Here is a 108,232-nt window from a genome sequence, read left to right on the forward strand (position 1 = left end):
ATGTTAAAATAATCAATCAACTGTCTATTGTGGATGTTTTGTACAATGATGAGTGTGTATGGGACTTAGAAAAAGAACCTGGAGAACACTCAGGGTGTCATTGTCATCCAATTTCCTCGTGAGACCATTTTTATGGACGAGCGTACGCCATTTTTTGTATGCGTATGTCGCAAAAAATTAGCAATGAAGACTCGTAGAAACGGTCTATGTGCATTGCCATTTTGCAATACGCGCGTGTTACGCACATGATGATCATTTTGCCATACATGCGTATAGGGTGGTATCTATACGCAGCGTCCACAGAGGGCGATCGAGCTCAGCGTTCTTCGGGATATATTTCTATAGTATGGGATAATAAAAGAATCTTGGTAATCTGTTCCTCTGGCATTCATCTTGAAAATATGGAAACATTCCAGTGACTTTATACACATAACTGTAATAGATGGTTTGCAATATGCGTCATCGGCTGCCATATTTGATGGTGGACAATGACGCGTATTGCAACCCATCTACGTAGACATTGGGGAGAAATGAGGTTTTTTCTATGTTTTACTTGTACATAGCCTTTATGCATCTCACCAACATTACTACAGAGCTCCATGCATAACACATTGAGCTTACATTTGTAACAATAAGTTGTTTGTTTCCAGTGCCATTCTTAAGCCTTTTGTCTGGTGATTCTTGGGACAACTTTGTGTAAAACACTTAAAGTAAAACTTTATTAAGAAACAAATTTAGCATTTGGGGACTTTTCCCTTCCGTGTTTAGTATGTGTAACATGCTTTTGAAATTTGTAAAATGTACTGTAGTTTAAGGGGAAAAAATAATAAATTTTCATTGAAAATTTTAAAGTTTCGGAATTATGAAGCATTTGTACAACATCCATTATCTCTGTGTACATGTAGGTTTCTACATGAAGGAAACCCCATTGTAAGTTTTAACTGCTCTAAAAAAAAAAAGGAATTGCGGGGTATTGTCTTGCCGCTTATGTGCGTTGACGTTGTCTGTGATTTAGTGTTTGTATCGCAATGTAGTATGTGGGAGAGTAAGGCAGGATCTACAGGTACAAAGAATGGATATACAACATGTAATGTTCCATCTAATTGTGCTCATGTTAGAACAACCTGGGTTCGATTTTACAAAGACATACAATCCATCGTAAGACAAATTGTCAGTATCACCATGATAGTGATTTGTATTGTGACATCAAACTTTACTAATCTTAGCTCTTTGTGAAATCATTCCCTGGAGTAGCTTCATAATTATGCAAGGTTGCTTGATGTCATTATATAAATGGTGTCTGTCTTGTTTGACATGGTGGATTTATTTTATGAAACTTTGAATCCCAAAGTAACCGGGTTAAATAATTGAAGTTGTAAATTTCATATCAAGAAACTTAAGTTGTAAATTTATTTGAAGGAACTTTAGAAATGAACCCTTCTTACAATTTCATATTGAAAAGTTGAACTTTCTGCTTTTCAGCAATATTTGTAAGTTTATTCATGACACAAATGTTGTCCTTCGGGGAAGTTAAGAATTTGTACATGCTTTAAAATTGCACTCATTTCACCCCCCCCCCCAAAAAAAAAATGTCCTTCTTTGAAAGGTTTTCAACTTAATTGGTCAGGTTTTAATTGTTTGGATATTGAACAAACATTGCTGTAGAATGCTGGTAAGATTGTGTGTTATGGTAGATCGTGTGTGATTAGGCAACTTGTAAACCTTGTATATTTAAAATTTAAGTTGAATATTTAAATAAGTCAAACATGTCTTGAAAGTTAGCTTCAAATTGATTATTTTGTAAATATATCTATAGTATATTTAATGTGGCTAATCAGAGAAATAAGATGTATTTATCTGCTCACATTATGTGGCAAAACTATTTAAGACGGTTATTATTTGCATATTACTGAGTATAATAATTTAAGTAAATGGAAAATCACTTAGTGCTGTTGTATGACAGAAGTTCAGTTTGTGTGTTAACAAGTCAAGTTTTATTTTCCAAGTGTTGATGAAATTTGATGGGATAGTTTTTTGAAAGATAAGGTGCAACAGCTTTATTTTTGGGGTATTTGAAATAAGTTAAAAAGTGTTATGTTTGATGGAAGTATGATTGTACTTAAATTATTCCATCTGGCAGAAAGAATTATTTAAGACATGAGCTAAAGTTGTCGGTATCTACACAATACACAAGGAGACTAAAGCCTGGTTCATACTTCCTGCAAATGTTGGAGTTGCAATAAACGGTACGCGCTTCCTTTCTAATTATGATGCAAGGAAATTTTGCTTTGCACAAAGCATTTGCGAGAAGTATGAACCAGGCTTAACGCTCTTCGTTTCAACAAACAAACAGTTCAAGTCTTGTGTGTGTGTGCTAAATTTTATTTCAGAATATGGACTTGAATGGAATGGCAATGTAAAATCATAGGGTACCCATCAAGAGAACTTGATCAGAAGAAGTTGTCAGTCTTTGTTTTGTGACATTTCTTTTAGAACAACCCTCTCTTGGTAAACCACTGAGTTGAGGTCGTTCCTTGTGTAGAGACTTGTTCCACATTAACTGAACTTCATCTTTACATTAACTGAACTCTTCTTGGTGTTTTAAAGTATGTTTTTATTAATGACCTGATGTTACTTTTGCGATCAATTACATCAATGGAATTATCACTCTAGGGTTTTTGATGAAGGTCTGTCTTTGATATTTTTTACACTATCAAACACATTCTCCTTTTCACACTATCTCTTTTCCCCGAGGAATACAGCCCTGGGGAGACCCAGATATTTGAACCCCACAGTTACCCTGGCACACTTTCGCACTGTCCCTGCCCACGCCCCTTTTCCACAGGGTTCTGGTTACAGGTTTCAAGAAGACCCCGGGGTTTTATCGCTTATCCCTTACTCCAGAGCAGGGTTTGCTGTCAGTGTGGAAGGTCTTGGTCTTGGTCTCGGAAATTCAGGTCTCACTCTTAGACTTTGAGGTCTTCAGTCCAACACTGTTTGCTGGAGTTTCCTGGGATTTGTCGGTTTACCAGGGTAGAACAAGGGTTAAGCAATTCAAGTGTGAAAGGGCTGGCCTTTCTTGTGGCATAGATTAGTGTGAAACAGGCTCATGGTATCTATGGTATGCAGTGTTTGCAAATGTTTATCTCGGCCAGCCATTGCTCACCTCAATTCATCAGTGTACAACAAGTGAAACAACGTTGTGAACTAGTTATACTTTTTACACAAAAGGTCATTAATAATCACCCTTTATTAGGTAACAGCATTGCATGTCAGAAACTACAAAACTATTTATTTTGTTTCAGTTAATTGATTGATTCACATAAACAACTTATAGAGGCTCTTAAAATTTAAGTATTTATGATGGTTATTGTTTTGAGATTTTACTTTTGTGTGCCTTGAATTTGAACTCAATATGTGTACTGGGAACCTTTTGTACATGCTCTCTGTAGAAGCGTATTTGTTAATTCAAGTTGTTGAAACTGTGTTTGATGTATTCAATGATGTAACAACAAGGCATACACTAGTATACACATATTGACTGGCAATGAGGTAACTAGTGTACGTCTATTCCGCCAAGGGACTTTTTGAGTCACCATAAGAGGGAAATTATAGGCCCCTCTCTGGTCACTCACAGGCCCGAGGGGAATAGACATACACTAGGTACCGAATTAATCCAGTCAATATGTGTTTTATACCACACCTCGGTCTTAAAATGTGAAATAAGACAGAAATTGGGAAAAGAAAGGAAGTTTTGTAGTTGCTGTACATGGTTAAAGTCAAGAGAGGGCGCTGTAACCAGGCACTATTTTCAAAGACTAGTGCCCGGTGGGCACTTCCCCCAAAACATGCGTGCGCTATCACTAGACTATATTAGTTCACCCCACATGGTCGTGTTTCAGCCAACCAGAATACAGATTGAGAACAAGGTGTGTTATAGTTCTTTATGGTGCTGTTTATTTTGTTTCAGTTTTCTGTTGACTAAAATATAGTTTAAAATATTTAATTTATATTGAATTATGGAAGCAGTATTTTTCTCAAAATTATTAGAAAGCAGTAAAAGTTTCTTTATTTGATTTATTCACAATAATTTACAATTAAACTTCACACCCTTAAAAAAAATTGACCATAGCTTGTAAGTTGCCCAAAATAATCACACTTTTAGGAGGTTTTTACTCCTTGGCTCAATTAGCCTTTAGTCAATGTGCATGGTATGTTTGTTTTCATGCGTGATATCTGGGGTACCACAGCCGCACTCGCCTTGAATAAAGGCTACAGCTCCCAATCAAAATCAGTCCAACAACTTGCCATTTCGGTTCAATATAGAGACAGACCTATCATTGTACTGCAATAAAATATAAACAAGTCTTAGAACTAAGTATTTGCTAATGTCACATGTTTTTGTTAGCAGTAAGTAGTTTTGATAATAATGTGAACCCCAAGTTGATCAAGTTCAAATTTACTTCAACTTTAATGCTAAAAAGTTAAATAACGAAGAAAACCCAACAACAACAAATTCCATTGTAATAGAATCCTAATTTGAATTATTGCCTTATATGATATTTTCAGATTACATAATTGTTCTTTGAAGAAGGGAAGCTTTCTATTGTAACTCGAGGGTGTGTTGTAGGCCTACATGTATTTGAAATAAACTCTGAATCAGTAATGGTCAATGTAATATTACATCGTCAAATTGTACTCTTTCTTTGTATTCTGTTTGTTCATCAGGGAATCTTATGCTTCAAGCATTTTTTTTTGGAGTTGTTTTTTGCATAGACATTTGTGTTGAAATTAGACATGCCCTTGTACAGGTCCATATTGGGGTGAGTGTTTTTTTACCATTACTGGGTGAGCCAAATTTGTTTTTGTGATTTTTGTGTTATTTTTCTTGAAAACAAAATCTTAAAATTCTTCTATAAACTTTTGTTTTCAACCAAGAGAGCGCTGTATTCAATTTAACTTATTTTTTTTCCAATCAATTATTTTGTCCCCTAGAGGGCTGGCTAGGGCGCTTTATTCAAATAATTATTTTTTCAACAAAGAGGGCGCTGTTTTTATTTGTGAGTTTTTTTGTACAGTGTTCCCTGCATGTCCTCGTGCTCTCGACAATCATAAAACGACAATTTCGTCATAAAACATCGGTAAGTAAGAATTTATTTGCTTGGTTTGTTGATAAGTAAGTCTAAACATAGGTTGTAGGTCACTTAGGGTTGATGTAGATGTCGTGGACTCGTGGGGAAGTTTTAACTTTCAGTATTTTATAATATCGTAGCGTCATACGTTATCGACCCTCATGACATATGTTTTCGGTCCCCAACTTTGATTCCCGTTTACCGCGAAATTGTGCAAGCTGCACCGGTGACAGAAGCTATTCAGTTTACTCACGGTCTGGTTTTTCATCAGGCTTAATCATGCTGAGAATAAAGTTTCCTGTTGTTGGTTATGCTCTTAAAACATTTATAAAATGATTGATTTTCGGTACAAATCACTATTATCTATACTGTCACTAGTGCATTATTATGCCAAAATTCAAATGAGTCAAAGAAACATCATCCAACCTGGAAAATAACTATCTGCTAGATTGAGTTTCATTCTGCTTTTGTCACTAGATGGATCACGTGAGGTGGTTACTATTTGGGATTCTATGGGATGGTGTGCAAATGTAGGGAAAATATTAAAATATTTTAAGTGAAAATGGCAACAATTTTTTTTATTTATTTTCTGCATAACTGTTATAAATTCCAATAAGCGTAATAAATATTAAGTCTACATTAAAGAGAAAATATCATAGATTGGTTTCTTGTCTCCTGAAACCAAACATTACTCATTAGACATTACTGGTCTGAAATGGGGGAAAACGGATTTATATGAAGTGTGAGTGCATCAAGGGGGGTGGTGGGGTGTTTTACTTTCATGCCTTATGATATCTCTGGATTCTCATATAGTAGCCATAATGCCTTAGGACAAAAATGTAATTAAATTGGTTAAGTACTAATTGAATAATATTTTTGATTTATTTTGCACGCCATACTAGCTTCTGAATATTCAATAAAATATCAACCAATGAAAGGTGTGAAAACATATATATGACGTTGCTCCAATGTCATGCACGCATAAGCACTGTTAATAGAGACTGTCTCTCGCAACGTAAAACCAAAACTTTAAAAATTTGAACACACCATGAAGTGAAAGTGTTATTGTTAAAAAATTGGATAGATGATTTGAAAAATTTTCCTGTTATCCTACTGAAAACACATGACACCAGGATATTGTAAAATGTATCGTATCGGTTTTTTTTGTATGAATGTGAAGGGTCATTTTTATGTTATCGACCCTTGCATGTTTTCGACCCCCAACTTTGAATTTGATTCCCGTTTACCGCGAGACTGTGCAAGCTCCACCGGTGACAGAGGCTCTGCTGTTTACTCACGGTCTGCATTTTCATCACGCTCAATCATGCTTACAAGTTACTGTCGTACTCGTAGGTTATGCTCAAACATTCATGTGCGTATTATAATTATTTATTGTTGTGGGTCATGACTCGTATGTTGTTAAAGACCCTCATATGTTTTCAAACCCAAACTTTGATTTCCATTTTCCGCGGAGATTGTGCAAGCTGCACCGGTGACAGAAGCTCTGTAGTTTACTCACGGAGCTCTGTAGTTTACTCAGGGTCTGCATTTTCATCAGGTTATCATGCTGAGAACAAAGTTTCTTGTCGTAGATTATGCTCACTAAACATTTATAAAATGATAAATTTTTGGTATAAATCACTAGTGCATTGCCAACAATCAAATGAGTCTAAGAAACATCATCCAACCTCAAATTTTCAAAACAAAATTATCATCTGCTAGATTGAGTTTCGTTATTCTTTAGTCACTAGATCCATCATGTGATGTGGTTGCTTGGGATTCTATGGTGTGCCAATATGGGGAAAAAAAATTAAATGAAAAGTGAAAATGAATTTGTTTTTGACTTACTGCAGACTGCAATAAATTCTGATGTAACGTATTTTTAGACACACCACCCCCTTGAAGCACAAACACTTTGATAACAATCTGTTTTCCCCCATTTCAGACCAGCAATGTTTGGTTTCAGGAGATAAGAAACCAATCTGTTATATTTTCTCTTTTATTAAGACATATTATTTACTTGAGCATAACCTACGGCAAGAAACTTTATTCTCAGCATGATTAAGCCTGACTAATACAGACCGTGAGTAAACAGCAGAGCTTCTGTCACTGTCAGGGAATCAAAGTTGGGGTTCACAAGCAAGTCTTATAATTATTATTATTTCATTTTATCACAGCATGCAAAAGAAAGATCTCATTTTCCTCTGTGCCGGTAACTCCTCGAGCCGGGCTACGTCCCGTAGCCTTAGATCTCAAGGGTCTTTCTCAGGATCCTCGCTGTTCCCAAAAGCGCTGCCTTCTGTAATAGATCTACCCTCACATTTGTCCCTATTTCATCTAGAATTATTATTATTATTATTAACAATTATATTATTATTATTATTATTATTATTATTATTATTATTATTATATTATTATTATTACATGTATTATTATTATTATTATTATTATTATTAAAGGGAAGGCACACGTTTGGTAATTACTCAAAACAAATATTAGCTTAAAAACTGACTTGGTAACAAGCATTGGAGAGCTGTTGATAGTATAAAACAATGTGGGAAATGACTCCATCAGAAGTAACGTAGTTTTTGAGAAAGAGGTAATTTCTCACTTAAATAATAAAAGTATTCTAGCTAGAAGTCTTTTATTCCTATACATGTAGCCTTACACTCAGCCTATGTTGACTCAGTCAATGTTGACTTAGTTAGTGCGTTGTTCCGTCTTACATGTATGAAGTCACTTGTATGCCAGTGTATAAAGAGATGTGCATTGACTCTGAAGACGCAAACAAACAATAACAGTAAAAAAAAAGGGCAAAGTTGGAACTGTCTACAACATGCTTTCTTACAGTGCAATTTTCTTATCAAAATTGGCAGCTACAGCTACGGCTACGAGTGTTGCTATGTGTGTTGAGATCATCAACGCACGATGATGCACCTATCCAGCTATATCGTAGCCACTAATTCAAACGTTGTCTCAATTCAAAAGAAGTAGTTTTTTCATAGCCAGATGTTTACAGAAAAAGGTTCTAATTTAAAGGTAAGATCAGAAGCACGACCACCAATTTCACACCTTTTGAAGAAAAAAAAGACTTCCTTCCTAATTGTTTGCCTTTTTTTGTTTTGCCTCCTTAGGAATCTCGCATCACTGATGCCTCATCACCAACGCCTCATCACCGACGCCTCATCACCGATGCCTCATCATCGATGTCTCATCACGGATGCCTCATCACCGATGCCCCTATCAACGATGCCCCTATCAACGATGCCTCATCACCGATGCCTCAACCTTTTTGTAGTTTGTATATTAGTTGTAGATTAATAGGTATAGAGTTAAGGTTATTAATTGTGTTGTAAATCAGTCACACTTTCCCTTATGTGTAGATTTGCTTGCACTTTCCCTTGTGTTGTGAATTTCTCGCACTTCCTTTGTGTAGTGGTTTTCTAGCACTTCCAACTTGTGCTGTGAATGCCCATTGTCTTGTGAATTATCAAGTTTACAAACTGAAACGTTGTCAAAGGCTTAGTTGAAAGAATGTTTCTCTTCTAGCACATTCATTTAGGTCATTCAATTTAGATGTGCTGATGTATGGAGTTGACAAACTTGGTTGCCATATAGTGGAGCCGGATGGGAATTTTTCCCCAGAGGGTATTAGATAGGCGGGGTTTTGCCCATCTCAAACATCAGCAACAGGCATGCAATATCTGATTTGTGTGGTTTTGGTTTTCTCAGCCATAGAAAAGTTTAAAAAAACACAGCACAAAATCTTGCTGTGCCTGGATTTCTGGAAATGTCAAATCACTATCAAAATATAGAGTTGCATGACTGAAATAGGAGACACTTTAGTGTCTAAATTCTTAGGAGTCAATTAAAATTTGACTTAGTGTTTCGCGTTTATTTATCAGTTATTTTTTTATATATTTTTTTTTATAGATTAGTCAACGTTTCAGGATGTGCCGGAGTGTGTCACACTTCCTTTGTGTGTTGAGTTCAGACACTTTCCCTTGTGTTACTCAGAGTTGCTCACACTTCCTTTGTGTTGTGAGTAACTGACACCTTCCCTTTTGTTACTTTGAGTTACTCACACTTTCCCCTGTGTTACTCTTGAGTTTTCTTCACACGTCCTTTGTGTAGCGAGTAACTGATACTCTATTTTGTGTTGCTCTGAGTTGCTTACACTTCCTTTGTGTAGCGAGTATTTTGTGTTTCTCTGAGTTACTCACACCCCTATGTGTAATGAGTATCTGACACTCCCTTATGTTACTCTGAGTCATGCTCACACTTCCTATGTGTAATGAGTAACTGACACTCCCTTATGTTACTCTGAGTCATGCTCACACTTCCTTTGTGTGTTGAGTAAGTTACAGACACCTCCCCTTGTTTACTCTGAGTTGCTCACACTTCCTTTGTGTAGCGAGTATCTGACACTTTCCCTTGTGTTACTCTGAGTTGCTCACACTTCCTATGTGTAATGAGTAACTGACACTCCCTTATGTTACTCTGAGTCATGCTCACACTTCCTTTGTGTGTTGAGTAAGTTACAGACACCTCCCCTTGTTTACTCTGAGTTGCTCACACTTCCTTTGTGTAGCGCGTATCTGACACTTTCCCATGTGTTACTCTGAGTTACTCACACTTTCTATGTGTAATGAGTATCTGACACTCCCTTATGTTACTCTGAGTCATGCTCACACTTCCTTTGTGTGTTGAGTAAGTTACAGACACATCCCCTTGTTTACTCTGAGTTGCTCACACTTCCTTTGTGTAGCGCTAACTGACACTTTCCCTTGTCTTACTCCGAGTGATCTTCACACTTCCTTTGTGTAATGAGTAACTGACACCTTCCCTTGTGTTACTCTGAGTTGCTCACACTTCCTCCGGTAGTAAGTAACTGACACTCCCTTGTGTTGTCAGACACGTTCACCCTCTTAGATTTTTGCTTAGGTTTACACACACTTCCCCCTGTGTGCTAAATTAATGAATTTTCCACTTTATAAAGATCCATCCTTTTCACACTCGCACAGATATATGATTCAGAAACTTACATGCCAAATTCATCAAAGAAAACCTTCCCTTGCAGATAATCAGGGCACTCTGATTGTCTTCTTGGGAACAATTTTACTAGTCAAAACTGTTTAAAGGCATTTTAAACAATTTTGTTAACAGAACTTTTGGATGAATATAATTAATACCTTCCCTTGCGAATAAACGGGGCACTCTGATTGTCTGCGGATAATCAGGGCACTCTGATTGTCTTGTTGTTAAACAATTTCACCAGTCAGAGAGCACTCTGATTGAAACTGTTCGAAGACATTTCAAATAAAACTTTGCAGTACTTTTAATTCTTGATTTGAAATACACAAACAATTTTTACTTTATTTTGACTAAAAATCAAATCTGAATCATAGGTCTTTGTATTATTTAAGTTAAATGTACGAGTTGCTCCCACCAACAAAATGAGACCATTTAATAGAGTGAAACTAACAAAAAAGTAATGACTTTTCTTGCAAGTGAAGCCATTAACTTTAATTCATTGACCAAACATAAAAAACAAAACTATGGTAAAATTTGTAAAAATGTTTAATAAGTAATGACTTTTCTTGCAAGCAAAGCCATTAACTTTGTTTCATTGACCAAACATGAACAAAACTGTGGAAATCTCAGTATCTTGCATAGGTATGGACAACTCTATAAAACAAAATGCATTTTGTCAGGTCTTAAGGGAAAACAACATTTTGTTTTTTTGCATTTCTTCATATATATATATATATTTTTTTGGGGGGGGATCAGGTTTTTTTCAATGAAATTTTCAAGATTTTAAACATGGACTCATTGTGTTGGAGCAACTCATTATATCATGTATGTTAGGGCCTCATCCAAACCCTCTGAAAAACTCGCAGAGTTGTGCAAACACCTGTGCCTGTTGGTGGACCCCCTCGGCCGCCTGGAACAAGTGTTGGTCCTGCTGGCCCGGGTGCAATGGAAGGTATGTTCTCTGTTCACTGAAATTCAATTTGATGTACAACTAGTGTTCTCCTTCACTGGTGTAATGCCTTACAAAATTTGACAAGCTAGAGCGAGCATTTTTGGAAGCATGCATTCATACTAGGGCCTGAGCTGGAAGGTAGTGGTTGGTCCCTAAAAAGTTCTGGTCGGCAAGATCTCTCAAGACGTCGGGATGAGGGCCCCTTATAATTTAGCCTTTTGTTGGTCACGTCATTCTTTTGTTTTTGAGTAAACAGGCTTGTACTGGGGATCCTTCGAGGTCATCAAAGGTGCTTTGAGATGTCTTTGCTTGAGCCAATAGAATCTGGACTTGGTGGATGACGAGGACTTCTATCCAGTTGATGATATGAGGGCTGGAGAAACATCTTCTGCTTGGTCATGCCACTTCACACAAAAAATATCTAGTAAGAACACCCAATTGATTGCCTTTTGATACCAAAGATGACATTGGATTCCTATAATTTGTAGTCGCTTTGAATTGGTTGGTTTGAGAAGAGGTCAAGAATCAGTTCTATGTCAAGGTTCTTAGGGTCTGGTCGTGTTGTGCTACACTTTAACATGTGTTTTGAATTACCCATACTTCCCCTGGTGTGGTTTATTCTCTACACTTTCACATGTGTTTTGAATTACCCATTCTTCCCCTGGTGTTGCGTATTCTCTACACTTTCACATGTGTTTTGAATTACCCATACTTCCCATGGTGTGATTAATTCTCTACACTTTCACATGTGTTTTGAATTACCCACAATTCCCCTGGTGTGGTGTATTCTCTGCACTTTCACATGTGTTTTGAATTACCCATACTTCCCCTGGTGTGGTCTAATTCTCTACACTTTCACATGTGTTTTGAATTACCCATACTTCCCCTGGTGTGGTTTATTCTCTGCATTTGCACATGTGTTTTGAATTACCCATACTTCCTCTGGTGTGGCGTATTCTCTTCAATTTAACATGTGTGACGAATTACCCACAATTTCCCTGGAGTGGTTTATTCTCTGCACTTTCACATGTGTTTTGAATTACCCAAACTTCCCTGGTGTTGCAAATTCTCTTCACTTTCACATGTGTTTTTAATTACCCATAATTCCCCTTGAGTGGTGTATTCTGTACACTTCCAAATGTGTGACGAATTACCCATACTTCCCCTGGTGTTGTGTATTCTCTGCACTTTCACATGGGTTTTGAATTACCCATACTTCCTCTGGTTTGGTTTATTCTCTACACTTTCACATGTGTGACGAATTACCCACAATTCCCCTGGTGTGGTTTATTCTCTGCACTTTCACATGTGTTTTGAATTACCCATACTTCCTCTGGTGTGGCGTATTCTCTACACTTGAACATGTGTTTTGAATTACCCATACTTCCCCTGGTGTGGTTTATGCTCTGCACTTTCACATGTGTTTTGAATTACCCATACTTCCTCTGGTGTGTCGTATTCTCTACACTTGAATATGTGTGAGGAATTACCCATAATTCCCCTGATGTGTGGCATATTCTGTACACTTTCACAATTGTTTTGAATTACCCATACTTCCCCTGGTGTGGTTTATTCTCTGCACTTTCACATGTGTTTTGAATTACCCATACTTCCTCTGGTGTGGCGTATTCTCTACACTTGAATATGTGTGACGGATTACCCATAATTCCCATTGATGTAGTTCATTGTCTACACTTTCACATGTGTTTTGAATTACCCACAATTCCCCTGGTGTGGTTTATTCTCTGCACTTTCACATGTGTTTTGAATTACCCATACTTCCCATGGTCTTCATGTTCTCTCTACACTTTCACATGTGTTTTGAATTACCCATAGGAACCCTGGTGTAGTTTATTCTCTACACTTTCACATGTGTGCAGAATTACCCATTATTCCCCTTGACTGGTGTATTCTCTACATTTCTCAATGTGTGACGAATGTTGTTTATTCTCTGCACTTTCACATGTGTTTTGAATTACCCATACTTCCCCTGGTTTGGTTTGGTTTATTCTCTACACGTTTTCATGTGTTTTGAATTACCCATACATGTACTTCCCCTGGTGTGGTTTATTCTCTACACGTTTTCATGTGTTTTGAATTACCCATACATGTACTTCCCCTGGTGTGGTTTATTCTCTACACTTTAACAAGTGTTTTGAATTACCCAGAATTCCCCTGGTTTTTAATGTATTCTCTACACTTTCATAAGTGTTTTGAATTACCCATACTTCCCCTGGTGTGGTTTATTCTCTGCACTTTCACATGTGTTTTGAATTACCCATAATTCCCCTGGTGTGGTTTATTCGTTACACTCTTACATGTGTTTTGAATTACCCATAATTCCCCTGGTTTGATGTATTCTCTACACTTTTATAAGTGTTTTGAATTACCCATAATTCCCCTGGTGTGGTTTATTCTCTACACTTTCACATGTGTGACGAATTACCCACAATTCCCCTGGTGTGGTTTATTCTCTGCACTTTCTCATGGGTTTTGAATTACCCATATTTCCCCTTGTTTGGTTTATTCTCTACACTTTCACATGTGTGACGAATTACCCACAATTCCCCTGGTGTGGTCTATCTCTGCATTTTCACATGTGTTTTGAATTACCCGTACTTCCTCTGGTGTGACGTATTCTCTACACTTTAACATGTGTGACGAATTACCCACAATTCCCCTGGTATGGTTTATTCTCTGCACTTTCACATGTGTTTTGAATAACCCATACTTCCCCTGGTGTGGCTTATTCTCTGCACTTTCACATGTGGGACGAATTACCCACAATTCCCCTGGTGTGGTGTATTCTCTGCACTTTCACATGTGTGATGAATTACCCATACTTCCTCTGGTGTGCCGTATTCTCTACACTTTAACATGTGTGACGAATTACCCACACCCACAATTCCCCTGGTGTGGTGTATTCTCTGCACTTTCACATGTGTTTTGAATTACCCATAATTCCCCTGGTGTGGTTTATTCTCTGCACTTTCACATGTGTTTTGAATTACCCATAAATCCCCTGGTGTGGTTTGTTCTCTACACTTTCACATGTGTGATGAATTACCCACAATTCCCCTGGTGTGGTTTATTCACGTGTTTTGAATTACCCGTAATTCGTTTTGAATTACCCATAATTCCCCTGGTGTGGCTTATTCTCTACACTTTCACATGTGTGACGAATTACCCACAATTCCCCTGGTGTGGTTTATTCTATGCACTTTCACATGTGTTTTGAATTACCCATACTTCCACTGGTGTAGTTTTCTCTACACTTTCACATGTTTTGAATTACCCATAATTCCCCTGGTCTTGCGTATTCTCTCTACACTTTCACAGGCAACACTGCTTGAATACAATCAAGTGAAAGTAATCAAAATAAAACTGTATTTTAAGACATACAGCCCCTTATTTTATTAGATAATAGTTCGAGGGGAAAAAACATGTGCAAGTTTTTCTTGCAAGGCCAAACAAAGTCTGTCTTTTTTAGGAAGGTACATGTTATAGAAATCCAAAGTCATCTTTGTTATCATTTATTTGCAATCATGTAGGGAGAAAATTACCCTATTCAGCTTACTAAAACGTTAAATAAAATTGCGATGTTTGCGTCAATACGTCAAGCATTTTCCTTGAAGCTTTTGGTACATGCCATGTGTTTTACACACTTGCCAACTTTGTATTCAATCAAAGTTGGCCCAAAACAAGTTCATTTGTAGTAATTTCGTTAGTTTATTACATCCGAACGTCAAATTGCAGCCCCATGAAACGCAAGGGGAAAATTAGTGGCCATTGAAGAACTTGTTTCTCCGATCAGCACATCATCATCTGGATAGAAGTCGTCATCATCTGTCGAGTTAGGATCCCATTGGAACAAGTGTCGACATTTCTTGGCACCACCAGTGCGGCTTGGTTGCAAGACAACAATCGGTGAAATCTTTGGCCCTTGAGGGCACCAGTTCATTTAAGCAAGCAACAACTACCTTCTGCTCAACGCTGGCGTTTAAAACACAGCGCAAAATTGCGTCTAGCTTGCGTATATTTTGTGAGACATTACAACATTGAAGTAGACACCAGGAGTACATCTAATTGAACTTCACTGAATAGAGAACATATCAACCATTGCACTTGGGCCTTAGGTCATCACGAGTTCCAGGTGGCCGAGGGGGTCCACCGACAGGCACAGGTGTTTGCACACTCTGCTTTTTTTTTGGCCAAATTTTTCAATAAAAAATTGAACAGAACTGTTGGGGGTGGGTTCGATCGGGTTCAGATGGACCCTCAGGCCACCATGTTTAACTGCAGTGCAATAGGGTGTGTATAAAGTCGCTTTTAGCTTTAGTGTTTTTGCGCATATGAAATAAGGTGTAAAAATAATACACACCCATTGCTGCACTGTGTTCAAATATGGCGGCCAAGTAGACGACTCAAGTAATAATGAGATATTAGTCTTTGACTTTAGGGCAACCAAAACTTAAATTGATTCACCCCTAAAAATTAGCCTTTATTTTCGTACATACAAAACGGAAGTTAGTAAAACCTTGATAAAACCATAAGGCTATAGCCTTGTACGCATTTTCAGGCAAAATTTGATAAAACCACAAGGCTATAGCCTTGTACACATTTTCAGGCAAAATTTGATAAAACCACAAGGCTATAGCCTTGTACGCATTTTCAGGCAACATTTGATAAAAGCCTTGTACACATTTTCAAGCAAAATTTGATAAAACCACAAGCCTTGTCACATTTTCAGGCAAAATTTGATAAAACCACAAGGCTATAGCCTTGTTTGCATTTTCAAGCAAACTTTGATATAGCCACATTTTCAGGCAAAATTTGATAAAACCACAAGGCTATAGCCTTGTACGCATTTTCAGGCAAAATTTGATAAAACCACAAGGCTATAATAGCCTTGTATGCATTTTCAAGCAAACTTTGATATAGCCACATTTTCAGGCAAAATTTGATAAAACCACAAGGCTATAGCCTTGTACGCATTTTCAGGCAAAATTTGATAAAACCACAAGGCTGTAATAGCCTTGTACGCATTTTCAAGCAAACTTTGAAAAAGCCACATTTTCAGGCAAAATTTGATAAAACCACAAGGCTATAGCCTTGTACGCATTTTCAGGCAAAATTTGATAAAACCACAAGGCTATAATAGCCTTGTACGCATTTTCAAGCAAACTTTGAAAAAGCCACATTTTCAGGCAAAATTTGATAAAACCACAAGCCTTGTCACATTTTCAGGCAAAATTTGATAAAACCACAAGGTTATAGCCTTGTACGCATTTTAAAGCAAACTTTGATATAACCACATTTTCAGGCAAAATTTGATAAAACCACAAACACATTTTCAAGCAAACTTTGAAAAAGCCACATTTTCAGGCAAAATTTGATAAAACCACAAGGCTATAGCCTTGTACGCATTTTCAGGCAAAATTTGATAAAACCACAAGGCTATAGCCTTGTATGCATTTTCAAGCAAACTTTGATATAGCCACATTTTCAGGCAAAATTTGATAAAACCACAAGGCTATAGCCTTGTACACATTTTCAAGCAAAATTTGATAAAACCACAAGGCTATAGCCTTGTATGCATTTTCAAGCAAACTTTGATATAGCCACATTTTCAGGCAAAATTTGATAAAACCACAAGGCTATAGCCTTGTACGCATTTTCAGGCAACATTTGATAAAAGCCTTGTACACATTTTCAAGCAAAATTTGATAAAACCACAAGCCTTGTCACATTTTCAGGCAAAATTTGATAAAACCACAAGGCTATAGCCTTGTACACATTTTCAAGCAAAATTTGATAAAACCACATTTTCAGGGAAATTTTGACAAAACCACAAGGCTATATATAGCCTTGTACGCATTTTCAAGCAAACTTTGATATAGCCACATTTTCAGGCAAAATTTGATAAAACCACAGGGCTATAACCTTGTTCACATTTTCAAGCAAAATTTGATAAAACCACAAGGCTATAGCCTTGTACGCATTTTCAAGCAAACTTTGATATAGCCACATTTTCAGGCAAAATTTGATAAAACCACAAGGCCTTGTACGCATTTTCAGGCAAAATTTGATAAAAGCCTTGTACACATTTTCAAGCAAAATTTGATAAAACCACAAGCCTTGTCACATTTTCAGGCAAAATTTGATAAAACCACAAGGCTATAGCCTTGTACACATTTTAAAGCAAAATTTGATAAAACCACATTTTCAGGGAAATTTTGACAAAACCACAAGGCTATATATAGCCTTGTACGCATTTTCAAGCAAACTTTGATATAGCCACATTTTCAGGAAAAATTTGATAAAACCACAAACACATTTCCAAGCAAACTTTGAAAAGCCACATTTTCAAGCAAAATTTGATATAGCCACATTTTCAGGCAAAATTTGATAAAACCACAAGGCTATAGCCTTGTATGCATTTTCAAGCAAACTTTGATATAGCCACATTTTCAGGCAAAATTTGATAAAACCACAAGGCTATAGCCTTGTACACATTTTCAAGCAAAATTTGATAAAACCACAAGGCTATAGCCTTGTATGCATTTTCAAGCAAACTTTGATATAGCCACATTTTCAGGCAAAATTTGATAAAACCACAAGGCTATAGCCTTGTACGCATTTTCAGGCAACATTTGATAAAAGCCTTGTACACATTTTCAAGCAAAATTTGATAAAACCACAAGCCTTGTCACATTTTCAGGCAAAATTTGATAAAACCACAAGGCTATAGCCTTGTACACATTTTCAAGCAAAATTTGATAAAACCACATTTTCAGGGAAATTTTGACAAAACCACAAGGCTATATATAGCCTTGTACGCATTTTCAAGCAAACTTTGATATAGCCACATTTTCAGGCAAAATTTGATAAAACCACAAGGCTATAACCTTGTTCACATTTTCAAGCAAAATTTGATAAAACCACAAGGCTATAACCTTGTACGCATTTTCAGGCAAAATTTGATAAAACCACATTTTCAGGGAAATTTTGACAAAACCACAAGGCTATATATAGCCTTGTACGCATTTTCAAGCAAACTTTGATATAACCACATTTTCAGGCAAAATTTGATAAAACCACAAGGCTATAACCTTGTTCACATTTTCAAGCAAAATTTGATAAAACCACAAGGCTATAGCCTTGTACGCATTTTCAAGCAAACTTTGATATAGCCACATTTTCAGGCAAAATTTGATAAAACCACAAGGCTATAGCCTTGTACACATTTTCAAGCAAAATTTGATAAAACCACAAGGCTATAGCCTTGTATGCATTTTCAAGCAAACTTTGATATAGCCACATTTTCAGGCAAAATTTGATAAAACCACAAGGCTATAATAGCCTTGTACGCATTTTCAAGCAATCTTTGAAAAAGCCACATTTTCAGGCAAAATTTGATTAAACCACAAGGCTATAGGCTATAGGCTATTTTTCAAGCAAAATTTGATAAAACCACAAGGCTATATATAGCCTTGTACACATTTTAAAGCAAAATTTGATAAAACCACATTTTCAGGGAAATTTTGACAAAACCACAAGGCTATATATAGCCTTGTACGCATTTTCAAGCAAACTTTGATATAGCCACATTTTCAGGAAAAATTTGATAAAACCACAAACACATTTTCAAGCAAACTTTGAAAAGCCACATTTTCAAGCAAAATTTGATATAGCCACATTTTCAGGCAAAATTTGATAAAACCACAAGGCTATAGCCTTGTACGCATTTTCAAGCAAACTTTGATATAGCCACATTTTCAGGCAAAATTTGATAAAACCACAAGGCTATAGCCTTGTACACATTTTCAAGCAAAATTTGATAAAACCACAAGGCTATAGCCTTGTATGCATTTTCAAGCAAACTTTGATATAGCCACATTTTCAGGCAAAATTTGATAAAACCACAAGGCTATAGCCTTGTACGCATTTTCAGGCAAAATTTGATAAAACCACATGGCTATAGCCTTGAACACATTTTCAGGCAAAATTTGATAAAACCACAAGGCTATATATAGCCTTGTACACATTTTCAAGCAAAATTTGATAAAACCACATTTTCAGGGAAATTTTGACAAAACCACAAGGCTATATATAGCCTTGTACGCATTTTCAAGCAAACTTAGATATAGCCACATTTTCAGGAAAAATTTGAGAAAACCACAAACACATTTTCAAGCAAACTTTGAAAAAGCCACATTTTCAGGCAAAATTTGACACATTTTCAAGCAAAATTTGATAAAACCACAAGGGTATAGCCTTGTACGCATTTTCAAGCAAACTTTGATATAGCCACATTTTCAGGCAAAATTTGATAAAACCACAAGGCTATAGCCTTGTACGCATTTTCAGGCAACATTTGATAAAAGCCTTGTCACATTTTCAAGCAAAATTTGATAAAACCACATTTTCAGGGAAATTTTGACAAAACCACAAGGCTATATATAGCCTTGTACGCATTTTCAAGCAAACTTTGATATAGCCACATTTTCAGGCAAAATTTGATAAAACCACAAGGCTATAACCTTGTTCACATTTTCAAGCAAAATTTGATAAAACCACAAGGCTATAGCCTTGTACGCATTTTCAAGCAAACTTTGATATAGCCACATTTTCAGGCAAAATTTGATAAAACCACAAGGCTATAGCCTTGTACACATTTTCAAGCAAAATTTGATAAAACCACAAGGCTATAGCCTTGTATGCATTTTCAAGCAAACTTTGATATAGCCACATTTTCAGGCAAAATTTGATAAAACCACAAGGCTATAATAGCCTTGTACGCATTTTCAAGCAAACTTTGAAAAAGCCACATTTTCAGGCAAAATTTGATTAAACCACAAGGCTATAGGCTATAGGCTATTTTTCAAGCAAAATTTGATAAAACCACAAGGCTATATATAGCCTTGTACACATTTTCAAGCAAACTTTGATATAGCCCTATTTTCAAGCAAAATTTGATAAAACCACAAGGCCTTGTACGCATTTTCAAGCCAAATTTGATATAGCCACATTAGCCAAGTGTTGATGCGATCTGCTTGTTTGCATCACATGCTGATAGTTCCAAGGCTGCAACAGCTGTTTACTTGTCTCCCTGTCGACTAGAGAAGTGCACAGCAGAAGACCACGTCACCACGGTTTCTCAACTGATTCTGCCAAGAACGAACGTTTTAAGTGTTGATGTGATCTGCTTGTTTGCATCACATGTTGATAGTTCCAAGCCTGCAACAGGTGTATTACCTGTCTCCCTGTCGACAGAGAACTGCACAGCAGAAGACCACGTCACCACGGTTTCTCAACTGATTCTGCCAAGAACGAACAAACGTTTTAAGTGTTGACGTCATCTGCTTGTTTGCATCACATGCTGATAGTTCCAAGGCTGCAACAGCTGTTTACTTGTCTCCCTGTCGACAGAGAACTGCACAGCAGAAGACCACGTCACCACGGTTTCTCAACTGATTCTGCCAAGAACGAACAAACGTTTTAAGTGTTGACGTCATCTGCTTGTTTGCATCACATGCTGATAGTTCCAAGGCTGCAACAGCTGTTTACTTGTCTCCCTGTCGACAGAGAACTGCACAGTAGACAGCACAGTGCATCAGGGATCAGGGTTTGTCCAACATATGTGTGGTCCAATTTATATCAGACTTTGGTTAGAATCTGTATGGATAATGAACAACAAGAAATTGATTAGTTAATTGAGAAAGACTCACAAGGGGCAAGTCCAGCAGTTTTGTCAAATTTGGGCCTAAATTAGGGGGGGGGGAGACATTGTTATTGTCAGTTGGAAGTGGACATGAATGGTTTTATATAACGTTAGAAATGGGTGGCCCAAGCATTTTGGCCGGATTGTAGACATAGAGTTTTTGTTTATTACAAAAACATGGTGTTTGGTTAAACGTTACGTGATGACGTAGTTCAAAAGATTAAAGATTCATTTTTGTACAATGTGTCATTATTTTATAATTAAACTTGCATCACACTTTTTAACTACTCCTGTCTCTTCACAAATGCAATATGTTTCCGTGACATTGGCATCGGGTTTTATTCGCAAAGGATTAAAAAAGAGAAAAAGTTATTTATAGTAATCATTATTGGTCTATTAAATTAGCAAACATGGCTTGAATAGTGGCTCTGTGGAAATTTAGGGGAAATGCGTGAGAACTTTAGAAGAATCATCAATATTAATCATTCATATTGAATCATTTTATGCAATTGACACTGACCACTGACATGACAATCAGAACCCAAGCCAAACCTTTAAAATCATGTACACTTATCAAACTTTGCCTTAAAATGTGTACAAGGCTACAGCCATGTGTTCTTGTCAAATTTTGACTGAAAATGTATACAATTTTGCCTAAAAATGTATGGCATGTGTACTTCCTAAATTTTGCATGAAAGTGTAAACACAGCTCTATGGGCCTTGTGCCGTGTGTACATGTACCTGAAAATGTGTACACAGCTACAGCCTTGTGTATACAAGCCTTGTGGTTTTATCATATTTGTTTTTCTGAAAATGTGTACAAGGCTTGTGGTTTTATCAAATTTTTCCTGAAAATGTGTATTAGGCTTTAGCTGTGGTTTTATCAAATTTTCTTGAAAATGTGTTCTAGGCTTAAGCCTTGTGGTTTTATCAATTTTTTCCTGAAAATGTGTACAAGGCTTGTGGTTTTATCAAATTTTTCCTGAAAATGTGCACTAGGATTTAGCCTTGTGGTTTTATCAAATTTTTCCTGAAAATGTGTACAAGGCTTGTGGTTTTATCAAATTTTTCCTGAAAATGTGTTCTAGGCTTTAGCCTTGAGGTTTTATCAATTTTTTGCTGAAAATGTGTACAAGGCTTGTGGTTTTATCATTTTTTTGCTGAAAATGTGTACAAGGCTTGTGGTTTTATCAAATCTTTCCTGAAAATGTGTAGGCTTTAGCCTTGTGGTTTTGTCAAATCTTTCCTGAAAATGTGTACAAGGCTTGAGGCCTTGTGGTTTTATCAAATTTTTCCTGAAAATGTGTAGAAGGCTTTATTTAGCCTTGTGGTTTTATCAAATTTTTCCTGAAAATGTGTACTAGGCTTTAGCCTTGTGGTTTTATCCAAAATAAATCCTAACAATGTGTAAAATGTGGTTTTTTAAATTTTTTCCTGAAAATGTGTATAAGGCTTTAGCCTTGAGGTTTTACCTTGAGTTTTTTCTGTACTTGAGTCAATTTTGCCTGAAAATGTGCCTTGAGTGTGTACTTGGAGGAGGGGGGGTTCCTTCCTCCATGATGTGACCGATGGTTAAGATGGAGTAAATGTGGAAACAATTTCTATGATCTCATGCCTCCAGGCTTTATTGATTGCAAATCTGTCAGAGAAATAACATGTAGTTGTAAGATGTGTGTTTCATCATAGAGTTGAATCAATCAAGATCATGAGATCATAATAATAATCCAAACTAATGTCATAAAATAAGAAAAAGTCTGATTAAATTAAGTTCTGATAAGGGCGGAACTCTCGATGCCGAATCTCAATCAGGAATATTGCCAAAAGAACGTTAAAAATGGGCTATAAATCTAAGCACACATATAAAAAAAAATTATTCAGTAACTATTTATGATTTAAAAAAAGGGAAATGTGAGATAAAATTGAAAAAGATCATTACCTGTTCGGAGAAATAACATGGAGTTGTTAGATGTGTGTTTCTCCTGACATCATAGAGTTGAATGACCCAAATTGATGAATTTGAAAATAAAGCCACCGCTGGGGGCACTTGATCTGGGGTCAGATGCGTGAATAAATGAATATATTTAGTTACAACTTGGACGACCAATTGAGTTCAAATTTTCACAGGTTTGGTTTTTTGTGTATATGTTGAGATACAACAAGTGAGAAGACTGGTCTTTGACAATTACCGAAGGTGTCCAGGGGTGGATTTCACAAAGAGTTAGGACTAGTCTTATCTCGAGTTAGGACCAGTTACTCGTCCTAACTTAGGACACTCCATGCAATTTGTATATCTCCTAACTCTTTGTGAAATCGACCCCAGTATCTTTAAAATCAAAGTCCGATTACATTTTCCTTCAAGTATAAAGTACAGTACTTGACTTTGATTAGAGGTCGTTTTCAGTCGAGTATTGAGAATGGAAACCAAAACAGTGCTCGATTAGTACTTGCGTCTGAATGCAAAGCATGAGTTTACAACACTTGAAAACGGTCAACAAAACTACCAGAACAAAGAGAACCTAGATGCAGGTTTCATTATCCTAACTTTAGTTTATTTCTTTGAACAAATACCTCTAAATATACAGATGTCAAAACTAAAGACGTATACAATAGCTTCCAAAAATATAAGGGTACATGTATAAAAATAACAATAAAACATTGTTATATAGCGCATTTCACAATAACCGTATCATTGCGCTTTTTATATTAGTGCCCTGGTCATTGGGCCAATAAACATCCCTTTAATATTTCTCAGCTCCCTGCTGGGGAATATACAGCCCTGAGCTGCCGTGGCGCTCCGAAAGGCTTTTTTATACACAATATCAACCTCTACCCCTCGCAGGTACCCATTAAAACCCATGGGTATGCTATAAACTGTATTGAAAAAGTAATAATATTCCTTATTCTTTATCGGCCATTATCATAAAAAACACACAAATAACTATAAAAGGGGCCCTAGGCAACGAAGGCAATCGCCTCCATGCTCTTGGCCATTGCCTTGGTGCCCTTGAAATGCTCTGCAATAGAAATTTTAAATTTCCTTATAGGGTGCCCTTTACCAAGAATAAAATGCCTTGGTGCCCTTGCCCTTTCAGTAACCAGCATACAGGCCTGGGGGCTGTTTCATCAAGATCAAAATGCCTTTGGCGGTACATGGAATTGTAAGCTCTCACCGATTTAATGCACCATCATGCCATTCCTCTGAATCCGATCTATGGGGATCACTCTTGCGCATGCAGTAACTGGATCTATGGTGAGCACTCTCGCGCATGCAGTAACTGGATCTATGGTGAGCACTCTTGCGGATGCAGTAACTGGATCTATGGTGAGCACTCTCGCGCATGCAGTAACTGGATCTATGGTGAGCACTCTCGCGCATGCAGTAACTGGATCTATGGTGAGCACTCTCGCGCATGCAGTAACTGGATCTATGGTGAGCACTCTCGCGCATGCAGTAACTGGATCTATGGTGAGCACTCTCGCGCATGCAGTAACTGGATCTATGGTGAGCACTCTCGCGCATGCAGTAACTGGATCTATGGTGAGCACTCTCGCGCATGCAGTAACTGGATCTATGGTGAGCACTCTCGCGCATGCAGTAACTGGATCTATGGTGAGCACTCTCGCGCATGCAGTAACTGGATCTATGGTGAGCACTCTCGCGCATGCAGTAACTGGATCTATGGTGAGCACTCTCGCGCATGCAGTAACTGGATCTATGGTGAGCACTCTCGCGCATGCAGTAACTGGATCTATGGTGAGCACTCTCGCGCATGCAGTAACTGGATCTATGGTGAGCACTCTCGCGCATGCAGTAACTGGATCTATGGTGAGCACTCTCGCGCATGCAGTAACTGGATCTATGGTGAGCACTCTCGCGCATGCAGTAACTGGATCTATGGTGAGCACTCTCGCGCATGCAGTAACTGGATCTATGGTGAGCACTCTCGCGCATGCAGTAACTGGATCTATGGTGAGCACTCTCGCGCATGCAGTAACTGGATCTATGGTGAGCACTCTCGCGCATGCAGTAACTGGATCTATGGTGAGCACTCTCGCGCATGCAGTAACTGGATCTATGGTGAGCACTCTCGCGCATGCAGTAACTGGATCTATGGTGAGCACTCTCGCGCATGCAGTAACTGGATCTATGGTGAGCACTCTCGCGCATGCAGTAACTGGATCTATGGTGAGCACTCTCGCGCATGCAGTAACTGGATCTATGGTGAGCACTCTCGCGCATGCAGTAACTGGATCTATGGTGAGCACTCTCGCGCATGCAGTAACTGGATCTATGGCGAGCACTCTCGCGCATGCAGTAACTGGATCTATGGTGAGCACTCTCGCGCATGCAGTAACTGGATCTATGGTGAGCACTCTCGCGCATGCAGTAACTGGATCTATGGTGAGCACTCTCGCGCATGCCGTAACTGGATCTATGGTGAGCACTCTCGCGCATGCAGTAACTGGATCTATGGTGAGCACTCTCGTGCATGCAGTAACTGGATCTATGGTGAGCACTCTCGCGCATGCAGTAACTGGATCTATGGTGAGCACTCTCGCGCATGCAGTAGGCCTAACTGGATGAGAGTTCATGTACAGCCACTGGCCTGCTTTGATCATGAGCCCCTGTGAGGGAAAAAAAGTATTTGAGGTATTGCATGATTGGTGAGGTATCAATATATACTTTGGTCTTGTATCGACTAGCTTGCTTAAAGGCACTGGACACTGTTGGTAATTACTCAAAATAATTGTTAGCATAAAAACTGACTTGGAATTGAGCAATGGAGAGCTGTCAATAGTATAAAAACATTGTGAGAAACGGCTCCTCTGAAGTAACATAGTTTTTGATAAATTTCTCAGTAAAATATTTGAATTAATTTTGAAACCTCAGGCTTGTGTGACAATGGTGTTTTTTCTTCCATTATTATCTCGCAACTTCGATGACTAATTGAGTTTAAATTTTCACAGGTTTATTATTTTCTGCAATGTTGGGATACACCAAGTGAGAAGACTAGTCTTTGACAATTACCAATAGTGTCCAGTGTCTTTAAGTCATTTCTGATGATGACCAGAGCAAGCTAGTTGAAATGTGACATTACCCCCCCCCCCCCACATTAATTTAAAAATGACTCTGTGGTAGTGAAGTTAATAACGATCTCCTCTGTAAGTAGTAGTCCCAGCCGATTTTCTACCTTCCGCCCAAGTAGTAGTTAAATAAAAAGTAGGACAGTTCTTTACTGGACTGAAAATATAGAGCAAGACAGTTCTCTCACAAACAAAAATCTACCTGGAAAGTAGACACACACATGGTGTTACCGCAAACCGAATATATATTAAACAATCATAGCTCAAGTAAAATTACGAACCAACTTCCCAGAAGTTACGGATTAACAATTATACACTGGAGTTCAACATTCCAGTGATCCAGTCAAAATTTCACATTATATTATAAATATATTCTATATATTTTGTGATAGTATACATTTCCACTACTATTCCAATAAAAATTTCCAATTCGTTGCCCAGTCATCTCATCATTAATAATTATATTAAAAATAAAACACAGATTTTTTAAAGCGCTTTTTACAACAGAAGGGCATCGCAAAGCACTATATATTTTTTGTCTGCAGTTGAGCTATGTTTGGAAAAAAACGATTTCATACAAAATAAATTTCACAGTGCTGTGGTACAAACTTACTGCAGCCAAACACATCATAAAGCACCAGCAAACCACTGGTTTTGGTTGTCATATATTCTTCTCAAATCCGTCATTTTCCTGAAATAATGCAGCTCCCAACGTTAAAAAATTCCCGTTTATGATCGTAATCTAACAGTCTGCCGTGCGTATGCAAGACGCACGATGCGCATTATTGCGTTTGCAAGTTAACGCTGTGCAGTCAAGATACGCTGACCAACACCTGCGTGGATGCTACAACATTGGGAGCTGCATTATTTCACGAAAATGACGGATTTGTGAGGAATATATGACGACCAAAACCCACCGCAGAAAAATGTGTGCTGCCATGGAATGTGAATCTGTTGAGATTAGTGGCTTCTTGCAGGTAAGATTTGAGTTATGAAGCTTTGAAAATTTCCCGCCCCAGAAAACGGACCTTAATAGCTAGGACTCTGTATCCATGTGCAGCCCAGAGTAAGAGTCCTATATAGGGCTCGAGTCTAGTGCACTTGACCACTGGACCACTGAGAGTCAAAAAGAGGGCGCTATCACATGATTAAGCGTATGCGCAGATTGAATGTTGGTGGTGGCATATTTGGCTTGTGCAAGCTTGAAACTTGTATGCAATAGTTTGAAACTTAAACATGGCTGTTTGAAATTTGCGCAAGAAGCTACTTAGCGGTCAACATGGATAGAAATTCAACGCAGCGTCAACCGAGCTAAAGCTAAACTGCAAGACATGCTCTACAACAAACAAAGGTTTTTGTATGTTTTGGATAGAAAGGTATTCATGATGGGTATAAAAGAGTTATGCTAAAGGACCTCTTCCTTTATTTCACAGCAACAACCCTGTCAGTTTTATATCTCATCTTCTACTCTTTTATTCCTAAATAAAAAAATACTTCTTTACTCGTAAATGTAAGTTTGTACTTTCTTATTGGTTATCATTACTTATTTTTATACACATTTCTGACTCTATATGGATAAACTAAATAAACCATACCATAAAAATCCCCGAGTAGTGATGGAACAGGTCCCAATTTCATGGCTCTGCGTAGTAAAGAATTGGCGCTTAAGGAAGCAGGGAATTCTGTGCTTACAGCAAGCGTATTTCACGGGTTAGCGGCGAATTTTGGCTTCTGCTTGTGCGTACTCCACGTTACTAGGCATTCTATGCTTACAAGGCTAGCGCAGAAATTTGGCGCTTGCTTGTAAGCGGGGAACTGTGATCTTAAGCACAGAATTTGGCGGTAAGCAGAGCTATGAAAATGTGCCCTGTAAGGTCAATTCCCAACTTGGTACTTGGTACTTTAAGTAAAAGTGTACCTGTGCACAGTCAGCCATGTCTACCCTCAAACAATGCTTGGCAGGATACAATCCTTGGCGGGATACAATTCTTGGCGGGATAAAGTTCTTTGGGGTACTGTTTCTGCATCCACTCTACAGGGATGTCTCCTTCTCAGTTATAGGTGCGTATCTGTGACTACACCTGAGATTCTCACTGGAGGAGTTGAGGCTTGAAGGTGGGGTCTTAGTATTGGCTCCATTAGGCAGTGTTATATTGTGGCTCAATGGCTAGGAAGATAAATAAGAAACATTGGATTGTATTTTATTCCAAATGTTGAACAATCAGCCCACATTCTAAGCAACACATCAACAAAGCACTAACATTGTTATGCAAACTCACATCCATCCAAAGGGCGAAGCAATGGTTAAGTGTCTTGCTTAAGAACACAAGTGTCACGGCTGGGGATTCGAACCCACACTCTGCTGATCAGAAACACCAGAGTTTGAATTTGGTGCTCTTAACCGCAATAAATTATTGTTTTAGGAATAACACGGCGAAGCATCTAGCGAAATTCCACACTGGGCATGAGCCTCTCCGATTTAAATTTTGGAGTGTGCGATAGTAATCACTATAGGATGACATGTGACACATAATCCACCAATCAATGGTTTGTATGTGTGTTGTTATAAACTTTTAAAAATTCTGCAACATAGTTTCAAATGAGTAAATCATGAGTAAATCAAACCGTCCAACATTTCTTACCTTTTTGAATCGTTTGACACAAGCAGCACCAGCAACAACTCCAATAGCCTCTGCTGTGAAGCCAAAAAGGAGTGCTAGCATGCCCATTGGAGCACCATGCATACTGTAAAACAATTAAGAATTAAGGGGTTAAAACATTAATTTTTGCAAAAACAAACAAAATTACTCCTTGCAAAAATGTTGTATCTAGGCGCGTACTTCCAGTGTATTTTAAGGGGGCGTCTCAAAATGTAATCACCTTCAGGGTGCAAAAGAATGATCCAGTGCACATGGGCAGGTGCCGGCAATTCACTTTACACAAATATGTCTCTGCTGTGAAGCAAAAAAAGAAGTCCTATATAGCATGCCCATTGGAGCACCATGCATACTGTAAAGGAATATAAAATGGGTGTAAAGTACCACATCATGTGAACCAGTAATGTAACATATTGTCACGTCAGCGCAAAAATGTTGTATCTCAATTTTGCAAAAACTTATCTCAAAAAATGCCATGCAAAAGCATATCTCGGTGCACACTTATTTTGTGTGTACACTCAGATTTCCAGTGCACGCTTTTTATTTGAACCTAAAAATGCCCAGCTTTTTGAGGTTGTCAAAATTCTGGACAACAAATAAACAAATAAGCCTGTCCAACACAACAAAGATGCATTTACAGCCTCGGCACTAACAGAGTTGAAAGTATTATACAAGAGTGGTAAGGATACACAACATCCTTTTTTAATTTCAGTCTGAAAGCTTACTGATTACAAAGTTCATCCTTTTTTTGAAAATGAAGTTACCAGAAAACTGTATCCGAAAACCTTTAAAAAAAACAGTCAGCTGATTTGGGTTGTTACAACCAAAATTAAGGACAATGTGTTTACATGCTGAACATTGTGTGTGGTATTTCACTATTCCATTCTGAGTCGCACAACGAGTTAAGCCCAGAATGTTGCAGGTTTGTTGTTTCAGGTGTATGGATGATCACACAAACCATGAACACTGTCTGGGGTTATTTGTCATCTCAACCAATCCTTTACGATACCTTCAAGTAATTCTAGAGATGACTTTGTAATGTACTTACCCCATCAGTGGAAGCAGGAAAAGGAAAGCAACGACAAAGGCAAGACGTAGAATGGCACTTGGGCAGATGGCTGCTGTCTGCTTCATGTACATCAACCAGGAGATCATATGAGCTCGAATTGAAACTAAGGTAAACAATAATAAAGACAAGTAGGATTTGAAACTTTGCATGGTGGAAATACGATAAAGCAAAGGTTTGCAGTAACACCATGTAATGATTATCTTTAAGTGAGTTGGGGTAGTTCTGAAAAGAACAGTTGGTTTCAACTCGACGCTTTGTGTATCACCAAGCTAATCCGTATCATCAGTACTTAAGCAGCATGCAGCATCATAGTCCAGCTTTCTCCAGAAGACAATCAGAGCATACTGATCGAAGCGTCGAGTTGAAACTAACGGTTCTTATCAGAACCACCCCAACTCATGTAGAGATTATCATTATATGGTGTTACCGCAAACCTTTACTATGTAATAAAAAAGACATTTGTAAAGCGCCTGCAAAAGCCTGTACGCGCATAAAGAGAACAATAAAATATACAATGACCGTTTTAAGGTTTTGATTTTTTTTTTTTCACTAATTACATGATATTTGTCGTGATTTGTTTTTACAACCATCTAAACAATTTTTATATAATTCTACATCACTAAAATACATAAATGGTAAGCCGGTATGTTCCTTTAAAATATGAAAAGCTCTCTAGTTTGTTTTAGGACCTTACACCTTACCCATGATAGGAAGTCCTGTGGCGATTTTAAGTGGAAGAACACACATCTCAGCAATCTCTGCGCTCACGCCCAGCAGAACCATCAGCAGAGTTGTAATGACTCCAGGAATCCAAAACACTATTAAACACAACTGGGGAAAAGGTTGACACAATGTAAAACATATTAATAAGAAGCTCTGCAAGTGGATTTTTCCTTTAAAGATTAAAACTATCAACATGTTTGTACTATTAACTACCTACATATATGAACCTTTATAATACACAAGTTAAATGATATTTCTGGTTCAAAATTTTCAAGTCCGCTAAATCTGGAACATTCTCTCATTTTGTGCTTGAAAAGATGAGTGTCTGTTCGTGTAAACTAAAATTTATCTAGGTCACACAAGTTGTCCCTTCCTGAAAACTAAAAACCCACAGAGTATACGGTTTTGGCCCTGTGCCAGTGCTATGTAATACAATGTAAAAATTGGCAAATCTAAGTATGGGTGTCGAGAGAACGCAAAAGTGAGTTTGGTAAAAATGGTCCTTGCGCTAATGAGTATTATTTAAAAAAATATATAACGATTTAGCACTTTAAACTTGGGAAAATGTTGAAGTCACTAGTAACATTCTAAGTGTGCAAAAACACTGATTTGCCAAAATGTGAGATTTAAGAAAGAAGATTTTCTCTTTGTAAAAACAGTGCCGAATGTGTAAAGGGTAACACTTACACTGAATGACACCAGGAAGTAGCCAATGTTGAATCGTGTCAGGTGTTTGATTATGTCTTTCTTGTTCAGATCTTCATTTGGTCGTCTGCTTGGCTACAGATTAAACAACATCAAACTTCAATTTGTTTTTCCCAATGATATCAAGTGTCCAATGATGAGAGAATAGCAGATAACTAATTGATAATGAAGCTTAGAAAAAGTATGGAAAAGCGCCTTCTCAATTGCCACAACCACTCTCTGGAACAACGTCCCCGCCCACATTCACTGGACTCATTTAAGACTGAAATTAAAACCCACTTATTTAGATCAATCCAAGCTTGTTACAGTTTCAGCTATTTCATCTCACTTAAAATTATGTCATTTATTGTATCGTACACTTACCCTGTTATTATCATTATTTAAAGACACTGGACACTAATGGTAATTACTCAAAATAATTGTCAGCATAAAAACTTACTTGGTAACAAGCAGTGGAGCTGTTGATAGTATAAAACATTGTGAGAAACGGCTCCCTCTGAAGTAACACAGTTTTTGAGAAAGAAGTAATTTTCCAATAAAATATTTCAATTTGATTTCGTAACCAGGGTTAGATTTTGAGGTCCTGAAATCAAGCATCTGAAAGCACACAACTTTATGTCACAAAGGTGTTTTTTCTTCCATTATTATCTTGCAACCTCGACACAAACAATTTAATAAAAATTTTCACAGGTTTGTTATTTTATGCATTTGTTGAAATACACCAAGTGAGAAGACTGGTCTTTGTCAATTACCAACCAATGGTGTCCAGTGTCTTTAAATACCTTTATGTCATTCAGCCCTTTTCAGCATTTACTTACACTTAAGAAGAGGGGAAACAGGACTCTAGACTCGTTCAACCAGAGGTAGGTTATCATGGTGGTAGGGTAGCAGACTGTCAGTGTTGCAATTGCCTGCAGACAGACACAGAGAGGCAGATATTACAAACTACTATACCTCATGCATATTCATGATTGAGAGCTGATTTCCCACTGGTCATTTACCATCACGTGTCACTTGCTATTTTTGCTGCTTACAAAGTGCACCCAGTTCCTGCACAATTGCTTCATAAAGTGCATGCATAGTTGATTGTCGCACTGGTTACCCCTGGAACAAGTCTAATGCACGCGCCTTAACAAAGCATTTCTGGAACTGTCACAGAGGTGTAGTATGCTTGCCTGAAGAAGGTCCTAGACACACATGTACATATACAAATATGCACGGTACATTTAAATGACAATCCGCATTTTCCCCCGAGCTCAAACTTGTGAATATTATGAATGATGCAATTGAATATGTAGGAAGGTAACGTTTAAAAAAATATAACAGTTTATTTCATTAACTATTTCAATGGCCTGACATTTGGACACTAGCAGAGTTTTTCTTGAAGGCTGAATGACATAAAAATACACTATACCTGTGCATTGTGTTGTGATTTCATTTAGCCTATTTATAACATATGTCAGGTTACAACAGTTAACTCTTGTTCACACATGAAAGCCCTCTTTTTCAGTGAGCAGGACGTCCCTTTCTGCGTTACAAGGATGCTTTCAGAAGGACACTCAAGAGGACGTCCTCCCTTACCACCTGGTGTAACCTGGCATCAGACAGAACAACCTGGAGAGCATACACCAGGAAAGCCTACACCAATTATGACGCCGAACGGAGACTGAAGGACCTTGAAAGAAGAGCTCAGAGCTACCTCAAGATTTGACGATGAATGCCAGTGTCGGGCTATGGCCCTACTACTACTACATGTATACACATGTCAGGTGATAACAGTGTTACACCGTGTTTACACCTAGAGCAGAATTGAGTGTGATGCACAAAGGGTTTTGAATTTCACTGGATAACAACAGTGTAACACCATGTTACAGTGGACACTATTGGTAATAACTCAAAATAATTATTATCATAAAACCTTTCTTGATTTTGAGTAATGGGGAGAGGTTGATGGTATGAATTATTGTGAGAAACAGCTCCCGCTGAAGTGACGTAGTTTTCGAGAAAGAAGTAATTTTCCACAAATTTGATTTCGAGACCTCAGATTTAGAATTTGAGGTCTCAAAATCAAGCATCTGAAAGCACACAACCTCAGGTGACCATGGTGCGACAAGGGTGTTTTTTCTTTCATTAATATTTCGCAACTTCGACGACCATTGAGCTCAAATTTTCACAGGTTTGTTATTTTATGCATATGTTGAGATACACCAACTGTGAAGACTAGTCTTTGGCAATTACCAATAGTGTCCAGTGTCTTTAACAAGCATTGAGACAGCTATTGTAAAATGTGCCATATAAGAATTTATCTTCAAGTACGCGCTAATCCTCCAATCAGATTAGCAGAATGGAGTGGTGATGCAATTCTATATTGCACGTCTAATGTCACTTCCTGCGTCTTGTGTGTTCTATGGTCACACGCCAACTTTGCTTGAAGATAAATACGTTATTACACGCGCGCTCGTGGAAATACAGAAAATATAGTGCGTCTGCGTCCCATATCCAACTCCGCCTTCGGCCTCGTTGGATATGGGACACAGACGCACTATATTTTTCCGTATTCCACTAGCGCATGGTGATAACTTATATTGTTGTCCTTATTATTATTAACACCCAGATCAACATTGATAAAGAGGATACCGCATTACAAAATGTAAGAATCCACTCACCTTGGCTGCCTCTTCCTGGTTATCAGAGAGATCTCTGGAAACAAATAAACTGGCTAGTGGCCGGCTAATACGTTGGCCAGTAGTCACCACAGCTAATGGCCACCAAAATGAAAACACTTGTCCAACTTTCAAACGCTGTAAGGAAAGATTTCAAAACTTGAGCAAGCAATTATATATAAAAAACTGACATTCCACACTTAATTTCCAGCAAAAGATTGTGCAAGTCTCTTTTTATTTTTGTTTATGTCATTTTTTGTCCATTCATTCTTTTTACAGTTGGTTTTGTTTAACCGTCAAGGCAATTTTGAAATGGATTTAACTGTTGTTTTACGGTCAAGTGGTTTGCCGTTTAACCAGTTAAACGTCCCAACACTTAGTACTACTTCAATTTAAAGGCACTGGATATAATTGGTAATTACTCAAAATAATTGTTAGCATAAAAACTCACTTGGTAACGAGCAATTGAGAGCTGTTGATAGTATAAAACATTGTGAGAAATGGCTCCCTCTGAAGTAAGTTGTTTTAAAAGGAAGAGGTCATTTCGCATTCAAATAATAAAAGACTTCAGCTGAAGCCTTTTATTAGGCATCTGACAGCACACAAATTTGTGCAACAAGAGTGGTTTTCTTTCATTATTCTCTTGCAACTTCAATGATCAATCGAGCCCAAATTTGGACAGGTTTGTTATTTTATGCATATGTTGGGATACACCAAGTGAGAACACTGAAACGTTATATTAATCTATTCATATTTATATTTCTTTCATTTCTCGCGAGTAAAAAGTACAATATTGCATATTAACTAGGTTAAAAACATTGAACGCCTAGTATTTCCATGCACGTTAAGAAATGATTTTATTTATTTGTTAAATACCTGTGATACTGGTGTGTCTTTCTTCAGTTGGCCATGGATATATCTGAAATATCCTAGAAAGAGAAAAGAGCACCTTCCGATTCCGCCCATATACATTGACAGTATGGGTACCATGAGGGGAATGGTTTGTGGTATGTTGGTGTGAAGCAGAACCACCACTGATACAATCTGTACAGATCCAAGAAAAAGAAGGGAAAAAAACATTAAAGCCGTATCTGCAATGGCCTCGAAATGTAAAGTAGCTGTTCAGCTGTCAATTTCACCAAACACTTCCTACCTTAGGATTAATCTTAGGACTTAGGACTTATTCCAAATACGTAGGACGCATTGAACCCATCCTAAGTAAGGACGGGTTACTCGTCCTAACTCGAGTTTGGATTATTCCTAGCGTAAGAAGGCGATAGGTATATTGATAAGAAGGCGATGATCAACAATGAGCAGAGGAAAAAGGATTTGAAATGTCATGTATGGGAACCCTCTTATTAATTAAAATAAAATTCAAGATTACAAATTTCTTACCCTCAAGAAAACATCTATAACTTGTGCAGCTCCGACCACAATGCTGCGCTCAACGGACAGATGTAAACCAATCATCACAAAGGTCTAGACAGTGGAAGTGGAAGGGAAGAATCAGACCAGTCAAATTAAGACAGAATATCGGCTTAGCTATTATTGGTTTTGTTATTATTAATATATTGCTGGTAATGAAACAAATGATGCCTCATAAGTGAACTTAATCACTGTAGCATGCAAGCCTGAGGAAACCTGTAAATGAGGTAGCTTTCTATGTGAACCAGAAACATGGTTGTAGCAGAAGATGTCAAATGAAAAGATAGAGCCAGGCACAAAAAGAAGGATGAAATAAGACAGCATCAAAGGTGAGTAGAGTCACCTCCAGACCATCCAACCCCAAGAAGAAAATTACTGATAACTTTTGTCTTTGCCTTGTCCCTGTGCCCACAAATATTCCAATTTAGTCTGCCTCATTGACTAACTAATTTCTCGTTCTCCCTCTTTCCATCTTTGATCTTGTCCTAAGTGTTTCCAAACTCTTGTAGTTGAACCCAGCCCCTCCCTTCCTCTCACGCAAGTTTGTTCTTATTTTTACATGATTTAAACACAAATATACGGATATTAAAGTTACAGTAATCTAATATTTGTGAGATGCTTACAATTCCTTCCACTGCAGGCCACGCTGACAGGAATAACATACACTGCATAAAACCAGCCCCAACATCATCGGATAAGCTGTAGACAGTGTTTGATAGGAAGGTGCCAAAACTAGTCAAAGCTGAAACGACAGAGAAGACAAATTTATTACATACATACACTTAAAGGGAAGGTACACTTAAAGGGAAGGTACACTTTGGTAATTACTCAAAACAAATATTAACTTAAAAACTGACTTGGTAATGAGCATTGGAGAGCTGTTGATAGTATAACACATTGAGAGAAACGGCTCCCTCTGAAGTAGCATAGATTTTGAGAAAGAGGTAATTTCTCACTAAAATAATAAAAGACTTTCTAGCCAGAAGTCTTTTATTCCTATCTGATAGCACACAAATTCGTCCAACAATAGTGTTTTTTTCTTTCATCATTTTCTCGCAACCTTGATGACCAATTGAGCTCAAATTTTCACAGGCTTGTCTTTTTATGCTTATGTTGGGATACACCAAGTGAGAAGACCGCTCTTTGACAATTACCAAACGTGTTCAGTGCCTTTATTGTCAAAGACCAGTATTCTCACTTGGTGTATCCTAAAAAAGGTATAAAATAAATGAAAAATGTGAAAATTTTGACTCAATTGGTCTATCAAAGTTGTAAGAAAATAATGAAAGAAACAAAGAAAAAAACACCCTTGTTGCACAAATTTGTGTGCTTTCAGATGCCTAAAAACTATTTAAAGACTTTTAATATTTAAGAAATAACCTTTTGCTCAAAAATGACGTTACTCAGAGGGAGCCAATGTTTTTAGTGTATTATCAACAGCTCTATTTAGTAAGTTTTTATGCTAATAATTATTTTGAGCAATTACCAATGGTGTCCAGTGCCTTCATACCCTGGACTCCGTCGCATTGTAGAATGGAGGAGTCCAACCTGGACAAATTGGGTTTGTATAGATGGATTGCAATACGCGTCATCAACCGCCATCTTTGATGTTTTTTACACGTGAAAGGTGCACAAGAGTCACGCGCAGTGCATACACACATGTTTTTTTCACGAGTAAAATACATCACAGATGTCGGTCGATGACACGTATTGCAATCCATCTATGACTTTAAAGTGCTTTTAGATAAACACTACTTACCGATAACCAATGATAACACAAATAGAATTCCACTGACTCCAAACAAGCAGTAAAACACTATCAGTAGGTCCCGTCTGCTCCGTACAAGAACCAGGCTAACATTCCTGAACTCAATAACTGGTCCAACCATGAACTGGCAGAGAAAGAACGCAATCCCAAAACTGGCCAGGGCCTTGGCTGCACTCTCAGCAGATGTCAGTCCTCGGTTCAATGCCTTAAGATTTACAGAAGAAAAAACAAAAATTAGCTGTTGCAAACTGTTTATCAACCAAAATGACCTATGGTAAAGCAAAAAAAGTTAATGGTCTGACGTTCAGCCCTAGCAGAAAGACTCTGCAAAAAAAATGAATGACAAATTACCATACAAATTTATCTGAATAGTTAATACAATTGACTCTCTTTATAACAAACGGGCTAGGCCTGGCTTAATTAGGCTACCTCTTTTAAAGCCATTGGACACTTTAGGTAAACAGTATTGTCCAAAGGCCCACACTTCCTGTATCACAACTTATATATAAAATAACAAACCTGTGAAAATTTAGGCTCAATCGGCCATCGGAGTCGGGAGAAAATAACGGGAAAACCCACCCTTGTTTCCGCACGTTTCGCCGTGTCATGACATGTGTTTACTATAAATCCGTAATTCTCTATGTCGAGAATTGATAATTGTTTTAATGTTTTCTCAAAAAGTAAAGCATTTCATGGAATAATATTTCAAGAGAAGTCTTTTACCATTACCTTCTGTAAACCCTGAAAGTTATTTTATAAATCTGTGAACTTTCATTATTTTTTCTGTTCCGAAAGTGTATAATGGCTTTAATAACAGGAACGTTGATTATATGGCAACAGCAAAACAAAGAACCACAAAGCATAAATACAAGTGAGATTTTATTTCTAGTGAACTTGATAAGAGCACTGAACGAGATACTCTGTTTTTGGAACCATTCGATTAACTATTTATAAGTAGATGTATACAATTCAACTAACCTAGTACAAAAATTTAATTTCAAAAGGTGGTTGTGTTTTTGAGATATTGCCGAAAAATCCAGTGTGAATTTGTCCGCACAGGAAGAATAATATGCAATCTGAGAACACAATGCCAGAAACGCTTCTAAGATTTAAATTTACTGATACAAAAAACTGATAGGCCCTATATTTCTACAATGTATTTCTGCGTGTAGAGCATTCACTTCATTAGTACTATTATTATTTATTCAGCCATTTCAACAATACAAGATAATACAAAAGAACTTCCAGATGGGCTAGGAGAAACAAAAGCAAAGTAATTACTGTGGTCTATAGACCTGCCTCCCAACATCTGGTTGCAAGTATTGAATAATAGAGTACACATATTATAACAATTTAATACCGGTACAAAAAAAGATGAAATATTTATAGAAACATATTCATATCAAAGGTTAACAACTTAAATAAAAGCATGAAATTATGCGAGAGAGTAAAACCACTTTTTAAGAGTTTAAAACGGAGGAAGAATAAGTAAATAAGTTAATGATAAATTGTGGAATTGCACACATATGAGCTGTAGCGTAACTATCTTCATACTTCAGAGCTTTTAAAAAGGATGGCAGAGAAGTAAAATGGCACTATCGCGAAATTCGACTGAGAATATATGAATAGTACTCAGATGCAAGAATTGAGTTCTGGAATCTTGTTTGTATGTTAAAGCGCTATCATTATCTATGGTTAACGATGATGTTCTTACGAACAGATTCACATTTAACTGTATCAAAAAGACACGTACCAACAAAGGAGATCATCAAACAATTGCGGCGACGTGATCAAGAGGACCATTTTTAAGTGCAAAGTCTGTCGATATACAACATTTCGCCAAATCGTTGACCTAATATAAATCTAGTTGCACGCCTCTAAATACGCTCAAGAGACTCCTCCTTAATCTGAGTTTTAGTACATTTTGAATTACTCTCCAAGTTTTTTTATAAGCCACAAGCATAGGAAACCTTGACCCCACAGGCAACAGTTATTATGTTAACTTTGTTTTTTCTTTCTGGCATGTGTTGGTGGCTCTATTGTATGTTCCCGTGTCATTATTTTATTATTGTGACTGACGAATAAATTGAATAAAAATATTGTTTAACAAGAGGTGTTCCGGGCGGATTGCCAGAACACCTTAAGGAGTACTTTGCACTTACCTGATCACCGATGCTGATAATCAAATTCGTCAAAGTCAGCGGCAACAGAAATATAATGATTTGTTTATAAGTTATTGATGTCGTCATGATGATCGTTTACAAAGGCAAGTCTGCAAAAACGGAAAATGGAAATAAATGATTTTAAAAATTCACAGGTTTTGTTTGTGTTGTGAGAGTCAGAGTAATGGCTTACTGTACCTCCTAGAACTATGAGGTGCGTTCTGATTAACTAATAGTTCTAGGAGCAGCTAGTAAGCCACCGTCAGAAGACTTTCATTAAAAAAAAAATAAACTCTCTGAAATCACTGAAATGAAACTTTAATGTAAGTAAACAATCATAATGAACTTGATGGTGTAATCTGGTTCCAACTGGAACTCAATTGGTACAGGGAAATAGACATAATGACAACACAACACACATGAGCATACAATAGTATTTTACATGTATACCAAAATGTCAAATATGAGATGTTACTTTTGGTAAGTGAAAAAGTGGTGGCAGGACAATGAAAACCCCTATACATAGATTGACCTTTCTATTGCAGGGTCACAGCCCAAGTATTTGCCAATCGGGGTTGGATTTAACTATTTATGGAAAGCTTTATACATGCGAAAACAAAAACAGTTGGTCACAGTTTGAAATAAACATCACAAAGCTATTTTCAAAAATTGTGTCGAATTTGATGGAAACAAAGCAAACAATTATGCCCACGGGGAGATAATTTACTAAAATAGCACCCTGCACTAGTGACGTCACTTTTGCTTAAAAAAAAAATTTGCTCTGAAATCACTGAAATGAAAGTAAACATGATGAACTTTTTTTTTTTTTAAATGGTCAGCCAACACCTTTTTACATTAAAGATGACCAGCTGTTTTTTTTTTTTCTAAATTTATATTGTTCAGCTGAGATCGTTAATTTTTAAAGGAGGCAGCCACCAAAAATAAAGCAGGCTGGCACTCTAAACACATTTTATTTTTATTTTTTTGGGGGGGAAGGGTCATCTGATCTAGCAGTTTCTGCATTCTATATTTGAGCACAGAGCTTCAATTCCTGATCCCAATTGATCATATAAATGAATAATCTATATATAATGGATTACATTCATACATATGCAGCTGTTTTGTATGATGTCCATGGTCAATCTATGGTCAATCTGGCACCAGCAGATTCACGACAATCAATATACCAAGATTCCCTTCCAACACAACACCCCTCCAGCTATGAAATGGAAAAGCCCTCCGCCGCCCTCGGGTAAACAACTCCTTATAAGGGAATGCTGTGCGCGTCGCGCGTATCGCGTGATGTGGCACAACTGTTTCAGCTGTTCGTTGCTCTCGACCAATAGGAATGAAGAAACTGTCTTATAAGAACAGGTGCAAGGTCGCGTGTCACGCCCATGATCTAACATTGGAAAAGTTTCCGTATGGCGCCACCACTTTTTCATTCGATAGGCCTATAAAATAATATCCTCCCCTTACCAGTTTTCACGCTATTATGCCTTTTTCTTAGAATTGGGAAAAAAATAATGATGCCTTATATCAACCGATGCCCTAATTACCTTCTTTTGTTAATATGAAGTATGCAAACATTTATTAAAACTTGATGGACGTTGAAATGTTCACACTACACACCGATCTTCGATGACTTCAACTGGCCCCATTTGTTTTGAGTTTTTCCTGTTTTCAAGAAAGCATAGTTTCCCGGTGAAGCCATACATGGAAGAAACATCTACAGTGACTACAAGTGTTCTTTGAGACTCTGTGTATTACTCTATAGCCAGCAGTTGTCTTTGTTTTAGTCAAAATATTTTTTAATGAAATTTTCAAATTACCATGGTAATTTGCAAAAAATAACAAAAATAAATAATTTAAAAAAAAAGTGTGAATAATCATTGGCTTTCAAATCTGATTTTTTTTCCCCCTTTTTGTTCTCTTAAAATGTATAATAAAGCGTATAAATAAACAGTGATAATTGAATCAACAAGCTGATCGTTTAAATTTTAATATTAATAATAATATTGATCGGAGGGTTAAAAAAAAAATCTCCAAAAATATTAGAAAATGATATATAAGGCACATGGCTTCTTTAAGCCTCTGTACTTTTTTTTCCAGAATGCTCAGCAAAGAATTCTGTCACATGGTTTGATCATCATGATTTGTGAATTGAAATAGTGTTTGATGGAACTTTTTCGGTGGGCAAATATTTTTATATGGCCTCAACATTATGACATATTTTTGTACCTTGTAGAAATGCCTAAAATACCAAACTTTTTGCATTTACAAGTGCAAATATCCAGTGGAGCCTTACGTGTTTCTAAGTTTTGGTCAAGGGAGAGGAGACTCTTTGCTTGGCAAATAGAACCACACAATTTTTATCTAGGGACTGTTTACATCGCGCACAGAGAGGTAAAAGATTTGCCACGATTTTAGGGACACCTCGAAAACAGGACCTCCTACGATAGTATCTAATTTACCTCAATCAATGGGATATCCCTTTTTCTAAAAATGAGTGAAAAAGTGGTAGCGCCATACGGAAAGTTATCCCTAACACTTTTTACCGGTCATAAACAAAGGTTTATACATACACACCCACGTGACGCGCACTCCACCAACCAATAGGATTAGCGAAACTGTCTGAGGAGGTATTTATGAATTAGTGTTTAGAATAGGATAGATTGTGTCTGTTTTTTTCAGTCCCTCTGACTTTTTCTACAGGCTCTCTGACAGACTAACTGACTATACTAGGCACTGCTGAAAAACAGACCCAATCCAAGTACAGAGGAAAAAATCCATGCAAGGATCCGGTAGAGGTATCGAACCTGGGTCCACTGCACACACAGAGGACAGCCTGATGCCGGAGGGGACAAAAACCACTGCTGACTGACCAGATGATGACCAGGTGAGCTGGTGAGGGATTAATTATCAACTTACATTCCCAATGACTTCACTTCGATTCAACCAGATTAACCCGTCATGATACTCTCTCCATGCATGGAGGTAGAATTAGTACCTCCGTGCTCCATGGAGGTAGCTCTCATAGCTCTATCTCATATAAATCAGCTGTTTAGTTTACTCAACAACAAGGCTCACACTTCACATGCACAGGACATGCATGCAGAGGCCGTGTCCCCCATCACGCACGAGATCTCACCCCCGAAATTGGCCCGAGCTAGATAAATATGGGAGATGACACTGGAGGGCGCTGTATACATGCTGCAAGTCCGATCAATAGTGAACGTCGAACATTCTGAAGGCTAAAGTTCTCTCCATTTTTTATGCATTTTCAGGGTAAGTCATTGTCACTGAGTGAACTGAAGAATATAAATTAACTGTTTTATGCTTTTTAAGAAAGTTTTATAATTACTTGATACGGGTTCTTATCCACGCATGTCATGTGGTTATCGATGTAAACAATAAAATTTGTCAACAATGAAAAAAAGTACAAGTTTAGCATTTACTTAGGCATTTAGTCATGTTGTTATTTGAAGTTGGTTGCCATGGCAAAACCTAACGTTGGTGCGATAATTAGAGCTGTTGTTTGGTCATATCATGGAGGAAGAAATATATTTCCCACGACCATGAGGACTGACTTGTGTTGCACAATTTTACAATAAAATATTCACTCAATGTGCATGTTTCTTGTTTGAGCATACTGTCAGTTTTATTATTTAATATTAATTTATTATCCATCAACAATGATCTGCTGATTCTGACAAATTCTCTTGCTTTTTTGTTCAAAAACTAATTCCTAAAAAAATTAACAATATTAATTATATTATAATAAATAGTGGCTTCTTACATAGCACTCCAGTCCGTCACGCAGTGATGCTGAGTGACGGCGCTTCAACATTATTACCCCTGGGGCCAATTTCACAAAGATCTAGGATTGATCATAACTGCAAATCAAGATAGTTGCTAAGTAAAGTGTGATGTCATTGTAACCAATACAAATCTCATATGGTGATACTGAAAATTTGTCTTACGATGAATTTTATTGCTTTGTGAAATCGGCCCCTGGTCACCTTAAATCATTCCTAAAAGAAACATGAAAAAATAATTGAATCTATTATAAAATCAATGATATTTATTATTGACAAGCACTTTCACGATTGTTTTATATCAGCCATTTTTTTCAAGGGCAAGATTTGTTTATTTTAGAAGAAGTAAAAAAACCCACAATCACTTTAAAAACTATAAAATTTAAAGACATTATAGTGAAATTAGTTTGAAAACATAATCGTAAAATTTAATTATTTAATTAATATTACATTATTTATTTATTTATAGGGACCTGCTCATCATGCAGAAGTTTTCACTCAAACGCTAAACTGTTTGTATTAAAATCATCTTACACTCAGTCTTACTTGGACCTATAGACACAGTAACTGGGGGGCTGTACTCCTTTTTTCAAAGTTTTGTCATTATCGGTTAAATCTAGTTTGACCGATAATGACAAAATTTCAAGAAAAAGGAGTACTGGGGGCTCATTCCAAAACTGCTAGACTACAACAAAATCACAAATTTGTCGTCTTTGTAGAAGAAAAGTTTCCATGAAATCGGAGCTGTTTTGAATGCATGTTTTTTGTTTTTTAGACTGGATGATTTAAAATAATAACTACTTGTACCAATTAATTTTAGTTAACAGGGCTGTGCTGTGCTGAACACACTTAGAATGGACTTCCCTGCTGTAAATATAGCAGCTCTCGCTGATTTACTCAAGGCTTCAGAAGAAGGAAGTGATGATGAAGACAAGGTAAACACCAAAACTTCAGTTTTTGGTTTTTTTATTATTAAAGTTTCATACCGAAAAAGAAAAAAAAAATGATATTGACAAGATTTTGTCCACTCTCTGGAAACCCACATGGGGCACTGGCTCACATAGGAAAAGATGTTTCTCCCTCATAGGCCCTTTTCAAAATAATAATAATAACAGATTCTTATATAGCGCATTTCACAACAACCGTCTCAATGCGCTTTACTTCGGCTTTGGATCTGGCTTCAGGCTCCATTCTCTCGTCTGAGCACATTCGCAAAGCACGCGCAATTGTCAAAACAACCGCGGTGCCAAGCTAAATGTATCCAGAGCTGAATCTGTAGCTGAAACCAAGGTTTCAAAAAGGGCCATAGACTTGCTGAAACAGGACACCCGGCTTGGCCAGTGCTGAGGAGCTACGGTAAAGACTTGCATGCTAGGCCCCAATTTTGATACGCCTGAGCTTTAAGAAAAAACAGGTGTGTGCGTTTCATGTACAATATTAATCTTAGAGCCATTATTCTCATTGTGCTTCATTTAAATGGTCTTCCTCTCTTACGTCCTCTTCCTCAATTGATAGACTGTAAGCACAGCAGCAAGACTAGGCCCAGGAGCAATCGGACCGGCTGCTGGCGTCCAGGCTAAACAGAAAGGTAAGTCACCTTTGCTTCTTCACAAAGACTTCACCAAATGTTGCTACAGGCCTTGAGTTTTGTTCTTGAAAGCGCACAGCAATTTTCCTCTGGTAAGGGGCACTTCTATGACAGAGGAAAATTTAAATGCGTATTGGAACTTTGCACTGAGCAAAACAGCAAAAGCACAGTGCACCACAGCAAGTGATGTGGGTTCCGTTGGTTATTCCCAGGCCTAATCAACACCATACAAAGTTCTGACACATTTCTGCATTTTTAACCCTATACAACATTGCATGTCTGTGTGACAGAAATTTGCATTTTTTTCTGCTAGATTACAGAAAAACTCCAACAAAGATTTTTGTAGTTTCGCCACAAACTCCCTTTTCACCAGTGGTGTTATTCTTGCCCTTTCTTTAATAGAGCTCTCCCGTAGTAACATTTATTTGGAAAACATTTTTGGTAAAAATTTAACTGAGATAAATTTTGCTTGTACATTTCTCCTTGGCAGAAGCAGAGACAAAGAAGACACAGTCTAAGGATATTTGGGATGCAGATGAAGTTCCTGAGGGTTCTCAGTATGATGATGTGGACGACCCTAGACCACAGCCCGAGTAAGATGACATTGACTTTATTCTTAAAGGGTGGCTGCAGTGTTTTTTTATTCATTTGAACGATTAAACATGACTTTCTTGAACCTGAAATATATTTTTATAATATTTATTAAATGCGCAAGTATTTTTAAAATGGTTTTCAAGAGATTAGGGGAACCTACCCCGCCCCTTAAAGGGAGCCTTCATTTGCATAAGCGTGACGTCATGTCGGTAACCCAAGCCGTCGGGCCCCCTGGCTGTGTGCATATAGAGACGTGTGCACTGTGTGGCCTGGTACCTAGGCGGGTGTAGTTAGGGACCAGACTCTTTTTGCCGACGATAGGTTTGAATTCCCGACGTGACGTCGATGGTAGGGGGGCCGTAACAATCCACAAAAGGGGGGGCATGACTTATTCGCTAATTACGCAAGTCAGATATGTCGGGGAAAAAACAAAACACATTTTATTGATGTTCAATACATATATCAGAAATAAATGACAGCAAAATTAACTGTTTTATTTGAATTCACTGCAGCATCCCTTTAAGTGTTGTTTGAAGCTTTGCATAGTGTGGATAAATAGGAAGAAACTATAAATAAATAGTAAACTTGCGGGTACAACCATCTGTAAATCTCTTTTGTTGAAGCTCCTCTTGGCTCTGAAAAGAGCTGGTGTTGTCTCAAGTATTCGGGCGGGAAGGCTTTGTGAGTTGGCTTCTAGCCTGATGTGAGTTTATTCTTATCGGCCCCTTGCATGATGCGCAGCGCACTTACATGCACCTGTCCTGTACCCCATGTGTGGTCTCAACGTCTCAATGCTTTTAAAGGAACATGTTGCCTTGGATCGGGCGAGTTGGTCTTTGAAAAGCGTTTGTAACAGTTTGTTGTAAAATGCATATGGTTAGAAAGGTGTTGTAAAAGTAGAATACAATGATCTTCACAAATTTGCCTCGAAATTGCATGGGTTTCGTTTTACTTTGCAAACTAACATGGTCGGCCATTTATGGTAGTCAAAAATTTGACTCCCATAAATGGCCAACCGTCGATGGTAAGAGGAAAACCACGCAATTTCAAGGCATATTTGTGTGAATCATTGTATTCTACTTTTAAAACCTCTTTCTAACCATGCATTTTATAACAAACGGTTACAAACGCTTTTTAAAGACCAACTCGTCCGATCCAAAGCAACATGTTCCTTTAACAGAATACTCTGCTTGGAGCACTGCAGCAAGAGCTGGGCCCAATTTCATAGAGCTGCTTAGCACAAAAATTTGCTTAGCATGATATTTCTTCCTTGATAAAAACAGGTTTACCAACCAAATTTCCATGCGATTTTCAGGAAAAGCAGACAAAAGCTGAATACCAGTAACAAGCACTATGCAACAAATGGAAATTTGGCTGGTAATCCTGTTTTTATCTGGGAAGAAATTTCATGCTTAGCAAATTTTTGTGCTTAGCAGCGCTATGAAATTGGGCCCAGAGGAGCAGAGAATACTGTTCTAAACATTGAGACCACGAATTCCGAGTCCACACAGGCTCTTTTCAGAGCCAACACTCCTACCAAAAAAGTTGTACTCGTGGTTGTACCCACAAGATCAGAGTTTCTTGTGAAAGATAATTTCTGATTTTTCCAGATATATTAGTGATTATTTATGGGCTTTATAAAGTGTTGTCTTCTTTGATTTAGATATGATATCATCATGAAGCAAGCGGTCACGACGGAGGATATGTATTTACAGCTAGGCAACAAGACACCCAGCACTGTATGCTGTGAGGATATGGTGGTGAGTTTGGGATGACAATCAAAACTTCCATAACACACGATCCATTAAGCACCCTCAATGTGGGAGCAGTGTAGCACAAATCTACCAAAAATTAATTCCAGCATTTGGGGTATTGGCGGGCATCATTGGGTTGATCTATTACAATAGTTAGTAATAATACTTGGTTCTTATTAATAATAATAATAATAATAATATTCATATTTTATATAGCGCTTTCTACACCATGTCTCAAAGCGCTTCCAACATTATTACCCTGATCACTGGGCCATTTCATTCCTTTAACTATCTCAGCTCCCAAATGTGTAGCGCACTACGCTAAACCAACCACAAGAACCATCTCTGCCCTCACAGGTACCCATTTACCCCTGGGTGGAGAGAAGCAATTATAGTTAAGTGTCTTGCTCAGGGACACAAGTGTCACGACTGGGTTTCGAACCCCCACTCAGCTGAAAAGAAACACCAGAGCTTGAGTTTGGTGCTCTTATCTGCTCAGCCACGACACCCCATTAAGTACACATGTATCCTAGTCTAGATCAAAGCACTTAACAACATTATTATCCCTGTTCACCCGGCACACTTTATGACCATTCCTCAAACTTTCTCAATGTTATAAATGTCTTGAAATAAAATGAAATAAAATTAACTCCATGGGTAGCATACAACCCCCCAAGCTTGGTAAATTAGCGCTAAGGGTCAAATCCAACACAATACTGTCTTAGACCTCTCTCAAATGTGGGCATCCCACTCAACAGTCCTTTTCAGTTGTTCTCGGCAAGAAAAACTATAGAAATGTGGACACCGGTCCTTTTCCATTGTTTTCTGCTACGAGAACAAAATAAAAGGACCGGTGAGTGAGTTGTCTCAAAGGTCTCCTATTACAGAACAATAAATCTGAATAAATATTAATTTATTCATTTATTACTCCTGTCCTCCAATTACTAAGCATAATCGGTGACTATTTCTGCTTTTGATTACAACAGATAAAGATCAACTTACCAGATACCAAGTTGGCCGACGTCGATTTGGATGTTACAGACAAGTTCTTGGACTGTAGGACACCTAAATAGTAAGTACACAAGAAAACATCCTTAGTCAGATTATCAACCCCTGGTAATGTGATCCACACAGCAACCCTGACCTACTTGTTGTGCGGAGGTATAGTGGTCAGCGCCACTTGGCATGTGGACAGTCAAAGTTAATGTGGTGATGTTAAACCTAGACATTTTGTTTTCCTTCTCTTGAATGAAGAAAAAAAGAGGAATCAAATCAAATCAAATCAGTCACATTTGTTTCCATACAAACACAACATACAATACAAACAATAGGATTTTACAAGACTGAAAACTGAATGCTTATGGAAGCAGTGGAAAATCTTTGAATTCCATTACAAGGAAAGAAGGGATAAAATAAAGTAATATAGGAATAAAGTATGAATGGCTTAAGTTTCTACTGAGATACAATTAATTCTATTCCTCAAAGACTTTTGCGATGGAGCACTGTCTTTAGTACAAGGCAAATAATGACAATAATTATTTGCAATGGATTTTCACAAAAGAGGTTTTGTTATTGATAGAGTCAAACCTTTCCGTAAACAGGAAGAGGTGACCGGGGTTTATTAGGTCAGGGGTATGGTCCAATTGGTGTAGATATACAGCAGCCCATCCTAGCTACTCTGGTTGAGGCACTAGGATCACAAGCTGGGAACAAAGTTCTCCAGCTTGTGCTACTGACACCAATAGAGGGCTCCTTTCATAAATCTCATGCAGAGCTGTGTATTGAGAGAGTTGCGACATGGAGGGACCAGTTTTCTTTGGTCACGTGGTTGCTGGACGCCATTTTGTCTCCAAATGCAGCACAACCCAACGATCAGACAAGTCTGGCACCCCATGTTCGCCCATGCGTTTCTTGGGGAACAAAATGGCTTCTAATCGCAAATTGTCATAACTCTCACAATATACGGCTCTGACCTCATGCTACTCTGTCTTTGCCCATCACAGTAAACTTGGCCTTCACCTCCCGCACCCTGTCGATGGGAAGAATGGTAAAGCCCAGTGGATCTCGGACAAAGAGATGCTAGTTGTGACTTGCAAGATGGTGAGAGAGTATGACTTCCTTCACTCGTGACCAACCCAGAGATCTTATTGACTATCCTCGGCCAGTTTACGACAAGAATGGTACCTCTCTCATTGGATCAAATGACAAATAAGACAATGCCCGAGACATCACTGCAGTAGGGTGCCATCATGTAGATGTCAAAAGGAGGTTCCTTATTGGCCCATTCTGTGCACCACACTTGCATAGCTGTGTTTCCTCGTCGTTTGACCTCCAAGATGGCAGTTGGATGACATCAATGCAAAAGGGTCAATCAGAAACTATTATTGTGTTCTGCAAGATTGTTCAATAGGTAGTGTGACCTCCCTACATGTGTTACCAACTATAGGTGACTGGGTGCTGTTTACTTGTTCAACATTTAACATGGATTGTTAAAATGCAATCGTTTGTAGGACTGTGTGTTAGAAAAAAGGGGGGACATGTTTTCCAAGGTTTTTTTTATGCCTGGGTGATTTTAATAACAATAATAATTACATTTATATAGCACTTTATACTAAAAATAAGTTTCTAAGCGCTTCACAAAAAAACACATATAAAGATAAGTAAGCAAACAGGAAAATTAAAGCTAGAAATATACAATAATAATACAAAAGGTACACCAAATATACAATATAACAGGCTATTTAGAAGAAACCAATATCATTAGACTAAGAGAAACAATTGTTGAAATCTCATTGACGTGCTTGAACATCAGACGTGGCAACTGAGTCAAACTCACTATTTTGGGAGTCAAACGAGTAAGTGTGTCAACACTGTGTCACCTAGAAATTGTTCTACAACGTTAAACACAGGGATATTGACTCCCAAAATGGCACAACCAAGATTATTGTGTTGACGGTCTCAGCTGAATTTGGTCAATAAGCAATAATGCGATACATTTTTATGGCCATCTTGTACCAAATAAGTTGCCTCACTGTTCATCACCGCATCTTATTTGGTTTTGCTCATTTGGAAAGTATTTTTAGTTTTTAATGTTTAATTCAGCACTGTAAATATCAGAATTGTTGTGTTAATGAAAAGTAAAGTTAGGGGCCTATATATTAATAACAGATCATTCCTTCCTTTCACTGAATCCGTCCATTTTGTGAATATTTTCCAAATCAAGTTTTGTATGCAATAAAACCAGAAAATATTCTTAATATAAAAAAAGAGTGTCAAGTATACTTTTTTTTACAATAAGCTGTTTTATATTTAACAATTTATTTAGGGTTGTCAGTAATGCATAAAAATACTTAATTTTTGATAAAAGGTCCCTCATAACTTCTCTTGCAGCCTTGTTTGGTTAAATCAAGCAAGACATTTTTATGGGGGTGGGGGAAAAGACAGTGTGGTATTTTTATATATTTCAGCCAATGGAGGTCCATGACTCAACCATTCATTTGTGCCTTTTTCCGATCTCACATTTGGGGCAGCAGAGGGAGTAAGCAAGGGTTGAGTGGGGTCCTCTTGCCCCACCTGGCAACGCCTCTAGCGGCATGTTGGCTGCGATGATAACATTGCGCAATAAGGCTTCAGGCCGTATGCTTCAGTTTTGAAAGGGCAAGGGCACCAAGGCATTTTCTCCTTGGTAAAGGTCACCCTATGAGGAAATTGTTAATTTCTACTGGAGCATTTCACGGGCACCAAGGCAATGACCAGGGGGCACTGAGGCAATCGCCTTCGTTGTCTTCGTGAAGTATCAGGCCTGGGACTTTACATTATTATGGACTTAATCACAGCCAAAGTCATCGATTCGGACACAATATTGCATCATTTTTTTAAGGCAGCAAAACAAGCTGGCTAACCACTTGTCCTAGCGGCCTTACACTTTTGTATTATACCAGTCTGTATGTGTGTATAGCATGCACAGAGGAAGAGTCCTATACATGGGGCTAGCTAACCACAGACCTACAGAAAAATGTACACACCACTGTACTTTTAATCGGTCAAAAAACTGGGTCCATAAAAGATAAGACCAATCCCATCAGGTTCCTCCTTTTGTGGTTGTAAATGCTGGTATCATTCTTAATCAGGGTATATATTACCACTAAACACAAATACAAATACTGAGTTGAGTAAACAGTGCTGGTTAACTGTACACTGTTTGTGTTTATCAATAAGATTAATAGGGTTGTCATTATCTGGGGAGGAGGGTTGTAAAAGTTGGCTTGAGAGTACAGAGGGGGTGAAAATGATTAAGCATCTCTCACCTGTGCCCATTTTCATAAAGCTGTTTAGCAGAGAATTCTGCTGAGCAAATGTCTTGGCTAAGCAGGAATTAACCAGGGTGGCAGCTGCAGCAATAGTAACTGATAATCTGGCTGGTTACCTAGCTAAGCAAAAGGTTTGTTTGTGTGCTTACACGCACTTTCTTGGCAAAGCAAGAATTTACCAGGGTGGCAGTTGCAGCAATAGTCACTGATAATCTGGCTGGTTACCTATTTTTGCTAAGCAAAGGTTTGTTTTTGCTTGGCAAGTTTGTGTGCTTATAGGCACTTTCTTGGCTAATTTACCAGGGTGGCAGTTGCATCAAAAGTAACTGTATAGTATTCTGGCTGGTTTACCTATTTTTGCTAAGCAAAAGTTTGTTTGTGCTTGACAAGTGTGTGTGCTAACAGGCACTTTCTTGGCTAAGCAATAATTTACCAGTGTGGCAGCTGCAGCAACAGTAACTGTATAGTATTCTGTCTGGTTTACCTTTTTTTTGCTAAGCAAAAGTTTGTGGGAGCTTGGCAAGTTTGTGTGCTTACAGGCACTTGCTTGGCTAAGCAAGAATTTACCAGGGTGGCAGTTGCAGCAACAGTAACTTTATAGTATTCTGGCTGGTTTACCGTTTTTTGCTAAGCAAAAGTTTGTTTGGGCTTGGCAAGTTTGTGTGCTTATGGGTTTTATGAAATGTGGCCCTGCTTGAAACATGGAAGAAAGACAGCTGAAGGTGAAGCCTCTAAACAGTAAACAAAACCCGAATCGATATCTGGGGCTCTCTGTGTCAAACATTCAAACATTTGAATTGGATTAAATTATGCAAGTCACCAACAAGTGAAATACTTTTGGGCAGAGTTTTGTAATCTAAGTGTTGATTTACAACTCATCGCTGCATTGCCTCCTAGGAATTTTCTCCACATCAGTTTTTGTTTTTAAAAATTGTATGGAAGCTTGCCCGAGACAAGGCTTAAGCCATCCTAGGTGGGCTGCAAGTAGAAAACCTAACGGAAATATCTAAGGGGAGGCAGGACCAAATAAATATTCCTCTTGAAACATTGTTGGATGGAAGGAAACATGAAACATGCATCAGGCAAGGAGTTCCAAAAGATGCAGTTTGTAAAATAAAGATGTTGCATCTGTTTACATGCTTTTATTAAATTATATTTACAAAGCCCACTAGGTGAAAGGTTAGCAGGCACGATGTATATTAAAGGTTCAGTAGAATACAATATAAAAGTATACGTTAAAGACACTGGACAATATTGCAGTTAAAACTTACTTGGTAATGAGTAATGAGAGCTGTTGATAGTATAACACACTGTGAGAAACGGCTCCCTCTGAAATAAGATAGTTTTGAGAAAGAGGTATGATTTCTCACTCAAATATCAAAAGACTTTTATTAGGCATCTGAAAGTACACAAATTTGTGTTTTTTGTTCATTATTCTCTCGCAACTTCGATGACCAATTGAGTCAAAATTTTCACAGACATTGTTATTTTATGCATTATGTTGGGATACACCAAGTGAGAATACTGGGCTGGTCTTTGCCAATGGAGCCTTCCCATGAAATTATGCTAATTACATTCACGCATGCGTACAGACCCTGTTGGTACAGACCCATAGAGTTGTACACTAAGCAGACGCGCAATCGCGTCTGCGTCACGCACACATTAGCCGTGTACAAAACAGCGCGATGTTCCCTCATTTTGCCAACCAAAACGTTAGTGCGCACGCGCTACGTGCAATTTACATCTTTCATGGGAAGGGTCTATTACCAAAGGTATCCAGTGCCGCTAACAGTGCATGCTGCAAAAAAAGTATAATATAAGTGGGCACATACTAGATTGTATTCAGTTGTTACATTGCATTTCCAATTTGAGATTGAAAAATATCAGCGAATTTGTTTACATTTTTGTTAATGTTATAACCTCAACAACAGTTTATTATGATCATTAACATAGACAATAATCCAAAAAGGAAAAATGTGTTCAATTTATTTTGAATGACACCCTTGTTGCCATCCTCAGACAGAATGTTTTCACCATTTCTACTGAATTGCTTCGGTAAATATCTGAACAATATCATCCCCCCATTCTAAAGGGCCCTTCAACGCGGTCTGCCTAACTATAGAGTCAATAGCTCTGTCTGTTGATTACGTATTGGTCACAAAATTCAACATGGAGTCCAATATTGTTGAATGTTTCCTAGGATACCAATGCCGGTGGGTAATGAATGCGTGGATATAATTGTTGACAATGAATGCCGACTACCGTATAAAGATCGGGTACAAAGTGCACCAGTTACCTGTTCATCTCATGTTGCCAATTTGTGGGTAATTTGTTTTTTCTGTCAGCTTTGGGTATGGCACTAAATTACCTTTTCTCTGTACCGATTTTCATCTTCGTCGAGCATTGATTAATACGAGCAATAAAAACCAACCAATTGTATGATTAATGTGTTTTGGGGAGTTAGTAAAACATAGTTTCATAATGGCACTGTGACCTTGTTCAAATAATGAGTCATTATGATGAATGTAAAGCACCAATGTGAACTTTTTATTAAGGTCGTGAAATACATTTTCATGGTGATCAAAGAGCTCCTAACCGACATACAAAAGAACTTGATCGATGAGATATGGAACTGTGACGATAAAAAGTACATGTCTACATGAAACTCTGACAAAACCCGCATTAATAATAATTAGGCCTACATCTCACATTGGCACATTACAGAAAATACCAGAAATTAAGACAGATATAAATTGCTGATTCTGTTGTTAAATCACATGAAGTCATCATGGGAAAGACTCCATGATCTTCACATAATCGGCAGCATACGTGTTGGCATACGTGTCTTCCAAGGCTTTAATTTTCAAAGACCAATTGGCCCGTCCTCATTTGATCTCATGCATAAAATAATAATAAACTGATGTGAACAATTGGGAAAGAAAACCTTACTGCATAAAAGTGTGCGCTTTCAGATGCATGCATGAGAAAGGCTTCATTTTCAAATTCAATTTTTGGGGAAGAAAATTACTCTCTTAATGCGAAAGAGTGAAGAACCACTCGTTTTGTCCACCATACCATTCTTGCAAAGAGCCATATGGCGGACAACTCTTTTAAAGGCAGTGGACACTATTGGTAATCACTCAAAATAATTATTAGCATAAAACCTTTCTTGGTGACCAGTAATGGGGAGAGGTTGATGGTATAAAACATTGTGAGAAATGGCTCCCTCTGAAGTGCCATAGTTTTCGAGAGAGAAGTAATTTTCCAAGAATTTGATTTCGAGACCTCAAGTTTAGAACTTGAGGTCTCGAAATCGAGCATCTAAACGCACACAACTTTGTGTGACAAGGGTATTTTTCCTTTCATTGTTATCTCAGAAGTTCGATGACCGATTGAGCTCAAATTTTCACAGGTCATCATGACGTCATTGTTCGAGTGTTGTCTTCATATTGAGGTTCACTTGTCTAATTTATTGAAGGTGCAATTCAGTTTCAATGTACAGTTATGTTTGAGAGCAGAGTTCATCCCTGCATGATAAGCGGTAAAACCCCGGATAAGTTTAAACGGGCAGCCTGATGAACTCAGAACTTCATGAAATGAATGGCACTTCGGTCCTGCTGGTGCTTCAAATATTTTTGACAAGACTGTGGGAAAGACATGTAGAAGTTGTTTATTTTGTATTTACTTATGGTTTTTTTCTTCTTCTTGGTTTTTGTTTTCAACTTTGTGGGTTTCCAGGGCCTCTTCCCCGGTCACACACCTTGCATGAAGAGTCTTGACGATCGTGCGACCTCAAGTGTGTGACGGGCTAAAAATAGACCCAACAAAAAAATCTGGACAAGAAAATCTCTTCAAATAAAAGTCACTAAATATTTAAAGAAGCCCTTGAGCACATCAGTCAAATGTTCTGATAGTGTGTGTGTGTGTGTGTGTAAACAGTAGCTTATAACATTTTGCCAAGCCGGTGTGGAATCTCCCGATAGGAGTATCTTCACGGGAGGCGAGTGGGTTTGCGTTAATCCGTTACCTGGGACGCAGACGTGTAACTCGTCACCCGACGGCAGTTGAATGGGGAAGGGAAATAGTGTTTGGCACTTGATCAACTCTTTTAAAATGATTGTCATTTTGTATATTGGTATCTCCAAAATACAAAATTAGAAACTCGTCAAAACCCCAGCCGGTTTAAGTCAGAGCATAAATGTGAACGCTTTGCTCCCGTTTCGTATAGCTTGTTACCATTGAGGTTGTTCTTGGGGAGCAATGTCATATCGGCATTTTCAAATAACAAAAATAGTTAACTCTGTTCAAAGTAGATGCTCTGTCGACATCAATAAAATAATTATTCAAGTAAAGTAAAGTAAAGTCTGTCCCTGCCAACATAAATTCCTCACCAGGTCGATGTAATACAGTTTTATTTGCATCAAACGACTGAGAATTGCTCAAAACTATTCCTAAGACTTTGCCCAGGTTTTTCTCTCGCGCTCTGTAGATGGCAATTAGTAGGCCTACTCCTGGGTGGAGAGAAGTAATTATGATATTGGGTTGAGGGAAGCAAGTGTGATAACGTGCCTTGCTCAAGGAAACCAGTGTCGTGCGAACAAGCCAGGAGTCCAACTTCAGCCCCCCCCCCCCCCGGCAACTTTTAATCCACCGCCAATTACCGTTCGGCCTCGACGACCGAACTATAAGAATAATGAGACCACCATAAAACGGCCGTCGAAACTGACTGTTATCATTGCTCGGCGTGATGGTCGCAGCACGACTGACCATAACTTACTAAACCACCACTTAACGTTTCAACTTCAGGCATGCAAAACCAAAATATTGTTTTGTCTTATTTATAGCCACAAATTTCAAGGATTTTCCCCCAATTTCCGCCAAGGAAACAAACTACAAGTTTCTTGGTGTAAGACGTTAACTATTTTCAAGTGGTGGAGGGAATGTGCCATCCTCTTATCCCCTAGGCCACAACTGAATTTCTGGCATCCTTACAAGTGAGCAACATAAAGAGAAGCGTCCGACGATAAGGCTCATTGGAAGACAAGAAGAACAACATCTTGGAGATTGTAAACACGGCCCATTACGGGATATCCACAAGGACCAATAGAGAATAAAGACCCAGTGTTCGCATAGTGATAAAAACCACCACGGAGAAAAGACCGAGATGTAACATTTTGAAGAGAGAGGAGCCAGAATGTAAAGACTTTTCCATGCTTGAAGTAACACAGTCAGGTAGGCATACCAGGACTGTTTTCTTTTACCAGCAACTACCTGCATGCCTTGCTGCGATTTGTTCCGATGGGAGAGACATAGTACTGGTACGGCAGATATGGTAACGATATTTTGCTTTCTTTGAATGTACCTCTTATTTTACAGATATAAAAAAATTATTGCTCGTGATGTTAAAATCAAATTTTTATTTAAAAATTGCTCTCTGAAAAACTTGCTATTCAAGCACCGGCAGGTTCCTCCATGGTTGGCCTATCAGATATCTTCGGAATTTTTCCACCGGAAAACTGCATTAGTGCACATGAGAATCCACCAATTCAGTTCTTGTTTTGATTTCGAAGGAGCGGATTTTTTTAGGCCGTAGTCTATAAGAGTTTTGCTGATTTTTCTGAGGACAAAAATCGAGAATAAAAGTTAGAAGAACTTTGCGCTTGGAACTTTGTTGTTTATTATTTTGATAGCCGCAATCGAAATAATCGAACATGCACGAATCTAATAACAACAAAACATGAAAAGATGTTCCCCAGAGCACTATATTATTTCACATGTTGTTGTGTATTGCGTGTACGGTATTGAAACCAAGAGGACGTAGTTAAAACTTTAACCATGTTATTTTTAAATTACCGTGGACATGTTTCAGTAAAACACGTTTATTGAAAATGTCATGACCAAACGTATATAATATTCCCAGAACTGTGGCCTGTTAATACATTCACTATGATCCTTTATTGAACATGGCAACAACACAATGACGTACTTTTATACGGTCTTGTAAACCATTTTTGACGCAAGAACCAATGTCAGAAACTTGAAAGAAACCAGCTGGGTATTGCCATTTCTTTATTATACCGTGTCGTGATTTTGAACAGAAAAAGGGCTTAAGGAAACGTTGCAGAATTTGTTAAAAAAACAACTCGTCTATGATCACAAAATTACATAAAACTATACACTGTCTAATGTTGGTGATGTATAAAACATCCCATGAAACTTTTTTCTCTGAAATATCATATTTGATGAGAAATTAATAACACCAACTAATTTCCCGTTTTTAGTTTGTATCGTTCAGTGAGCGGTTTACTCATTTTTTTTTTAACTCGATGTCATGCATAACGTGTCATCGGTTTTCACTGTTTTCTCGCGACCCATGGATGGCCGAACCTCACACTTCTACAGGTTTGTCAGCAGTCCATGGTCAGTCAGTGATGGTGGATTACATAAAGTGCTTATACTGCCAGCAACTGTTTCGTTAGCAAAAACCAATTTGTTATGGTTCCTTTGCGTTCACTCCCGGATGCTGTCGGTCCGGGAGCCTCGACGATTTCACCAACAATACATTATTTTTCTCGTTCTGCAGTTTGAATATTCCCGTTCAATGCACTTTTCTATGTCGATTTACTGGTTCATCAATCTCAAATAAATTCATTGTAAAATAAAGTCATGTTTTGCTCTTAACCGTATACAAACACTCAATTTAGCTCTAGAGTTCAGGGACGGGGGAAAGCCCAAATTGAATCAATTGTTTGGTTGATTGGATCATGGATCTACCATTGTCGGTAGGTGGTTGGTGAGTTTAATTGGACAAGAAGGATTTCACAGACTTTGTTGTTGTTGTTGTTGTCATAAGCTGCTTATGAAGCCAACCAGGACAAGCTTCTTAATTAATGAGCAATGACGTAGGCCTAATGAATATTTTAATGGGATTTGAGGCCTCCCATGGTGAGGTATTGGTTTGTGGCAACACCATGCTTACTTGCCAGGTAGAGTTTGTTTCTACTGCCGCGGTATAGATTTTTGGGAAAATATAAACATGTATCATTGCGCAGAAGCTGTGCAATTTTCCCCGACAGTCTTATCTTCTGATATACTAATTTTTATGATCAGATGACTCTCATTAAACCTTTGTTATATTTCGTTCTTTAGACCCGATGTTGAGCAATTCACGGACGGTGACGATTTAGGATACGTAAAAGTGACGCATATAAAAGGCGGGCAATTCTACACTCTTCCCGGATACAGCATCGAAGGGTGTTTCCAACAACGTGTCAAATATCAAGCAATGACAATACCGCCGTGAGAAGTATCAGGAATATGGTTTGTTCTTCATGAAAGACAACTTAGTTTGTCTAGCCGTTGACCTTTCCCCCAACGTGTCTGTGTAAATTTGTATCTAAACCTTTCGGTTGCCAACCATGGATAACACGGCTACGTTGGTTACGGGCAACACCGAGCGGACGGTTAGTCTGAGTTTGTCTAGCGCCAAGGAGAGAGCAGCAGGAAAAGCCCTGATGGGGCTACGGAACCTAAAGCCGGATGACATTGGCATGCTGAGGTACACCCGTGCCTCAGAGCTCGAGACACAGGTGAAATGCAGCAACCACGCCCATGATATCAGTTCGAAGAAACAGGTGGATCTCTGGCACCGTGACCAGAGGATCGCCGTGGGGAAACTTGCCCGTGGACAGCAGAAGATGTTTAGGAACCTCATACGGGTTCAGAATGATAAGAGGCGCATACAGAGACAGGCACGTATACGAAAACAGAAAGAGGTACAGAACGAACTGAGGGAGAAGGCAGTGAGGGATAGAGAAGAGGCACAGAATAGGTTGAGGAATATGATAATGGCTGAAGCGATGCAGCAGGAGGAGGTACCGATAAAAGAGTCAATTCTCCCCGTCAAGTCACCTCTTCAACTTCCCGAGATAAATGAAAAACCTGACATGGAGTTTACCATGGCAAACGAAGATCTTCACAGTGAAAGTGATGAACAAAATGAACGTGGTAAGTCGTCAAATCATTACATGGCCGACGATAATTCACAAGTACTAACAACAGAGAAGCAGATCCCATCGACTGTGACTCCATCATCATCATCATCAACATCAACTTCACCACACTTGCCATCACACAACCAACCCTCCACAACTCAAGTACCATCAACTATACAACAACGAGAAGAGTCACAGATATTGGGAGAGGTTTCAAAAGCCAACTTGCCTTTCATTCGTACTGATACTGAACGATCTTTTGTTCCAGACATGGGTCATCTTATCTCCAAACCTCATTTTTCTAGGGAGGCTAAAAACTCAAGTGGGAATCCCAAACTTTTAGACCTAAGAGCATCGCTCCGAGACAAAGGAGAACATGATCGTTTGGACGTGAATCCAAATAAAGTTTTGCCTGGTATAAGCAGTTCAACAAACAGACACTCATACCCTCATCCAGAAAGTGGAGAAACATTTGAAAGAAAAAAGTTTCATGATTCCGTGTTCGACGATGACGTCATGATGACGGGACGCTCAACCAAAGAGCCAAGAAAGGACACAAAAAAGCGACGCAAACCATCCACCGAACTCGGTGAACTCCGCGACGGGAAACACAAGTACCACATCGGGATCGCTAATCGCTCCTTCCGAGTACCGGACTACCGAGCCCCGGTGGTGACCAGTGTGGTGCGGTATGAGCGAAACAGCGAGGGTAGTTTGGTACCGAGTGAGGTGGCCGTCAAGCCGGCTGCTGAGGAGTACAAGCTACCGTCTCGACGAGCTGAGTACATGGTGGAGAAGGCACTGGAGTGGGAGAAGAGGAGGGAGGATGTGCGGCAGAGAAAACTTCAAAGTTTCATCGGCAGAATGAAGGAAATTGGTAAGATAGTAACAAACTACAAACTGGGACTCTGTACTCATAACATTAACAATTTTGCAATTTTGCATCTTCTAGTACGAAATATGCAAAAAATGTCAAAATTATATAATAGATGTTAAATTTGCATCGGGGATAAAGAATAGTAATGTCAAAATTGTTAAATATAAGTACAGAGCCCCTAGCTACTGGGTCTAGTTATACACTATTTTACGGCGACAGATCCAATTCCTATGTATTCTGGACAGGTGAGGTGTGTGGATTAAACTCCATCGGTAACTTTTTCACAATGCAAGTTTAAAAAAAAAGTATTATACAGGGTTGGTTATAATAGGATAAAAGTCACCATTGTTTACTTTTAGTCTTGAAGCTTACTGGTATGAAGTTAATGCTTTTTTTCTGTGAAATATGTCCCTCTGAAATAAAGTCACATTCAAGAATACTGTATCTGAAACCAGACAAAACAGGTGATTTCGGTTGTTGCAACCAAAATTAAGGACAATGTGTTTACATGTACACATGTTTGTGCATGTTTTTTTCACCAAGTTTCATCCTGATGAAAATTTGGGCTAATCCGGTTTTGGGATTAGCCCAAGTTTTACAAGATGGTTATTTCATATTGATCCCCATGTTGATCGCAAAAGACTGTGTGAGACTTTTTTTTTGTCCATCTGTTAGTCGTGTATAATAGGCGTTTACCTTTAATATTTTTTCATTATTCAACCTTAGGCAACAAATTTCAAATACCGTCTATAGTATAAGTTACAGCATATCCATTATGACAGTTTTTTTCAGCAGACGAAAATGATATGTACACCGTCTGGGATTTGACAAAAGCAAACTGTGACCTCGCACAACTTGTTTTTATCATGCCTAGAAAGGTCAGCCACAGGCGACTGATATTTGATGAGAACTCACTATCCTGTTTCAGATTCCAAATAAAGAGATTTCTTTGCGGCAAGCAAAATGTTTTCCATGACCACTTCTTCACAAACGATTTAAATGTGTTATTTGTTCCTGTCTGCTAACGAGGTATTGTGCTGGCAATTACAGTGTTACTTTGAGCGGGACGCTGGAAGGAAGTTACTTCGAATCTCAGAAATAAAAGACATTGAAAACTTGACTGTTCGAAATGTCGAGACTTCACTTGTCAATTCCAGTTTCACTCTCCTAAAAGAGATTTTTCTCATGGCTAGCTGTCACCAGTAGGCCTAAACTAATTTCTTGATTGCACCGCACGATCCTATATACACAACTAAACGCATCTTAATTACTCTCCTCACAATTTACCTCTCATGGTTGAAGTGACAACAGAGAACAATCCTAATGTGAGACGACAGTGGCTCATTAACAACAAACATCACAACAAATTAACTCATCAAGTATCCACACATTAATCAAACAATCCAAGCGCGATTGCTCGGTAATTAAAAACACTACGCTGGTATTTTACTAATTGGGAAGGCTGCAGGCAGGTTGATTACAGTGACGTAATAATTTGCATCGAGTGGTGAAAAGTGTGACGCCGTAAAATGACGGACAGCTCCCCCCCCCCATGTATAGATCTGTGCCAAATATTAACAGAAGTAAAGCATTTCGATGCTAATTGTTGCTTATAAAGTTATAAAATCATGAGTAGCTGCAATGGGATGCAGTGACTGTGTGCAGTCAGTTTCACTGACTGAAATCTACAACTGACTGTAGAGCTGCGCAGAAAACGATGCTTACCAATTCTCTGTTAAACACCAATTATCAGAACCCGGTATTGGACTGTTATGCTGCCTACAATGTTTTTCTTCTAAAGCACAGTTGGTTTTTGTGGTTAGCTCTCACTTATTTTTGCTTTCACGCAAGTCCGCCCTGTCGCGGTCCAAAGTACTGCGATTTTTGCAAAGAAATTCAACCAATATCTCATTATTATTGGAGGTGCAGTAAACATGGTTTATTTTTAAATTGCAGAACGAAAAGAGAAGCTCGAGTCTAGGTTAGCAGCCAGCCTCGATTCCACCAGACAAACAACCTCCTTCCACCACCATCGCCAATCCCACCTTCTTCCCAAAGTTCGCTCCCCTCCCCCAATCACCCATCGCCGATCCACCATGGGTGGCGAGTCGCTGGAGGCCTACCACATCAAGGGCGATGTGAACGACCCAAAGAACTGCCGGTACTTGCGCCTGAGTGAGGAGGATGCGGTACCGGGTGGTAGTGAGGATCACGGCAGAGGGAAGCTTGGGGAGGCTACTAAGAAGAGGGGTGGTAGAGGTAGCAGACGCCAGTCTAGCTGGGGACTAGTAGGTGTGCCACGAGGGTTCACTGTTGCTGAGAAAACGCATGATACCCACATTGCTCATCACCATAATGTTATTACTTAATGTGATATTAGCCATTAGAATGTCCTTGCTTGCCACAAAATTACCTGTGCCCAATTTCATAAAGCTGTTATAAGCATGCACACAAAATGTATACATTTTCTTTACTAAGCAAACAATTGATTGGGCGGCACCAGTTGCAACTATGTAAACTTTATGGATATTTCATAACCAGTTTATCTGTTAAAAAAAAAACTGAGCTCAGCAAGTATTAATGCTTATAGGCTTTATGAAATTGGGCCCTGCTCGGAAGAGATGGGCTTTGAATGAGTTTTTATGTCAAGTCATGATTTTCTTTCCGTTAGGAGACTTGATTGTGAAAAGGGGCTGAACTACATTGTGATTTTTCTGAGGGCTCCAATATCGGAAATCAGAATCACTGCTATATTTTACGAATTTCATTATTATCATAGAGTTTTGATACAATACTAATCATGCTGCACATTGTCATAATTATCAAAATCAGCATGTACAAATCAGATAGAGCTTTTATAATCTGCTTTGGGGTGGGGGGGGGGCTGAAAAGCTATCCAGGGGAGCTGTTTTGTATTTATATAACATTAATATCAGTACACCCTGGTGCTTTCTGTAAACCAATGCTACCAGGTGTTATTGTTATTATTGTATTATTTCATTTCAAAATTTTCAATTTATTAGTCAACAAAAATCAGTTTACTCAGAGAAGAACACTTTCAAACCCAACATGCAGAAAACTTTCATCAGGAGAGTCTGTCATAGCGCCCTCTTTTGACTTAATCTCCTTTAGCCCATTCTGTGCAACACTAAAAATCCATGATAACCTAATAATATATTACAGGGCCCAATTTCATAAAGCAGCTAAGCAAACATATTTTGCTTACTAGAACAGGGTTATCGGTTAAAATAACACGTCACACGTGCAATTTTTGACTTGTATCCTGCTTACTTCTGCTAAGCATAAATTTGTTAAGCAACATTTTCTGATTCAACAACTCTTTGAATATGGTAACTGTATGGTTACCTTTTTTTGCTATGCAAAAGTTTTTCGTGCTAAGCAAGTTTTTGTGCTTACAGGCCTTATGATCAGAACCAAGGCCAAATAGTAAGCATTGAATTACATTTTTGCTTATCACAGTTTCGACCGGCTACAGCCAAACAAGATCATACCGAGTGTATTTATTAGCACAAAACCGTTTTATGGCGATGTTAACAGTTCAGGAGTTTAAAAAATGACACACATTTTGTTGGACGAGGTTGAAATTACTTTCGTCTGTCTATTTTCACTTTATTTGTTTATTCCTAAGATCTATACTGTACAATATTATTCAAAGGTTACAACACTTCAACTAAAGTAAAGTCAATTTGTTTCTCAAGTGGCTGCCACTTAAATTAAAATTGAAACTTCAAAATGGCAGTGATTTTGTTTCAGAAACATTACAAATTTAACAGTCTTATGATGACGTTTGATTTTTTATATAGAATTGCCTGAAAATAATTCAAAATATATAATTATTTCCAGAGCATGAAATTCCAACAAATGTCAAATAATAAATTGCCCTTGAATAATAGCTTTATACCAGAAGTCGTTTCAATTATAAATTTGAACGAGTCATTACTTGCAATTTCATAGTACAAGTTCATTATAAATGACAACAATTTAAACAAATAATGATGATCAATAATAGTAAAAACAATTTTCCGGTCAAGAAAATTGCATGGAAAAGGAAGATCATCCATCAACACCAGTTGGGCCAGTACCACAGTTGGGACAGTTTGGAAAGTGAGTAATCATGGCAAAACTTTTTAAGCAAAAGTGCATCAATAAAATATTAATTATAATACATTTTTACTTAAATGGCGATTCATGACATAAACTTCCCAACTGGAATGTTTCAAAGCAAAAATAAAATTATTGTGCTTGCAAGCATGTATTTTGAGAATTAATATTCACATTTATGGTTTATTATTGACTAAATATCAGTCGTTAACTTTTCCAGTCATAAACTTTGTTTGTGTCCAATTGTGGAAAAACTTCCCCCCGCCGAATTTCTGGCTTTTGCTTTGCAATTAGAGATGGATTAGCACTTAAGATCAATCTTAGCTCTTTGTAAAATTAAGCCCTGGTTTTCATCAACAAAGGTATAAACTGATTTAATCTCCTCAGATAAAAGACCTGCAATTATATTTTATATTTAAAAGACATCACTGATGTAGCTTTACGCTGACATTACAGACAGGCATGCAACTGCCTGTTGAAAAAAAGAGAGCAAAATTTTCAAAGGCACAACGCAAGTGTGGAGCGAGGCAGCCGAAACGCCACGGGACATGAGACCCACAATGGTACCCTAGAAAATGTTGAGGTTTATTATGCTCTGAGGTGCATTGTATGCATGAACTAGGCTCATTTACATTATTGTAGTTGTACATTGTTTGTTGTCAGGTATATAATTATTAGGCTTAAAAAAAAGAAAGATTTTTTAAAATTTTTTTATGCGGAATTCTCCGGAAACGCAGAAGGTTTGCATGCCTGTACAAAAGGGGAAAGCTGAAAGACTGTATAGTGTACAGGAGGAGTGTATTCACATCTGCATCACGTTTTTAAATAATGAGGCTAAAAGTACAGGGGCTGTCCAAAGTTTTCAACATTTCCACGCTCACTCTAAGCGTATGCAAGGGGAAGGGGTCAGAGCCTGGGTAACACTTTGAACGGTGAATAAAATGGTGAATTTTGTATCACAAAAATAAATCTATGCTGGCATTAGGCTAACAAAAAACATGAGAATTTTTCCATTTTTTTTGTTTTCAAAATTCAGGTATATATGTACGGATTTTGGTCAATGGGTAAAAACATAGCATTATGACTCTTGTATATTTGGTTTGCGGTAACACCATGTGTGTATCTACTTGCCAGGTAGAGTTGTTCTTAGGGAACTGTCTTGCTTTATTCTACTGCCGCGGAGTAGATAATCAGAGGTTCCGGAGAATTATCAGTTCTGAAAAGAACTGTCCTGTTGAAGTAGTAGTCCAGTCTAGTTTCTATACCATCCGCCCTGGTAATAGTTAAAAAGCAGGACAGTTCTTTTCAGAACTGAGAAGTCTCCCGAACCTCCGATTATCTACTCCGCGGCAGTAGAATAAAGCAAGACAGTTCCCTAAGAACAACTCTACCTGGCAAGTAGATACACATATGGTGTTACCGCAAACCAAATATACATTGATACCTCACCATGCAATGCCTCAAATCCTATATTATGACTCTTATTTATCACTTTTGAGGGACAACAAAAATTGCACTCAATTTCTACAAAGTATGTGCATCAACATTAAAGACAGTGGACACTATTGGTAATTGTCAAAGACTAGTCTTCACAGTTGGTGTATCTCAACATATGCATAAAATAACAAACCTGTGAAAATTTTAGCTCAATCGGTCGTCGAATTTGCGAGATAATAATGAAAGAAAAAAACCCCTTGTCACATGAATTTGTGTGCTTTCTGATGCTTGATTTCGAGACCTCAAATTCTAAACTTGAGGTCTCAAAATCAAATTCGTGGAAAATTACCTCTTTCTCGAAAACTACGTCAGTTCAGAGGGAGCCGTTTCTCACAATGTTTTATACCATCCATCTCTCCCCATTACTTGTAATCAAGAAAGGTTTTATGATGATAAGTATTTTGAGTAATTACCAAGTGTCCACTGCCTACAAACAGTAAAACTTTGGTGTGGGGTGGGGGGTGGTGGTCTCTAAATATGTTGAACACTTTGAACTGCCCACTGTAATGAAAGTATTTGCCAAATATCTGTATTATTTTATACCTGTCTGTAGTTGAACAATTAATGGTCATACAAAAATAAACAAACAAAATGATAATACCTGTTGAAACTTTGATTGAGTCAGGATGTGCTTTGCTTTAACCGATTACTATTTAATCACTGTGTAAAAATTACTGGAGTATGTTTTTTTATTTTTTATCCAAGGACAAAATCAGTAATTTTCAAAAGCTTGTGCCTGCACTTAATGAGAAGCCAACATCGTAAATTATTATAAATTTCTTATACAATAGAAGAACCAAGAATATCTTATTCTTAACATAAAGCCCTTTCACACAACAGCAATTTAACATGGGTCCATTGCTTAATTTGAGCATGATTGCAAAATGTTACTAAATGAACCTTATGTGAAAGGACAACACTGTCCAGCGAAAATGCCAGCACTGCACCAAAGGAGCACTGTCAACACTGCTGTGTACACAATATTGAATGAATGTGTTCTGGCAGAAAACAAAATGCAACTGTCACAAGAGGGCGACATTTAACTTGAAGCTACTCTAATTTGAACCAGCAAAACTGAGCATACTGTTTGACAGCCTTTTTAAAATTATTTTTGTGCAATTCATAATTCATGTATATGAAAGACAACTTTCACAGACTAGTTTTCCAACAATTTAATAACTAAGCATTGGAGAAGATTTGAATAAATTTTTCTGAATGAGAAAAGAAAATCCCCAAAAATAAACTGAAAAAAGAACATAAATATAAAGAAATAATTCATTGTTGGAAAACATTATTAATTTTTTTTAAGTTGCCTTTGTATTTTAACTAATGTGAATAAACGAAACAGACTTCTTTTAAGTGGGGTGTGATTATTACCCAGTTTCAAGGACTAATGTTGTTTAAAAATAAACTTACGAAAATGACAAAAATAAAGTTATCTGCTGTTTTTTGAAGCATTCTCAGTCAAACTTGGACAAAATTCTGAAGACATAAGGACTGTGTACATGTACATGTGTAATGTACTTCAATAGGTAAATTACATTATGTACAATTTATAATTATTATTTATATAGTACAAAAAAATAACTATAAAGTTTACTTTAGGCCTTCTGCTACTTTTTCTTTGCCTCCTGCGCCGGTCGACATCTTGGGCAGTACCACCTACCCTTGGGCTTGAGGGTGAGTCCAACACAACCAAAGTGGAACCACTCAAATGGACAATCTTTGTTGTCGCATCCAACCATTTCACCATAGGACACTTGGTTACACAGACAGTACGTAGGTTCGTTGGGGTCGATTGGAGGTTCGACCGGAGACGCTACCCTCTCAGCTTTATTGACCTTGGAGCGTTTCTTCTTCTTAGCCGGTTTGGCGACTTCGTTGGTCGGCACTTCAATCTCCTTCTCTTTCCCGTTGTCGTGGTTACGCTGCCTCCTTGGCCTCTTCATCGCCTTCTCCTGGTTGTTCTCCACAACCTTCTTAGCGACCTTGTTATAAGCTGCCACCTTCCCGTAACCAGGTTTACCATAACCAGGTTTGCCGTATCCCGGTTTATTGTAGCCTTGCTTGTTGTAACCTGGTTTGTTGTAACCTGGTTTAACGTAACCAGGTTTGGTGTAGCTCGACTTGATGTTGACTTTGCTGGTCTCTTGTGTGCGCTGCTCGACTCTCTCCCGGATGATCAAGCTCTCGGAGTTTGTCTCCATCTGCCTCAGCCGATTCTCTGTCAACTCCACAATCTGTGAGGCGAGGTGCAGTTTCTCATCACCAAGTTCTTGGCTACGCACGAGGGCGCACTGCATTTGGACCAAACATCGACGCCTGGAGTTTCCATCTAGATCCTTGTCACCCAGAGTCTTGTAGTGCTGTTGAATCTCTTTGAGTACAGCTGTGAAAGGAAAAGCAAACGCAAGAATTGATTAAATCGGTAAATCTTTAACTTAAGAAAAATTTGGGCCGAAGCAGAAGATTGCGTTGCCAAAGATTTAGACAGTAGGCCACAACAAAAATGGGGCCAATTTATTTAGCCATTCCATATCTATTTATTATTAATGAAGTCCTTTATTTTTTAATCACCAACCCATGCATTATATTACTGCACCCAGCATTGACTCATGAGGGTTACAATTAACGCAAATAAACTACAGATGTACTTCATCTCATGCATTCCAAGGAGTCAGGGAGCATTCATATCCACTCAATAACTACACAGATATTACATTAAAATGAGCATGAATGATCATGTACGTTTTGTATGTCGTCAGCAGGTTTTCAAAACGACTTGATCCTCTAATAATAATGATCATGAATGCTGTCCAAAATCAAAATGCAATTCCCTAAAATTAAAAACTAGGATAGGTGTATACAAATATTAAAATATATAATGTTGCACTGAAACTCAATACCTAAATTACTACACTATCCATAAATACAACACATTTTCATATTCTCAAACCGTTGCATATTGATTGAGAGAATTTAAAACGTTTTTTTTTTTCGACTTACATTGGTACAAACTGTCCACTTCCCGCATTTGAGAAACATTCCGCTGCAAGTCGTTGGGCAGAGATTCGATACAGTCCAAGTAGTCTTCAACATACGCCGTAGATTTTGCAGTATCCATGGAGGTTTGATTTGTCATTTGTTTGGTTCTCTCGTGGTATAAAGCAAACAAAACACCCTGCCCAGAGAGGAAAGGCAATTTTCAGATATGTTGCACTAAATTCCCCGACAAACACAAAATTTAACAGGGATGCCGCTGCATGTAAAAACCCAAACAGTGCCGCTCGTTTAGTCTGGTTGACGCAATTCTTTGTTCGCGTGCGTACACTGTCCAGAGGTCAGAATGATAGCATGTGATTGCGCTACGGAGGCGGGGATACGACTTCAGTGGATTTTTTTGTAGACCTTGCAAATTTTCTACAACTAAGCTTGCGCGGTGACCGGCCAGGTCAAGGCTGGAAAGTTGGTTTACACCACTTCTTTCTAAAGGGATGTCCTGCATATTGATTAACTTTCGATGTTAATCAAATTAAATTAATAATCTTATAAATAAAGATATTATAAGCCATTCATATTAATTTTCCTTGCAAAATTTATCCAAAAAAGTAAAAAGCTACCTTATTTGCGATTTATCGTTCAAACATGTCAATTAACATTTTATCTTCACACCTTGACAAAATGTGACAACAGAATGCGTGTCGGAGGTCATTATAGTGCAGTGGAATATCCCCATTCACGGGCCGTCGTCGTGCTGTGATGTTGTGGTGTGAGATGGTGGTGCGAGATGTACCATAAAATTAGTGTTGAAGTTGGATTACGTTATTTCATGCGAAAATGGCAAAGGCCAAACGTTAACGATAATATCAGTATTTCTGACACTGAGTAAACGCATCCTGCTCGCCAATCACCTAAGAATCAAGCGAGACAATGATTCCAAGGGTTCCTTTTAGCACCATTTGGACGTCTCGACACAATGGCAAGTTGTTATTATCGGGACAGCCGACGATCACTTGTTTGTCATCGTCATCGGCGTCAATCTCGGCGACAGTTCCCCTGCAGCGTATGTCATCGTGTCTGTCGTGTAAAAGTCAATTTGCCAAAAGAAAGTACACACGGCATAAGCATGCTCACGTCATACAGAAACTTGGTTTCCTTGGAAATACATCTTGGAGTCAGGAACAAGTCAGTGTCCAGCGAAGGCATTATATTATTGCCAATCGGGAACAAATTTTACCCACCAGCAAAGGCAGGAATCTGAATTTTAAAAGTTATGAATCAACAAATTGTGTGAGATGCTTGAACACCAGTAACCATGGGAACGTGAGACTTTCTCAGCAACAAGGTTCCTATGTGAAGAAATTGAGTAAAGTGTTAAGGGATAGACTAATTGAACGGGAGAAAATTGCGGATTTGAAAAGAGCTGCACCAGTCGTGGAGGACCAGAGTACAGCGAGTGCCAAAAGTGACTGGGTTAAACGAGATGGTTACGATACTGGGATTATGGTCCAGAACTCATTGACGAAGCAACAGTACAAAAAGGAGCCACTTGTTCTATGCAATAAATCAGTGGCTACATGGTAATGAATAATGTAGGGGATAATGTGAGAATGCTCTCATCAATAAAACCTAGCTAGTGTCCCTCCATCCTCGCAAGTCAACGTTTGGAGGATGGAGGGTTACAATTATCGCAACTTGAAGATGGAGGCTTACAATTATCTAGTTGCGATAAAGTAACCCTCTTCTCGCTGTCGGGAGAAGTGTTACGTTATCGCAACTCGATAAAACCTTGCCATAGATGGACTGGTCTTTTGTTACAGCAGAACTTGCACACAGGAAGCTAGTTACATTAATTGAAACGCTCTGGCGAGGGTCTTTGGAGCGTTACAATTATTGTAACTAACACTAACAGGAAGCAGGCACCAAAAAAGCTGCGATGATTGTAACCCTGCATCCTCCCGAAGACCCTCGGGAGACGGAAGATGGAGGTTCACGATCATCGCAACTGGCACCCAAAACAATTGTATTGAATGTATTTATACACAAATTCATACAGAAAGAGTAGATTGGAGCACAATATTTTTTCACAGTTTGTGTGACTGCCAATCTTTGAAAAATCATGGAGGTTTCTAGGGATAGATTCCGTACCAAGCCACCACTTTTTCATTCGATATAAAACAATATAGTATGGGTATTTAATTTACCTCAATGATATATCCCTTTTTGTAAAAATAAATGAAAAAGTGGTGGCGTGATACGGAAAGTTATCCGTTTCTAGTTACAATTTATTGTAAATAGTAGGTTTCCACCTTTTTCAGTAGTCGGTAGTAAAACACCCCACAACAATGAACATGATATAAGTAACGCTTGGGAAAGTACTGAGTATACAGTGCTAGCACGCGCGTGTCAGAGTGAATGGGTTCAACCTAATTTATCCTCGATGCAAATCTATTAAATTACAACTGTAACACTGAGATGGGTGTACTTGTACGAAGCTATTTACTGCATGCTGCTGTATTAACAGTGCATTGGGTCAATAGGGACTTTTCGTTTTCGACGACGGATGGTTCTGCGACGGTTGTTCAGCTAAACGTTGCCGTTTTCAGCACAACGAACATTCATCCCAAGTACTGTCATAGAAATTGAGGGACGACCGTCCTCAAAGCCGACGCATGCGCAGATGATGCCAAATGTCATCTTTACCGTCGCAGAACCATCCGTTGTCGAAAACGAAAAGTCCCTAATATTAAACTTTATCTTGGGAATTCAGGAGTGTTCGTACACTCCATATAGCTTGCATGGGTGCAGAGTTGATTGTCCTCAAAACAGGTTTTGACCAGTGACAGTGTGACCTTAAAATTCACCCACTTTGATCACATAAATACTTGATCACAATCTGTTCACAACTAAAAAAGATATAGGTCAGTGTTCCTACTTATATCTAAGGACCAAACATCATGCTTGTATATACCCAAAAATATATTCTGCATTTTCGTTTTTTGTGTGTGTGCAACCGCCTTGATTGGTTTTCTGGAGAAGAGCGCATTATATACATGTATCCATATTATTGTTTTTATTATAAATATGACAAGTGGCAGCCCCCACCCCCCCCCTTATGGGTGTTGCCTTGATGATCAATTAACTTCTATGTTTTACTATCCTACAATTCTTTTCTAATTAAAGGTACTCTTGTGGTCCAACAGTCTATGACAGTGCACATATTGGACATGCCAGGTAAGAACATCATTTGTGAGGTCTATCTGGTGAGGCTTTTATGATTGTCGCAGTGCTGTGATCAAGGCCTGACATGTCCTTCAGGGAGGCAACAAAGACGATTGCCTCCACGCCCCCTGGTCATTGCCATGGTGGCCTTGATATGCTCTTCAGTAGAAATTTACAATTTTCCCCTGAGGGCGCCCTTTACCAAGGAGAAACTGCCCTTTCAAGAGTGAAGCGTACAGGCCTGGTGATCTGTATACCAAAAAATTGGTGTTTATAAGAACTTATTTATAATATTATTCTTTGTCTACAGCTGTTTCGTTCGATTTGACATCCTACGGCGTATCATGACAGAGTTTTACGACATTGACGTGGTGCAGGTTCAGGGTATAACAGACATAGACACAAAGATCATCAGAAGAGCTGAAGATGAAGGCATCGATTTCTACAAACTGACAAAGAAGTACGAAAATGAATTCCTGAGAGATCTGGAAAAATTGCAGGTAATTACAGAAACAAGCCGTGCAATCTTGACCTGATTGGTATCACACTGCTGTGGAATTGCAATCGTAGTGGTTCCAATCCTACCCGAGTAATATGCCTACGGTGATTTTGTTCACACAACTCAGGAAAGTGGGAAAGTGCTCACACATATTGGTGAAAATGGGTAAAACTAAAAATTAATTATATGAGTATTATTATTATAATTTTATTTTTATTTTTTTATATCCAGTTCTTATAAAATAGTGGAGTTGTACATCTCTGTTGAAGATGAGGTTCAGTTGATTCGAGGAAAACGGACCAATCCAAAGAAAAACTATAGATTTATTCTAACTATTGTGGAATTAAATTGCTTGACACCTTTATTTGTTTTCAGGTGCTGCCAGCCACTGTAGTCTCTCGTGTCACCGATCATATGCCTCAGATAATCAAATTCATCCAGAGGATTATTGGTAACGGTTATGCATACTCGACTGACAGTGGTGAGCATTGAGTTCAGACATTTTATTATCATGAAATTAGGCTGTTGAAGGAGAAAATAGAATAAGGAGAAAATAGAATTTGGAGAAAATTGAATAAGCTGTTGCAAACTGCTTTAATCACCTAAAAGGACTTCTGGTATAAATGCAAAAATAAGTTAGTGGCCTGATGTTTCTCGAAGGCTAAAAACCACTCTTTTAGCCTGCTGGGGTCAGAACATTTGAAACTGACAGGATCTTGGCCGGGCGACAAAGGACCGAGCTGAAGGGAAGGTCCTCAATTCCACAACCACAACTATGCAAGGTTTTCAACTGCCCTTTAACTTAAACCTGAGTCGATGCTCCTTTTATTCCCATTTGTTAAAAACGTTTCAAATTCTTGAGAAAAGTTCAGGGCAAATCTAGAAGTTTTGCCTCAGCTGACCTCGACTCTGCGTTAAATTTTAAAACCAATTATGTTACCTACCAACTGGGCTGTTAAAATCATCTGATGACAGAAATTTAATAATTATTTAGTTTAGTTATGGCTATCTTATTATGTCTATAGGTGATGTTTACTTTGATCTGGAGGCATTTGGTTTAAAACGCTACAAGAAGTTAGCTACGCACTACATGGAACCAGGGAAGCGGAATACCGACAAGAGAAACCAGGAGGACTTTTCGTTATGGAAAGCAGCGTTGCCAGGAGAGCCATGGTGGCACTCTCCGTGGGGGTCAGGGAAGGGACGACCAGGGTGGCACATAGAGTGCTCTGTCATGGCCAAGTAAGAACTCGAACACACTTTTCATACAGGCACTCCAGAGTCGCGCCCAACCAAATTTTGAATTAAGCACATAAAAAGTTTGGCGTCTGAAACAGTTGCGTTATGTTCGCCTGTCTGAAACCAACATTTATTTGGGTCGAACTAGAGTCGCTCCTAATCTGTTTGGTTTGGTGTGACTCTGGTCCACCTGTTTGAAACGGTTGTAACAGGGTTTCAAAGAATGTACCCTGTGAAAGAAGAGAAGAGAACTGTACTCCGCAGTAGTAGAATATATAGCAAGACAAGTTCTCAAAAAACCACCATAATCTACATTGATGCCTCAATAATAATAATAATAATAATAATAATAAGACTTGTAATGCGCACATATCCACCCTGCTGGGTGTTCAAAATCTCTGAATGTCACTGTAGTTATGAAAAGAACTTTTGTTTCATCACATTCAACAGCACAAACACCAATAACAACTGAATTGAATTGAACAGGATGGTGATTAGGAAACGAGAATTTATTAGATATGGGAGGAAAATCTCCCCAAATAGAAACTAAAAGAAAGTGTGAAGGTGAACACACTTTTTAAAAATATTCAGCAAAATTGGACGCCCTTTTTTGTACACCTTGCTGGTAAATGCACCAATGCACAGCCCACTAAAAACATCCAGATATATTCACTCAAAAAAGGAAAAGCATGGACCCTGCCCACCCCTATTGACAAGCTATGCCCCCTTCTGCACTGTGGAAAAAAACCTGCCTATGTTGCCACTTATTCTAGAATAAAGATTCTTTGTTCTCTATCATAATGAATTTGGTTTGATTTTGGTTGCTGTTGGGCATGCTAAAGATGCATACTACATGTTTACGTACATGTACAGTATAAACGAGGAAAGTAAACGAACATTGGTTTGTTTTGTCGCATGAAAATACTACAGTCTCCACAGCTTTTGACAAATTTCCCATGGAAAGTTACAGCAGAGAGCAATGGCTACAGGCAAGCTAGCAAAGGTTCCAGATGGCTGCTTCCCTGCATGGTTGCTTCCCTGCATGGCTGCTTCCCTGCATGGCTGCTTCTGCACAGTTTGGGGATTTATGGGGTCAATATACAGATCATAATAAATTGATAACCTTCAAATTGTAAATAATGGAATATCAAAAGAGGATCGTTCCAGCAGGTAGTAGAGCATGTATGATAATTGTTTGCAGGGCTTGAGATTTGGCTTGCACTAAAGAATTTGATGTATTTCATTAAAGAGAAGGTATAATTATGGTTTGTAATCACTCTTAAAATTAATGGTGATAAAAAATGTGGTTTAGAAGCCTACAGCAGCTTTCGATAGTATAAAGTGTCGTGGCCGAGCGGTTAAGAGCACCGAATTTAAATTCTGGTGTTTCTGATCAGCAGAGTGTGGGTTCGAATCTGAATAGCATTACTACAGTAATACTGTCAGATTGTGTATTCCTAAAGGGATTGTTTTCCAGCATGGACAATTATTAACTTAATATTTTCAGCGATATCTCAAAAACGCGAGCACCTTTTGAAATGAAGTTTTCACATTTTAGTTTTATTGTATACATTATATAGGATTTAAGCAACCAAAGGGTCTCAGGGTTAACTTGGGAATTTTCAAGCAGGTTTTTTTTAACAGCACAATTGTAACCTGGAATTTCTGTTGTTTTTTTTCTCCTCGAACTGTAGTGAAGTCTTTGGAGAGAATCTTGATATCCACACAGGAGGCCGTGACCTTGCCTTCCCCCATCACAATAATGAGATTGCCCAGTGTGAAGGATGCTTCAATTCAGATGGATGGGCTAGGTACTTTCTCCATTCAGGTAAATAGGGGTGTTCTCAGTCATTGCCAGTGGGAAGACACCATGGGAAGACTTTCTTTATTGCTGTGATAAACCCACCATCAGGCAGACAGTGTGTCAATTCAGTTTATTCATGCATTGGTCATTAAGCTTAAGATTCCCACTTTGTTTGTCTTAAGTTATTTTTATTGAACTTAACAAGATATAAATTATATCCTTTGTTTAACTTTGTATACATGGATGTTGAAATAATTTGGGAGTCATTTTGGGTTGAACAAAGAAGAGTTTACTATAGCATGATTTGAATCTGCCAGTTCAAATAAAAGGGTGTACAAACTCTCTGAAACTAGTGCAATCCCGGGCCCAATTTCATAGAGCTGTTAAACACAAAAAAAGTGCAACCAAATTATGGCTTAACAGAATAAGGTTGGCAGCCAAGCTACAATGTCAAGTGCACACTTTTTGATCGGTAACCTGCTCATTTCTGCTTTAGCAGAAATTGTAAACATAGTTTTATGAAATACAACCCAAATAGTGTTATTCAACCCCATGGCAATAAATAAATGACCACTACTTTTTATACATTACAGGTCATTTGTTTCTCAAGAGTGACCCCAACAAGATGTCCAAGTCATTAAAGAACGTTGTGTCCATCCAGGATTTCCTGCAGTCCTACACGACCAATCATTTCAGAGTGTTGTGCCTCATGTCCAAGTACAACAATGGTAAGGGTTCAAGGGCACTATCGCAGGCCTAGTCTTGGTTTAAGTCTCTCCTGTTATTAATATCTTCACATGATCCATCGCCACAAGAGGGCGTCAATGGTCTCCGTGCAATTCCATGCCTGCTTTAGATTTCTGAAACAATACAACTAATTTCAATACTCTATAACTTTACTTCTCCAATTGTCTCAAAAGTTTAAGTGTTTTATACAGGAATATTTCTAAGGAGAGTTTGTACCAGTAACAAATTTAGGCTTTCTTATTAGATATACATGTTTCTGGTATTTATCAGTACTGTGTGTGTTTGTAAAAGAACCACCCAATGGTTTTGTCCCCTTCTGGACCTACTCTGAAGTAGGTTGCCCCTGTTACACAAAGTAACTCTTGTGGTTTATATTGATACAAAGTAACTCATTAAACCTCTTCTGCTGTCAGTTCCATTTCTAAATTAAATTGACTGATGACTCAATTTTTGCCCACGTTTTATGAATGTTGAGATTTTGTTAGCATTGGTTGTTGTATGCGGCAATGCTTGAAACATGTGTTGCTTTAGTGAATTCCATATTTGAGCGACATCAAGTAATCCTGGACTTAAGAGATCTTATCGGAATTCAAACATCATCAATGAAAAGTAGCTAATGGATCTGTTTTGTATAATGTCTTGGTCTCTGATGGAGCTCGCAAAATTTTGATACCTCCCATTATTTCTTTTTCTTTCTTTCTTTCTTTTTTTTATTTATTTTTACTCGGATTCCCTACTCTTACCCTAAATTGATCAGGGGTGGATTTCACAAAGAGTTAAGACGAATTATCTCGAGTTAGGACGAGTTGATAGGACAAGTTACTCGTCTTAACTACTTAGGACAAGCCTTAAGTTTTTAATATCTCCCAGGACTAGTCCTAAGTTAGGATTAGTCCTAACTCTTTGCGAAATCGACCCCTGTTGTGTTACTGTATAATGCCATCATGCACTCTGTGAATGGTATGAGGTGATCAGTGCATAAGGAGGGTCAATTAGCAAAGGTCATAGGTTGCTTTATGTAAGTAGGTACATTTAGCTCTAAGTAGGTACAAGCAAGATAATGCTGGAGCTTACCGTAAGATGAGCTCAAAGTACAGTGGAAAAGTGTAATAACACCAAGCCCTTGGGGTTATTTACGTGTACATTTTTTTGCAACACAAACAAACACTATGTATTGTTCCTGATATAAATGGCATGTATGGCTGGCCTTTTCTACAATGTGTGATTAGTTCATATAACATATTGTTCACTCTACCGAAATTTATAATTTGTTTGGTTGAATTTTGACATGGAAATTTGTTTTCAGCAATTTTGCATTTCAAAATAACAATTTAAAGTGATCTTGTGCAGATATATACCCCCAGGACATCGTGGCTTACAATCTACAAAACACAAACTCCTTCAGGATAAAACAACAAATCATCGATGGGGGAGAGCCCAGCACTGAGGCTTTGGAACTCCCTACTTGAAACTGTGAAAATTTCCCTTAATTTCACTTAACATATTCAAGAACAGTTTGAAAACTCATCTACATTAAGAATCATTTTGTTAAGTTTATTTTTTTATATTTGTTTATGCTACTTTCATTGCTTGCTGGTTGTTCTTTCGTAGAGCAGCGCCACGAGGGCCACTTGCAGCGGATACTGGCGCTATAGAAGTTTCCATTATTAATATTATTTAAAGTATCTGGTTTTGCTAGAGCAGCTTTGATTTATTACTGTTGGTCATCCACAGATATTGAGTATTCTGAGGAAACAGTCCGTCATGCCGTTAAGATCTGTAAGCAGCTGGCCTCTTTCCTGAATGATGCAGATTCTTATGTCAAAGGTCATGTCTCAGCAAGAGAAATCAGCGAGGCTGCCCTCATGCAAAAGTAAGTCTCCCCATATTTGGACCCAAACAGTTCAGTTTCATTTTGAACAAGTAAACAATATGTCATCTTGCTCTTTCAGTATTTTTCCTGCAAGGTGTGCAGAGCTACGTTTTTGAAGTATGAAACCTTTTTCCTTTACATAGCACCATGTAATTTTCTGGTTCCCTGCTTCTGTAAACAACTCATCCATGCAACTCCGCCAATGAGCCAAGTTTGGTATGTTTAACTGCAAAACCAACAGATTCAAAAATAGCCCCTTGCCCTACCTCACTACAAGCTCCTGAACACATAAAGCCATTTTAATAAATTGCTTAATTTTCTGGTCTTAATTGTATATACATGTAGTCAATTTGTTTGTACATTTCTGGCAGGCCTTTGTTTTTTTGTGATTTTTTTATCAAATGCTCACTTTATATTTTCTATTGTAAAGCTTTTTACTAATTATTGTAATATTTTTAACCATTGTAAATTATGTCGCAATTGAGCGGTATGCTGCTGACATTTTTAAATAAATAAACCATTTATATACAAGGTGCTATGGCACAAACATGAAATTTGCCTTTTTGTCCATGCCTTCCTGTTAGTATGGTTATTAAATTAGGTTCCTCACTCTACCCAATCACAACACATCGTGATAACTCAAAACCCAAATTGTTGGACTCTGATATATGCCAAATCCAACGTAGAGCTTAGTTTAGTTTATTACAGATCATTATAATCAAACAAAACATACGGTTAGTCTTTGGGATGCCTGGTTAAAGCTCAAATCTATTGAAAAAAGGTCACAACATTATTTTGAGAGTTTGACCTTTTCTTTATGTGATGTACATAGGCTTGCAGAAACACAGACCCAGTTTATGCGTGCCATTGCTGATGACTTCGACACCAAGCGAGGGCTCGATGCCATCATGGAACTAGTCAGAGCAGCCAACATGGCCATTGGTAGTAGACAACATCAGGTGTGTATTTGACAGTTACACCAACTGACCCTTCCAGAAGGTCTTAAAACACTTACTATGTGGAAAACCTCCAAGTCAAATCATGGCATACTATTGGAAAGCTGTTGGACAGTTGTCGACAGACAGTTCAAGTTTAAGAAAGTTCAATTCATTTGGAATCTTTATGTACATGTATGTACTGTTGTACCTAATCACAGTTCCCTATTGACCACCTTGCACGCAAGTCACATGCTGTGACTATTCGACTAGCTAAAGGCCATGCAGCCCTACAATTAACACTAAACTTTATAAACACAGGGACTTCAACTCCCATAATGGGGCAACCAAGATGTTTGTGGTGATGACATGAGGTGAATTGGATCAATAAATAATACATCATGTTGTTTTTAGTTTCAACTATTGTGCTTTCCACTGTAAGTTTTGTGAACACTTGTATAGGTGTTCACAAAATTGGACAACCATGCACTGTACACGCACCAAAAGTTTAGAGCGCTAACTCACTGAAATACATAAGGGTCTGCTCTTCTCTAATAAACCCATTGCATATGACGTCACACTTTTTACATGTAAAAGGTGGCAGATCATTGGACAATAGCTGTTCTCTGTGCATGAAACATGCGATGACCTCAGCGTACCTATAGCGTTTCGCACTTTGCAAGAGGAAGCTATTGATTTCTTACACAATACAGAACATGCCTCCAATGAATGCCCGTAATTTTGTGTGTCAACTCTTTTTTTTTGCATGTTTGTATACGCTTTTGACACCTAAAATGACACCCAGGATAGGCACATGCGAGTACCCTGCGCGTACTGCAAGGGGTCAATACACCTATGTGTTATTGGAAGAGCACTAACTCACTGAAATACAAAATGGTCTGCTCTTCTCTAATACAGCTATGGGTTTTCATTTATCATATTTAATTGATCAATTATTGGTTTTCTGTCTTGACACAGCAACACTTGAGTGTACCTAGGTACCCAGGCGCACTGGCTGCAGTAGCATCTTATATAAGCCGTACGGTGGATGCACTGGGGATCAAGTTCCAGAGTAGAAAGGTAGCGTCAGCTTTTTGAAATATGGACCTACTTTGTATACCCGAACCCACACTCTAATTTGTTATATACCAAACTAGTTCAATTTTTAGCCTTTATACTGTTAATGTCAACTACACTGTCTGGTCATGGTAAAGCAAATTCTTAGAGGTTATTTTGTGCCTAATTGCCAAATGTTTCAAATGAGAGGTATAAAGAGATCGAATTAATGAATTGTGAAATAAAGAAATAAAAGGCACATTGAATGAGATTTGATTAAAGGTTTTTTGGTGTAAATCGCTGCCAGGCTACATGTATGTACATGTATGCCTGAATCTCAAAACCCATTCTTCTCCCTGTCATTGCGGAGTATGTTGGTTTATCCACGTTAGTTCTGGATACATTTTAATTGTTATAACTAAATGTTATTTTTGGTCTCTATCACATATTCAATTACAGACAAGTTCAATCTGTTCTAGAGTCAAACAAATGATGGTTTCGCATCTCGCTTAAAGTCAAAAGTGCCAATACCAGGACCCGAACCCAAACTCTAACAGCGCCGAACCTAAAATCTGAAAGCACACAGGTTCGTGTGACAAAGGTGTTTTTTCTTTCATAGTTATCTCGCAACTCCGATGACCAATCAAGCTCAAATTTTCACAGGTTTGTTATTTTATGCCTACGTTGAGATACACCAAGTGAGAAGACTGGTCTTTGACTATTACCAATAGTGCCCAGTGTCTTTAATGTACGTATTGAGTGCTTGCATAATGGCATTTATAAAATGAGTTTTTCTTGTGTGCAATTCATTACCAGGATGTGGCAGCGAGCAGATCATCCAAAACACTTGCCTCTACAATGGACACACTAATCAACCTCAGGAGTGAGGTTAGGCAATGGGCGTTAGACACGCCCCTACAGGATGACCTCAAAGGGTCAGGGGTCACACAAGAAGGTCAAGGTAAGATAAGGCATAATAGGGGATGATCCTGATCAATGGTTACAGGGACCCCAGATAATAATAATAATAATATCGAAGTCTTATATAGCGCACGTATCTACCAAACAAGGTACTCAAGGCGCTGAGTATATACAAACTTTCAGAAAGGTTATTGCAGTGATGAATTCTGAGACCCAATTATTTAGCACCTTATAAGGGTTTACAAGGTGCAAATGCAAACTTCAACAGATTTTAGTGAATAATAATGGCTTGATTATATTTTGCTTATATCCGTCACTCAGTGATGTTCAAGGCGTTTCATCATTCATTTTTTTCTGCAAGGGATATGGGACTATGTTTAAAGTATGAGACCTACTCCTTATAACATTACACCATGTAATGGTTTACAATCTCTATTCGATAAGTGCACTGGGTCTTTACGCTCAAACACATGCAAATTTAAGTGTCCAAAAAAAAAAAAAAATTCAACACATTTTGTCTGCTCTAATCACACAGTAGAAAAGCCGACCAGGAAGCTAATGTATAAAGCACTTCATCGCAGAGCAGAACTACTACAGAAATGTGACAATGTCCGGCAAGATTTACTCCACTGTGGAATTCAAATCAAGGTAAGGACGGAGGCATTCCGACAAGGTTGTCATGTGGTACAAGTTTCACAGAATGTGAGTATTTCATTGATTTTCATAAACCATCTCAGCTCTTGGGAGTGAGCAGCAAGTGCTGCCATGTATGTTTCACATCAAGCTTAATCAATCACAAGAACCATCTCTGCCCTCACAGGTACCCATTTAACCCATAAGGTGAATAGAAGAAGTTAAAGTCAAGTGCCTTACTCAAATGGACTTGTGTAATAATAATAATAATTACAACATTTATAGAGCGCTAAATACGGAAGTTTCTAAGCGCTATAACAAGGTTGACAGAAAAGATGGGTTTGAAGTTGAGATTTGAAAGTGTCCAATGAAGGAGCTGCTTGAATGTGGATGGGTAGCTTGTTCCAAAGTGTTGGAGCTATGACTAATTGATAGGGATTCGAACCTACACTTTTCCTGAGCCCACACTTTTCCTTATGCACCAGAAGTTGAGTCAGGTGCATTTGACTGCTTGGGCATCACACGATTCAATTCGCTAAATTTATTAAAATTTCTTAAAATCCGGTATTCATATTCTTCAAACTAAAAACTCATTCTTCAGAAGATGAGCAGAGTATACTGTTCGAAACGTCGAGACCACACTGACTCTTTTCAGAGCCAACACTCCCACAAAGGAGATTTTATATACGGTTGTACCCACAAGTTTACTATTTTTATAATTTCTTCCTGTTCATCCACACCATGCAAAGCTTCAAACAATACTAACTAAAACTCTGTTTCAACCCTGTGAAACACTTCAAAGTAGGCGTATTATTTTTAACTAAACATCTCATTGTCTTGTTATTATATTTACACAGGACCGACAGACAACAGCAACATGGGAATATGTAGAAAAGAAAGGAACCAACAAACCTTAACGGATCCTGCTGTGACATCTCTACTGTTGGCTTGATGAAGAGTGCCCTCTATAGGCAGTTGCAGTCTGTGACTATGACATCGTCTTCCAACTAGCCGGTCTGGAAAAGATAAAAGAGATGATGAATGAATGAACTTGAAAATGGTGTTAATACAAAATGTGTTTAAATCCCCAATAATAGCTAAACTTATAACACTAAACACAGCTTCAGAACAGGGTGTTAAAAAACTTAACACTAACTTAGAGTTCATATAGTGTAATATAAACTTTACATCCAGAAATGTAATATTGTTGATTTTATTAGGTCCATTTTGTCATTACAAATGTCCGTTAATATAAAACTTAACAAAAATTTGGTTTTGTTTTAGGAATGTAAATACTACGTTAGCATGGTAAATATTTCAATTCACAACGTGACCTTTACAAAGGTAATAAATTTTGCTAAGTAGAATTTATTAAGGCTCTATGAAATAGGGCATTAATTGCAGTGTATTTTAATTATGTAAGCTTTAGATGGAAGGTTGTTATATACAGGATTGGTAGAGCTAAAAAAACTAGGGAAATTTTGGCTTTATCCATTGTGCGAGTCAGGAGAATATGATGGGGCAAGTAAAAGAGTTTTCAGCTTGTGAACCTAATTTTCACAGTTTTTAGGTTTTCAGATACAGAAACAATTGTTCTTCATAGCCAGTAAGCTTTTGGACTAAAATTAAACCATGTTTGTTATCCACTAGATAGAAATGGTTTTCACTACAACACTTTCTTCTTAGTTTTAAAAAACCCACTTATTTGGCAAAGTCATTGCTTAATTAATTGTGCATATGGTTTTGGAACCGAAGACATTTAGTATGGTTTTTACCCTTGTGACTCTTGAATTTCTTTCTAAGAGTAAATTTAAATTTGCCATACATGTACCAATTCTTTCTAAAATGAGAGGCAGTACTTAAAACTGTTTTGAAAAGCCAAGTAAAGTCATCAATCATGATAGAGTATTTCAAAGTAATGAATAACAAATAAAGAAGATAAAAAAGTTAACAATGGTTGACTTAAAGGCAGTGGACACTATTGGTAATTACTCAAAATACTTATTCGCATAAAACCTTTCTTGGTGACGAGTACTGGGGAGAGGTTGATGGTCTAAGACATTGTGAGAATCGACTCGCTCTGAAGTGCCATAGTTTTTGAGAAAGAAGTAATTTCCCACGAGTTTGACTTCGAGATCTCAAGTTTAGAACTTGAGGTCTCGGAATCAAGCATCTGAAAGCACACAACTTCGTGTGACAAGGGTGTTTATTTCTTTCATTATTATCTCACAACTTCAATATCAATGATGAATAAAAAGTGCTTGAGTTTGTTGAATACAAGATCTGGAGTTACTCAATATTTATCTGTTGTTCATTTGGTGTCTTTGTTACAAAAAGATTACACATAAACGTGTGGCAGACAAGTTTCAAAAGTGCTATTAATAAGTTATCGGATGTAAAACCTATAAATTGTTTGTTGGGTGTTTCTTTGGTGATAAAATTGTTGGGTCAGTGTATTATGCTTTAACAAATAAAAAAATGACTGGAGCGGGATTCGAACTAACAACCTTTGGTTTAACAAGCCAGCACTTGACCAACCAAACTATCAACATATTCACTCCAGATTTGCGACGATGTCTAAAAACTAAACACCTTTTGAAATGAAATTTTCATATGTTTTATTGTAAACATCTTCATTTATTATTAACCATATCTCAGAGACAAAATATGCAATTGCATCAACTTTTTCGTCACTTTTGTTTAAAGATAAATATTTTAACACCTTTATATTAAATTTTTGAAATTCACTCAAAAAGAATAGGTGAAAAGTGCTGTCAAAAGTATTTATCCTTCTTTATGCACCACACTGTTTGTCATTGTCCTCTTTTATCAATTTCTTTGTGAATCTCTATAATTAGAGAAAGTGGATTTTGACAGTCTCCATGAAGAGTCCTTTAAATGCTTTGGTAAAAAAAAAAACTATGTTTTTAATATTGCTCCATGTCGCTAACAAAGATGGACAAAATAGCGAGACCGCCATCATTAGGACTAGATAGCTCACTTGGTAGAGCACTAGCATTCTAATCTGGGCCCAATTTCATAGAGTTGATAAGCACAAACATTTGCTTAGCATGAAATTTCTTCCTTGATAAAAACAGGATTACCAACACAATTTTCCATTTGATGGATATTGCCTGTTACTGGTATTCAGCTGTTGTTGGCTTATCCTGAAAACCACATGGAAGTTTGGTTGGAAAACCTGTTTTTATGAAGGCAACAATTTCATGCTTAGCAAATTTTTGTGCTTAGCAGCTCTATGAAATTGGGCCCTGGAGGCCACATGTTCAAATCCTGCTCTAGTAAACTTTTCTTTGGCAAAAAATAATGATGCAAGAGAGTAACAGTTGAAAATATTTGTCATTGTCCGTTATCTTTTTTGTGTACGCTTCTTGGAAAGCAAGGGGATCACCTTTTTATTTCAAATATCAAGTTATGAACCTCAAGGAAACAGAATTGGTTTAACACCTTTGTTTTGACACTTTACAGGCATCCACCCTGTGAATTTGTTCACAAGACTCGGAGAAAGTCGGCCTACTGGGTATACAGAAAACGAAACCCCTTCCGAGTTGTCGGATTATTGAAACTAGAGCAGTCAATGTTTTTGTATTTGTTTTTATTTTAATTTTTTCAAGTTCCCTTGGGTTTTGTTTGTATTACCCATTTTTGTTTGTAAATTAAACAAAGAGCAAAGAAGTAAAATTATTATCTGATTCAAACACACACCTACAAGCATCTGTAGATTTTGGTGTGTAATTTGCTTGTTTATTTTGGAAAAAGTTTCTGTATGGCGCCACCACTTTTTCATTCGATATCAAATAATACACTGTAGTATTTAATTAACCTCAATGAGATATCCCTTTTTGAAAAAAATCGTGAAAGTGGTGGCGCCTTACGGAAAGTTATCCTTATTTTGTTTAGATAGTCTTCGCAACAACGTCTTCAAAGCTTCCACCAGGCGATATAAATGAACACTAAATCTCTCATCACATCTTTCAAGTTTCATTATGAACTGCACAAATCAATCAATTGTGATTCAGTAGCTAGACCAGAATATTAATTCTATTCTAGCCATTTTGAAATCAGTGATAGCTTTGCCGCATTCGAACCTATAACCTTGTGATAGCAAGAGTCTAGGGCAATTCCACAGTAACGGAAGGACGCCAATGATACCCTTCCGTTACCGACCTTATTAATATTCATATTTTATAAACTAAAAGTTTTTCAGCCAAAAAGAGGAGGCCATTTTGAAGGCAGTCATTAATAAAAGAAACTGTGACATTTGCTTGATGGGAAAAGTTTCCGTATGGCGCCACCACTTTTTCATTCGAAATAAAATAATATAGTATCTAATTTACCTGATTGATATATCCCTTTTTGTAAAAATGAGTGAAAAAGTGGTGGCGCCATACGGAAAGTTATCCGCTTGATGAAACTAATTAAACTGTTAATGGTATCCATGATTTAAATGTTGTTTTTATGAGTCAAAACGTCCTTCCGTTACCGTGGGATTGCCCTCTAACCACTTGACCACAGTGTGGGTGTATATATAGGTAGCTATCAGAAAAATCTATGTACCTGACAGTGACAGCCAGTTAGGATGTCGTTTGACTAATTATTGTCCTACCATGTAGTCCACCATCTTTTCACCTGTGTAATGTGAGGCATGAAACTTGCCATTTCGTTTTGTAAATAAATGCTTCAATCTTTGTAAGTTCAAGATTTTGGGAAATTGTAGTGAGATAATTGATACCAAGTGGAGTTCTGATCATGTGTTCAATAAAGTGTGATTTATAAACAGTACACTAAATGTACATGTACAACTTAAAAAACTATAAACTAGTATAATATTAACTAGCCACAAGTTATCTTCAACTTACCCTTTATATTATCCCTGTAGACAAGTGCATACAGGAGAAGGGCTCCCATGTGTGAGTCACCAGGGTCCATTAAGTTCCTGTTCTGGATATCCACCACCAGATGGAGTTTGCACAGTAGCATGTAGCATACAGTACATGTACTTTATACCATTTTACACAGAACACTAGGGCCGGTTGTACATCCACACCACACTAATATGATCCATAGAGTTGCTCAAGTTCACAGTGAGTTTCACTGTACAGCTGCTCAGCTGCTCAGCTGCTGTGCCCAACTTCATAGAGGTGCTTAAGCAGAAAATTGTGCTTACCAATTTTTTGCTAAGAAGATATGAGCAGGATACAAGTCACAAGTTGTACATGAGACATGGTAGGTTGGCCGGCAACCTCATTCTGGTAGCATACTTTTGTCTTTCGCTTAGCTGGTTTTTGTGCTTAAGCAGCTCTATGAAACTGGACAATGGTGCTTAGCAGGAACAGGTGCTCAGCCTAAATCTTTAAATGCCATGTCACATACACTGTATTGCTATTGACTGGTTTCCTGCTTATTTTTGAAAAGCAAACCTGCTTATTTCTGGTAACCAAACCTGCCTATTCTGGTAAGCAAACCTGCTAGTTTTTGCTATAAAGCACACCTGCTTGTTTGTTTTATGTAAACCTGCTTTTTTTTTTTTAAAACAATCCTGCTTCTTAATATTTTTGGGGTAATCAAACCTGCTTATATTTTGAGAGCAACCCTGCTTATTTTTGGTTAGCAAAACTGATCATAACTTCATAAAGCTGTTGAGCAGAAAATACTGCTAAGTTTCTTGCAAAGCAAAAATTATTGAGTGGCACATCGGTCAGAGTTAATGTAAACGTAATGTAACTTTGACAGGTAATCTGTTTCTGCTTACCAATACTATCAAAAAAAAAGGAGTTTTTGTGCTTACAGGCTTTATGAAATTGGGCCCTGCTTATTTTTTTAGTAAGAAAACCTGCTTATTTTTTATCACATTCTGCGTACTTTTAGTGAGTAATATTTCATGCTTATCTACAGAGGATTTATGTTTTTTTTCATAAGCTGTTTTTGTCAAAAAAACAAAAAATAAATACTGAGAGAGAAAAGACTGAAAATAAATTGTGATATATTAATCAACAACTAATTATTTAATTTAATGTTTTTCTTGTTTGTTTTTTTGTTTTGTTTTTCCTGCTTAGCAAATATTAATAGGGAGCCACTCACAGTGTACATTACATGGTACATTTGGGTTCTTGTACTACAAAGTAGCCCATTTCTGCTAAACAAGATTTCTCTGCTAAATAATGGATCTATTGTAATGTTGCGTTAAAATTAAATTATCACTTAATAATGGCACAAAATTTTAACAAACAACCAAATTATTCATGTACAGAGCTGTGTTGTTTAGAGCTTTTATTTATTAATTTATTTTTACCACAGACAAAGCACATCACAGTTGTTTCATCAAGTTTTGCAAACAAACCAAACTTGCCTTACACGGCACTTTGTGAAGCCTTTACATTTATATGTCAGGATGCTAAACTGTCAACATAAGTTCATGAAAAATACGCATAGCAGTAAACTTTGTAGCAGTACTTGTTTGCTTTGCAGCTAACTTTTAAAAGGCACTCAATTTCAATTTGAAATAGAAACACATCTTATATTAGTGATCTAATATAATACAATCATTTTTGTTATATCTACTTTAACAATATATTCGTACAGGGCAGAGTCATTAAAGCCATTATACACTTTCGGTAAACAGTATTGTCCAAGTCACACTCTTCGAGTAACACAACTTAAATATAAAATAACAAACATGTGACTATTTAGGCTCAATCGGTCATCGCAGTCGGGAGAAAATAACGGGAAAACCCACTCTTGTTTTCGCGCGTTTCGCCGTGTCATGGCATGTGTTTCAAATAAATCCGGAATTCTCGCTATCGAGAATTGATATTGTTTTAGTGTTTTCTCAAAAAGTAAAGCATTTCATGGAACAATATTTCAAGAGAAGTCTTTCACCATTACCTTCTGTAAACCCTGTAATTTATTTGTAAATCTGTGAACTCTGTGAAATCTGTAAGGAAAGTGTATAATGGCTCTAAACAGTATTGCAATATATATTATAATCAAAGATTATAGAGTACTGCAGGTACAAGATGGGACTTTGGGCTGAAATGTCCATTGGACACCATTTCAGTAAGCAACTCTTTTGGCACAACACTTTATCAGTCTAGACAATGACCATTGCAATCGATGATATAACAAATCATTTGCTTGCTGAAATTTTGTAATTTGCCATTCGCACATTTGGAACTTTTAAAATGAAATGAAAACATCTACATAACTTATACATGTAGCTGCGATACAAAGTATCTTCTACTGTGATTTTCTGAGAATCAAATATTTTTATCTTGGTTAGGTTTGCTCTGATAGAACAAGTAATGCAATAGGATTTTTTAATTTAAAACATTAAATATGCGCAGTTATAACACCTTGGATGACATTTTACTTTTAAAAGAAGTGTATTATAATATGTAGTACTGATTGCAAATTGTGTGTATTCTAATTTGTAATCATAAACACAGTACACCATCCTTATATTGTTTAAATCCTTCAAATTTACTGTGAACTGAAATAAGTGCGTCCAAACTGCTCAAATACTTTATAGAAAACAATGAATGTCCAAAATGTCATCACAGGAATGGCTAAAAATCAGTCACGGGCACTGATGGGAATTGCCTCCTTAACACCTCCATGGTTTGTGTCTTGGTGCTCCTTTGAAATATTTAATTTTGCAAAATTTGGATCATTAAGGAGCATCCATTTTATGTTTAAATAAACAAAAAAATTCCCTTGAATAAATGTTTTATATACAACACAAAAATAGCTAGTCTTGTACATATTTATGATTATTCTTTACAATATATCTATAATTGGTAACCTTTCTTTTTCCCAGATACAGACCCATCAAATGTATGCATATTTACAGCTGCTTCGAATTCCACAATGCAACTTCAAGCCAACTCAACATTATCTTCACTTAGCAAATATTATTAACAGCAACTATTTTACAATGAAAGCAAATAAGAATCATATAAGATAAGTATTGGGAGTAGGCCAACATCCCTGCCCCCAACTCAGCCTCAAATTATTGCACAACCTAGTATTACTTTATATCTGGCATTTGACATACTATACACTTTAATTTTTTTCTTAACGGCAGTAGACACTATTGGTAATTGTCAAAGACTAGCCTTCACAGTTGGTGTATCTCAACATATGCATAAAATAACAAACCTGTGAAAATTTGAGCTCAATCGGTCATCGTTGCGAGATAATAATGAAAGACAAATAACCCTTCTCACACGAAGTTGTGTGCATTTAGATGGTTGATTTCGAGACCTCAAGTTCTAAACTTGAGGTCTCAAATCAAATTCGTGGAAAATTACTTCTTTCTCGAACACTATGGAACTTCAGAGGGAGTGGTTTCACACAATGTTTTATACTATCAACCTCTCCCCATTACTTGTAATTAAGAAAGGTTTTATGATAAAAATTATTTTCAGAAATTACCAATAGTGTCCACTGCCTTTAAATACAAATTGAAAAATGTATCTTTTGGAGATTGAATAGAAGATACAATTGTTGCATGAACTGTGTTACATTATGGGTCAGGGAGGGGTTTCCCTTAACTTTTGTTTTCATTCGCCGCCGCCGCCAGATGAGTCAACCAAAATCATGGGGCGCCCGCAAGTTTTTTTTACTAGCCCGCATGTAAGACTTGTTAAACCATTTTACAAACTTACAAATAACTCATTTTGGGATTTTACGACCGAATTCCTCAATTATTGTGGAATGGAACAATTTGTTGGCTCGCCCGGCGAGCTAGTGAGGGAAGGGTTTTGGCTCGCCCGCCGCTGTTTTTACTCACATATGGCGATCGGGCAACCGCTAATATCGAACCCTGTGGGTCAGCCCCATTTTCTCAATGGCCTGGCCAAATGATTCTTGTTGGACAATTTCACATGGTTGCGTCAGTATGTCCTTAACAGTTTGTTGGCACAGTAACCTTGTTAACTGTGCCTCATTGTGCTTGAATGTTCTTTGAAATCTTCAACCCTCTAGCAGTTACTGGTTAACTCACAGACACAGCAATAGTTTGATGTAAAACAGAACTGATTCAAACAAAATTCACAAATGTTAAAAGTAATTTACGTATAATGTACATGAAAGACAATAGCAAGCATCAACAAATTGTTGACTAGGCCCAACGCTTCCTGATTCAAGAAACGATTATTATGAATTTTTTTAAGGCTCAGAGTATTGAGCCATGCATGATATTAATACTGATGGCATCTGGTTGTCAAGGCAACATTTGCTCACCCAGCTCCAATACCTGCGCACAATGCCAACACAGAAAGATACGTGTAGTGCTGCAAGGTCAAAACCAACATGTATGTACAAGGTTTTTTTAATATAATGCCCTTGTACTTGGACAATAGAATTTTTGAACAATTGCGTGAATGAAATATTTTATAAGCCAAATTTACCAACAACTTTGTCCAATACAGACGATTTCAAACGGAATAAAACACTGGGAGAACTGTACTTTCCCCCCCGAGTCCTGTAAAAAACAAATCGGATCCAACAGGCACATCAGTATGGTGGGATTTGAATTGAACTCACAGTCATTGTGATACTAGAGCAGATGTCTTACCACTAGACCATCAAGCTAGCCCGGTGGCTAGAGGCAGTTTGATTCCTACGATGTAAAACACAAGGAACTATTCTTTGGTTTTTTTCCCCTTACATCGATGTGTACCGTTGCTTTCCCGAATTCTGTCAAAAAAATCAAAGGCTTTCAAGGTGGGATTCTAACCCATGACCTTTGAAATGTAAAGCAGATGTCTTACCAACCACTGTCTGACCCCGATGGCGAAAGGCAGTTTGAATCCTTCATTTGAGCAGCAAGTACGCAACGTTTAAATCGGTGTAAGAGTAAAACCAAATCATTTTCCTTATCCCCAATGCAAATTTAACATCTATTGATTACAAAGACTTTGTGTGATAACAGTTTTATGAGATAACATGTTCTACTACAGGCCTGGAATTTCATGAAGCCAACAGCCTCTGTTGCCCTGGTCTTGGTTCCCCTTCAATAGTTTCCCATAGAATTTAAAGGCACTTGACACTATTGGACCAGTCTTTTCACTTGGTGTATCTCAACCTATGCACAAAATAACAAGCCTGTAAAAATTTGAACTCAATTGGTCGTTGAAGTTGCGAGATAAAATGGAAGAAAAAACTCCCTTGTTGCACAAAGTTGTGTTCTTTCTTATGTTTGATTTCGTGACCTCAAAATCTAATTCTGAGGTCTCAAAATCAAGTTCAAATATTTTGGTGGAAAATTACTTCTTTCTCAAAAACTATGTTACTTCAGAGGAAACCATTTCTCACAATATTTTATGCCAACAACAGCTCTCTATTGCATGTTACCAAGTAAGTGTTTATGCTAACAATTTCTTTTGAGTAATTACCAACAGTGTCCAGTGCCTTTAAGAATTTCCAAAGGAGTTGCCCTTTGCTACATGTAAATGGCCTCACACTCTCAAAGAAGGAATTCTAGGCCTGCTAGTAAAGCTACTGATAAAAGCACCTGCTGCCTCAGATGTGCCTTTCAATAAATCAACGTACATCCTACCATGATCTACCATCGGTCTTCCCAGGCCTGTCTTGGACCTTGTGGAGGTGGGGGCATGCTCCGCCCACTGCTTGGTCTCATCCTTCTTGATCCGGTGGATGCAGTGGAGGTGCGGCTTGCCTCGCTGTTCAGGCTGGCCAGACTGGAGCCCTTGCTCAGACTGCCTGAGTAGTTGTGGCCTGGAGATTGGGGCGACAAAGAAATGGAGTCACAATTACTGGGAATTTTCGAAGATACTTTCACAGTCAACCATTTTTAACAATCAGATTTTTCAACTCAACTCGGAGAGGGGAAAACAATTACTTTTTTAATTGGTATGGATTCTGTATAATGAAATAGTAAAATTTAATTTAAATTTCACGTTGGAATTTTAAATACACTAACTCTATTTTGACCTGTGTCCGGTGTTCATGTTTTTTAAATGAAGACAATCTCTTGCGATTTCTTTCTTTTTTTTAAGTGTAATTCACCAATGGAAAATTAATATGTTTATCAAGCAAATAGTTGGATTTTGTAGATGCGTAAGTCATATAGAGTGCAGTAGACAACAAGTGACATCGGTTACATGGCAAATTTGCAATTTGCATTACAAACAGTTTGTGTTGTCTGCGGACAGTTAAGATTGAATATAACACGACACAGCTGTCATTTATTGATAAAAAGGAATTGGTTAATGGTTAATCTGATCATACAGACTGACTTGCTAGTGATTTTATTCAGCGACAATGTATTTATAAATGAAATGCTTTAAATATTTATTTCATATTACAAGTAACTCACACATAATAGATCTTTGTAAAAAATTAAATAACCACAAAATTGACACAGAAACTGAACTATCTGCACTTGGTCAATTCTAAAACCTTTCCTGAATTTGTGTAAAAACATTTCTTTTGACAGAATTGCAATATCTTATTCTCAGTTTGATACTAATACAGTGCATGGAGGTAGAAATGGCAAACCCATAGTTTGCAGCCTGTAGTCACCTTTACATATTTATTTTACACAGAGATTTTGGACTCCCTTTGACCAGTTTTTGGTACACTTTGTTTTTACTGCTGTTTTTTTCCAGATATTGTGATAAAATCCACTCAAAAGTGCTGGGAAATGACCACATTAATCACGGTGTACGTATGTCTACCTTCATTTTTTATGACCTCAAGGGATCTTGGCAATAACTCCCACAAGGGGACATTACCAACATCTCATACAAACATCCATGGGTTTAAAATTTAGTGTAAAAACAAACATTTATTTGAGGGAATTTCAAAGTGGTGATAGCTCAGGTCATACATCTGCATCATGTACTTCAACTTTGATCGCTTTCCTGCTACTGAGATGTCCTGTAATCAGCTGAAGTACCAACTTATGAACCTGGTTTTCAAAATCAGCAACCCACAAATTGAATGATCAACCCACAGTTATTGAGGTGAAGTAGTCCCACGAGTGCACCATACTATTGACAAATTACTAGCCTCATCTTTACATAAACTCATTTCAATAGGCCTACATGTAGTGCTGTACCACTCTGAACTCAGCAAACACTTGACAACAACTTTGCAAAACAGCTGGGCATTCGAAATTAAAACCACAAGCTCTCAAAAGTGATGCATGAAACATGAACCAAGTTGACAAGTTGTCATTTTGCTTGCATGGAGCCATGTTTCTTTTAAGTGGTGGACTTTATTCTACATGAGCAGATACAAGTGGATACAATTCAGTTCTGCCTGTACAGTGCAAACTGCAAAGTTTAATTTTCATGTAATTTCGTGTAATCACAAGCGGCGACTGATGCCACGCTCACCAGGTTGGTGGGCAATAATAGGTTTATGTGTAATAAACGCCTCGTCGCCTAAAACGCGCACTTCTCTGAATAACACACATTGACATTGACCACCAAAATGGCGCATCCAAGATTATTCTGATGATGACGTCAGGTGAATTGGGTCAATACTCTGTAATTTCTTTTAACAAGCAGGGCCCAATTTCATAGAGCTGCTTTTCTAAAAGCAACAAAAGTGGCAAAGCACTTGTAACAAAATGTGCTTAAAATTATAAATACTAGAACTACATGTACATTCATCACATTTCAGTCATTTAAAAGCCGGACCTTGTGATTGGTCTCCTACTCGCAGCTCATTCCTGCTTAAGCAAAAAATTGTTGAGCAATATTTTCTGCTTAAAAAAGGTATCATCCCTTTGGTAATTAGTCTAAACACTTGATGACCATACAAACTCATAATATAGGTACTGGAGAGCTGTTTAAAAACATCATTAGAATGGACCCCTTTTGGAGTAATTGTTTTAGAGAACTGGGATAATTTATAACAACAAATATGACTCTGAGAAAGACTTTGCAGGATTGAAAGTTCTCATTTGCATGTTATGAAAGCACACAATGAGAAGCATGTTTTTTCTCTAATTGCTTTCTAGCAACTCCGATGACCAATTTGAGCACAAATTTTCACACATTTGTTATTTTATAAAATGCATGTTGGGATACTGTACAACCAAGTGAGAATACTGGTCAGCTTGAAAAATTAAAAAAATGTTAACCTGCCTCATTGAAAAAATAATGAGAACAAGTGTCTGCTCATGTCATTTTTGAGAGGTTTTGTGAAATTAAATGCATCCGCAGTTCCACAGTTTGGGCCGAGTGTTACAAGTTAAAAACTAATACAGCTTCTGCTGTCATTATTTTTTCATCCGAATAGTTCATTTGCTTCAGTGCAGCATGCACAATAAAGCCATTTGTACAAATTAAGTTCGGTTTAATAATTACATGTTTCAACCATGTAAATATGCAATATCTTTACAATGAAATTGGGGGAGCATAAATAAATGAGTCTATCTGCTGCTATGGAAACTGTATTGATCACATCAACATACATTGAGAAAACAAGAGCAACCACATAATAGATGTTAAATTTGCATCGGGGATAAAGAATATTAATTTTGGTTTTTACCCATACACCGATGTGTGTTAGCACTGTATACTCAGTACTTTCCCGAGTCCTGTGAAAAAATATCACAGGCATGTTACTCGGGTGGGATTCGAACCCACGACCCTTGCAATTCCAGAGCAGTGTCTTACCAACTAGACTACCGAGGTTGCCCGGCAGCTAGAGGCAGTTCGAATCCTATGTTTTGGCAGCGGGTACCGCAACGATATAATAGATGTTAAATTTGCATCGGGGATAAAGAATATTAATTTTGGTTTTTACCCATACACCGATGTGTGTTAGCACTGTATACTCAGTACTTTCCCGAGTCCTGTGAAAAAATATCACAGGCATGTTACTCAAGCAACCACAATGTAAAGTAGGCCTACATGTATCATAGCACTTGTAGCCCTACAATTCATAACAAGTATCAATTGACTATTTTAATACTCCAGACGAATTAATCAATGGCCAGCATATTCATGAGCCAAACTGGCTGGTCCTTTTACCAGATGCCATTTTTGACGTTATTTTTGTTTTGCCTGCGGAACTACTGTACAGACATGTAGTCCTGACTACCAGTGCCACGGGTAGCTACATATCGACTGTACATGTGGTTTATTTGTATCATAGGCCTACCACTGTGACATTTTAGCCTTCGAGAAAGACTCTGCTAGGGTCGAAACGTCAGGCCATTAACTATTTTTTGCTTAAACATTAAAGACACATATTCCTTTAGATTGGGCGATCTGGGCTATATAAAAAGCTTTGTTCTGAAATAATTGAAGTGAATTGGTTGGAAAGATGTTTTCAAAGTATATAATAATCCACACAAATGCCATAAAATGGTGTGCTTTCTTCAATTGGTAAACTAACAGTAACATGACCAACCATTTTTTAGTTCAAACATTAGTTTTAAAAAACAAAGTAAAATGAAAACCATACAATTTTGAGGCATGTCTTGACACATCTTTCCAACCATATTCTTTCCAATATAAATTTCATGAGTTTATTTTTACGATTGTAGCCTACATCGCCCAATCCAAGGCATCATGTCCTTTTACAATTAACGGCAACAATATAAGTACTAAACATGTAGTTCTAAGCATTTACAGCTAAACATTTCACTTCGAAGTAATGTGGTATGTCATGTAAAAAGATGGAAGTTTTTTTATCCAAAAATTTAAATCCTAGAAGTGTTACTGTAGGCCTAACGCTTCTCAGATTGTATATTCCTATTCACCTACATTTGCAATGGAAACATATACGCCTTTTGGCGATAGTTATTTTCTTTACTTTTATGCTCTCCTGGGCACCCCACTGTTGTTTTTTAATAAATATTAAAAAATATTATAATGCTCTGGATTTCAGGCGATAAAAAAAAAAAAAAAAAAACGCAATCAAATTTTTGAAACAAAATTTTTACAAGTTAGGTTTAATTTATATGTTGCCTCTGACGAAAGTCCGGTTTGGATCGGAAGCTAAGGCCATCTACCCTACTCATAGGGTTACAATCGAATGGTTCATAAAACCAAAGAAAAGACAATTGGAGCATTACATGTATATTCTTACCAGTATTTCCTGAGCTGGTTGGGCGCATTGATGCTTTGGATACCTGTGAAGCATACTTCATGTGTCTGTCATGATCATGTAATAGTGATGTACGCTGCATGGCAGAGCTGGCGTGGGCAGATTCAATTCGCTCAAGAATTTTCTAAATAGGGAATCAACAAAAACAGTTTACAATTAAATAATAACATTTAATTGGTCACAGAAATATTTTTAGAAACATTCCAAAGTGACAACTGATGCACAATCAACTTAAAGCATTGGAAACTAAATATAACTCCTGCTTTAAAGTTAAACATCAATAAATTCATCAAACATGACTTTTGATTACATGTAACAGGTTTCTCCTCATTCACAAGCTTGCATATTTACAGGCTAATACAAGCAAATGGCAGTCGATAGGGGCTACAAGAAAATTATAAGAACTATAGTTTGGGGGATTTTTACAGATCAAATTCACTGAATTCATAACAGTAAACCAGCACTGTAGGGCTTTTAAACCCAAACAAAACACCAAGTATGTAAACAAAATTAATGGGCCTGATTTACGTTAGGGTTAATTTTGGTCAAGAATGCCCCACAGTTTTGAAAATTCTGAGGAGAACCTACTGCTAGCACTATGATTTTCGTTCCACTATCGCCTCCACGAACTGGAGACGATAGCGGAACAAACCTCATCATAGTTCTAGGAGTAGGGAGAACCCTGGCATAGTAAATCTTTATTGTTTTTGAAGTGTAATTGTACACAAATATAATTTCTTTTTTGCTTCAAGATAGACGTTTCTGTACAATGTACAGTATGGGAGTTAAACCCGCAAAAACAAAGTTACAAAAAGTAATAAAAATAAAACACAATTTAGTGTTGTAAAAACAATTGTGGAAACTTCCCTATCCTGCCACCACTTGTTTCTTTTGTTATGAAATGAAACATTATCTAATCTACTCCAATGAGATTTCATTTTCATAAAAATGTACAGTATGGGAGTTAAACCTGCAAAAACAAAGTTACAAAAAGTAATAAAAATAAAACACAATTTAGTGTTGTAAAAACAATTGTGGAAACTTCCCTATCCTGCCACCACTTGTTTCTTTTGTTATGAAATGAAACATTATCTAATCTACTCCAATGAGATTTCATTTTCATAAAAATGTACAGTATGGGAGTTAAACCTGCAAAAACAAAGTTACAAAAAGTAATAAAAATAAAACACAATTTAGTGTTGTAAAAACAAATGTGGAAACTTCCCTATCCTACCACCACTTATGAAATGAAACATTATCTAATTTATTCCAATGAGATTTCATTTTGATAAAAATAAGTAAAAGTGGTGGCACTGGATCTTTCCCAAAAACATTTATGTCATGAATTTAAACAAAATCAAAGTATAGTTGTTGAAAATCTACTATTTTCATCATATTGTAGAAATTGTACATAATTATATCCTGCAATAATTTGAACAACTTTCAAGCAATTTGTCAATATGCCTTGTGCTTCATTCTTCTTGTAAAGCAGTACGCCGGGGTAGTACAGTTTTCAGTAAACTGTGCATTTTACTTGTCCGAAGTATTAATACCATTACCAGTACCGCAGCCAAGATTTGAGTAAATGTATGATTGCAATTTCTAATGTATTATTTGTGGAAGCAATCACAACTATAGTAGGTTTTCTTGTACTTTTCTCACCCTGTTTTCTGTCTCAATCTTCCTCTGTTCCCGCTGCCGGCGTATTGCTGAATGGCTGGTCATCCTCGATTGATCACCTTGCTTCCTTGCGGGTGGTGCCAACCTGGGCGCAGCAACAGCAGATTTCGGTCTTCGAAGAATCTTTTGAAGCAGTCGCTGATTCTCCCGATCAATCTGCCGCACTTTGTCATTGCTGAAGGACAAGTTGACTCTCTGATGGGGCATGGCTGCAGTGCTCGTTGAAGTTGGGGCTCTCTTGGCAGATGATGGTCTCTGCTTTGTTGGTGACCGATGGTAAGAATTCATCTGTGAATGGTTTGGGGTCTCTTCCAGTTGAAGTACAGCTCGAAGGAGTCGGCTAAGCTCCCGGGCTTCCGTCGCATCCAGTTCCTTATCCCGTTGGGACGTGGACCCATTGTTAGGTGCAACAGCTGCGAAACGAACAGACTCCTTCTTCCGATTTCTCTTCTTATTTTGTCTGTCATTGGTTGATGATGACTGCTCCTTCGCTTGACGGAAACGGTTCTCTTCAAAACTGTCCTCGAAATCATCTTGGTCATATTCAAGCCTTGGCGTGGGTGACCGGGCTGGGCTGGGGAGTGGAGACACATCTGTCACGTCACTATCTGAATCACTAACGCTGGTGTATGAATCGGTGTGTTCACTTTTTGACGACAAGGTACTGGAACTATGCCGTGATGATTTTGATGACTTTGAGTCGCTTGAACTTGATCTGTCTCGTTGCCTGTTTGCCCTACCAGTACCACTACGATGCCCTTTTGACGTCTTCGGTCTGCTTGATGAAGCTTTTTTCCATGTATCTCCTTCCCCGCCTGATCCATCTTCATCTCTGGACCTATTCACAGCAGCATCTTTGTTGGGTTCATCTTTGTTCTGATAACCAAATCTGCTTCCTTTGTTGACAGCATAATTATCTTCATCACTCGAGTCTGAATACCTTGACTTGAAAGTGTACGCATTTTCTCTTACTCCTGTTGGTGGTCCAGCTGAGGGGATTTTCACACTGATGCTACTGCGACTGCTGAGCGAGCGTGCACTGCTTGCACTCACCGGTCGACTACTCGCACTCACCGGTCGACTGCTCTTGCTGTGCGCCGCTGTTGCTCCCGTCGTCAACGTAGTCGTGTGGCGAGAAGAATTCCTCCCAGTAGAACGAGCATCTTCGTCGTCTTCGGCGAAGAAATCAAAGTCAATCGGTTCCGGGCTCTCTTCGTAACTCATATTTACAGCCTTCCGGGTCCGGTGCTAATGTTGGGCGTTCTTTTTCGTGCTATTTTAGTGACTTGGGAGTGAGCAATCTGGCTGAGAAAGGAATGCAACACCGAACTTGTTTTCTAGCAACAAAATGCCGAAGGTCAAAGGTTACCCTAATTTCAGTTTTCGGTTTTATTCAAGTCGACCAATAGAGGGCGGTATATAGGGTCCCGTGGAGATTATGTAAGAATTATTCCCGCCCCCATGGGTGGGGTGCGTTTAACAGGTCGGTGGTGGAAGAAGCACCTTTTTTTTTGGGGGGGGGGGGGGGGGGGGGAGGGGCAGGTAACTTTCTTGGGTAGGCCTATATATGTAGCAAACAATCCAAACGGACGCCCTGTCAAAAATTGAAAGGAAATCTAAAGTTAAGTTCCCACAAGTAAATCTGATCGTGGTTTTCAAGAGGCTGAAAATGAGAGACTTTAAACCTTTCCATCATACTTCTAAAACTTGTATTGCTTTGCTTGTCCTACACTGAATTGAGAAATTTAATATAAAAATGCAAACATATAGGTGCTCTACATACAAAAACCATTATATCCACCAGTGACGGATTACCATTTCTTAATAGCTCGCTTATGTAAGAGAAGAATCCTCGACTTTTTCTGGCATTTAAAAGTCTCTGCAACCACCCAAGGCCCAATTTAATATGTAAGCATAACAACTTGCCAAGCACAGAAAAATCTTGCTCAACAGTAGGCATAACTGGTCACCAGCCCAAAATCCATAAAGTTTACATTGCATCTGGTACCCAACTAATTTTGTGTAGCAACGAAATCTGCTTACCATGCAGTACTTCATGCTTAACAGCTTTATAATTGGCCCAGTTACTACTTGCAACATTTCACCTACACCTGAATCGATCACCCCATAAGCACAAAACCCAACGAGACCAGCCAGTGATTTTATCATGCCTGGGCCCAATTTCATAGAGCTGCTGAAGCAGAAAATATTGCTTAATACTTTTCTGCTAAGCTAATATCAGCAGGATACCATTTAGAGATGGTACATACATAATTGTGTTTTGGCATGGAACTTTATACTTTAGTAAGCATGTGCTTATTTGTGTTGAAGCAGCTCTATGAAATTGGGCCCATCGGATACGTTTTAGTTTTATTAGACACTGGCATAAAAATAAAAATATACAAATCGATATAATATAAAGAAACAAAGAAGCAAAATAGCTAAAAATACCAAGCCAGTGAGTGGCGAGGAGGAACAGGTGACCAGCACCTCTACACAGCCGTCCTGCCACAAAGAATGTCCCCTGAAACCCACCCAACAGTTAAAAACCACCCTTCCCACTGTTGATAAAAAAAAGAATAAAAAAAAGGGGGTGGGGCGCTTGAAGGAGGAGGGACTGACAATTACAGACAACAAACAAACTCAAACATTGATAGACACAGGATTGATCAGTGTTCAATATTATTATACATACATTTTAATAATTATCGTATATCGCCGAGGCTCTCACTTCCCTCCACTCAAAACATACAAGGATTTTATAAAATGGCAAGGCAAGACACTTTCTTGGTTAGGGAAAGGACAGTCATATAAGGGATCGTTTCATACTTTATTATAGGGCAATGGACACGTTTGGTATACTCAATTTATGTCATAATATCAGCATAAAACTTACTTATTGGTAATGAGCAACAACAGGGAGCTGTTGATGTGAGAAATGAATCCCTCTGAAGTAACATAGTTTTTAGGAAAGAGGTAATTTCTGGCTAAAATATTTGACTCTGATCTCAAAGCACACGTTAATTTGTGCAACAAGGGCCTTAAAAGGTGTTTTTCTTTGCAACTTCGATAACCAAATTTACACAGATTTGTTATTTTAAGTATAAATGTTGGGATACACCAAGTGAGAATACTGGTCTTAGACAATTACCAATAATGTGTCCAGTGCCTTCACTGAGACATTTTGAATAATTATACAATACTGGATCTATGGTCGGATTATAACACCCCAAAAAGAGTGGCAGTGGTGGGGGGGGGGGGGGGGCACTTGACCCATTAATTGAACTGAGTCAATCTTCCTGTCCCCCTCTGGACTTGTCTGTCACATCTCCCAGGACTCTAGAACAAGGAAATGCTTGTAACTTATAAACAATGTGGTTTATGTCAAGCTGCGTTCACAGATTGCCCAAACCTAAAATCATTTGATTCTGCACCCAATGAGTACTCAATTACATTGGCTGTGTAATCAACCTTGGTGTTTCCTGACAGTGTGGCACTGCTTAATTGGTCTTGGTTTATTGACATTCCACTTGCAGCCTGCCACTATACCAGAACTTTGCATGCAATAGACCCCAACATTGAAAACTACTTTAGAATGTTACAGGCTACAAACATTGAAATGGTGTATTTACTGGTAATTACTCAATTCCAAAACATTGTGAGAAGCAGCTCCTTCTGAACAGCAACTGCTTCTGAATGCTATGAAGTAACATAGTTTTTGAGAAAGAAGTAGTTTCCAATGGTGTCCATAGCCTTGCTCAAGGCAGTTGCATTATTCGCTCCGAAAAGACGCCGCTGTAAACCCACCCGTATACCCTGTGCGTGGTGCGTGCGATCACACCGCATGACCCACCCGTATACACACTGTCACATCGTACGACTACTGTGCACACAAGCCATCCGCACTCGTACCACTAACCGCATGCGGAGGCCTGACGGCCAGGCCTCCGCATGCAGATAGTGTACGGGGGCATCGTGTCGTGCGATGTTACGCACAGTGAATACGGGTGGGTTTTTATATGGTACAGCAGCGGTCTTTTATCGGAGTGAATAATTCGACTGCTTTGAGCAAGGCTATGGTGTCCAGTGCCTTCAAAGATGAAGTAGATGTTATGTTTTTCCAAGTCATAAATAAATCATGCTGAATATATTAATCCCTTATCATGATGTTTATTCCACTGCAAGACTAGATGTTGTGTAACCCCCTGACCCAGTAACTTCCCTGAGTAATTCAATCCCGCCTTACCCTCTCATACAAGCCATGTGTTTTAAGTTGCCTCCTTAACTCACACCCCCCCAGTTTAAAACAGGACCAGACTCGCTTCAGATAGCACCATGCTTTTATGCACCCAATCTGGTGATATTATTCACTTCTGCCTAGAAGTTTTGGTCCGATTCAAATTGGTTTCACATCATCTCTTAATTTAATTTTTAAAAATTACCAGTAATTGGCTATTACATGTACTAGGTGCTGTGTGGGTTTGACATTTGATTTTTTTTTTTTTTTTTTTTTTTGACTTCGGTTCCTCCCTTCTCCTTGAAGTTTATCTGTTTTTTATTTTAGTCTGAAGCAAAGGAACTTGTCTTCATCGTCATTTATTAATTTCTCTTTTTTTTTGGCAAAAGTAAAGTTAAGATTTGTGAAATAGAAATGAAGCAGTTGTTTTTTTGAAAAAGTTTTGTTTTATGTCATCTTGTCTGTTAACATTTATGATTGTTTAATGTCTAACATTTAAACAAAACAAAAAAAAAGAGGGAAAAAAGAATAAATAAAATGAAACAGTTGTTTACTAAATAAACATACTTTAAAAAGTTAAGGGATTTATAAACAATATTTTGATATTATTATGTATGTTATTATTATTGTATATTATTAAAGGCAGTTGACACTATTGGTAATTACTCAAAATAATTATTGGCATAAAACCTTTCTTGGTGACGAGTAATGGGGAGAGGTTGATGGTATAAAACATTGTGAGAAACGGCTCCCTCTGAATTATGGTAATTTTCCACAAATTTGATTTCGAGACCTCAAGTTTAGAATTTGAGGTCCTGAAATCAAGCATCTGAAAGCACACAACATTCCTGTGACAAGGGTGTTTTTTTCTATCAATATTATCTCGCAAGTTCGATGACCGATTGAGCTCAAATTTTCAGACATTGCATGAAAACTGTAGACAGCGACTGAGGAGGTGCCAGTAGAAAACACGCCTCTGGGAATACTTTCTGGAAAAACAGTGGAACAATAATAAATACAATTTACTTTAATAACATACATCATACATCAGAATGACTTGAAGATTAATAATAGTAAAAAATAACAAGTATTAAGAATGCTCCACAGCGGTTACAAAATTGAATATGCACAACAAACAACTAAATTTCATCAGAAAAGCTACAAACACAATGTTTGAAAAGAATGTGAAGAAAAAAAATCTGAAATAGGGAATAGATGTGTTTTCAGAAGTTTCTTTTGGTCTGTGGATTTTGTGACTTTAAGATTACGAGCACTACTGCCAACTCCCATCCCATATTCCTGAGTGTGTAATGAACGATCGACTCTTCAAGATACATATGAAATGATTGTGATAACATACTCAAGCGTAATTTGCACAAAACTTTATCTCAGACTACAAGGTCAGCAGTACAAGTTAGAGTCTTATACATAATGATTGCTGGAACGGTACGTGAAAGTTCTGGTTATGTCACATATGACACAATTCTTTTAATATAATATGGATTCTAGTCAGAAGGTGTGTTGCCAAAAAGAAACAATTGAATTCTTGTTTACCTCTTTTTTAGAGCTTCAGAAAGGACTGTTGTACTTGTTGACAAACATGTAAAGCACCATTGAAAACTTTGGTCAAAGACAGGAAACGCTGAGTCTGACTTTCTAGCTGAGCAACAGACGTCTTTGGAAGAACTTCAACCTTTTGAGGAGGAATTGAAAGAGCCAGACAAAAGACATTACAACCGATTAAATACACAACCCCTGTTAATTATCAGTTAGGCTAATGACCAATGAGCTGATGTCAAACCTAAACATGAAGGGGAAAGGTGGCATAAGTTTGTCTTCGATGGAACTTCACTTTTCAATGCTGTCAAAGGTATAGTTGCTTCTGTATAAATTGCAAGGATAAAAGTCTTTATTTGAGCAAGGGTACAACTTCCACAATATGATATGATAGTAATGGAATTGGACAAATTTATAGGAAATTCATTGAGAATAAATGCAGACAAAAATGAAAATGATATGTTGTTTTGTAAAACAACATATTTTCAAATATTAACCAGATTTTGGTGAAGTGTTCTTTTGGTGCATAATTTGTAAAACAACTTTTTAAAATATTAACCAGCTTTTAGTGAAGTATTCTTTTGGTGCATATTTGTTGCAGCATAGTACATTGTGACTAGCTGTTACTTATTAATCTCGAGTTGGTTGATGACTGTTGGACGAACATGCTTTAATAATTTGGTCTGCGTGCAAGAGCTAAATATTTGGAAGGGGAAACAAAAATCAATTTTATTTTGTTAATTTTATTTAATTGACAACAGATCGTGCATCCACCAGGGGCACCATCCCCATAATAGGGAAGAAGAGCACAAAGTTCAACATCTATCAAAAATAGTGAGAAAGGGAGAAAAATCGGCTGAATATGAAGATTTCAAACTTTTATGATCCAAATATGAGATTCAAAAACAGCTGGAAGGGACAACCAGGAATTCAAAGGTGTTTTTTTACGAACTTTCTGTCGTTCCCCTTGCTGCTGGTTTTGGTAGAATGGCGGCCCAAAAACCTGGAAGGTAAAAAAAATACAAGAAAGTGAAGGATGTGTAAATCAATACTGAGAACAGGGGAGGAGATATGAAAAGCTTGGTTTACTTGAGACGGCTATACTTGCAAGACAAAGAGGGCATTTTGGCTCTGGAGAAATATAATTTGAGCTTAGGTTCCACTCGTATTTGTCATAACATCTGGAAAAACATACGTCTAGAGGAGGTCCTGATAGACTTTGAACAAGCACTGTGAAGAGCAATGATGTTCCCCGACGTTGTCACCAGGTATCTCTAGTAACTCGTTTCCAGGACAACGGACGCCCCCCCTCCCCCACCAACACTGACATGAACTTTTTGTGATATGTACATGCTCCATATGTACATTCAGATTGTGTACATGCTCCTGTGTCGACCTCTCAAATCTTCATGACGGGCCAAAGGAGGAGATCGCCCCTTGTAACCCTTGAGATGGAAGAGACAATATCTTCAACAGCTGCTGAACATACACTCCAGTGTTGATTGATCAAGTCTCTCTCTGAGCAGGAGACACTTAGGGCAAAGGGGGTGGTGATGCTGTTAATTGCTAAGATTCTTAGTATTGAGGAAATTTACCAAACACTTCGTAAGTAGTTTTTAGATTATGTATATATCTATCCCCCCCCCCCCCCCACCACCTTCTAACTTGCAGGTTTGTCAAGAAATGCCTCGTTCGGTACAGAATAAGACACGACTGGTGCAGATGGACTCGCCGATGCTGCCGAGAGTGATTCAAGTGATAACTTTGAAGAAAATCATTTCCTTGATAAACAGTGACACTCTATCAATCTGGAGACCATGTTTGTTCAAGCCTATCTATATGGATCTCGTGTTCTAGAACCTCCAAGAAGTACAGGCTGGAACACATACCACGAATGTCATAAAGAACAAGTAGCTCTGCAAGGTCTTCGAACTGATTTGAATGATCCTGCTGATCGAGTTCATCCACAATTTTGCTGAAATCAATTTTTAAGTGGTGATTAGGAACTGGGTTGGTGACACACATTATGATTATTGACAGTTGCCATGGTTGCCGTTGCCTTCACTTTTAGTTTCATCAAGACTTCTCTTCATTTGACAGCAGAATGAGGATACAACACCATTCTCCATTGTCTTACATAATGTGGGAACTTGACACTTTATGGTAAGGCCTAACCAAGTTGGCAGATGTTTATCAACGGGTAGTTGCCTTTAGGACAAACTTTACCAAAAGAGAGGGAAAAGGGGAGAAAATTATAAACTATCTGAAAGAAATCCCCCTGTAAGACGCTCCTTCGGTAATATTCAACAATTTTGTGAAAAGGAGAGGGTTCCACTAGACAGGAAGTTGCATGACCACAAGCTTCAGTTTTGTATAAGTTTTTCAGAATGATTTACATGTATTGGGAGCGCTGGACACCTTGAAGTTATTAAATCTGTTCTTAAGACTTATCTTAAAAACAAAAAAAAAGCTTTTTACTAAATGTGCATTTATTGTTCCTCTACTAATGCATTTTTGTTTTACTGTCCAATTTATAATTTATTTCTTAATAAACAAATAGTTCCATTACGAGTCAATTTTTGTTTTATGTGTTGGTAAATTAATTTATTTATTGATCAAACTGTTAGTATTGTCTTTACTTTGAGGCTGGTGAACTAAAACAAAAATTTAATAAGTTTATTACTTGATTAAATATGCCATTGACAGAACTCTGTAGTGTACAATAAAGTGTAGGAAGCTCTATCGTGCTAGTATTGGGAATGAACTGGATTGGGATTCTTCTCAAGTCTACTAATATTTAAGAGATCGACAATATAATATACTTATTAGCATTTTTACTTCTCTCTGAAAAAAGGCAACGACAACGTTTTTGACAGGTACCAAAAAGTGCAGGAAAAGACTAGTATAAAGGAAACACATCTAAATTTAATTGGCCACGATGACCAGGATCCAGAGAGTAAAGAATTTGATCCAAATGACACAGACATGAGCCAAACAGCATTCAATGATTGCACCTACTGCAATCCGTTTTTACAATGGCCCTTAAGTCTGCTGTGTTTTATGCGTTGTCGGTTTTAAGGACCTCTCTTTTGTACGTTTTACCTTGTACATGAATACTGCTGTGCATAATTTTTAATCCATGCTAGATATTCTTAATTAATATTTTTAATTAATATTAATATTTTTATCTATCTGTTTTTTGTTAAATAATTTTAAGTGTTTTTGTCTGTACTGTTTGTATCATGGCCAGTTTTAATTTCCCCAGTGTGAGATAATAAAGTTCTTATAAAGTGATAACTTTGAAGAAAATCATTTCCTTGATATACAGTGACACTCTATCAATCTAGAACCTCCAAGAAGTACAGGCTGGAACACATACCACGAATGTCATAAAGAACAAGTAGCTTTGCAAGGTCTTCAAACTGATTTGAATGATCCTGTTGATCGAGTTCATCCAGAATTTTGCTGAAATCAATTTTTAAGTGGTGATTAGGAACTGGGTTGGTGACACACATTATGATTATTGACAGTTGCCATGGTTGCCGTTGCCTTCACTTTTAGTTTCATCAAGACTTCTCTTCATTTGACAGCAGAATGAGGATACAACACCATTGTCTCACATAATGTGGGAATTTGACACTTTATGGTAAGGCCTAACCAAGTTGGCAGATGTTATCAACGGGTGGTTGCCTTTAGGACAAACTTTACCAAAAGAGAGGGAAAAGGGGAGAATATTATAAACTATCTGAAAGAAATCCCCCTGTAAGACGCTCCTTCGGCAATATTCAACAATTTTGTGAAAAGGAGAGGGTTCCACTAGACAGGAAGTTGCATGACCACAAGCTTCAGTTTTGTATAAGTTTTTCAGAATGATTTACATGTATTGGGAGCGCTGGTAGCCTTTAACAGTTTTATTAGTTTCATCAAGCAAATGTCAGTTCCTTTTATTAATGACAGCCTTCAAAATGGCCTCCTCTTTATGGCTGAAAAACTTTTAGTTTATAAAATATGAATATTAATAAGATCGGTAACAGAAGAACGCCAATGGTGTCCTTCGTTACCGTG

General features: G+C 37.8%; 6 protein-coding genes and 1 non-coding gene across 10 annotated transcripts; 3 read left to right on the forward strand and 4 right to left on the reverse strand.

The window, feature by feature from the left end:
* Nucleotides 1-20,065: 20,065 nt before the first annotated feature.
* On the reverse strand, nt 20,066-47,904 carry LOC117293657 (progressive ankylosis protein homolog). Of its 4 annotated transcripts, XR_004519451.1 has the most exons (15): nt 42,031-42,248; nt 39,100-39,209; nt 36,929-37,142; nt 35,793-35,911; nt 35,140-35,223; nt 34,621-34,788; nt 33,748-33,882; nt 31,900-31,992; nt 31,064-31,156; nt 30,355-30,484; nt 29,633-29,756; nt 28,570-28,672; nt 27,846-28,094; nt 22,779-22,891; nt 20,066-20,796 (listed from the first exon to the last, which is right to left on the reverse strand). XR_004519451.1 is itself a non-coding variant. In XM_033776047.1 (13 exons), the coding sequence occupies exons 2-13, from the start codon at nt 39,184-39,186 to the stop codon at nt 27,960-27,962; spliced, it is 1,485 nt and encodes a 494-aa protein (XP_033631938.1). In that variant the 5' UTR covers nt 39,187-39,209; nt 47,856-47,904; the 3' UTR covers nt 27,654-27,959. The 4 variants fall into 4 exon arrangements, 2 of the variants coding, with proteins under 2 accessions (XP_033631938.1, XP_033631937.1); XR_004519452.1 differs by lacking the exons at nt 20,066-20,796; nt 22,779-22,891 and adding an exon at nt 25,058-25,468; XM_033776047.1 differs by lacking the exons at nt 20,066-20,796; nt 22,779-22,891; nt 42,031-42,248 and adding an exon at nt 47,856-47,904 and having other exon boundaries at nt 27,654-28,094.
* Nucleotides 42,319-50,093, forward strand: LOC117293658 (protein PIH1D3-like). Its single transcript, XM_033776048.1, has 7 exons — nt 42,319-42,387; nt 43,738-43,852; nt 44,433-44,505; nt 44,996-45,098; nt 46,763-46,859; nt 47,840-47,925; nt 48,857-50,093. Exons 2-7 carry the CDS (start codon nt 43,772-43,774, stop codon nt 48,981-48,983), a joined length of 567 nt encoding a protein of 188 aa, XP_033631939.1. The 5' UTR covers nt 42,319-42,387; nt 43,738-43,771; the 3' UTR covers nt 48,984-50,093.
* Nucleotides 50,094-58,438: 8,345 nt separating this feature from the next.
* On the forward strand, nt 58,439-62,881 carry LOC117293728. Its single transcript, XM_033776155.1, has 2 exons — nt 58,439-60,034; nt 61,991-62,881. Exons 1-2 carry the CDS (start codon nt 58,582-58,584, stop codon nt 62,401-62,403), a joined length of 1,866 nt encoding a protein of 621 aa, XP_033632046.1. The 5' UTR covers nt 58,439-58,581; the 3' UTR covers nt 62,404-62,881.
* A 3,213-nt stretch (nt 62,882-66,094) lies between these two features.
* Nucleotides 66,095-68,933, reverse strand: LOC117293208 (inhibitor of growth protein 1-like). The gene is made up of 2 exons (XM_033775432.1): nt 68,660-68,933; nt 66,095-68,042 (listed from the first exon to the last, which is right to left on the reverse strand). The coding sequence occupies exons 1-2, from the start codon at nt 68,793-68,795 to the stop codon at nt 67,267-67,269; spliced, it is 912 nt and encodes a 303-aa protein (XP_033631323.1). The 5' UTR covers nt 68,796-68,933; the 3' UTR covers nt 66,095-67,266.
* A 471-nt stretch (nt 68,934-69,404) lies between these two features.
* LOC117293281 (probable cysteine--tRNA ligase, mitochondrial) lies at nt 69,405-82,523 on the forward strand. Its single transcript, XM_033775518.1, has 13 exons — nt 69,405-70,233; nt 71,837-71,887; nt 72,186-72,375; nt 72,750-72,855; nt 73,400-73,616; nt 75,308-75,441; nt 76,011-76,145; nt 77,899-78,037; nt 78,870-78,996; nt 79,951-80,052; nt 80,845-80,989; nt 81,485-81,597; nt 82,440-82,523. The coding sequence occupies exons 1-13, from the start codon at nt 69,584-69,586 to the stop codon at nt 82,497-82,499; spliced, it is 2,169 nt and encodes a 722-aa protein (XP_033631409.1). The 5' UTR covers nt 69,405-69,583; the 3' UTR covers nt 82,500-82,523.
* A 9,440-nt stretch (nt 82,524-91,963) lies between these two features.
* On the reverse strand, nt 91,964-99,740 carry LOC117293283 (cilia- and flagella-associated protein 97-like). Its single transcript, XM_033775519.1, has 3 exons — nt 98,356-99,740; nt 96,676-96,817; nt 91,964-92,340 (listed from the first exon to the last, which is right to left on the reverse strand). Exons 1-3 carry the CDS (start codon nt 99,595-99,597, stop codon nt 92,168-92,170), a joined length of 1,557 nt encoding a protein of 518 aa, XP_033631410.1. The 5' UTR covers nt 99,598-99,740; the 3' UTR covers nt 91,964-92,167.
* Nucleotides 95,201-95,273, reverse strand: Trnas-gga. The gene has a single exon. It is a non-coding gene; the product is annotated as a tRNA-Ser (tRNA).
* Nucleotides 99,741-108,232: the final 8,492 nt, after the last annotated feature.

This window comes from Asterias rubens, chromosome 8 (assembly GCF_902459465.1).
Source record: "Asterias rubens chromosome 8, eAstRub1.3, whole genome shotgun sequence".
In the NCBI taxonomy this organism is placed as follows: domain Eukaryota; kingdom Metazoa; phylum Echinodermata; class Asteroidea; order Forcipulatida; family Asteriidae; genus Asterias; species Asterias rubens.

Coding starts and splice junctions, on each gene's coding strand:
- LOC117293728 (XM_033776155.1), top strand. CDS start 58,582: ATGGATAACACGGCTACGTTGGTTACGGGCAACACCGAGCGGACGGTT. Junction 60,035..61,990: donor CGGCAGAATGAAGGAAATTG/GTAAGATAGTAA, acceptor TTTAAATTGCAG/AACGAAAAGAGAAGCTCGAG.
- LOC117293283 (XM_033775519.1), bottom strand. CDS start 99,597: ATGAGTTACGAAGAGAGCCCGGAACCGATTGACTTTGATTTCTTCGCC. Junction 96,818..98,355: donor AGATTGAGACAGAAAACAGG/GTGAGAAAAGTA, acceptor TTCCCTATTTAG/AAAATTCTTGAGCGAATTGA. Junction 92,341..96,675: donor AACCAGCTCAGGAAATACTG/GTAAGAATATAC, acceptor CCCAATCTCCAG/GCCACAACTACTCAGGCAGT.
- LOC117293658 (XM_033776048.1), top strand. CDS start 43,772: ATGGACTTCCCTGCTGTAAATATAGCAGCTCTCGCTGATTTACTCAAG. Junction 45,099..46,762: donor GACCCTAGACCACAGCCCGA/GTAAGATGACAT, acceptor TCTTTGATTTAG/ATATGATATCATCATGAAGC. Junction 47,926..48,856: donor GACTGTAGGACACCTAAATA/GTAAGTACACAA, acceptor TGCCCATCACAG/TAAACTTGGCCTTCACCTCC.
- LOC117293657 (XM_033776047.1), bottom strand. CDS start 39,186: ATGACGACATCAATAACTTATAAACAAATCATTATATTTCTGTTGCCG. Junction 35,912..36,928: donor TGTGTTATCATTGGTTATCG/GTAAGTAGTGTT, acceptor CTGTCGTTTCAG/CTTTGACTAGTTTTGGCACC. Junction 29,757..30,354: donor CACAGGACTTCCTATCATGG/GTAAGGTGTAAG, acceptor TGTTTACCTTAG/TTTCAATTCGAGCTCATATG.
- LOC117293208 (XM_033775432.1), bottom strand. CDS start 68,795: ATGACAAATCAAACCTCCATGGATACTGCAAAATCTACGGCGTATGTT. Junction 68,043..68,659: donor AGTGGACAGTTTGTACCAAT/GTAAGTCGAAAA, acceptor TTCCTTTCACAG/CTGTACTCAAAGAGATTCAA.
- LOC117293281 (XM_033775518.1), top strand. CDS start 69,584: ATGATTCCAAGGGTTCCTTTTAGCACCATTTGGACGTCTCGACACAAT. Junction 71,888..72,185: donor GCACATATTGGACATGCCAG/GTAAGAACATCA, acceptor CTTTGTCTACAG/CTGTTTCGTTCGATTTGACA. Junction 73,617..75,307: donor GAGTGCTCTGTCATGGCCAA/GTAAGAACTCGA, acceptor CTCGAACTGTAG/TGAAGTCTTTGGAGAGAATC.